This window comes from Copidosoma floridanum, unplaced genomic scaffold, assembly GCF_036245765.1.
Source record: "Copidosoma floridanum isolate Cflo_tuat_1 unplaced genomic scaffold, Cflo_Japanese_pri ptg000030l, whole genome shotgun sequence".
NCBI lineage: Eukaryota > Metazoa > Arthropoda > Insecta > Hymenoptera > Encyrtidae > Copidosoma > Copidosoma floridanum.
Window position 1 is genome coordinate 21484047 of NW_028321907.1, and position 144179 is coordinate 21628225.

A 144179-nucleotide genomic window follows, 5' to 3' on the forward strand; every position below is an offset into this window, starting at 1 on the left:
CTTTTGGATGTTTTTACGGGTTGGGTGTGCTCTCGGTGGGAAAAATAGGATTCACCACGTACGCGCCATCGCTCCGCGGCTACCTTACGTCCCTTGGGCCCTGCTTTGCAGGTCCCTCAGGCCGCAAAATAGCTTCAGAGACGATGGCACTTATCCTACAAAAACTACTATTCCTTACCATGGGCCCCAAGTGCAACTGCGGCTTTGCGCCCTCAGGTTACACTTTGCACCCTTGGAATGACTTTGAGCCCACGAGCAAAAAAGTTTTTGCGTCCTCCGGACCCAAAGTACTTTTCTACCTTAGGGCAAAAAGTGATCTACCGGGTGCAAAGTGTGCCCACGGTCACAAAATTGCACTTTGTGCTCTCGGTAAGAAAAACGTTATAAGTACGCGACTCCGGCACCAACATGTAACAATCGCGCCCTTCGGGCGCTTATATATGTACTTTATACCCTAGCGACTTAATGTATCATTTCGGAACTCGTTGGGCAGAAACGAAATATTCATACGTTGGACAGTGAAAAAGAAAGTTTCTGATTAAACCGAAGAAATTTCTTATTTTGTTGACTTAGGTATGTTATATATTATTCCAAAAAGCTTTGTCATTTGATTTACAGTTTAAAAAAGTATATAAAAAATAGATAATTGACAAGGGACACTTATTATATTCTGGATTTTATTTTAGTTACATACATTTAGAAAAATTTCTACCTAAAAGATATTTACACACATAAATAAATAAGAACATATTAAATAAAAAAACAAGAACATAGTATAAACTTAAACATAAAAAACTAAATAAATTCATAAATGTTTAAGAATACATACAAATATCACAAAATAATTTGACTGATTGATCAATACCATGCAAACATGAATTACAATGTTGAAGCTTCAACATCGGGAATGTTATTTAAATGATCTTTCTGCCAGGTATAAGTCGGTGGACCCATACTGAAGCAAAATGATTCGCTCAATGGATCGTCATTTTCAACATAATACATCAAGTAAAAGTTACACATTTCATCTTTATTCGTATTCCCTATAAGCGTCCAGCTGTCACGTTCGCTCTGCATTGTGCACCGAGCAGCTAACACATCTCCATTATTTATGGTGACATTGTTAAACGTCTTATAAAACATTTGCGGTGTCAAAGGATCCCTTTTACCCAGCTTGATCCATTTGTTATCTTTTATTACGTAACCAGCTACAATCTTACCCAAGGCGTGCGTGTGCGTTCTGTATGCGAAAGGGTATAGGGTCTTATTTTCCGTAATTCTGCATGATGTCTCCATGTATTGGATGCTGTGAGGTGGAATACCACCACCAGTTCCTAGAACGTAGACTCCAGCTAGTTTTTTCAATGGTTGGGTCGTATAGTGCAAAATTATTCCAGAATCATCTGTACTGCCGTCTTCAAAGCGTTGAACATGGGAATAATGGACTTGCAACACTAAATATTTGAAACGGGATTTCTTGCCTATTTTAAATCCTACTCCTTCAGGTAATATCAGTGCTGGAGCATCTCTGGCCCATGCATAAATTATCTGGAAGCATATAAGAGTTATGTAATAATTATTTGTTCTTAGTAGAGTATGTAAAATAAAAGTAATTGTATGTGAGGAAAACGACTAAAATAGCATAATAAGCGTATAAAATAGAAAGTCTTCTGGACTTCTTGAAAAGTTTTTGCAATATTTTAATATTCAAGAGTTTATTACACAGTAGTAAAATATACTTAATTGTTAAAAATTTTTAGGGGCTTACGATTGTGTGCTGTAATATTCATTTTGATTTAATATTCATACACGTCAGCACTCTTATAAAAAAATGTTCAATGATCATATTATACGTAAGTCTATAAAAAAATTATCTATATTTATTAAAAAGTATGAAGTACTAAAAAACTTAACTATATTCTTAAAAAAGTAATAAGTACTAAAAAAATTATGTACAATATGCATGTTATTTTCAGTATTTTCTAGTGCTAAATATTGGATAAATACTTTTTTAAATACATACATTAGAACTCATTATTTTGATAAAGTATTATAAACATAAATATACGAAGTGCAATAAAGAGCCTTATGTCTTCAATACTATAATGCTTTATGTTATCATTTGAAAAAAAAATTTTTTTTTAATCTAAAAGCCATGATGTGTAATTTATTTACTTTTATTGTATGAAAACCTTGAATAACATGAACAGTAGCTCTAAGAGTTTTAAAACGTCCTTTATTTTTATCACCTACAGTTTTGTTTGAGTTAAAATTATTTAATTTTTTAGCTAAACGTACATCACATAAAAGCTTTCACGTTTCGACACTGGAAAAACTTGAGTAAATTTTGCACCTCCTATAATATTTGGAACAGTTCATCAGAAAGCATATCTAACTTGAAACCTAAATTTATGGGAAAAAAATTACCTGTTTTGATGGCACGTTAAGAAATTATATTTTATGACGATTCTTCACATAAATAATTTAAATAATGTTAAAACTGGAAAAAGAGAATTAATCATGAATAATTAATTATTGACTATTCGTTTTTTTTTCATTTTAATTTTCATTTTTGTAGGTACAGGTGCTAGAACTAAAATTATGCTTATCTCAAACGATCAATTTCGTGAAATAAGATACTAAAACAATCATTGACTTCAACGGTCACCCATCAAAGTACTATTAGTGAACAAAGCTGCACAATATTCCTATTAGATAAAGCTACAACTTTTGTTTATATTATATATATATATATATAAATACCTATTTGTGTAGTGTATTTATTTGAAAGCTTTATGAAGTCCTCAAAGGCTTTTATAGCTACAGAATATAACATTATTGACGTACATTGGGTTGAGAACTGTGGGTTGGATGTTAAAACTAATTTTTAATCCTAAGTTAGTATCATGAATTGGATTCCGGAAAAGACCATCCGAAAAAATCTGAGTACCCCAACTGGAAATCGAACCCATGACTCTTTGAGATGTGTTGTATCAATGGCTAGCACGCTAACCAAGTGAGCCAACGACGAGCTCGTAAATATATATATATGTTTAGCAGTAGCAGACAAGAAGAGAGACGGTACAATGTGTAATAACCCTACCGTATCCAAGGTCCATTTGTACCTGCACCTATGGCTACTATGGGCAGCATGGCCAACTGTCGACGTGTCGACCCTGCGTAAAAGTTGGTGTGTGTGTGTGTACCAACACATGCAGGTAGCTAGGGCACCAAGGCAGCACGAATGAGCGGGCTAGCAAGAGGAGCACTCTCACTCTTGTGTGCTTTCTGTCGTGACGTGTCATTTCGGAGGCAACGATATACATCGTTAGCGTGCGTTTTCTCAAGCGCGTGTGTAAATAACATTTCTAACATTGAGCAGCACCAAGCAACAGCAGGAGACGCAGCAACGACTATACCTGTTGATGACCTGGGTTGTTGCAACAACCTACACACACGCGGTACCAAGGACTATTATGTCCAAGTGCCAATACCTGCCCGCTGCCAAGGACTATCGTGTCCAAGTGCCGACACCTGCCCATCGGATCTCCCGGTAACCGCATCCAGTGTGACAGTTAGCACACGGAGAGATCTCTGGTACTACGGTAGTATGTATAGCCGCGTGCAACAGTAGTATAGTGCGTCGTATAGGACTGTAGCGCCCGCGCGCCACAACGAAAGTATATGGCTTCTGCTACCGTACGTATACAGGCCTCCGTGCAACTGTAGTGCGTGAACTATACTACCGTTGCTTCTGCCTTATACTACAGTTGCAACGCTGATATACTGAATTGGTATATTACCCCGCTTACCAACTTTGCTCGGGAGCCATACCAAATCGGTATTGACGGCCCAAGCAAATGTGCACACACACACACACACACACGTAAGGATATATATATATGTATATGTACGTCGTTTGATGCGGCGGTGGCGGTGGCGGCGGCGCTGCACTATACATATATATCTATAACCTCGTGTTTGCCGCTCGTTGGGATGTATATGTATATATATATATTTTTTTACAAATTATTGCAAAATACGTACTGCTATTTGTACGAGATTAATTTCATTGTATTTAACAAAAATAAATAGTTAAAATATATACGTTGCTATTTGTAAATAAAAATAATTTTCAAATGATTTATTGGTAAAATACATGTTTTTCATTATGATAATCTTTTATTCATTTGCCTAATACAATACGAGTCCTTTTTTGCGAAACAGAGGCTATCAGCATGAACCTTATTTTTGCAATATACTATTGAGGGCTATTTTAGAACGCGTAGAGCTGTTGAAAACGATGTATGTGTAGTTAATTACTATTTCATTTCGGATAAAATCACCTATTGTATACATTAATTTCAGCAGCGCATATATATGCGTTTATTAGATCGCCTCCGGTGTATGCTATACTGTACGAAGCTCGAGAAAATATTATAATGTTTATTGCATATATATATATATATATATATATATATATATATATATATGAGGCATTCTCCGTCAACTCGGCCACCCCCACCTGTCCAAAATTGGGTACGATTTTTTCGGGCATCTTTGGGTTCAAATTAAAGCTTATTACCTCTAGTTTTAAATGCTGAGTGGCGTTTGTCGAATTTCGAAAATGGCGGACCACTATGACGCAAACAAGTCAACCTCCTACGGGTGAAAAAACAGTTATTTTAACCTAACACATGCATCACTATTTAGAAAATCGTGCAAAAATTTTTTTCTTATGTATTTTATAACGCTGATGACGAATTCACTCTTCTTATTTATTGAAAACCAAATGTGTCGTTCGTAACCTCAAAAAACCTATTAAAAAGTAATTTTTAGCGTTCAAAAATCCACCAACTCATAATAAAGAAAATGTAAAATCTTATTGGTATGTATTTTCAATAATTTAATATAGAAGTAACCATTCCTTTGATCATAAGTACTAATTTTCAAACCTTACCTCAAAAAATCTATTAAAATCAAATATTTCATGGCAAACTATCGACCAAGTACTGATAAAAAAAAAAAGAAAAGCTTTTTTGTACTTACTTTTATTGATTCAATGCCAAATCACCCTATTTTCAGTTATAGCGACTGTTTGCTGCACCTAACCTCAAAAAACCTTTTAAAAAAGCAGTTGCATTCGATTACAGTCCTAACTAACATGAATTGGAGAAAAAACTCACATGAGCGTATTTTTAATTCTAGTCTTTTCTTATTTTTGACTTTACATTCTGTACGTCGTCCCTAACCTCAATAACCTTTGGGAAAATTAGTTTTTTGTTCTCCATTGTTTTAAGAAATCCTCATCATTATAATTGAAAAACATTTGAGTGTATCATTGTCAACGCAACATACAGTTAATCTGTTCCTTAATCAGAAATACTGTGAGTTTTCCTAACCAGTGGAAAATAGGTTTTTGCAAAAAAATAACTTTAATTTTTGGGAAATAATGTAGGTAACTTGTTTTTATTTTTTCAATCACCTGATATACAGTCTATTATTTTTCTAACTTTACTTCTAGGTTTTGTTCACAAGGACAAAAACTTTTGGTAAATGCAAAGGTATGCACATAAACATTTGCATTCTTAGGGATTTTACTTTATGACCAGCATGTATTACAAAAATGTTAGATCATCTGTTCAGATGGCTAGAGAACTGGGCTGTTGATTTAGTTAAGTAATATTAATACTACTATTATGGTTACTATAAAAAAAGTGAGATTTATTAAATATAAATAATATATCGCTTATGGATATGAGTACAAAGACTCAGAATAAAACAAAAAAATCTTATATTTCGCTTGCTTATTCGCAGTAAAATTCATTGTATATCACAAATTTCTATTTCTGATCCAAACGTCTCAGTGTTTTTTGCACATCTATAAGTCAGCTAAAGCGAAGCGGTACTAGTGATGTAGAATCAAATTTTAAATGACTTTATAAGTTTTCAGGTTTTAGACAGACTGTTCATTTTTTTAATTAAAAAAAATTTTCATGCTTAAAAGATTATTTGATGTTTAGTTTTTGTCTGTACATCGTATTATACTATAATGTAAAGAACTTATGTTATTTAACAAGAAATTTTATTTTATCACGAACTATGTACAAAACTGACACCACGGTAATAGTGTCAAATCCAGTAAATCCAGTCTGTTCATTTTTTTAATTAAAAAAAATTTTCATGCTTAAAAGATTATTTGATGTTTAGTTTTTGTCTGTACATCGTATTATATTATAATGTCAAGAACTTATGTTATTTAACAAGAAATTTCATTTTATCACGAACTATGTACCAAAACTGACACCACGCTAATAGAGTTAAATCCAGTAACGCTTTTCTTTAATAGTCTACACTTAACATACAGTCTGGCTTTATTTACGCCACTGTGGTTTGTTATGTACATTGTTTCTTACGTTGTGTTAATATTTTCCATATTTTTTACACATAGTATACTATAACCATAGTATTTAAATAGCAGAGGATCGCAAAACCCTATTTTTTGTAGTACTACTGTAACGTTATTTTTAGAAACGCCTGTATCAGAAAAATTAGCACTTGTTTTTAGCACCTGCTCATTGTAAGTTGCTTTATTGTTTCATACATTGATGTTTAATGATATGTTTTATTGATTTCAATTGAAATCAATTAAGGAAGAGGGACTTATAAGTACATAATATGGAATAGAAATTTCATACCCAAAACTTAATTGTTTTATGGGCAGCTTACTCACTTGGCTGCTATGATGACTCGTGCGTCCTGAAATTCATATAAGTTGGTTGCTTTATGTGCACTTGTAATATCATAACTAATGCAGCACTATTTCCCTATACGACTTACGTTTATCAGTATATGGATATTATATAAGAAATTTTTTGAGTCGCTGTGCTCATGTACTTTAGTAATATATGATTGATATTGAACTAATCGTTTACTCTTCTTTTCTTTATAGTAGCCCTTAATAGTTCTTGCAAACGTTTGTTCACTGAAATGACGACCCAATCTGCTAGTCATTTAGACAGATGTTGTAATCTCTTTCAATTGGATGATGGGCATAAAGGACAGTCCTTGAGAACGTGTCGAAAGAATTGAAGAGGAAGTTCCCAAATTTAAATGAGAAGTCAAGAATTTGTCACAAATGCAGAAAATATTCTAGTACTGTAGTGAATTTTAACAATCAAAGTTCATTAGATAATAGCAATGAAAGTTTTTTAGAATCCAATGATGACGGTATATCATCTGTTTCTGACAATAATTATCAACCTCACAATAACTTTTCAAATAATGCTCGATCACAAAGAGAAATGGAACTTGAAGCGATGCTAAGCAGTATTAAGGAAAAATTCTTAAGTTTACGTGATGGCCATCCAGACAAACTGCGAATTCTCACTGTTGCACCAGTATCTCGGAGTGAATGCAAAATAGCTGCTGAATTTCAATGTAGCAGGTACCTTGCAAAGAAGGCAAAAGACCTTCAGGCTTCAAATGGTGTTTTTAGTACTTACGCAACGAAAGTCGGTAAAAAATTACCACAAGAAACTGTATCTCTGGTCGTTAATTTTTACAAAAGCGATGGCAACAGTAGAGTTATGCCTGGCGTTAAGGATGTAGTATCTATTAAAGAAGGTTATAATCGTGCATTAGTACAAAAGCGTCTTTTACTTTCAGACCTAAAAGATTTGTATTTACAATATAAAACTGAGAACATAAAAAACGCTGTTGGATTCAGTACATTTGCTAAGCTAAGACCCAAGAATTGTATACTAGCCAGAGCTAGTGGTACGCATTGTGTTTGTATATGTACGATCCATCAAAATTGCAAATTGATGTTAGATGCCATAAATATTGAGAAATTGACAAAAGATTTTGATAAACCCATATCAAACTATAAGGATTGCTTAGAACAAATAGTTTGTCATGAAAATAGAGTTTCCTGTCACTTAGGAGAATGCGCAAAAAGCCCTGATATTAAAGATTTGCTACAAACCCTATTGCAATGTTTTGAAAGTTGGAATATCACAGAAATTCAATTCAGCTCCTGGACCACAACAGACAGATGTACTTTGCAGACAGTGGTTCTTCCGGCTGAAGAATTTCTTCATGAGCTGCGTCAGAAGTTGTTATTATTAAAACCTCATGCATACATCGTTCAACAGCAAAAACTATATCTCGAACATCGAAAAAAAAATTTGTGTTCTAATGAGGTTTTAATTCATATGGATTTCTCTGAGAACTATAAATACGTCATTCAAGATGCGGCTCAAGCGTTCCACTTCAACAACGACCAATGCTCTGTCTTTTCTATTGTTTATTACTTTAAACCGGATACTGATGTGGAACATAAGAGCCTGATAGTTTTATCAGACAGTACCAAGCACGATACTGCAGCTGCTTACACAGTTCAAGAACTTCTCTTACCGCATATAAGAAAAACAGTTCCATCTGTTAAAAAAGTTATCTATGTAACAGATGGAGCAAAAAAACATTTTAAGAATCGATTTCAATTACATAATTTGATCAATCATGAAGCAGACTTCGGGATCGCAGCAGAATGGCATTTTAACGCCACGGCCCATGGAAAAAGATCGTGTGATGCCATTGGTGGCACATTCAAACGTGAAGCAGCTCGAGCAAGTTTATTAGCTAAGCCGACGGAGTCAATAACTAATCATAAATTATTGTTGGAATGGGGTAAAAAAAATTGTAAAAAAATCGAAGTATTTTTTTACAGCAGTGCAGATCATACAAGAGTACAAAGAAGACTGAAAAATAGATTTGCTAATGGTCCACCAATCCCTGAAATACAAAAAAATCATTCTTTTGTAGTATTACCAGGAAAAAAAATGATTGTAAAAAGATTTTCAAATGCCCCAAATGGCTTTGAGTTTACATACAATTAAACAAAATAACATAATTTTTTGTGTCTGTTAATTTGCATACCTTTGCATTCACCAAAAGTTATCGTCCTCGTAAACAAAACCTAAAAGTACAGTTAGAAAATCGATAGACTGTATATTAGATGATTGAAAAAATAAAAACAAGTTACCTACATTATTTCCCAAAAATTAGAGTTATTTTTTTAGCAAAGACCTATTTCTTTAGTATGAGTTGGTGGATTGTTAAACGCTAAAAATTACTTTTTAATAGGTTTTTTGAGGTTAGGAACGACACATTTGGTTTTCATTAAATAAGAAGAGTGAATTCGTCATCAGCGTTATAAAATACATAAGAAAAAAATATTTGCACGATTTTCTAAATAGTGATGCATGTGTTAGGTTAAAATAACTGTTTTTTCATCCGTAGGAGGTTGACTTGTTTGCGTCATAGTGGTCCGCCATTTTCGAAATTCGACAAACGCCACTCAGCATTTAAAACTAGAGGTAATAAGCTTTAATTTGAACCCAAAGATGCCCGAAAAAATCGTACCCAATTTTGGACAGGTGGGGGTGGCCGAGTTGACGGAGAATGCCTCATATATATATATATATATATATGCAATAAACATTATAATATTTTCTCGAGCTTCGTACAGTATAGCATACACCGGAGGCGATCTAATAAACGCATATATATGCGCTGCTGAAATTAATGTATACAATAGGTGATTTTATCCGAAATAAAATAGTAATTAACTACACATACATCGTTTTCAACAGCTCTACGCGTTCTAAAATAGCCCTCAATAGTATATTGCAAAAATAAGGTTCATGCTGATAGCCTCTGTTTCGCAAAAAAGGACTCGTATTGTATTAGGCAAATGAATAAAAGATTATCATAATGAAAAACATGTATTTTACCAATAAATCATTTGAAAATTATTTTTATTTACAAATAGCAACGTATATATTTTAACTATTTATTTTTGTTAAATACAATGAAATTAATCTCGTACAAATAGCAGTACGTATTTTGCAATAATTTGTAAAAAAATATATATATATATACATATACATCCCAACGAGCGGCAAACACGAGGTTATAGATATATATGTATAGTGCAGCGCCGCCGCCGCCGCCACCACCGCATCAAACGACGTATATATACATATATATATCCTTACGTGTGTGTGTGTGTGTGTGTGCACATTTGCTTGGGCCGTCAATACCGATTTGGTATGGCTCCTGAGCAAAGTTGGTAAGCGGGGTAATATACCAATTCAGTATATCAGCGTTGCAACTGTAGTATAAGGCAGAAGCAACGGTAGTATAGTTCACGCACTGCAGTTGCACGGAGGCCTGTATACTACGGTAGCAGAAGCCATATACTTTCGTTGTGGTGTGCGGGTGCTACAGTCATATACGACGCACTATACTACTGTTGCACGCGGCTATACATACTACCGTAGTACCAGAGATCTATCCGTGCACGTCTGCAGCGGTGAAACGGTAGACCTATAGGTGTATTCGGATCTCAACACGTTACGTGACTTTCGCATCATATATAGCTAAGTCGGGATAAATTAATATAGGCCTTACGGGGACAAATAGGTTTTTATTTTTTTTTCGCTAGAAACGATTATAACTCTGGCGAAACAGGTTATTTGCCAGCTTTTACAGTATTACAATCATTTCAGGTGTAAAAAAAAAATAAAAGCAGATTTATACCCTTTAGACCTATGTTAATTGACCCCTACTCGGTTATATACATCGTGAAAGTCACGTGACGTGTTGGGATCCCAATAGTATACTACCTTATATTCCGTCCCTACAGCGTAAGGATTGTGCCAAACAGCAACTACCGAACCTTTACCAGTAGAGCTAAGGCCGTATTAAATTAGGCAAGGTTGGATAGTTAGGCAGTGTAATTTTTCATGTAGTACTTGCTTTGAGTTGTTTGAAAATATGGATAACAACTGTATGCTGAAACATTGGTGCCTTCCATTAATGCACGTTCAAGTGCCAGCTATTAGTCTCATCCCTTTAGTCCTGTAATGAAATACCCACATACCATGCCTTGCTACTTATAAGTAAGTGAGCGAGGCCTGACATGTTACAATATTTATTTTATACATACAGTTTACTTTTTCAAAGTTTTAGTAGGTAAAAGATATACGTCAGGCTCCTAATAAGTCCTTTAAGTACTATAACTTTTTAAAAGTAAAATACGATTATTATTGTCTGTGTGATAAATATGGGCCATAAAGCCGTTATATTAACGAAAATGAGACATATTTATTTAAAAATTCTCAAAACAAGATTCCTTTAGGCACAGTGTTCACGAAAAAGTCTTATTGTTAAGTTAGCTGCGGGCCAAACTTTTCTTATGTAGGATTGGTATAAGCGTGTTCTTAAAACTAATAGTCCTGCCAACAGCATGTAACGTTGGCTACAGGTATTTTGTCATGAAAGCCTATACAGTTCACTCCTCACTGGGGCGCTAGTGTAGTCGGATCTACTTGTAACACATGACTCGTGATGAACCCAAACCCGCAACAATTGTTATTTTTCAGTTAAAAATTTATAGCTATAGTTATACCTATAAATTATAGCTATAATTATAACTATAACTACCTATAAAACAGCTATAATGATGTATAAAATTCAGCTATAAATATAGCTATAAATTAGAGCTGTAATCTTTTCACAAATTTTCAAAAATATTACATATTTGTAAAATGTTTACAGCTGTAGTTTATAGCTATATTTATAGCTAAATTTTGTACATTATTATAGCTGTTTTATAGATAGTTATAGCTATCATTATAGATATATATATTATAGGCATATTAATAGCTATAAATTTTTTACTGAGTTGCTGCTGCTGTTGCTGTGGGTAGTGGGTAGAAAGAGATCTATTAGTTATAAGTAATAAGTTTGTACTTTATCTTGCAGTGCAATATTGGTAGATTTTTAAAATTATTTATTCGATTTATTAAAAATGTCGATATTACACCGTAATAAACATAACTTTAACATTACAAGTATTCTGAAATTTTAACAGGATGAGTGTTTTAACATTGGTACCGCGTTTTTTCAAAGTTTGTGACAGTAAAAATAAATTTTATTTACCTTAACAAAATTTATTTCAACAGAATACTATGTAGGAATAATTATAAATTTGTTATTAAGACCTAATCAATAAAATTGTTTAAAATACTTAGATTGTAACTGCATAATCTCACGTTACAAGTTTTGAAGTTTGAAGGCGAGTTTTAGTATTGTTATTACTTTTACTCAAATGTTAACTGATGCGTACATAGACATAGCATAAATATATCAGTAACACCTATATAAAAACTCTGAAATATAAAATTGTTGTATTCACCACCTTACCATCTTGCACGCTAGAAATAGTCACTAGTGTGATGATTGTGTGTAATACTTATAGTAAAAACTTAAAAAATAATTTTTGGTCTTTAAATATTTAACTTATTACATTACGTTGTAGGTTTTGGTGTTTATAGAAAATTTTTATTTAATAAGGGCCTGGTCTTATTAATATATAAAGCAAAGTCACAAGAACCATTGCAATTGCTAACCGCCAAAACTACTAAACCAATCTTGCTAAAATTTTACATACTGATTTTTGACACTCCCTAGATGATTTAAGTATAGTTTTTATATTAAAAAATTGATAAAAATAGCAATAAGTACGCTAAAAGTTTTTGAAAAATACGCTAGCTTTTCACTTTAGCTTAGTAGAATCCACGGATCCACTAGGTGGCGTGAAAGTAAAATCAAAAAAACCTGTAAAAGAATTAAGTAAGTCTGGTTATAATATGCCCAAGCAAATTGCCGAATATCACAGACGCTTACCGGCAGTGCACGAAGCAGAGAGCTGGGAGTCATACAGCTGGGTATCTCAGCTACAGACAACACAGTTCTCTAATGGACAAGCGATTTACATCGAATTCCATTCCAGACCACCAAGTTTAACAAGTGCTGTCAATAAATAGACGTTCCGATCGCTAACGTCTCCAACGTAGTACCAGGAGACGTCTAGCTAGAGCACAATCTGCTCTAGCAATTCAGATTTATATGGCCGTTTTCTTAACCAACCAGTGACTCGTCCCAACGGCATACCCACAGAGAATGTATACTCCAGGCCTACTCTCCCGACTAACAATGAGCAGTTGGTTATCTGGGGAATGACTTAAAGACGAAATATTCTTCGGCTAGCGGCGTCACGGAAGATTGTTGTTACCAGAAAAACAGGTTGTATATGTTAGTACAAGTATTTTCGATACTCTGTACAAGAAAAATGTGTACTGGTACAGGTATATTTGGTACGGTAGTATACTTTAAAGTACCTTATTCAGTATAGCTAAACCTTATGCTTAGTACGTCAAAATCCGATACGTGGTACGAGTTTTTCCTGTACCAGTACAGAAAGTTAGTCGGCCAGTGGGAGCATTCAGAATGTCAGTATATATATATATATATATATACACACATACGTAGCTGTAAAAGTTCAAGGGGTTAGGATTTCAGTATATCCACCACAACACAATATAAAGTTCAATACATTGATACGAATCTAACACGATATAATGATAAGTTCAGTAGGCACGTGTAGTCACTTTCCTGTTGCGTATAATAATTGGTTTTCACTTGCAAAGAACAATTTACATATTGAGCCAAAATAACAATGACAATCCCATACATGTATGCAAGTATGCATATATATATATATATATATATATATATATATATATATATATATATATATATATATACATACATATCTCCACTGTATATAAGCGCACGTACTATGCGCGGTAGACGGTACAGTAGAAAGCCATGCGCAGTATACAAATTTACTAGACTATCTATGGTACAGAAAAATCCTGTACCAAGGCTATTGAAAAACTTGTACTAGTATAGTTATAAAACCGACTAGTCACAGGTTTTTCAGTGATCCAGATAAGTATGTAAAATGTGAGACTGGTTGCAGAAATCTCAAGACCTGTACGTTATTTTTCTATGCTCATCACTTTTGGTATAGCTTATTCTGGTAACAACAATCTTTCGTGTACCTCTCTCCAGCATGATCTCCATGCCCAGAGACTTCAAGGGTAAGAGTCAAGCTACTTGCGGCTGGCTCCATCATCAAGAATTATAATAAGAAATGCCTGGAAGTATCAACACTGGCACTTTTCAGGGCCATCATAAGTGTTAACGTTTTCTTATTAACCATCAATCTTATCGGTTCTTTTTAGAGCCTTCAAACGTTCAAATACCTTGCCAACAAGTACATTTTCATTATACCATTTCCGGCAAAGATTTGTCAACTATCAAAAGTCGGCCACTATTAAATCAAGTCAGTCATTCACTAGCAGACGTCCCGAAACCGAGTTGTTCGCGGCGAGCGTCCCTTTTGACTCTAAGCATTAAACTAGGAATCACCGATCCTCTCTGAGGTGTGTGCTGGGTGAACCTGAGAAAAAAAAGGTGCTTTAGACACCAACGTCTCCAGCGTAATACCAGGAGATGTTGAGAATGAGTTCCACGACTAGCTCTAACATTTCAGGCGTTGTAGTTTTCTTCCTGATGTGTCTAGTGCTACAACAGCAGGCCAGAGAAGATCACCCTGAGGTACCTAGGTAGTCACGTTTGCTGGAAACTTCAGTCAAGAAAGACGTTAGCTCACTAGTCTTTTTTAAGGCCATCGGACTATCTTTGTCAACAAATATATTACACCTCACCAAATTCGACAAAAAACAGGCTTTAGGGATCACAAAAGTTTCAATCATCCCTATAGTCACAAGAGGGAGAACTTCAAGCGTTTTAAATGTATAAAATTTTAGACATCAAGAAACTGACGCAGAACATTTATCGGCATTGAAACGGCTGCGTTAAAATTGACAAATAAAGAATCTATTAAGTGAGATATAAGCTTTTTATTATAACCCTGACGGTAATAATTTAAATCCTCTAGATTTTTTAATTAATAAAGTAATATGTATTTGTATTTATTGTGGTGATAGAAAATTGAGAGATCAGGCTTTAGGACTTAGTTGCTCCGGTAAGAAAGTTGTAAGACTGGAAAAAACAATTTTCTAATTATGTTTTTTTGTCAGTTTTAAGTCCTAACAGTTGTGACAAATACTCCTATTTATTTATTGTAACGTGAAAAAGTGAGAATCAGCAACCTTTAAAGGACAAAAATTATTTTATAGTGGAAAGAACTTTTCTTGTCTTTTTACAGCTAATTGTTTGACCACATAAATTGCATGAATTTCGAACAAAAATATTTTTGATAAGAAGAAATTTGTTTCAAGAAATTTCAAGAATTTAAGTAACGTTTTTAACTGAAAACTTCTTACATGATGAATCAACATACTACGGTGTTTCATGCAGTAAGTCTTGGGTGAAGTCGAGACGGGAGGCTGCTAGTTATTATGTAACTGTATGGGCCGAAACATCAAAAGCTATTTATATTAATAAATACTTGATAGCATTACCACTCGAGTTATTATTTCCAACTTTTATTTTCCTTGTCAAAACAACAAGATAATTTTTAAAACTATTTAGTTATATTTTGGCAAAATTGCTACTAGATCAACATGTACTAAAGATAAAAAAGTTCTTGGCGTAAATTTGGCAAATAATAATTCTGATTTTTTTATTTAAAAGCCAAGTACAAGGTATTTTCTGTTGATGATCGAAAATGTAAGTAAATTGATTATTTTATTGTGGTTTGTGCACATTGTGTACTTGTATGTATTAACATTTTTTTATTTTATTTTTTGTCAATAAATACCTACCAACGTAGTATTTTTTTTTTAAACTTTACTGTAAGTGAGTTCATAAGCCTTGTTTAGAAAGACACATTTTTACTTTATTCGTTACATATTTTAACATTATTGGTTACATTTTTACAATATTGGATACAGTTTTTTAAATCGTTAGTGCGGTGATAATCTCATATAAATCACATCGAGTGCGAAGGATCTCTGTGGTAAGCAACTTGCTGTGGAAAGTTGCCTATCTTTTTCACGAAAAGCATTGCATGGTGAAAAAGCACATGTGGAAATTTACAGAGCTACTTGCACGCAAGAGTCGTACTAACCAGGAACCGAACCACGGTCTGCCGCGTACCGTAGCGCAACCTAGCCAACCGAGCCACTGTGCGCCTTTATAATATTATGTATATATATATATATATATATATATATATATATATATATATATATATATATATATATATATATATATATATATATATATATATATATATATATATATGTTGCAGTGACAAAAAGTAGTTAGCAAAAAGATGTCATCAAAAACCTTTTTTTACAATATAGTGCAAAAAAAACTAAAGGATGAGACAATGGAAAATAACGTAACAAAACATACTGCACTCTGGTGATCAATTTTTTTAAACTTTCTCATTAAAATCATTAGAATGCCATTTAACAAAAATAACGTTAAACGGGAACTAGCAGTCTTAAATCGGGTTTCGCATGGAAATATCAAAATGACAATGAGGGTGTGCTCTAATTCTACCCACTGCTACATTTTTACAGAACTATTTGAAAGTTGCAGTTTGAGACAGATTTTGTATGAGGAATTTTATAAACACCTCTATAACTGAAGCCTAGAGAATAGGAGATATCTGTGCGAGCATTTATATAAAGCTATTACATAATTGCTCAACCCATATGGAGGAGTTGCACATGAAGATATTAAGCCATGTAATGTTTTGGTAAGTTAATAAATGATGAGACTAAAGTTATGTAATTTAGGACTTGGTCGAACGAAAGGTATTACAGCAGCTTTTAATACCACAGTAGGAAAGTATTTTAGGGGAGCTCTCATGTATCATAAAAAAACTCACATGTGTCATAAAAAAACTGTTTTTGGAACAACCAGTTTAGCCAGTTCTTCGGACTAATATATTTAAAAAATTAGCAAATTCACAAACAGAGCTAAACATTTCTGCTTTGAACAAACCGTTACAGGATTTAATGAATCCATGTTTCAGTTACATAGCTTAAGACAGTCCAAAAGGTCTGTCTTATGTTTGTCTGCCGGACAGTCCTTAAAACAAACAAAAAGATATAAATAGGAACAAAAAGTGTACTTTGATATTGAGTGGGACTATGACAGTACACTGCAGACAGCTTATTTAAACTTCATTAAATGATACATCCAGTATTTCTAACTAGAAACAGTATTTGATTTGATTGACTTATTTCAAATAAATATGAATAAATGGTATTTTTCTGTGTTACGATGAAGGGAGCATAACAGTAAATTTTATGTTCGGGTCTAAGCTCTCACTCAGCAGCCTAGGGATTTTATAAGAAGTATTAGAGACGGAGCACTGAGGTGGTAACAGGATTGATGATTGTAAAGAAAGTTAGTTAGCTACTCGGCTATCGATATTTGTACCAACGGCACGCAATCAGCTGTTCGTTTGAAAGTTGTAGGTTGTTTCCTTTTTCAAAATTAAGTTAGTCATTTCGTTACCAGCATTTTTACTAGCGGCACACGACATAGAGTTAGAGATTAATTTTGGAAATTATACTTCTATAGCCAAGTTATACGCTGGAGAAAATCAACGACTTCAGAATTCTGACCTTCAGAAAATAATATGTGACGGAAGTAGATTTTTTTCTTTTCGGTCTCCCCTCATCACGCCCCATCTCGCTACATCGCCCCACGCCAGTCTTATCTACACTATACCACGCCACACCATGCCATGTCAGGCCACCACAGCACACATTTTCAATTTAATTGCAAAAAAAAAAAAGAACTTTTCCTGAGATTTGAACCAGCAAACTACTACACAAAAGCTACGTATCTTACCCGCTGTGCTACGAACGATGCCAAAATTGGAAATTTAATAACCTATTCTTGTGGTATGGTTCGTAACTTATTTTTCATTTAGTTGTTTATTGACTGTTTATTGATTAATTTGATTAACTAGAAATTATATCAACTAATATATTATTTATTTAATAAGCTAATGTTTTTTTGTGAAAGAATCTTTTTTCATAACTTGTCAGAAAATTATATATTTAACAGCAGATTTTTTACATATTATTAAATATGAATTTATTCATTGATAATTTAGTAATTTGAAAATGTAAAAATAACTGTTAGAACCACTTTATAATTTTTTTTTTTAATTTTCAATAATTTTTCTAGCAGTTTTACATTTTCTCATTTTTCCATGAATAATTTATTTATACAAGGTTCTATTCATACATTAAATTATTTTTATCACATTTTATTCTGATAAGGTGATTTTTTTACTTAAGGACGTTTATCACGTTTAGCGGAGTGAAAGTTCAGAGATGAGACGAAGGCAAACATGCAGCAATGTTGGCAATTACTTTGCTAACGTGGGTATACCTATATATGCACTTTTATGCATACTTGAACCCTTCTTTTTGATTCTTTTTAAAAAAACCTTTTGTTGGTTTATTTGAAAATTTAATAGGTTTATCTCATAAATATTAATCGTAGCAAAAAATTAGGAAATTCCTATGTATGATTTTCTTATAGATGCAATTTTAGACGACTACGAATGAGTGTGTGAACGTATGTGACAGATGGGAGCATGACGCGTTAGAGTTACGTGATAGGAAGTTATTTTGAAACAGTCGGAAGGTTCGATGAAAGCGCACAGCCTGGTGCTGTTGAGCCTGGCAGCACGTCATGCCACGGCTTTAATTTAAACTTTACTTATCTATGATATGCATTTTTTATAACTGTTTATTGATGAAAAATTAAAATATTTATTGAAACCACATCCAATTACTAAATATTCGTATTTAAACTACAACAAAATTTCATAAAACATTTTTCTATTCACATATTGTCTGCAATAGAAGTATAACTTTTCCTTTGGGAATCCAAACACTCACTGACCACCAATTTTTTTTTTTTTTTTTTTTTTTTTAATTTAACTCACAAAAATTTAGGTGAGCGATCTGCCTTTTTTAAATTATTTTTATGTTATTTGGAATACATGTTCAATGTTTAAAAAATATCTGTAAAAAAACCTGTGTAGGATATACGTCCTGAAGCTACATTCACTGACATATAATACTACTCTATTAAAAATAAAATGGCACTACTAAATGGTTTGCTTAGCTCATTAGATACAAATATATTGTAGGTATTAAAAATGGACTAGAAATGAGTGTACGAGCGTACGTAACAGATGTAACCGTGACGTTAAAGATGTAATTAGCACATGTTGTCATGGCTTTAATTAAAACTTTTCTCATCTACGTAAAATATTTTTTATCATTTTTCGTTTATAACCTAATAAACGTACAATATATACTTATTCCAGCGATAGTTTACACCACCTTCGTACACAATATTGTTTAATAGAAAGTATAGTATTTTCATATATTATCTGCCGTAGAGTTTCATAGAAGTATAACTTTATACTTGGGCACCCTCTGCCCAATGGTTTCAAAATGGAAACTACTCGCTTGGCCATCAGCATTTACACCAACCGTCAAACAACGTAGCGTTCAAGCTTTAATTGTTTGGTAACTATACATTTTTTTACCACTCACCTGGTCACTAATATCCGGATTGAATGGCACGCAATCGTGGGTTTTACGTAAAAAATAATAGGGGTAACTTAAAATTTTCTTTAATTCGAGGTATTACTTACTTTTATTTTTATGTATAAAAAGAGATACAAAAGTTACTTTTGGGGTAATATCTAGGTGGCTCTATTTAATTTTAATGAAAAACGAATCAACAGTATTCTCCAGGTTGTGCATGTGCACTGATCGGGCTCTCCAGGTTGTGGGTCTAGTCTGGTTACCACTATAGGTGTACACCTAAGCTAGCTTGACCATCGAATAAATAGCTTGTGGAGAAAATCATAGGTTTATAATAAATAGTCGTGAATCTTGCTTCTTTATCATTTCCATAATGGCCAGAGATAATTAGACGTTCGTCCGCCTTTTTACGAACAGGTAGTCTTGGGCAAAGCTGTGACGGGGGGGGGGCACTAGTGTATGTGTATTGTGTTAGAGTTAAAATGAAAACGTTAACTTACAGACAGAAAAATAAGAGAAGGACGATGAGAAAAAAAAGGGCACGTCGAATGTAGTATTGACGTAACACTTAAAAAATTATGATATCCCACTAAAATTACCTTTCGACAAAATCGAAAGGTGAGGTAAGTTTGATGTGTTAAATTAAAATTATTTAAGAAGTTTTTGAAACCTTCATGTAATGGCAATAAATTCTATTATTTTCATTGCATCGTTATGCATCCCTGTACAGTTTTAAAATCAAAAAGTAAAAACGGTCAAGTTTTGTTTTATTTTTTAGTGCAGCTTTTTTTTTGTATGACACTCGTGGTATTATTCTGTCGAGTACTTGCGCTTCAAAATAATCAAACTAAGTAATATTGAGATTTGAGTACAACGTACACAATACAAACTTAACATTAAATATATTATTACATTGTTTAGTTGTGAGTACATGAAACTGTTATAGCATTATTTTATTCTATTTATTGAAAGGTTTATATACAACTAGCGGTCCCCCGTCTCGGCTTCGCCCGAGAACCAATAAATAAAACACTGTAGTGTGTTGACATGTACTTAATGTAAAACGTTTTCAGTTAAAAACTTTACATCTATTTCTGACTTTTCTCAGAACAAAAATCTTCTTATTAAAAACAGATTTGTTTGGAATCCATACAGTTTATTTAATCGAGTAAAAAGCTGTAAAAAGTAAAAATAATATAAGTATGCTGAAAAGTACAGTGCCTTCCTTATGCCAAAAAATAATCGTTGGCCCTAAAAGTCCGTTGATTTGCAGTTTTCCCGTATAATCTACAAACAGGGATATTTTTTAAAGCTGTAAAGATTTAAAACTAACAAAAAATATATGATTAAAAAAAAAATTTTTTTCCCATCTTACAACTTTATTACCACAGCATCAAAGTCTTGTAGCTTAATCTCTACATTCTTTACCACCACAAAAATACAAATACATTTTTTAGCTATAAAAAAATCTGGAAGGTTCAAGAGATTACTATAAGAGTTATAGTGAAAAGCTGATCCCTCACCTAATGAATTCTTTATTTATCGATTTGAATACTGCTTTAATCTCGATAAATGTTCAGCGTCATTTTCTTGACGCCTGAAATTGTATTCATTACATGCATTTGAAGTCTTCCTTTCAATTCGACTTCTTGCGACTTTTGGCATAGTTAAGACTTTTGTGAGCCCTAAAGGCTGTTTCTTCAACTTTGTTAGGCAGTAATATATTTTTTAGCAAGGTAGTTCAACGTCCAAAGACCCTGGAAAGGACCAGTGAGCGTCTTAAGTAAACTCTTTCTTGACTGAAGTTTCCAGCAAACGTAATTGCCTCTATATCTCAGGGTGATCTTCTCTGGTCTGTTATTGTAGTACCACACTGATTGAGAAGAAAACTACAACGTTTGAAGCTTTGGAGCCGGTTTTAGAGCTCTCTCCCAACGTCTCCTGATATAACGTCAAAGTTGTGTACGAAGACTGTGACGGAGGGAGATACGCCACTGACTATGGAATATTTCGTCTTCGGATCGTTCCCCAGATAACCAACTATTCATTGTTAGTCAGGAGAGTAAGCCTGGAGAATACCTTCTTTGTAGGTATGCCGTTGGGATGACCACTAAAAAAGAGGCCGATGTGGCTGCCCGTACTCTTCAGGGCTGTCTTCCCTGATTTGCATTTAAAGAAAAAAGTTCTTTGACGGCACCAGACCAGATCGTTAAACGGCCACAAAGCTCGAAAGTGTTGGAGCAGATTGAGCTCTAGCAAGACACGTCTTCTGGTGTTCCACCAGAGACGTTGACGTTCAAAATGAATGTTTTTTCGTAGCACTTGGTTATTTTGACGATCTGGGGTGAAAACTGATTTATTTTGCTTGCCTGTGAAAGAAGAGTGATATGGGTAGTCGGGATTCCCAGCTACACGACTAACAACTCTGTATTTGGTGTACTGCCGATGGACGACTATACGATAATCGACAATTCGATGGGGCATGTTGTAACTACTTTTTACTATCTTTAATTTTGAGTGGCTTTAATTTTACCTTGACGACACCTAGCGGACACCTACTGAACCAACGCTCAAAGCTAGCTTATTTTAGAAAAACTTTGAGCTTGTTTATCGCTATTGTTATTATCTTTTTGAAGAAAAAAACTTTGCAAAAACCATCTCGGAATCATCAAGAATCAGTATGCAAAACTTCAGTAAAATCGTTTCAGTAGTTTTTGCAGTCAGTGATTACAACGGTTTTAGCGTCTTTGCTTTTTCATATTAGTAAAATATCAGTCCAAAGTCAATATTTCTTTGGCTGATTTTATTAACATACGAGTACTAGACAAAATAACACTACGAGTGCAATACAAAAAGTAAGCTGCACTAAAAAAATAAAACTAAACTTTACCGTTATTTTTTTGATTTTAAAACTTCAAACGGCTGTATAACGATGCACTAAAATAATTCAGTTCCTTGTTATTATATAAAGGCGTAAAACGTCCCGTAAGGAATATAAATTAAACACATTGAACTTACGTAACCTTTTAGTTACGTAAAGAGGTAATTTTTATAGAGATTCAGGTACAAATTGATATGCCTTTGCAATAGTTGAGTAAAAGTCAAGCCACGCACAGCAGGCTCTCCATGACCAAGAATAATAATAAGTAATGACTGGAAGTATCAGCATAAGCCCTTTTCAGGACCATCACAAGTACCTCTGCCAACCATCAATCTCATCGGTTTTTTTAGGGCTATTTAACGTTAAACTGCCTTGCCAAAAAATACATGTTCACTACGATTCCCGGAAATTATTCGACCACTTATATTTACAAAATACAATCTACACAAGACTACGAAAATAGAGATGCACAGTTAGTTTGTAATTACTTGGAGTCAAACTGAATAGATAGCGTATTAAAATTACACACTTTGATTTGCAGCGAGTGTTACAATTATCATCTCTTTGAGGTAGAACCCAAACCTATTTAAAAGTGTTTGCGCTATGAAGTAACGAACGTGTCCGCTAAATAAATTATTAAAGTTTTAAGGCTATGGTCTTTTGCTTCCTAAGCCGGGAAAACTTCTCTACAACCTCTCGAGCCATAGACCCATTAGTTTACTTTCCTCGTCCAGTAAAATCACCAAAAGAATTATCCTTATCTGCCTACACAAGCACGCCATGAAAAGCATCTTTTCAAACATGCAGTACAGCTTCTGAACCATATACTTGGCAGTACACGAGCTTCTAAAAGTCACCAAAGATCTCTCTGACAGCGTTATCCATAAAAACTTTATGACGATAGCTATCTTAGATGTACAGCAAGCCTTAGACAGAGTCTAAGTCGTTAATCCCCCATGATTCCATCGAATACATTTCAGTGATTCGAAAAATAACTTCAACTTAAATTTTAAATGCTCCCTTCAGGAGCACCAACTTACCTGCCGTATGCTTTACAGCTTCAACTTAATTCGCTGTGAGAATAGAAAGTGGTGCCCTCAGCTCGTGGTCATTGCTTGTACCACGGGGGGACGCCAGTGGCATCAAATCTACGTAGTTTGTAGATATCTTTGAATATCTTAAAAGTTAAGCATTTTATGGTAAGGCATGAAGCGTAGAAGTTATGAGAAATTCAATTATAAAAGTAAGTACATCTTCATCGCATGTAAATCAATGCAGGCATTTTCGTATTTTACAGTTGTTGAAAGTATGAAGAGCCTACGAGAGTACGATGTAAACATCGTATATAGTCCATCCAAACGGTGCGTCTACTCCATGTTTTGCTCTCAGTGTTGCTATATATATGATTAAGCAGACGCAACACACAGTTCATGCTTAAGTTTATCAAACTTTTAACGGCTGTAATGTGAGAATGCCAGCACTGATTGACATGGAATCAAAAGGCCCTTAGTAATAATTCAATTCACTATATGTTTCACGCCTTATGTATCACCATTAAATGCTTACTTTTTAAATATTTAGAGATACCTACAAACTACGTACTTTTAATGCCCTGGTGGCTCGCTGTGTTTCATTCAATCAACACCGTGGGTACTTGCGCATATTGTCTTATCCCTTCCAGGTATATTGCCTGAGGGAATACAACACTCCCACTAATTACAAGTACGCCTCCAAATACACAATACACAGTGAACTCACACATCACACGCATAAACAATTACACCCAAAATTTAAGCTCCTCTGCAACTCTATTCCAGTACAAGCCAATATTTGAGCTCCATTCAGATGCTTAAGTGCCTGTCCCCTCATCCCTTTGAGAGCGAGGTGGTCTCTGAAATTCTCCGTTATTTTCCATCTTTCCTTCTTCTCTTAAGTCCCTTTTGTCTTCTAGGCAGTGGTCCTAATGGGCCTATTCTATGCAAGGAGGTCAGTTTTTAATCTGTAGGCGCACTGGGTGAGTCCACTACTACCACCAGAATAGCTCAGTGACTATGAAGATTTCCCCTCCTTGCTCCATTAAACAAAAAAAAAGACAAAAAAAAAACCCTAATTTAATCAGCAAATCTTGATTTTTCTAATAAGCGTCTAAGCTCAAGCTTTTAACTTCCCGTTCCAGATAAAATATATATCAAATTAACGAAAATGCTCATGTAGCTTATATTATGTAGCATAACCCCAGAAATTATTATTATAAAATCTATCACGTCAATTACTTTTTTAACAAATATTATATGTTGCAAGGGCACATTCTTTATTGCCTAAGAATTTGTAATATACACTTTTTGTTTCTATTTATATCCTTTTGTTTGTTTCACTTTTCCTTCAAATAATTAATAAAAAAACATAGAACTCACCAAGTTAAAATTTAAAGAGTCGGCGTGAAGCATACAATGTGCGCTGTCAATAACGCACAAGAAGTAAGATAAGATATGCGCAAGTATTATCGGCAAATATATGTAATCGATAGAGCGTAGCGAAAAAGCGCAGATTACGGCGGCGAATTATCTACGAGTCGGCTATAGAGGACGCTGACGCGCAAGGAAATATGTTTCTCTTCCAGCGAGACTTGGATGCGGAGATCCGTTGCCTTACCAGACCTGGAACTCTACCGTGCACCGGTATACTAACTGCAACGAGCACGAGCCAAGAGAGAGAGAGAGAGTGACCAAGCAGTGGAGATACTAGGGATAGCGATGGCGCTCCGTTGGCGAAGTACCTGGGTAGATTACTAGAGCTGTACTCAAGATACTCAACACCCCCGAGGATGACCTAGCCCTACGTGACTCTTTCAGGATAAGCATAGAGCCCAGGACTGATACTCCATGGCTGTACTAATATTCCGCCCCATAGACATATAAAGAATAGACCGCTTATTAGCAGCCAAGGCAGTGAGACTCACGTAGAAAGAGAGAGATGAGAACAGTAAGTCTTTCTCTCCCGCACACTTACGGAGTGGGGTCATAGTGTCTTAGAGGTACAGGTAGAAGGACGAATCAGAGAGCATCGGTGCATACTTCTGCCTGTACTCGCATGACCCTACTCACTGCCCTCGTCTTCCCTTTCTCTCTACGCAAACCTCACTGCCCCAGCTGCTATTAAGTGGTCCATTCTTTATATGTCTATGCTCCGCCCTAGTCTAACCAAGTGTACGTAGAAGAGAATTTGTGCGGGTTAATTTAAAATCCTTTCTAATAAAGTTTGGCAAATATTAAAGTTAAGAATATGACTTAATTTTGCCTTCAAGCGCGAAATTCAACTCATCTCAGAGTGATTAAAATCCTTTGAAATCAAATAAAAAAATTTTGGTTGTTGTGCTAATTATTGAAATCAATATAAGTACAATTTCCTTACAAAAAAACCAGTGGGCAGTGGGTTCTTGGGTACCCAAGTATGAACTTATACTTCAACAAATATAAAAATACCTTCTATGAAATAATGTTACGTACCAAGGTGGTGCAATTGGGTGTGATTTTAACTAATATTTAATTAATTAACGATGATAAACAATATATTACGGCACAATACAATAAAAGTAATATATAGGCTGGCCGTTCCAAGACTGTGCACTTTCATCGAATCTTTCGTTGATTTTAGAACAACATTCTACTGCCTACGCTGATTACATCTGTAACGACACGCTCACATCTATCACGTACAATCCAATACTTATTTCTTGTCTATATTTAGTACCCAAACTATAATTGTACATAAAAAATCAATAAAAACCTTCCTGTAGTATAGTTTTCTTCAATAGCGTCGTATAACATGCCAGTGAATGTCCCTCCAGGACGTTTATCACACATAGGTTTTTTTGACAGATATTATTCAAACGTCAAACATCGATTGAAATACCATACAAAATACCCACGAACGTTTGCAGCTCATTTGACTGTACCATTATTTTATACACGATAAATTTAAAAAAAATGGATATTTAACATATAACCATATGAAAAAATTACATCAAATGTCATTAATATGATTTGTTAGAATCTCCTAATATTTTGGATACAATAGATTACTTTTAGGAAAACCTATCAAATTTTTGAATTGACCAATAAGTTAAATTTTAAATAAATTTAGAAAGAGGGGATAAGGTGTACGTGAAAGCATGTATTTGAGTACATCCACATCACTAAAAGAATTGCTAGCTTTACTGTACACATTAGCGTTCCTGTCATTTCTTTCAACTTTTCCCCTAGCAATTATGTGAAGAATGCCCTTAAGACAAAAAATCACTTTAACCACGAATGAAAAAATTTTAAAAGAATGAAATATAACAAAAATCAATTATTGTATTCTTACAGTACAAAAAAATATTTTTGTAATTTTGGAAAATTTTGAAAAAATATTAAAAAATTGTATAAAAAATTATTTATTTATTGTAAAAGTAACAAACTGAATACGTAAAAAGAAATATTTATTAATGAATTGGAAGTGTGCTCTGCTAAAATATACTAGTTGCCAAGTTTTTTTTTTAAATGTTAAAAAAAATTATTTTATAAAGTAAATTGTTTACTTATTTAATTTATAACTAAACCAAATAAATTATTATACATAAAATAAAAATTTCTAGGAAAAATAAGTTATTAACTGTAAAATAACATAAAGTAATTTAGTTTCCACTGTTTGGCCTCTTCAGAGCAGAGTAGATAAGGGCCCGTGGTCAGAAAGTAAGAGGTTGGGATTTAAAAATTTTTTTTTTTTTTTTTTTGGAATTGGTTAAAATAAAAGAAACAAAATTCATAAAATTTAAAACATATGGCATGGTGATGTGACGTGGCATCATGTGGTGTAGAGGAGACCGCAACTACGTCACGAGGGGTGGAGCGACGGGAAAGAATCAAACAAAAGTTGATAAATGTAAGAAAGAGAATAATTAATTGTACTTTTTTTTTAAATTTACCCCTCCACTGGTAATTGCGAGTCCTAATATTATTTAAAGTTAATTCGATTGCAAGTTAATAATGTTATTTGGTTTACAATTTTAATCTACATAAAATAAAAATAAGTTTTAACGTATAACAAATTTTATCTTTGCCCGAAGAAATGTAATTACATTTACTTAGAATAAGAAAGAATTACTAAAGGAAAAATCAATAAAGCAATAATAAAAAAAAATCGCTGTATATACAATAGAGATTAATAGATTATTAAATACTTACTTTAAATTTAGACAAAAGCTACTTAAGAATATTTTTCTTCATAGAAAAAAGTGCCCGGAAGGTAATAAAAAAGCTCTGGGATAGGAAAACAACGATCCCCTCCATCACAGCTGGAAATTCCACTCTGACGTTGGATTCTGACAAAGCCGAGTAGTTCGCTGACTCCCTGCAAAAGCAGTACTCACCATTCCCCAGCCTGGAGGATCTGGTTGATACATACCAAGACATTTACAACGAGGCACTTAGCTTTACTCCTATATCAGCTAATTTTCATCACTGCACCCCGGCCGAAGTCATCTTGGTCATACGCAATCTCAAAAATTAAAAAGCCCCTAGCAACGATGGCATCCAGAATAAAACTTTGAAAATCCTTCCCAGGAAGCACCTTGTCGCGCTCACCAACATGATAAATGCCATCGTGTGACTCAATCATTTTCCATGAGTTTGAAAAGAAGCTGTGGCCGTCTTCATACCGAAGCAAGGCAAGCCGCTAACAGTAACCGAAAGCTACAGATCAATTAGCCTTCTCCCAGCACTTGGCAAAGTTGTGGAGGCAGTCCTGTTAACCAGCCTTGAGATATTTACCTTTTCAAACAACATTATTCCGGACACACAATTTGGCTTCCGGAAGGAACACGGAAAAGGTCACCAGCTACTACGTGTGACCAAATTCGTCGCTGACAAACTCAACAAACGACATCACAATGCCATGGCCTTCGATCAAGTCTATCACGAAGGTCTCATCTACAAGCTTATCCAGCTTGGTTCTCCACACTATCTCATTGGAGTCATACGCTCCTACCTATCTAAAAGGTCGTTTCAAGCTAGGATCGGCAGTTCACTCTCTACATCACGAGTTGTGACAGCAGGAGTTCTCCAAGGGGCCAAACTATCTCCACTACTCTTCAACATCTTCTGCCACGATATCCCACACGATGGTCGCATTCTAACAGCCCTACATGCAGACGACATCGCCGTAATTCGCGCAACCAAGACGATTATAAATTGCATCAACCTGCTTAACAAGCACATAATCCGTTTAACTGGATGGTACAAGTCCCGGCGTCTTCCCATCAATGAAGGAAAAACCAAAGCTATATTTGCTTCCAAATGAAACCGAACTCCTCCTTCGATTATAGTCAACTCTCGTCCAATTAAGTGGAGCACTTTCTTCAAGTATCTTGACGTCACCTTCTACAGAAAGCTCACCTGGAACGAACACGTTCAATGCACCTAGCACAAGGCAAGGGCTGCTTTTTTTTACTACGACATTTCTTCAATAACTAAAAGGTCTCTTACCAGACCAAGCTGCGTGCCTTTTTGGCAATCATCCACAGCATCAGCACCTACGCAATATCTATCTGGGGCACGTCCAGCGGCCTAAAGCGCTTTCAAGGCACCTTCATTAGGCTACTAAGATCCTCTCTACGCATCCCTTGGTTTATCAGGAATAACCGAATTCTAAAGAAAATTTCCATCATCTCTCCTGCTCAAGCTGTGCCAATCTTTGCAGCAAAACTCCGGGAGTCTGTAGTTTCACATACAAATCCTCTGATCTCTTCACTTGACGGCTATACGCCTAAATCTGACGACTGGGTGAAAGGCCCCTGCAACTTGCTTGTCACTCAGAACTAGCAACTCATCCAGCACACCCCTCAGTGCCATTAGCTGGTAATAAAATCCAACTCTTATCATTTGGGTTACACCCTGCTAGAGTCTCGTCAGCGCTAAACTAGTTCTACTCTATGAACTCTGTTTTGGCTCCAACTCTCTGCAGTCCAATTTCATTCTTCTAATCTTTTTCTCCGCTTCTCTAACTTCCTTTTCTCTTTAGGAGTGTATAGCCAACCCGGCCGGTCCTCCATTTGGTGGTAGGTTTTAGCCACTAAGAATCTGGCACTACCTTTCTATCTGAAAAGTGCCTATAGAAGCTTTCCTACACCACATAAAAAAGAAAGTCGATTATCGTAATCGTTCATCAGCAGTACACCAAGAACAGAGTTGTTAGTCATGCAGCTGGGCATCCTGGTTACCGATTTCTTTATTTTTCTTTCTTGGACAAGCGACATCAATCGGTTTTCATCCCAGATTGCCACGACAACCAAGTGTCACAGAAAGTCAGGCGTTTTAAACGTGAACGTCTCCGAGGGAATACCAGGAGACGTGTCTAGCCAGAGCATAACTTGCTACAACACTTCAGAGTTTTGTGGCCATTCAACTATCTGGCCTGGTGCCGTCATGGAATTTTTTACTTTAAATGCAAACCAAGAATGACAGCCCTGATGAATACAGTCAGCCACAACTGCCTCCTTCTTAGCAGTTGTCCCAATGGCACATCTACAGAGAAGGTATTCTCCAGGCCCACTTTCCAGACTAATGATTAGCGGTTGGTTATGCAAGGAACGACCTGAAGACGAGATATTCTTTGATCAGCGGCGTACCTCCCTCTAGTACGGTCTCCGAACACAGAGACTCCAAGGATTAGAGTCAAGCTACCCGCAGCTGGCCCTCCATCATCAAGAAAAATAATAAGGAATAACTGAAAATTTCACCACCATCCCTTTTCAAGGCCATTATAAGTATTTACGTTCCCTACTTAACCATCAATCTCATCGGTTCTTTTAAGGGTCACCTAAGTTTAAACTATCTTGCCCATAAATACATTTTTAATACTATTTCAAAAGTATTAAATCAAAACAGTCATTCAGTGGCATCACGAACCAATCTTCCTACCTTAGATTACTAAAACAACTGAATCTGTAAAAAAAGGTGCTTTAGACACCAACGTCTTTGACGTTATACCAGGAGACGTTGGAAAATAGCTCTACAACTAGCTCCAAAGCTTCAAATATTATAGTTCTCCTCCCAATCAGTGTGATGCTACAATAATAGGCCAGAGAAGGTCACCCTGAGATATAGAGGCAATTACGTTTGCTGAAAACTTCAGTCAAGAAAGAGTTTACTTAAGAAGCTCACTCGTTCTTTTCAGGGTCATTGAACGTCGAACTACCTTAATTGCCAACAAATACAACCTAATGAAGTTGAAAAAAACAGCCTTTAGGACTCACAAAAGTCTTAACTATGCCAAAAGTAGCAAGACGTCAAGTTGAAAGGAAAACTTCAAATGCATATAATGAATACGATTTTAGGCGTCAAGAGAATGACACTGAACATTGATCGAGATTTAAGCAGCATCAAAATCGATAAATAAAGAATTTGCTAAGTGAGAGATTAGCTTTTACCATGACTCTCATAGTAAACTCTTGAATCTTCCAGATTTTTGGATAGGTAGAATATGTATTCGTATTTTTGTGGTGATTAAAAATGTAGAGATTAAGCTTCAGGACTTTGTTGCTGTGATAATAAAGTTGTGAAGTAAGAGAAACAAATTTTTTTTAATGTATTTTTTTTGTAAGTTTTAAATCTTTAAAGCTTTAAAAAATAGTCCTGTTCATGGATTGTACGGAAAAAACTGCAAATCAACGCCCTTTTAGGGCCAATGATTATTTTATGGCATAAGGAATGCACAGTACCTTTAAGAATAATTAAATTTTTTCCACTTCTTACAGCTTTCTACATGATTAAATAAACTGTATGGATTCCGAACAAATATGTTTTTATGTGTCAATAAGAAGATATTTGTTCTGAGTACGGTGTTAAATTCAGTGAGTCTCGGGTGAAGCTGAGAGGGGGGGCCACTAGTATATAATATATGTGAATATATTATATATAATGTATGTGAATGTATAACACATATATATATATGAATATAAACAAAATTTTTAAATCTTACTAACTCTAAGAATCGAACCCACATTCTTCGGATTCGTAGTCGGGGACCTTATGGATTGTGCCTCGCAGCACGCCGATCTGTGCTCTGTTCTTATTACTTATCAATATCAACTAAGAAACTACTGAATTAGAAAATTGAGCGATAATTAGGCGTTTTTTATATTATATCTAATTTAGCCCAGTGATTTAAAACTAAATAGTTATGAATATTTTTAAGTGATCTCATAATGTTAAATTTGTGTTTTAAAGTTTGTTTTGTTTATATCTCGTAACGGTTTGATATACAGTAAAAATAGAAATACCATCGTATAGGGCAAAAAATTTTCTATGAATAAGCACTTTTAATTTAGATCCAACCGGTGCAAAATGTTGAGAAAAAAAATTAAAAAGGCATTTTGGTAGTACGTCTAAGAGTGAGAGAGAGAGAGAGAGAGAGAGTGGCCATTGATTTTCTGCTGTGGTGCTTGGTCTTTTTTTATTGTACTTATACAGGAAAGCATTTTTAATTGCTTTTATTAATATTTTATATTTGTAGAAAATAATAAATAAATATTAGAGTATTATTTTCTCACCATCTCTTAGAAATTTTTTCTTTGTGAACTGGATTATTTTAAAATATAAATGTTTGACTATAATGCAACATTTTTCCGGGCTCTTACTATTGTGTTTATTCAAACTCCATTTTAATCCGTCTTTAGTAAAGAACCAACGAAGTTCGTGCACGTGTGCAAATACGGACAGGTATCTGAAAAGAGACAGAGAGACACAGAAAGTAATACACACACGAACGTATTGTTAAAAATGGTTGTACCTATGTGCAGTAAGGTAGAATAGATACTCTTTGCTATGTATTATAATTCTTTCTCGTTCTTTTTGTTTATATGTCAATGAATAAAAAAAATATAATAATGATTCAATATTTGCTTCTTCCTGATCTATAATATTCACTGACAAAAGTACATATTCGTAAATTCGTAGGATCGTCGCAGATCCCTTGGGCTGCAAAATAGCCCTGGAGACGACGGCACTTATCCGATGAAAACAAATATTTCCATCATAGACAAACCAATTCCACCGAGTTCAATAACATATTCTTTAATGTTTCACATCTGTCGGGGGTCTCGAGACCCACACCTCGTTTTATTCTTATCCCTACAGGTCTTTGGGCCTCGGTGTATATGAAACAGTATTAGCCTTGCGTTTTCCGTAGTTGAGCATGCCGACCTGAAACATGAGGCTTCTCCAGGGATACTGGCTAGTCAAGGTCCAGTGCTCTGGTAGAGAGTGCTAGCTGAACTGCAAGGAGTGGACTGTCCTGAGATATGGAGTCTTCTCTAGCGAAAGGCTATACATATGCGAGTGGACCTTATGCACCTATAGGCACTGTGCTTATACTACGATAGGTATGATATCAGTTACGTAATTACTAAATAAGTGCGGCAATGCATATGTGTGGCTCCTCACGCCTTGCCGCCAGATACAACGCACAAACGCAAACAACAGCTTGTATCGCGCCCAGTCTTCTCGGCATCGGGACCGTGCAATGTCTCTATCCCTGGGCAGCTCGTTCAAGTAGTGCACCTTCCCTTTGCAGGGGTCACCTAGTATGGTGACGCCACCACTGCGTGTACGAAACTCTGGCCCCAGCTCTTGTCCCAGCAGCACGCGCTACGCCTTGAGCTACGACCGCAACAAGCTTCATAAAACTCTGTATTTTCTTGATGTTCATTAAAGTTGTTATAGTTAAAGCCTTGATTTCTTTCTGCGTTTGCCTTCTCCTTTTTTCACCGGCTTCCCGGGTTCCGAAAGACCTAACGTCGTTCTCCATATATGTACACATAGGTAGTGAGCAGGTGGCCCCGGCGACTTTACCAGTAGGCTACCGTGGTAACCTGGTAAAAAAAAAAAAAAAAAAAAAAAAAAAAATAAAAAATAAAAACTAAAAAAAATAAAAAAAAAAAAATAAATAAATAAATAAGAAAATAAAAAAGGTTGCGTCACATGTGACACGCCACAGAAGTGAGAACTTTAAAAACATGTTAGTAGTTATGCATGGTCCATGTATCCGTCCCTCTACAATTTTGCGTTTTTAAAGTAATTTTTAAGTGAATTGTTGGGAAAAAGAATAAAAATATATCCTACAGATTTGTGGTTACTGTATGTTTCTGTCTTTATTTATTTATTTATGATTAATAGCTGTTAGTTCACTCAAGTTTACCTTTTCATTTATATTCCCGGTTATACGTTCTGATCGACCGAGAAACACAGAGACAGGACACATCGATCTAGTTGGTGTCGAGAAAAAGAGAAGAAAAAAAAAGTGTTAAATTGTGTTGATGATGGCTTGTAGAGTAAGGCTTAAAATACGTCACAGCGTCCCAAAAAAGCGCTCTCGTGCGTCCAATCCTGCTACTCAGCGAGCCAACACACCCCAGTCTCGTGCGCTCCGTCCTGCAGCCCCACAAGCCCGTCCACCCCAGCGTGAGGCTCTCGATGACGAGCTTGCGGTGGACGACGTGCTGCCTTGGCGAAGCACTTTTGCTGGGACTCTCCCAAGCTCTCGCAAACCCTATTCTGCGGCCCTACGAGCCTGCGCACCCCAACGTGAGATTCTCGACGACGAGCTCGGCGAGGCACGTCTACGGCAGCTCTCCCACACTCAGAAGAACAACCAGATTGTCGATCTTTGAAAAGATCGGCTAATAACTTAATACAATTCGGAAACCTTATTGATTGTAATGAAGAGCCTTCCACGAAATGTTCTTGTGCTTATTCAATTCAGCACAAAAATTTATCCTTACGTTCACCGTCATTGCCATTGCACAAAATTTTGCCTGGAGTAAATTTCCACCAACTTGATACTCGTAACGATTCTTTCAAAGTTCGGTCTCCTCTTAACTACCGCGTGCAACCTCAAACAATCCTATAAAACGCTCATCTTACAACATCAATTCGCATCAGTACAGCAAATAATGTGATAAATCAACACTTTCAACATTCTTTACTGCGGATGTACACAAGAAATATCATACACAATTTCGACAGCAACTTGTACTTAATGTAGAATCCGAGAGATCAGCAGTTTTAACCATCAATTAATGTAAAATTATTGTACCATGACTGTGCTTGTGTCAGTCAAGGGTAATTAGGTTAAGCACTGATTGATTGTTCACGTCCCCAACTTGACACGTCCTCCTTAAACGCAAGAGTATAAAATTCCCCGCACATAACAATATTCCACTTTTCTCTTTTATCAAGTGCTCCAATGTAACTATAAAGGTTAGTGAGTGAGTTCTGTTGCGTCTTTTAAGCGGATGTAAGACTTAGTTCGGTGACTAAGCTGTGTGAGAAAAGCTTGAGCAAACCAGGACACTGTAAACTTGCCTAAAAAGTGAATCAAGGAAAAACAAAAAAGAAAGGACCGTCAACTTGGGTTCCAGCATTAAAAGCAGAAGCCTAATTATTGCCATCGCCACGAGGGCTCCCGTGTAGGATAAAGAACATCGTTGCGGTCAACCTTGTAAGATCTTGCGACTGCGTGTGCGCAAGCAGCGGCTAACCCACGATCATAGAAGTAAGTTAAGTTAAGAAAACTATAAATTGTATAACATTGTTAACGCAAATCTAAAACTCTATTATTTATACTATTTGTAAAATTAACTATTTCTGGCTTTTATTAATTTATTAAATCATCAGGAAAGACATAACTTAGTTATTGATTAAGCTCATTATCTTAAATTAAAAACATTCCAATTACTAAATTTTATAAAACGTTTTGAGATCCAAAATTCTAATTGATTAACACATAATTTTTATCTTGATAAATAAATTGAATATCGAGGAAAAATTAAATAGACAACGTATGACAAAGACTTTTACAATTCAAGACCTTTCGAAAGGTAAAACAAAAACAAATAAAGTCACTTTTGTGTCATAAGTTGAGAAATTTGTTCTTGCTGTTTATTTAGTTTTTCCCTTCCTTTACTAACAATCATGGCAAAATTTATGGCAGTTGCTTCGCGTATGATAGTCAATAATTCGATTAACTTAAAGCATCAACATTTTTGGTAGCAGAGCGTGGTTGACAGTGAGAGGAAACGTTTTTCTTCGTATCGTTGTGTCGCTGCATTTACTGTGGGTTGTAGCAAAAATATGTACTCACAGCGCAGTTATTTTCAACTTGGATTCATTGGGAACTTGGCCCTTTTCCGTCTTTCTGGGATGTGATCTCGACTGGTTGAGCACCGTTATCGTGGTGCTGCTTTGATTGGATACTCGAAGCGGAGTCGCATTGCTGCATGACGATAGAGGACGGCAAGAATCAACAACTTCGAGGTCACGATTGTTTAGTGCTTTTGGAACCTTGTAAACATATTCGTAGGAATTTTAACTTTGATCTTAAAATTTTTTTTAGATGCTCAACGAGAAAATTGGAACTTTTATACTTTGTTATTGTTAATTTTGCGGTGAAGGATTTTTTGTGTTATCGTTATTTTTTTGTAAAGAAAGTATAGCGACTTTTCGTTCCTTGTTGCGAGTAAATCGAGATTGGCACGATGGCACAGACTGCTGTTTCGAAGCAGGTGCGACGCGCACAGTTAGTTATTAATTTCGCACAAAATACTTTTGAGAAAGCCGGTCTGACTAAACAGACTCTAGAGCAACATGAGTCGCGTGCGCCCTTGTTGGAGCAATATTGGTCAACGTTTGTGACTGAGCATTATGCACTTATGGAGTATGAGGATCAATTAATGGATCATGATTATTTTCGTCAGGACGGTTATGCACGGACGGAAACTGCATGTATTGATGCTCGTTCGTTGTTGGCAACAAAAATTCGTGCACTTAATAATGCGAAGTCAATGCCTCTGGGTCATTTGGGCCTTAATATTGAGCCTAGTCTAGTAACGACATCCGTTTCAACCTTGCCTTCGCTTTCGCTTCCCATGTTCTCTGGTCGACAGGAGGACTGGGAGAGCTTTAAACAACGTTTCGAAGCCGTAATGCAGTCACAAACAAACATATCGGGAGTTACTCGGTTGCAGCATCTTTTGAATTCGGTGCAGGGTGCTGCTACTAGTAGATTAAAAGGGCTTGCAGTTATTGAGACGAATTACTCTGTGGCTTGGGAGCGTTTGCTGCGGCGCTATGATAATCGTTGTTTACACCTTGCGACTCATTTGGAAAACCTTATTCAGTTGCCCACGGTTCGAGCAAGCCGAGAGGATGATCTTTCGGCTATTATTGATCGCGCAGAGGTAACCATAGAGGCACTCGTCAATCTTAATTGGCCTATAGAGCAGTGTAATCATTTTGTTGTTCACTTCATTGTGCGTAAATTTGACTCGGGCACGTGAGAGTCGTGGAGTGTTTCACAGGAGGGCAAGGATGCATTCGATCAGTACAAGGAATTAATTGCCTTTATGGAGCGTCGAGCCCGATCTGTGGACCAGTCCTGCTCTGATTCAAGAAGTGAATCATTTTCTCGGTCCGAATCAAGCGGTAAATCAGGTGGTGCGATGAGGAATCAGTCTCGTGCTGTCGTGGCCAACGTGGCGAATGAGAATGCTAGAGAGGTTTGCGTATTTTGTCAGGGCATGCATTACGTGTATTTGTGCGAAAAGTTTCGATCGTTGGATGCATATGCGCGGTTCAAATTTTGTAAAAAAAAAATTTATGTTTAAATTGCCTGGGGAGGGGACACCGTCTCGCTGATTGTTCCTCGAAGCGCTGTTGTAGTCATTGTCGGAAGCGTCATAATTCATTGTTGCATTTGCAGCCTGCTGGGGGCCCAGGGCCGGCTGCTTCGCAGACAGGAGCATATCAGGCTCAGACAGTTCATTCCGATTCTTCAAATGGTAGTGAGGAGTTCACTGCTGGTGGATAGACACTCGCTTTTGCGGCTTCAATTGATGGTCGAGTTCTACTTGCTACAGCAAATACTATATTAAAAAATCCGAAAGGTGAATCTCATGTTATTCGTGCACTTATAGATTCGGGTGCTGAACGGTTTTTTCTGTCAGAGAACGTAGCCTTTTGCTTGTTATTACCTGGGAATAGGGTTTCGGTAACGATTTCAGGCGTTGGATCAACGGTTTTTGCTAGGGCGTCGCACGAGATCACTGCTCTAATCGGCTCCAGTTTGGATAGGGAATTCGTAAGTTCGCATCGATTTTTGATTCTTGGTGAGTTATCTTGAGTTATTCCTTGTAGAGTGACGGAGATTCCGGACAATCGGTATTTGAGTGGAATCCAGCTCACTGACGAGCAATATAGTTCACCCGGTCGCGTTAAAGCTATTCTTGGTGCTGATATTTATGCCGATATATTGAGGGAGGGCATACGACGTGGCCCGATCGGGGCACCAGTAGCTCAACTGACGGTGTTTGGTTGGATCCTCACTGGACCTGTTGATATTAATTCGTAGAGTCATTCGACTGTGCACGCTCATCACATTCGTGTTGATGAGAGTTTAGATAAGGTAATCGTTAAATTTTGGGAGATCGAAGAGGTGCCCGATACTAAAGTTTTGCCAAGGGATGATGAATATTGTAAAGAGTTCTTTCAGCGGACCACCAAACAAGATCAGTTGGGTCAATTCATAGTTCGACTTTCATTTCGCTCGAATGCTTCGTTGAGAGATTCGAAGGAGATAGCTTTAGCGTATTTGCTTCGTTCGGAAAAACGTCGGCAAGAATCATCCGAATTACAAGAGGCTTATGATAGTTTCATGCGCGAGTACCAAGAGTTGGATCACATGAGGAGCGCATCGCAGTTGGAAAAGAGTACGGCTTTGTTTTATTTACCTCACCATGCAGTTTATAAAAATGATGGTTCAAAGAAATTACACGTAGTGTTTAATGCGTCGCAAAAGTGTTCTAACGGTTTATCGTTTAATAGTCTTCTACATTCTGGACCAAAATTGCAGGTGGAGATAGCGGCGTTGATTACTCGTTGGCGTTTTTTTAGGTTTGTTTTTACCACAGACATAGTAAAAACGTTTTGTCAAATTCTCGTACATCCTGAGGATCAGAGATGGCAGAATATCCTTTAGCGTTCCAACAGGTCCGAATCCATACAAGAGTATCCATTGTCAACGGTGACTTATATTACTGCTCCTGCTCCATTTTTAGCGATTTGTACCTTGTTGCAGTTGGCTGAGGAGGGTAAATCAACGCATCCTGAGGCGGCTGCTATTCTTCAGTCACAGGTGTATGTGGATGATATATTTGCGGGTGCTAATACTTTGGGAGAGGCAACTCTTCGGCGTGATCAGTTGGTTTCGTTGTTGGCTAGTGCTGGTATGCAGCTCGGTAAATGGGCGTCGAATATAGTTGAACTATTGGAAGGAATCGAGGATCGAGGGCTTGTCAGAGGGGAAGGTTTCTGTAGATATCGATGAGATTGTTTCAGCTTTAGGATTGACGTGGAGTCCCAATGAAGATGAATTTCGTTTTAAAATTAATCTTTCTACTCTTTCTGTTAAGATCACGAAAAGGCTTGTTTTATCGGAGACTGCACGTTTATTCGATCCTCTTGGTTTCTTAGCTCCTACAATTGTCGTGCCAAAAATATTAATGCAGGATATGTGGATTGAAAAATTGGATTGGGATGTAGCTCTTCCAGCTGACTTAGAGAGGCGTTGGTTGGCATTTCGTGATTCATTGAATCAGTTGAGTGATATTAGGATTGTTCGTGCAGTGGGAGTCATATTAACTGAGCACTGAAGTCTCCATGGGTTTTGCGATGCCTCTCAAAGGGCATACGCTGCCGCAGTTTATTGTGTAACTTCTGATGGAAAATCTACTTTGTTGATGGCTAAGTCCAAGGTGGCTCCAGTTAAAACTCAGTCACTTCCGCGGTTGGAGCTCTGTGGGGCTGTTCTCCTTGCTCATTTGATAGATCTCATTATTGGGCAGCTTAAAACGAAGCCGAAAAGTATTTCCTTTTGGAACGACTCCCAGGTTGTGTTGGACTGGTTGAAGAGTCATCCGTCGCGTTGGCCTGTTTTTGTTGCCAATCGTGTTAGTGAGGTATTAACTCGTTTTCCTCATGTCACATAGAGTCACGTGAGGTCTGCCGACAATCCTGCAGATATTGCTACTTGAGGAGTTACACCATCACGCCTAGCTCTCAGTGAATTATGGTGGCATGGCCCTGCGTGGCTGGGTGATGATGTTTCTCCATCTCTGTTGGCGGCATCCATAGAGGGTTCCCAGGCCGTGGCATCTCTTGTGGCTAACGAAGTGGAGGGGAGTTCGGCTAAAGTAGAATCTAAAACACTTACTAAGTTGAGGTCATAGAGATATAAGCATAGAAAGAACAAGAGGCCTGATGTCACGATAGAGCCAACAGGAGAGATTGCTGCCCAATAGTTTCCTCTGTCTCTTTCTAGCCGACCACTGTGATTAGTTTTAAAATACTTATACCTTTATTGTCTGCAAGAGAGGAGTGAAAAGTCACACGTCCAGTGGACAACAGCCAATCAGAGTTGGGCAAGACAAAGACAGAGGGTACTATCGGGCAGTGATCTCTCTTGTTGGCTCAATCGTTTTTACTTACATAAAGCAGTACCCCTTGTTCACTCTATGCTTATATCTCTATGGTTAAGGCAAATATCAGAGTATCCAAAGATTTTGAGAGTGCTAGTGGTTATGTTTTGGTGGCTACTTGGGCTGCGAGTATCGAGTGCAAATGTGAGTTCCGTTGCTTCACGAACCTGGGCTTGGCGGGCGGCACGTGTCTTCTTTTATAGACTTATAGAGAGCCATAATTTTGCTCGTGAGATTGACCATTTGCAGAGAAAGCGCTCGTTACCAATGATCTCACGTTTGTTGCGCTTGGCACCCTTTCTTGATAAAGACAGAGTGCTGAGGATTGGTGGAAGGCTTCAAAATCCTGTATTGACTTTTGAAGAAAATTATCCTGTTATGATGCTGGCTGATGAGCCGTTGGTTCGACGCTTAGTTGAGTATTCTCATTTGATTACCATGCACGGTGGGGTTGTGCTCATGCGAAGTTATCTAGGTCGTTTTTGTTGGATTGTCCATGGTAACAAGCTGATCAGGAGTGTTTATAGGAAGTGTGTGATTTGTACGCGTCATGCTGGTATAAGGTAGTTCAACAAAAAATGGATATTTTGCCTTCCTATCGATTAAATGGAACTTGAGCGTTTGCCTTTACAGGAGTTGATTTTGCTGGACCTTTCTAAGGGTCGCGAGGCCAAAACGGTCAAGGGATACGTAACGATCTTTGTATGCATGACTGTGAGAGCTGTACACATCAAGGTAGCGTCGGATCTTTCTTCTGAGGCATTTTTTGCAAACGTTTCATCGGCTTACTGCTCGTAGAGGTGTTTGTATTAGGGTTTTCTCTGATAATGGTACCACGTTTCGAGGCGCTTCACGAGAAATTGAGAGCCGTCTTAACGGTTGATGAATGATGTTGTGGCTCGACTGGTGGAACAAGGGATTGTATGGGAATTCATTTCACCCAAAGCGCCTCATTTTAGCGGTCTGTTGGAGGCAGCCGTTCGATCCTATAAGTACCATTTTCGTAGGGTAGTGGGTGAGAATTTGCTTACTTTCGAGGAATTTTCGACTTTGGCAGCACAGATTGAGGCCTGTCTGAACTCTCGGCCTTTGTGCTCTTTAAACTCGCAGGGTGAGGATAGTATGGCATTGACCCCAGGTCATTTTTTGATTGGATCCGTACCTCTGTCTGTTCTTGAGTCCTGCTCTGATCCGGGTGAACGATTGACCTTGTATCGGCGTTGGAACCTGCTTACTCAGATGCGCAATTCTTTTTGGGTTAGCTGGCGCAAGGAAGTCCTGAATCAATTTCAACAGAGAAATAAATGGCTTATGGAAAAGGAGAATTTGCAAGTAGGTGACGTAGTGATTTTGCGTGATGAACAATCTCCTGCTGGTCGATGGCCATTGGGTTGAGTGATTGAGTATTTCTCTGGCTCTGATGGGTTGATGAGAGTGGTAAGAGTCAAGACGGCAGCTTCAGAATTCAAGCGACCAGTCATTAAATTGATAAAGTTGCCGGTTGATCAGGAATTAGGGGTCGCACTTGCTCAAATAAATAGGGCGGTAGTCAGTTGTATTGGTTAACTCTCCAGGCAATGCGTAGAAAAAATGTATTTGCTAGGAAATCCTGCGTCAATTTTAATTAATTTTATTACGAATTATGAAGTGAAAATTTTAATTGTATAAAAATTTGTTGTAAGATCTTTTGAAAACACACTCTTTAGTATTTGTTTTTTGTAGTGATAAATTTATTTATTTTTTTTTTTTTTATTAATTGGCTTAGATGTGGCATGTGAGTTCAAAAGATCGTGGGAGAAATTTGTTCAAATTTTAAGAATTTTTAAATCAAGTTGAGCGATGGTTATAAAGAAATTGGCTAAATTTTAATTGCGTTTTAGAATTTGTAGAAATACAATTTGATTGTTGCTTGGCCGAGAGAGAGAGAGAGCTGTAAGAGTAGAGAGTAAATTTTTAATTTGAATAGTAGGTATGCTCTCTCCATGTGAGTCTGTGTGTTGTTAGGTATTAACTAGACAAGGATAGCTCGCTTTTTCTTATGCACGGGGAAACATTTCTTGAGGTAGTCAAACGTCAAACGTGTATTAAAATAGCATAAAAAATATCCACGAACATTGCAGCTCGTTTGACTGTAACATTATTTTATACATGATAAATTTAAAAAAAGGGATATTTAACATGTAACCATATGAAAAAATTTCATCAAATGTCGTTAATATGATTTGTAGGAATTTCCTTATAATTTGGGTACAAAAGATTACTTTTAGAAAAACCTATCAAATTTTTAAATAGACCCATAAGTTAAGCTTTAAATAAATTTAGAAAGAGAGCATAAGGTGCGCGTGAAAGCGTGTACAGGAGTACACCCACATAAGAAACAGAATTGCTAGCTTTACGGTACACATTAGCATTATTGTCATTTCTCTAAACTTTCCCCCACAAACTATTTGAAGAACGTCCTTAAGTCAAAAAACCACTTGAATCACGAATGAAAAAATTTTAAAAGAATTAAATACAATAAAAATTAATGATTGTATTTGTACACTATAAGAAAACTTTTTGTAATTTTTGAAAATTTTTGAAAAATATGAAAGAATTGTATTGAAAATTATTTATTTATTGTAAAAGTAGTAAATTAAATACGTAGGAAAAAATTTTTAATAATGAATTAGAAGGGTGCTCTACTAAAATATACTTATTGCTTGGATTTTTTAAAAAACATTTAAAAAAAATTATTTTATTAAGTCACTTGTTTATTTATTTAATTTATAACTAGACCAAATAAATTAATATGCATTAAATAAAAATTTCTATAAGAAATAAGTTACCAACTTCAAGATAAGATGAAGTAATTTATTTTCCTACGTTGGGCCTGTTCATAGCAGAGGAGGTAAGGGCCGTGGCCAGAAAGTAAGAGCTAGGGGGTCTAAATTTCTTTGGAAACTGCTAGTATATATCGGTGCCCTCCGGTGAATTTGGAAATTCAAAGTGATCAGTGATCCGTTGGGGGCGAAATGTAAGAAAATAAATAAATACAAGTAAAGTGTATTTAAATTTTCTGCGTTGATTTATTGATGCGCAACGTTTCGCTGACAATATGCGTCAGCCTCATCAGGCTACAAAATTAAAATTAAAAACACACAATGAGTGATCTGGAAGGCTCAAACACAAAAATACAATAAATTTATTGTAAATTGTTACCGCAGATACGCGAGAATTCGTAAGTTTGGTTGACTTACTCGTCACCTGTCGTGCTGTCGACTGACAATCAATTACAACCACAAGCCAGCGCTTATATAGGCGGAGCCGCAAAGGTAGACGGTAAAGGGCGATGAACTCGATCGGGACATTTAAACTTTCGTAGTAAAGGAAGGTATGCTCTATTAAAGGAAAGCACATCCTCCTTTCTATTGATGTTGTGTTTATCGAGTTTTATATAAAGCATTTCGGAAATAATTATAAAAAAAGAATTATTTCCGAAATGCTTTATATAAAACTCGATAAACACAACATCAATAGAAAGGAGGATGTGCTTTCCTTTAATAGAGCATACCTTCCTTTACTACGAAAGTTTAAATGTCCCGATCGAGTTCATCGCCCTTTACCGTCTACCTTTGCGGCTCCGCCTATATAAGCGCTGGCTTGTGGTTGTAATTTATTGTCAGTCGACAGCACGACAGGTGACGAGTAAGTCAACCAAACTTACGAATTCTCGCGTATCTGCGGTAACAATTTACAAAAAATTTATTGTATTTTTGTGTTTGAGCCTTCCAGATCACTCATTGTGTGTTTTTAATTTTAATTTTGTAGCCTGATGAGGCTGACGCATATTGTCAGCGAAACGTTGCGCATCAATAAATCAACGCAGAAAATTTAAATACACTTTACTTGTATTTATTTATTTTCTTACATTTCGCCCCCAACGGATCACTGATCACTTTGAATTTCTTTGGAAACTGTCTCCATTGTCCGGAATTGTTAAAAGACACTTTGAAGAAAATCCCAAAAATTATGCTGCATGATTTCGCAAATTTTGTGAATACTCAAGGAAATGGCACGTTTCGAAGTTCTAAGTAATTTTCCATTATGCGAGGCTAAAATGAAACTATCTGCTGGAATAATTAATTTGCAAGATTTTGGAAGTTCGGTAAATACACTTAACGAAAAAAAGGATAACATTCGTAATTTAAATCAAAGAGTGAATTTTCTTGTTGGTTTAAAAGTCTTTTCTCTTTATACTCAAAAAAATTTGCGCTGCATCTTATATGGTCGAGGAAGTCTTGCAACTGCCGCTTGTCATGACTAGACGCGAAAGTCTGTAAAGGACAGATGGAGTATAGCGAGAAAACTTGGTGTATGCTTTAAATGTTTGGAGAAAGGTCATTTACGTTTTGAATATAAGGTTGAAAGCAGATGTTCTCATTGTAAGCTAAGACACAACAGCTTACTTCATAACAATAATATCAACGAGCTTGCAAGCTCTAAAAATTGTACTCAAGTGAATGCGAGGCCTATTGTTTTTACTGATTCTATTGAAAATGTAGCATCTATGGTTGAGAGATCTTCATGACTTTGTGAATAGCCACTTCTAAAATTTTTACCTCTCAAAGTTCGTGGCGAAAAATCTTTTCAAAATATTTATGCCTTTTCAGATGAAGGATCAACCGTTTCAGTCATTGACTCTAAGACTGCCGTTAAAATCAGAGCAGATTTGTTTTTTTTTTTTTAACTGCCTTGCACACAATAAGTCATTCAGATCCCACAGCCTTTGTAAATAAAATGGCACGTTCCACTAATCTCTTTGACCTTAAAAATGTTTTTGTTATTAAAAACCTCGTTCTACCATCACAAACTTTAACAAAGAATTTATCAGACCTTTGCAAATCTAAAACTGGTATTTTTATATACCCTTCTTCTGCTTCTCCAAATTTGTTATTAGGTCAAGAATACATTAATTTTATCATTTGCAAAGAATTTATTAAAATTTTTAAGAATTCTTTATACATGTCAAATTGTTTTCTGGGCTGGTCAATTCATAGGGTGAGGTCTGATAATGACTTAAATTTTTCGGTTTGTAACTCCATATTTCTTAAATCCCTACATGACCTTGTGAAAGAATATTTTACTATCGATGATTTAGGAGCAAAAAATCTATGCAGGATTGTGATGGTAGCCCAGCGTAAAAAATACTAGAAGAGACAAGCCATTATGTGAACTGTACCTGGGAAGTAGGTCTCTTATGGAAAAACATCTCACAAGACATTCCTAACAGTCGTATGAATGCTTTAAATCGGTTACATTATTTAGAGAAAAAACTTTACAGGGATCTTTCTTATGCTGAAATTTACTATAAAAAAATAGATAGACTTTTTAAGCTTAGTTTTGCGGAAAAATCCGAAGCGTTACCTAATAAACCGATGTGCTATTTACCTGATTTTAAAGTAACCATTTCGAATAAACCAGGAAGAGTCCGCCTGGTTCTCGATGCCGCAGCAAAGTCTAGTTCAGTGAGTTTTAACGATCTCATACTTAGGGGTCCAGACTTGTTGGGAAATCTTGTGGGAGTTTTAATGCGTTTCACAGAGGGTTCAGTTGCTTATAAAAGATACATAAAAGATATATTTTTAAAATTTAAATAAGAAAAGAAGATAGAGGTGTGTAAAGATTTTTGTGGAGGGAAAGAGATCGCTCAAGTTCCCCTTAAGAAGACATAATGTCCTCTTTACTTTTTGGTGCAAAATCATCCCCGGCAACTGTGCTTTTTATCAAAAACAAAAACGCAAGATTATTTCAAAAGTTGTCTTGAAAAACAATAAAAAGCATAGTAAAGAATTTTTACATGGACGATTTTTTAGGCAGTACAGATTCGTTTTTAGAGGCTGAAAAATAAATAAACGAGGTAACACTTATAAATAAATTAGCTAATTGGGATATGCACGGTTAGGCTTCCAATGAACCTACAGTATTAAGGTTCGTCGATAATTTTGAGCAAAAATCAGCTGGTATAGGTTTATCTGATGATAGCAAAGACCGAGTTCTTGAAAGACAGTAATATACAGGGTCTGATATTTTATCATTTTGTTTCATATCAGTTTTTGATCCCCTTGGTTTTCTTGCCCTGATAACAATGAATTCACGTATTTTAATGCAAAAATTTTGGCAAAGTGGTGTAAAATGAGATCAATCTTTAGAAAAAGATGAAAATAAACTTTGGTTATAATGGCTTAAAAATATTAAAACTATTGATTCCTGTAAAGTATAGAGATGCTATAAACTCAAGAATAGCAAGTTTGTATCCACTGAGTTGCATATTTTTTGTGATGTGAGTACTCAAGCTTTCTCTGCTGTAGCCTACTGAAGGTTTGGAACTTCAAGCAGCTACTTTAGCGGTAGAACTTGCTGATTTAATCATGCGAGAGCACTCGTTTTGTATAATTCATCGTATGTTTTGGTCAGATTCTCAGGTAGTGTTGACTGGGATGATTAACGGCCCACTCGTAAAAGACATTTTTGTAATAAACCGTTTGAGTAACATTTCTGAAAAAACTAAATTCTCGGAATAGAGATGGATTCCTTCAGTTAAAAATTTTGCAGATGACACAACTAGATTAAATTCGGAAATTCTATGTAGTAATAGTCGGTAGTTTGTCGGGCCTCAATTCTCGTATGAACAAGAAGAACTTTGGCCATTAAAAAAATTAGACTTTCGTAAGGATTCTAGTGTACAAGCAGAAAAAAAGTAGTTTGTGCTCTAAATCACTGTGTTGAAATTTCAATCCCTTAAAATCGTGTTCATCTGCCAGATTTTTAAAGATTTTCTTTTTCGACAAAATTAATCAAAACAACCATTTTTTATTATTTTGGCTCATGATATTTGGCTCGACACAAAAAATCAGTTTTCTGATTTACACCGTTCCAAATATGCGAGAAAATCATGGTTGAAATTCATTTAATCTAAGTCTTTTGACAAGGAAATTGATTTTCTTAAAAGTAAAAAGAATTTACCGCTAGAAAGCCGTTTGTTGCAATTACACTCATTTTTGGATGATCAACTTTTTTTACGCATAAATGGTCAGGTTCAATTTATACCAGGGAAACAGGTTAGATATGTGCCTGTGATTTTAGATGGTGATCATCCAGTAATTCCTTTATTAATCAAGCATTACCATGAAAAGTTTTTTCATAAAGGCACCAAAATCGTTTTAAACGAGCTAAGACAAAAATTCTGGATTTTTAAGGTTTAGAAAACTTAAGAAGACACTCTGAATAAATGCACCATCTGCAGAATTTTGAAAGCCCATTCTGTAAATCCGGAAATGCTGAATATCCCTAACTTTTGTCTCGGTTATTATCATCGCCTCTTTACATTTTGTGGTCTTAATTATTTCGGACCAATTTGAGTAAAGATCGGTCGTAGACGTGAAAAACGCTGGGGCGTATTATTTACGTTTTTAATTGTTAAAACAATTTATGTTGAGTTAGCACATAGCTTAAGCACAGACTCAGAAATCATGGAAATTCAAAGGTTTGCAGCAAAAAGGGATTTCCCGTAAACAATTTTGAGTGATAACATCACTAATTGTAAAGATGTTAGTAAAGAATTAAAAGAAGCCGTCGCGTCTTTAAACAAAAAAATTCAATCAGAACTTGCTGTCAAAAATAATTTTTCTTGGAAATTTAACCCACCAACCACCTCACACATGGGAGGCATTTGGGAGAGATTGATAAGAAGCGTAAAAGAACTCTGACGGTAATTTTAAAGGAACAATCTCCAAGCGAGAAAACGCTTATATTATTATTGGCTGAGGTAGAGCATTCAATTAATTCTCAACCTTTAACTCATATCTCCCAGGATTGTAACGACAAAACAGCACTGATCCCAAATCACTTCCTTTTCGGCTCGTTATCTAATGCTGTGCGTTTTACTTATTACAATTTACAGTCTAAGTTTGCGCATGATTTTTGGCATCGTTGGTTACGGGAATACTTACTAACATTATTACCTTGTAAAAAATGATTTAATACCGATTATCGTCTGAAAAAAGGTAATTTGGTTTTATTAATTGATAAATAATCAACTACCTCAAAACCATTGGATAAAAGGTATTGTTATGGAAACTTTTACTGGAAATGACGGTAAAATATGCATAGCTGAAGTAAAAACAGTGAATGGTCTGTTTTCTTGTCCTATCCGTAAACTCATAAAATTTGGAACTGCGTAAAAATAAAAATAAATTAATAACAATAATTACTTATTTGTAAAGGGGGGAAAAAATGTTACTGTATGTTTCTGTCTTTATTTAATTCTTTGTGATAAATAGCTGTTAGTTCGTTTAAGTTTACCTTTTCATTTGTATTCCCGTGCTTACGTTCCAATCGATGGAAAAACACAGAGGGTTTCTCGGTCGCAGGTACGGAACGCGGGAGTAGTTGATAGTGCTATCTCCAAGGGCGTTTTTCTCCCCCTGTCTTTTCAGAGGGATAAAGGGGGCTACACAGTGTTCGATTACTGTTTCAAACACGGGTGTTTAGCCATTTTGGAGCGTATGTGCGGTGATTTCCTGTTATATTTTGTTTCTCGGTCGCCATGCTCGTTCAACATAGCAGCGCGATATTTTGTCTAACTTTTTCTGCAAAGCCCTTTCAGCTATTAAAGAGTTAAAACGTGTCTCTTATTATAAAAATATTTTCCGTCTGAATAAACTGAACGTTTGTTTCTAAAGCATTTTGAAATCATGGGTGTAAGCTACATTTATAATAATTTTGCAAATATGCTATAATTTTTCCAAAAATTTTGCACCTTGATTTTATGGAGAAATATTAAAAACACTGAAATTTAAGATTATATCTTCACATAACTCATTACCTCTCTTTTCATTCGCCACAATGTTTTCTCCCCTTTATTAAAACTGTAAAACTCGTTATTTTTGCTTCACCTTGCTTCCTTTTAAATATATGGTGTATTTTGTATATTTGGAGGTTATGTGCATGCATGACTGTGGAAAATCATTTCTGCATTGTTATTATTCTGTACTAAACGTAATATAACTTTTTCCATGATTTGTCCTCTTCATTTCATTAAGGCACATCGAAAAAATCAAAAATTAAGGTTATGTTTTTTCATAACTCAACGCCTTTCTTTGTGTGCGTCATGATATTTTTAATCCCCTTTAAAAACTTGTAAAACTCATTATTGTTGCTCTATCTTGCTTTATTTTAAAGATTTTACAATATTTTGTAATATTTGGAGGTTATACCATATTATAAAAATCCGTTTAATCAATACAGCTATCTGCATCGATCTGCCATACATGAAAAAAGTATTTGTTAATGTACTTAATTAAAATAATAATTTTAATTAGTGTAGATAGTATCAATACTAACTACTATATTCTATTCACTATGCGCTTATGTCAGGTGGCGCCGTCGAGTGAGAGAAATTGTTCCTTGCTGAGGTCGCCAAAATGTACAGAGCCTTATAGAAAATTTTTTTTAAAAATTCAAAAAAAAGTTAAATTAGAAAAAAAACACTACATGCTAACTATATATAGGTCATTGTAAAAAAATTTGGGCAATGAAAGACTCATTTTGACCGTAAACGAAAGTCTTATTATCACTCTTTTCGCTTTATCATGATTTGTAAGGTAAAAACTAAGAGAAAAAAGTAATGGCACCTCCTACATACGTAAGCACCTCTGAATACGTATAAATTTCAGAATTTTGGTAGTTACGGTAATAACACACTTTTTTAGAGATCAACATTGCTCAGTGGATAGCGTGCTTTTTACTGATAAAACGCTGTTCTAGGGGTTGTGGGTTCGATTCTCGGTGAATGCAGATTTTTTCAAAAAGTATTTTCATCAGGAAAAGTTCCAGCACTCTAAACCAATAGACTAAATTTGGGTGGTAAAAAAATGAAAATTTCAGGGTCGAAAGAATAAAATAAGATATTTATACTTTTTAAAAGAACAAAATTCTGTTTTTTTCCTTTACGAAGAAGGACTAATGGATTTTTTTTCTTTTAAAAAGATTGAGTTTGGGAATTTAGTCCTTTAGAAAGAATAAATCCGTAACTTAGGATATAATCAATACTGAATCGATGGCTTTATTCTTTTTTAAAATGCAAATTACTTAATTTCGTCTTTCAAAAAGTAGACATTTTTATTTTCCTTTCGTAAATGACTAAACATTTTGATTTACACTTTAAAAAAAGACAAATTTTACAAATTTAGTTTTTCTAAAATATTTTATCATAAGTATAAGCTTTGGAACGATAAAAATTCATCATTTTGACTTTTATCTACATATATATATATATATATATATATATATATATATATATATATATGCGTATAGAGATGTCAAAAGTCATAATATAATTGAAAATAAAAAATTGGAAAAAACGCATTTTTCAATATTGTGGGGACTTTCTACTCAAATACTGTGGGGTAAAGGTATATATATCAGAAAAAGGTTTTTGTTTCAAATGTGCCAAAGAATATAAAAATATCTATTTTAGACGAAAAACAATTTTTACGAATTCGTAAAAAAAATTTGTTTAAACAATACCTGACCATATTTTGGTCTGGCAACAAGCACTTATTAATGTACAGTAGGACATTTTTTAAATAAGATGGCTTAAAAAAATGTTATCTGAATAATTCTTCCTGTTTAATTTCCAATTGGCCCTGGACTAAAAAAGTTCCAATTAAAGGCAAAAAAATGAAAATCTCTAAATTTTAGAGCACACTTATGAAATTTAGCGTAAAATCTTGTCATAAAGTCTGTAATCAAGTAAACTTATGTGCATTTTTTTATATTAAATGCTCTAAAAGTTATAAGCAATTGTTTAAGCAAAAACAAAAATTTTGAATTTTTTCGTTATTTGGCTCATTTTAAGAAGAAAAAGTCTCTTGAAATTTTTTTTATAAATGCTTCTAAAAAAAGTTGTAAATTTCTTAGTTTTACATAATCATCTGAGTCAATAGAGGTATAACTACAACACTTGGAAAATTACTGTTATAAGGGACATGCAGTGCAATTAACGTTTAAATTAGATAATTTTAAGTGTCAAAAATATAACAAAAATAAAAAGCTTTTTAAAAGTTGTTTTAATAACTATGTATCATTTTTTTCTGAAATTTTTTTCATAATATTATAAGGGTCACTTTTTATTTTCCACTTGTTCTGTAATTTTTTCACTTTTTTTTATACTGATTTTATATTATCTTTAGATTTGGAAAGCTACATTACCAACTTCATCTTATTTTAAAATAAAAACTTATGAACTGACATCACAGGATGAGCTGCTAAGAAATATTTGCCTTGCGGTCCTTTTCCATTGTGGTTAGCTATTTATTAATGATGTAAGAATATGAATAACAATTAACCTAATTCATTAAGCATATTCATTACAAGATGGGAACATGTCATCATATAATTAATAACAAATTTGATTAATTTTCGTTGTTTTGTAAAACCTACTAAATGAGTTACAAATGTTCGTAAAACACATTAAATAATAAACGTTACTTATTTAGGTTTAACTATTTTCAGTGATAAAATATTCTCAGAGCATTCGCGATTAAAAAATTTGTGTTTTTCGATTGCAAAACCCTTTTAATTATAATTAACAAGATCTAAAACTTTTACGATTAATAATCTAGCATATCATCTTTTTGTTATTTGTGTTGGCAATAATTGATTTTTGAATAAGTTTTTAAAGATAATCAGGATAACATTTAAAAATGATCCTTTTTCACTATTTTACAATTTTTGCAGTTTTACAGTTTTTCTGAAAGACGTATAGGTATACAAAATTAAATTTTAATACTTGCAAGTGCCCTAATCCTTTATTAGTTCTATAAACTAGCTTAAAAGAATAATTGAAAGTACAAATGATTTTTTTTTAAATTTTCTATGTAGACTTTCACATCTTTACCTAATGCACTGATTAAAAATTTACCAGAATTGTATAATTTTTTTAAGATGCAATTATTTAAAAAAATACAAAAATGTTTTAGTTTTGGTTTGGACTATATTTGTTTGATAATTTAGCCAATTGAAAGAACAAAAAATCTTACAAAATTTTTTTTTATTGCTGTCAGAAAAAGTTAGAAATTTTTTTAACATACTAGGGGCTGTGTCCCCTGTGTGCTCTGCACGCCAACCCATGAAATTTAATCAAACCTTCATTTTTTATATTTTTAAATCAAAATACAGTAGTTATTGCTTTGTTCTAACACGTAATATTATAATCTGTATCAACTTACAAATTTAAATGACTTTTCACTAATTTTTCAAAATCTTATTTTCAAATTTACCTGTGCTTGATCAGCCTCAGCCAATCACACAACGAGTAAACAGGCTTCATCACGTGATCTATTATTTTTTAAAGATAGGAATGTATATAAAACATTTGAAATAAAAGTACTGTTTACTCTAAATGATAAAACTTATTAACAATACAACATAACATAATGTATTAGCAACTTTGCTATATGTTCGTTGCGTTGAACTTAGTTATGAACAATGCTTTTCATGATGTTCTTATGAAAATTCGTGATGTGCTAGTAAAACTACTGATTTTTTAAAATCACATTTGTAATCCTTTTTTGAAATTATGATTTTATTTCGGGCTTATGTAAAGGAACACTCTTAATTCCAATGCACGAATTACTTCGTTTTTAAATGTTACTTAACGGAAAACTGTTGTATCCTGTCAAATTATTATACATTGACCTCTTTCCATCTAAATTGCGCTATGTATATTTTTTATAGAAACGTTGCGCTTATTTTTAGAGTGAAAATCGCAGGTGTGCAAAAAACTGCGCAATTTAGATGGAAAGAGGTCAATGTATAATAATTTAACATAATACTTACCCATCGATTAATAACATCAATATCTACAAAAATTGTTGTATCGGTGATTTAACAAATTCTCCAAACATGGCATGACAAAATATAAAAAAAAATGTTTTTAATTACAATGTAGGGACACTACTTTAAACCTCCACCATTTTTTTCCAATTAGAAAGCACACCCAAAATCATGAAGTTGTTTCGAAAAGTATATTAAAAGTTACCTCTGTGCAAAACTGCAAGTCATTTGGAACTATGCTTCAAAAGTTACAACGTACCAAAGAAACGAATTTTTCAAAAAGACATTTTAAATGCAGCATTTTTGATACTTTTTCTCGCTTTTATATTATCTACTGAAATAATAAAAGCCGTCTAATCTCTGTTCTTTGATTTTTTGCCTATAATAACATCTATAGAATAAAACTACACTGAAAAAGTGGGAAGAATATGGTGATTTTATCTAACATTCTGTCAAGAACATGAAAAAAAGTTTCTGTGGTTTGCTCTTATGCCAAAAACTGTTTTTACATTGACCATTACAATTTAATGTAAAGAGACTATAGTCACAGTAAATTTAAAATTATCTCGTACAACTGAATAGTTTTTACATGATTATTATTCCAGACGTGATGCAATGTATTGCAAGATTTAAAGTAAAACAAATAATTATAAAAAAAGTAAGAAAATTCTGTAACTGGAAATTTTATCATAATGCTCTTGAGTTATTAAGCTTGTTTAATGTTTTGTTCACTGACTGTTTACTTACAAATACTTAAATTGACGCTGTATTACTAAAAACGTTGTAAAACTATTTCCAATTCCAGAAAAGTAATTAAATAAAATTTTTCTTTATGCAGTGATTTTTACATTAATAATTATTTCCTTTCTTTCTAATTATTTTTTTTTTACTTGAAGTTTTGTACATTTTATCATGTCTGGAAGAGCAATCATACAAAAACTGTTTGGTTGTATTAGCTAATTTAAATTTTATAGTGACTGTACATGTAGTTGCTTGCATCAAAGTTTAATTTTCAGATTTTTGAGCTCGTTGCTAAATATTAAAGTAGCTTTCTCTAAACAGTGTTTTTAAATAGATTAATTATTTCTTACTTTTTAAAAGTATTGAATACTATACTCACATATTTACACTATAGAATATGTTATTTGCGTCGCATACGATAAGATTGTGATTAAATATGTCATTTACTTACTCATAAAATGAAAAATATCATCTATCATAAAGACTAAATTGAGTTGTCTTTATTTGTACTGATTACAAGATAGAATCTCATATTTTAGAAAAATCAAATTCATATACGAATTTATGTAGATATTATCTTTAGAAACTCCCACAAGATAAAATTGATTCTTTTAAAAAGACTAAATCGACATTTATTCTTTTGTAAAGTATAAAAACAAAGTTTCATTTTTTAGAAAGATTAAATTTGTTTTTGTCTATTTAAACCTACAAATTATCCAAAATTATCTTTTACAAAGGCTAAACTGATATTTGTTCTTTTGTAAAGTATAAACTATAAAACTTTGTCTTTTAAAAAGACCGAATTATATCGTTTCATCTTTATAAAGTAGAAATTTTATGATTTAGTCTTTGAAAATTTGAAATCGATTAATTTCGTCCTTCTACCGCCCAAATTTAGCGTTTTGGTCTCAAGTGTATGTAACCCTGGCTGTTTCGGTGCGGGTTATGGGTTATTGGGAATCCGTGGAATTTTCCTTCAGAGTAATTTCAGGGCTTTTTCCTTGCCTCACAGGTCTTTGGGCCTGGGTGAACGTAAAACAGTGTTAGGGCTACATGTAGGAGTAAGCGGATCCGATGCGCCAGGCAGGGATCACCAGCCTTACAGGCGAGGAGTGGACGTCCTGCAATATGGAGTCCTCTCCGGGGAAAGGCTACATAGTGGCGAGTGGTGATGATGCAATCAGTGGTGCAGAGAGTGTCAGCTTAACTGTCAAGGTGTTTCACCGGAGATACTCGCACTGTGCCCATGAATTAGGTATAACATCAGTAAAAGAGTTTAAAATGGATGCGACAATACACACCCACACACAGATGATAAGTGTGTGGCCCTGGTGACTAGGACAGTAGGCTGTCGTAGTAACCCGGTAAAAAAAAAAAAAACACAATTTTTTAGAATTAAAATAATTTCGATGTTTTTCAGAATTTTCTTCAAATTTAATACGCTATTTTTTTACTTTTTTCTCTTTTTTCAACTAATTTTGTATTTTTTTCTGTAAAACTTTTTTTATTTATTTTATCAGTTAAATGTCTCAATATTTTCACTTTTGCTTTTATTTCTTCATTAACTTCAAAATTTCACAATTTTACAGAATTTAGTATAGTTTTTCTCAAAACTGGAGCCATTCTAAATCTCTAAATCTGTAACCTACGCGTAATAAATACATATACATTTAAATAATCAACAGTAAAATTCATTTTTTTGGGTTACGGTATTGATAGTTATGATAATGACAAATCGTTTTAAAAAATGGATCTCTACACTAAATAGTTATGTAAAAACTTTTTTTTCGCATGTATAACTTGTACTTACAATCTAATTCGATTTTTCACCACATAAAATATGTTCATACACACCTTGACGACAAGATACAACCAGTGACGGTAATAAAAGATTCCACTATTTTTTCAGATGTATGAAAAAAAAGACTGTCGTAAAAAAGAGTTTTTAATTTATCACCCGCGATTGCAGGTTTATAAACATAGTCCATACAAATAAAGATAGATGAGGTCAGTGGCAACCCCATCGAAGTCGAAAAAGCGATTATACTGCAAGAATTTGTGTGAGAAGTTTAAAATTAACAAAACAGAGAGACCAAATTCGGGAGACAATATGTAAAATGGAAAGTTTTTTAAGAATTTTTTTTCCCATACAGTTAAGTCGGTATTTGACTTAACTTTAAGATATTTTAATATAACAAATTAAAGTATCAAACTTTTTTTTTAGGAAGGTAGAAAAAGTGAAATTTTTATAACAGACAGATAACGGTAATAACATTTCAACATCATATTCATTCAATCTTGCAAATCAAAGCTGATTCAAGATTTTTCGTAGAAATCTAAAAAACCACAACTGCAGTAAAATTTTCGTATGTAAATATTATTTTAACGATTGAACTGCTTTTAAAAAGAAAGGAAATGAAAAGCCCTATTTTTTAACAATTACCGATATATATATGTGTGTATATATATATACATATATATATACCTTACTCATATATAAAGCAAAGTGGCTAAAACCGTTGTAATCGCTAGTTTTTATCTTGAAAAATTTAATAACAATAGCAATAAATAATCTCAAAGTTTTGCAAAAATACGCAAGCTTTTCACTTAAGTTCAGTAGGATCGGTTAGGTAGCGTCGACATAAAATCGAGGCTACCTGCAATAGAATCAAATAAGTGTGGTTATAATACGCCAGAGCATCTCCAAAAATGATCCAGACATCCCCCGGCAGTTCTTCGAGCTACATAGGGAATGTAGATGATAGTCGTGCAGCTTAGTATCCCGGTTACAGACGACACTCTTCTCTAAGGGGGAAGGGACTTAGGTCTCTATTCACGCTGAATCTCCACGGTTGACGAGTGCCACCAATAAAAAATTATTCTAACCGATGACGTCTCCGGCCTAATACCAGGAGACTATCTAGCCAGAGCACAACCTGCTCCAACTCTTCAGAGTTGTGTGGCCGTCCCACCATCCGGCCTCTTGCAGTCAGAGAATTTTTGGCTACAAATATAAGCCAGGAAAGACAGCTCTGAGGGGCATGGGTAGCCACAACGGCTACCTTCTCAGTGGTCGTATCCCCAACGGGCATACACTCGTGTTCCCGTCTAACGATGAGTAATTGGTTATCTGGGGAACTCAACTCGAAGACGAAATATTCTTTGGTCAGCGGCGTACCTCCCTCCATCACAGTCTCCGTACGGAGAGACTTCAAGGGTAAAAGTCAAGCTACCCGTAGCTAGCTCTTCATCATTAGGAATAATAATAAGGAATATCTGGAAGTTTCTTCACTGGCACTTTTTAGGGCTGAAACCGACTGGTTTCCGCGGTCAAGAAAAAATAAATGCAAGGAGGCGAAGTTAACGTTTTTAATATTTATTAATACAGAGGGTATACAATATAGCTCGACGTCTCTCAAGAGAATGAATAAAACAAAACTACCGCTCGTTTTCTAGTCTTTGCAATTCCCGAATTTTTATAACAAAATTCGGTGCCAAGGGCAACCGCGTTCGTTGTAGAAGAGAGAGAAAACCAACCGTGTTCTTTTTTCCTTCTCTCCCCTTGTCCCACATTCAACTATTTTACCCGCGTGCGAACGTCTCTCGATCATTTTATTTTTTTTTTATTCGCGTGTTGTACTCCAAAATGTGGTAGATACCAACGTTTTGTATTTTTCGAATTTTCAGGAGCTTTCTCAGCGCAATTATTTTCGAATAAGCGCTCCATTTCGTGGTAATACATTTCAGCAAATTTTCCATCCCGATCAAGCTTTTTCTCTAAGAGCCGAAGTCTTCGTTCTGCGACTATGCGCCCGTCATACTCTACATCTTTATCGTTCCATAGTAAACCCATTTCCCATTCACCGTCGACGTACTTGCTCGTGTCGTTCAAAATCTTTATTGCACGTATATCTTCACGAGAAAATCTACAATGATCCTTTACCCCTGATAAGTCTAAATCGAAATAAGATCTTACAAGCGTATCTAAAATTCCTAGAGTATTGTTGTCACTAGATTCCGAAATATCATTACTTAGACTATTCACTAGAGTATGACTACACGAACTATCGTTGCCGTGAATCGTCCAACCCAATAAGCAACGTGAGATAACAAGATTGTCTCTTAAAAATTGGAATTCCCGTGTGATAATCAGATCGATATAGTTTTGACCGATCAATAAATCCGGAATCGCTTAAAAAAATTCAATAAAAACTCCCGATTCTTTTTGGCATAAATCAAACAATTCTCAGCTCACAGAAACCTTTGGCAACCCTAAATTTCTCATGACCATAATATTATCGAGTTGACAAATGTCAGTGTCGGTGTTAATTGTAAAATTCGTTATCTCTCTTATAGCTAGAAAAGAATTCGGCTCGCCCAAACCTTTAACTGTCGTATTTATTTTAAAACATTCAAGATCCAGTTCTTTTGCAATATTAAAATTAATCAGTGATACAGTTGAACCTCCATTAAGGAGTGCATAAATTTTCTTAGACTCTTTCTTGCCTATAATAATAATCGGTACAACTTGCAACCTCGCGTTTAATACTAGTCATGAGAGTGAATCTTTTGCGATAGTCGCGACAATATTCTTCGTGTCGGAGGTTTTTCCGTGGGCTGAGTGATTTGGGCGTTCCAAATATTTCTTTCCCGATTTTCCGTTTGTATGTAACAGCGTATGGTGGTTACCTTTACGCAATTCGGAATTTTGAAAATTACAATCATCACGGTTGTGATTCCGCTTGAGACAATTAAAACACAAGCGTTGTCGCCGAGCGATTCTCCAACGGCCAAAAATCGGAGTACTTAAAAAACCTATACATTTGACGATCGAGTGTTCTCTTTGACCACAACTAGCGCAAGTGACGTCTGAACTATTGTGAGATGAAGAATTTTCTCTTTTTATCTCTGTAACAAGCACTGTATTTTTTCGCGCGGATCGCTCCGGTGTTTCTTTCAGAAAATCGCTCGTACGAACTTCGATTACACCGGCTGCTAAATTCAATGCAGCTTCTCTGTATAAAAAGTCTGATAATTTTTCGAGGTCGGATTTTTCGGGATTTTCTGTTGCCACAAAACGTACACAATTTTCAAGCATAGAACCAGGTAGCTTTTTTAATACTTCGTTTGATAATTCAGCGCTGTATAAGTGACTCATGTCATTCAAAGCTTTTGTTACTTTAACCGCATTCTTCAAACTTGTCGCGTATTCTAAAAAGTTCATCTTGTGAGGTTCTATGCGTGGTAAATCTTTGATACTTTGAACAATTTTTAATAATATAATTCGTGGATTTCCGAAACGCATCTCAAGAGATTTCATAATCTCTTTAGCGCTGCTACCTCCTGCGAAAAGAGTCTTTGCCGCACCTCGAGCATCACCTCTTAGGCAATCATACAACTTAATTACGTTCTCCTTGTCGGAAAAGTTTCCGCGATCTGAAGAGTGCTCGAAAGCCTCTTTAAAACGTACCCAGTCGAGTGAATCACCAGAAAACGAGGGTAAACTTTTAGAATGCGACAGTCGATCTAACAGACTCATATTTGAAGAGCTCGCCGCATTAGCCTTCATCACCGCAAGTGTATCTTCTAACATATTAAAAAGCCTCGAATTTGGATCCACACTCGGCTGTTTACCGCTATCGGACCCTCGCGCATAAATATCGGAATGTTGTAACACCGGTGAATGATCGGCAAAATTTCTCATAACATTCTCCGAAAAGGGTCTATCTGTATTGACATCTCGCTCAAATAAACGGCGCTCGCGTAAAGTTTGTTCTAGCCCAGGTACCGCAGAAGAACAATGATATGCAGAGACTGGTGGCCTATGAACCACCGATGCATGCTGAGGTCGGTGAAGGGTTGTAGGGCGCGATGAAGTTGCATCAACAGGCGTTGGAGATCGGCGGGGGGCACGAGGTCGTGCTGCCACCGCGAAGACAGGAGACAGAGATCGGCGGGGGGCACGAGGTCGTGCTGCCGCCGCGAAAAAAGGAGACAGAGATTGGCGGCGGGCACGAGGTCGTGCTGCCGCCGCGAAGACAGGAGACGGAGATCAGCGGGGGCCAGAGGTCGTGCTGCCGCCGTAAAGACAGGAGACGGAGATCGGCGGGGGGTACGAGGTCGTGCTGCCGCCGCGAAGACAGGAGACAGAGAACGGCGTTCGACGTCTTCATAAGTTTCGATGCGATCCACAAGGCTAGGGTGCGAAAATGGCATCTCTTCTTCCAAAACTTTTTCCATTGAGTCGATTTCATCGATGTTATCGTGATCGAGATCTGAAACAACGTTCAGAGCGAAATCGGCGTCAGCTGCAGGAGCTGGAGATTGCAGACGTCGAGAAGTCTGAGGATGCGCAGGAAGGGCGTTTGAAACGAAGCCAATATCAGTGGCAGGAGCTAGAGCTTGCAGACGTCGAGACGCCCCAGGACGCGCAGGAAGGGCGTCCAGAGCGAGGCCAGCATACGTGGTAGGAGCTGAAGCTTGCAGACGTCGAGACGCCCCAGGACGCGCAGGAAGGGCGTCCAGAGCGAGGCCAGCATACGTGGTAGGAGCTGAAGCTTGCAGACGTTGAGGCGCTCGAGGACGCGCCGGAAGATCGTCTAAAGCGAGGTCAGCATCAGTGACAGGAACTGGAGCTTGCAGACGTCGCAGGAAGTACGTCCGAAGCAATGCTTAGATCAGCAGCCGCAGCCAGAACTTGTAGAAGTTGTTGACTGGGTGGCAACTCGTTTTCTTGAGCATCATTGGTAGAAGGTTGAAGGGCCACTTGTTCATCTTGTCGCGGATATTTTGCAGCCGGTGCTCCCAGTCTCCTATTGCCTTTTCTCTTCGCCATTGCAACAACTCCCTTTCCTTTTCCCTTACACGCACCTTTTTTGAGGGGTTTCCGGGTTTCGGCACCAAAATGAAACCGACTGGTTTCCGCGGTCAAGAAAAAAGAAATTCAAGGAGGCGAAGTTAACGTTTTTAATATTTATTAATACAGAGGGTATACAATACAGCTCGACGTCTCTCAAGAGAATGAATAAAACAAAACTGCCGCTCGTTTTCTAGTCTTTGCTATTCCCGAATTTTTATAACAAAATTCGTTGCCAGGGGCAACCACGTTCGTTGTAGAAGAGAGAGGAAACCAACCGTGTTCTTTTTTCTCTCTCTCCCCTTGTCCCACATTCAACTATTTTACCCACGTGCGAACGTCTCTCGATCACGTCCGTGAGGGGAAAAATACCTCCTACCCCCTTTCCTCCCCTCACCCCGTGCTTTCGACATCAGAGTCGATACGCAGCCTTGACAGCACCACCTCTCCTCGCCGTCAAGCGTACGAACATCGTCACAACCATATACAATATATGTTGTGTTGAGACGTCCCCACGTACCTCCGTTTCTCTAAAAATATACTTAAACGGAGCATGAACGAGAAGACGAGCGTTTACAACATACTAAGCGCTATCGTCGGGAACAAGTGCCATTATAAGTACTTACGTTTCCTACTTAACCATCAATCTCATCGGTTCTTTTAAGGGCCACCTAAGTGTAAACTACCTTGCCAACAAATACATTTTTACTACCATTTTCGGAAGCGATTTGTCGACTAAGAGACTATATTAACTAAAGACGGGCACTATTAAACCAAGTCAGCCATTTACTGGCAGTCATCACGACCGGAGTTGTTCATCGCAAGGCTGGGAAACCCGGTGACCGACGATCCTATATTACCTTCTCAACTCTAAGAATTCAACCAGGAATAACGGATCCTTTCTAAGGTCTGCGCTGAGCATCGCCAGAGAAGATCACCCGGAGATATCCAGGCAGTCACAATTGCTGTAAACTTCCGTCAAGAAAGAGTTTACTTAACAAGCTCACCGGTCTTTTTTAGGGCCATCAGACGTCGAACTACCTTGCCAACAAATATATTAAAACTTAACAAAGTTGACAGAAAACAAACTTTAAGGGTCACAAAAGTTCTTAGCATGCCAAAAGTCGCAAGAGGGTGAATTCGAAGAAAAACTTCAAATGTATCGAATAAATACAATTTTATGCGTTAAGGAACTGACGTAGAAAATTCATCGAGATTGGAACAGCAGCGTCAAAATCAATAAATAATGAATCCATTACGTCAGAGATCAGCTTTTCATTGTACCCTTACAGCAATCTCTGAAATCTTTAAATATCTTAATTCAGATTTTTAAATAAGTAGAAAATGTATTTGTGTTTTTGTGGCAATAAAAAATGTAGAGTTTAAGGTTCAGGACTTTGTTGCTCTGGTAATAAAGTTGTGAAATAAGAGAAAAAAAATATTTTTTAATATATATTTTTTGGAAGTTTAAAATCTTAACAGCTTTGAAAAATAGCCCTTTTCGTGAATTATACGGGAGAAACTGCAAATCAACGGCTCCGTATGGCCAACAATTGTTTTATGGCACAAAGAACGCACCGTACTTTTCAGCATAATTATATTTTTTTCAATTTTTAGAGCTTATTATTCGACCAAATGAACTATGCGGATTCCGAAAAATATTTTTTTAATAAAAAGATTTTTGTTCTGAGATGTGTCAGGAATACATGTAAAATTTCTAACTGAAAACGTTTCTCATTACATGTCAACCCACTAGAGTATCTGTCCCAATTATAGACCCTGTCCCTATCGTGGACCCATTGTCACATTATTAATGATAAGTTAAAGGAGTGTTTCAATAGCACGATGAATTACTTTTTAAGTTGTTATTTTCTCTCTAATTCACCATAATAATGACAAATAATAGCATTTAAATAATGTTCTATCATTAAAATGATATATTAAAAAGTTACACAACGCTTTTAACTATTTTCTTCATCATGCCTTGTTGAAAACCGTAAGTTACTCATATTTTCAAAATGCTGTTTAAAAAATTAGGAGTATTATTTGAACTCAAAAAATTTTTTAATGTATCAATAAGAGTTTCTGAAAAATAATAAAAACAAATTATACTCCTAAAAGTATATTTATATACTTTATTAGAGGGTCCACAATACAGCCATGATTATCGGCTCTGTCTCTATTATGGACCCTTCATTCCGCCAGTATTGAGTGCACACATAACCTTCAACTTCATAACTTCGAGCTGTTGTTTTCATTCTAAAAGTAAAGAAAGAACAACAAAAAATGCCTCTTAAAAAACGCTCCAAGAAGACTAAACAACCATAATAAAGTCATAAAAAATATTAGATTATTTTAATAAAAAAAAGTAATACTAATTATCACAAAATTAGTTGTATATAAAAATTTGATCTTAAAAACTTATCTCAAAAAGTGCCTAGTCATATATTTTGTTAAAAGTGTGAGAAGTACTTATGAATAAATCTTAAATGTTTATTTAATTACATAAAAATATTTTTTTACATTATGGACAGGGTCTATAATTGGGGGGTCCACATTATGGGCAGGGTCCGTAAAAGGGGGGTCCACAATAGGTTTAAAGTCCATCGAGGGGGTCCGTAATACGGATAACATTTTTTTTTCTTGTTTCATCATTAAAATAAAAATAACAAAACTTTTTGATAAAAAAAAAATTTGATATTGTTAAAAAAGAATCAAACGACTTATACTTCAGTTTTATTGACCGTTAGACACAAAATAAAATTGAGCTCGAAATTTTTCTTATAGGGTCCATAATTGGGACAGATACCCCTTCGGTTTCATTTAGTAAGTCTCGGGCGAAGCCAAGATGGGGGGCCGCTAGTATGTATATATATGTACGTACGTACGTACATACGTTTCTACCGTTTTGGTCCCCAATCGAGGCGCGCCTAAAGAAGTTCTCATCTCATAAAAATCAGCCGTAATGGGTCTCTGGACACCTGGTCAGAATGAAGTTCCATTAGCTTTTTTGTAGACGTTTACTGCATACAGTGATATTGTATAGAATAAAATATCAGTTGATAGAGTTAAACTTCAAAAATTTTAGATAAAATATCTTTAAATAATGATAACCTAAATACTGAATGACTTGGTGCAATTAAGTTGAGTACTATTAGTAGTAATAGTGTTTGATGGATGTTTTTTAATTGCATGAGAGCAACGATCAAGTATGAAAGATGTATGAAAAGAACAGTTGCTGTCATTATAAAGACATGGAAGAGCGGAAAAAAACAGCTCGAAGGAAGTCAGTAAGGGGGAGGAGCGGCATCGCGTACAGCTCTCAGCTCAGAAAGGCAAGCAGGTTTTGCTGCAGCCATCACATGACTATCTGTCAACAAAGTGAAGCAGCGTAAGGTAAAACAGCCATTACTGGGACACTTAAGAAATCATAGCCAAATCTGGGACAGTTACAGAAATATTATATTTTTATAAATTAAATGCAATTAATGTTACAATATAAAAATTTTTAAGTATTCTTAACCTTCTTCTTTGAATAGTAGTATAAAATGTTTTTTCATTAAATTTATTTTGATTTAACTAAAAAATTTTTAACTTCGGCTTTCAAGACTGTAATGTAAATGTATCATTTGGATGAAGTCACCTGTATTGAAACGTAAATTTGTCTGACGTACCGTAACAAAAATAATAAACGAAATCAAAAAAATTTTTTTCCCAACGATTAGTGTGTTTGTTATAAGTAAATTTTCAGCTTCTTATACAAGAAAAATAAATATTCATTTTATTATTATGGGTATCACATTTGGACTTTATTTTTCATGCTAGTCCTAAAGCGGGACTAGACGAAATACGCACGTCTCAGTATAAGACCACGTCTTATATTCCTTGCTAGTAGTGGGACAAGAGGTCGCATTGTGTTACATTCTTTGTTAAAAATTCTAGTTTAAACAAAATAAGCACTTGTGGCAACACACGTTGTCTTAGTTTTGTGAAAGTTATTAATTATCCACATTTTAAACACAAATGGTTACATTTAACCATTAAATTATACTGTTTGAAAAATCTTAACCTATCTTAACTTTAAAATGGTAAACAACACCAAACATATCACATAGACATAATGTTTTTATTGACTTATTCTTTTATTTTTTTTTTACAAATTAAATTAAAATGTCGAAGGAAAAGAAAAAAAAATTAAACACTAATAAGAATCAAGTTGTCAACAAGAAAATCAAAGATAAGTCAACTGTTCATAAGAAATCTAAAAATATAAGAAAAAAAAACGTTGAAAAAGCGCATGACGTTGAAAATATCAGAAAAGCTTTGGATTTTATTGAAAATGGGAATACACTACGTCATGCTGCTATAACTTTTGGAGTACCTAAAAGTACTTTATGGAGAAAAATCAAAGATAAAACATCAATTAATAGCAGGAAAGTAGCTCATTCAGTATTATCTACTGAATATGAAAAAGAGATCGTCTCTTGGATTGTATATAGAGCAGAACATGGCTTTCCAGTAAATAAAAAAGAACTCCTGGAAACAGTAGAAAAATACATGGTTGAAATCGGTACCAAGAATGTATTTAAAGACAATCGTCCAGGTGAAAAATGGTACAAACTATTTATGAAATGATATAAAAATCTTAGTATAAGAACAGCCCAAAATTTAACTATTACCAGAGCACAAGTGTGTGAAGAAGATCTGAAGGATTGGTTTCATCAATTGCAAAATTATCTGGAACAAAAAGAGCTTATTAATATAGATCCATCACGTGTATTTAATCTTGATGAATCTGCTTTCATGATGGTTCCTCCAAATACAAACACCGTTCTTGCAAAAAAAGGTTCAAAATCGGTTTATAAAATTGTAAGTAGTGGTGATAAAACTTGTCTTACTGTACTTTTTACTGCTAATGCAGCTGGTTACTTATTACCACAAATGGTATTATTTGACGTTAAGACAAGAAAAGAAGTCTTGGAAAAGATGCCAAAAGATTGGGCAGTAGGAAATACAGATAGTGGCTGGATGACAACTGAGAGTTTTTTAAAATATATTAAACATGTATTTCATAACTGGTTAATTGAAAATAACATTACGTTTCCTGTTATTCTCTATATCAACAATCATTCTTCTCATCTTACAATGCCACTCATACAGTTCTGTAAAGAAAAACAAATAGAAATAATTGGTTTGTATCCCAATTCCACACACATTTGTCAACCTCTTCATGTTTCATTGTTTCACGTTTTAAAAGGTAAGTATAAAATTGCCAATGAACAATACAGAGCTAATAATAAACTTATCAACATAGAAAAGTGCATGTTTTCTGAAATTTTAAAATTGGCATTGGACACTCATGATTATGCACCTTGTCTTATAAATGGTTTTAAAAAATGTGGAATAGTACCATTTAACCCAGAGGCTACGAATTATAATGTGCTTAATAAAAAAAAAAGAAAATTACAAAAAATCAGATTTGTGACCCAGTCTCTGTAACACCAACATTATCAGTAAAAGATAATTTATTATTTTTTGAAGAAAATATTATGTCAAATGAAAAACTGGCTTTGTTCAGAGAAAAAGAGACGGATGTTAATTGGACTGGAGATGTTAAATATGAAGCACTATTTGAAGCTTGGAGGAAACTTAAAAAAAATGTAATTATTACAATATTTTATCTTTTTTGATATTAAAATAATAAATATAATAAGCATTTTTCTTAAACAGCTCAAGAATCACCGATTCAAGAGAAAGCGTCAATAGATTTTCCAATTAATGAGTCACTCACAGGTGAGTCAGCAGCTAGCCCAATTGAAGAATCGCTCATAAGTGAACTAACAGCTTCTCCAATTGAACAATCGCTCATAAGTGAACTAACAGCTTCTCCAATCGAAGAATCACTGACAAATGAGCAATTAGCTTTTGTTGTTCAAGCGTCAAATATGGATGAGTCAGTTGCTACACCAGATGAAAAGTTCATGGAGCAACAACTGACAGTTTCCTTGATCGAAGAATTCATCACGAATGAGTCCACAATGGAACTCCTGATACTCCAGTAGTTATAGAAATCGTAGATAATAGTTCTACTTTGATTGATGATGAGGCATCTATTGTCAAACTCACTGACTTATCTTTCTCGAACACAATTGTACATGAAAATTGTATACAGTCCAGATCATGTAACGTAACTGGTAAATTACACTCACCACCAGACAGTGTATCAAGTAATTTACAACTAATAAACTTTTGGCAAACAAACAAAAAGTTTCCTCTAATGCATCGGGAATCGCTATTGACTATATTTTAAATTCGTTATAACTGGATCATGGTAAGCACAAAAAATAAAATGTTTTTCTAATCAACTTTATGCCCGCGATAATTTCATTCATTTTTTTGCATTGCTTACCAAGTAAAGATGTAAAAAGTTTAGTGTTCATTCGATAGCTTATGAAAACCTGAAGTTTTAAAACGCATTATTATTAGTTGGGACGTCCTCGTGAATTTCACAGCTGGTTTTGCACATTTGGTGCAAATTTGAAAAAAAAATCCAGTGATCGCGCCATCTTGGAATGACGTCACAAGTGAAAACACCTTATACGGATGCAATGGGTATTCTTATCTTAGAGTAATGATATTTCATAAAGGAATTTAATTAATTAAAAATATAAACTTTAACATGAATTGATTACTTAGATGTGTTTAAACAACTTATTCTTATATACATCGATATCTCATAAGTTTAACACTTTTTATACTTTGTCAACTCAGAAATTTTACTACTTTACTCGTGATTGAAGTAATAAAATTTCTGTTCTTACGAAGTTCAGAAGACTTTTACTTCACTGAAAATAACATTTTAAAGTTACTCAGATTAGTTAGAAGATCATATTTAAAATTGTTTATTAAAAATCGAATTTTTTAAAAATATAACACTTTTATAATCTTACTTTTAGTTTTTACACTCAGTCATTTTCAATCACAGCTGTGAATCTTTGGTGCATCATTTTTTGGGTCGAAGTTATTTAACGTTGTCAATAATAGAAAAATTTTTAAGTAAATCTATAAAATTAGATTTTTAGGGCAAAGCACTTGAAACCGTTCGCTAACGAGACCCTACCCGTATAATATACTTACTTTCATAAAATTTTCAGTCTCATTACTCAGTAGCGCAGGAGCACTACGAGTTTAGTTTGAGGGTCAAATAGCGCCTCAGTGATTAAAAGTACTTTAAATGATAGGCTAAGATCTTGATCTACATGTGGGGACGGTAACTAAAAAATTGAACGGATAAGACAGTGCCAAGGATGAAAAAATCCAGTCAAATACAGCTGCTCTCTCATATCTTATATGTATATAGGTATAGATCAATGCAAACTGGAACCTTTCCTCCCAAAATATCATCTGAGCTTACCAAGTTGCTATCCTCTTTTGAAATTTTTGCTCAGCTCTTAATGAAATCAATTTAATATGTGTTTAAGGAGGTTCAATCCCTCATTTTAGTCCATGCGACGCTCTCTATAGTTTGGTATGTCGTCTGTCTTTTTCGTTCTCCTGTGGCAACATAACCTTTTGTAGTTTTTACCCTGCTTGTTAATTAATTTCTTCTTTCACAAACGAGGTAAATGCAATAGAAGTGCTTAAAAAGACGACAGCCTATAAGCCTACATGTAAAAATTAGCTAAATATGAATATTTATTACTCGGCTCCTAGAAATCCTCGTGCCTTCAAATTTTGACAGCGCAATTTTCATGACTTTGTTTACTTGTAAATAAGTTTTCATAAGTTTCTCATTGTTAATTCTGCAACTGATAGAACTCCGTTAAATGATAAATGGTTGAGTCAAGATTATATGAAAAAATAATTGTCCTTTTTTCATCACACACAATGACAAAATAAATTTCTAAAATTTCCGTTTAAATGGATGATATTAAATCATTTCTTACTTCAGACTCGCCTTGGCATGCTCCTTTATTCTCTATTGAGTTGAAACTCAAAGCTGACATTTCTCCACAATCCCATTGTACTTTGTCGGTTCCAGGCTTAGAACAACCGTATATAATAATGTGGTGAGCGGTATCCATAGTTGCGTTTGGTTCAAATCCAACAATATAGTAAGTATTTGCTGTATCCACTTTGAAGGGGGTACATAGGTACGATTCCGGCTGGAAGCAGTAAAAACATAATAAATATAACTGCTACTGATTTATAACTTTTGAAACAGGTATTTAAAATATTTAACCAAGCTAATTAGTGCAAATTAATGTGAACTTCCATACGGTTTTCGGCTTTAAAAAAATTTACTGTAAAAAATATCTTTTCCCATTTACGATATCCGACCAAGTTGGGTTATTCTGTCACAAACGATCAATTTCATGCTATAGTCAATTACAACGTCATTTAAGCAGAACTTAATCTAAAAATTTTTAAAAATATTCGGTTGAAGGTACATCAGAATTCCGATAATGAAAAAGTATTCCTTTAGTTTGAGATACAAAAAAGGACTAAATTGGCGTTGTGTGTTCGTGTCTCCTTCATATTTACAGTTTTAACAACGCCAGGTGGCTACGAATTTTTAATTTTTCTACAGCTTGAAATCTTAAAGTTACGAACGTACACAACATTTTAATATATTTTAGAGAATTAACAAAAATGTATCTAAGGCTTTGGTGCTGTTGAAGCTGTGGGATCGAAATTTTATAGATTTAACATTTCTAGGAAAAACGCTCTCACAAATGCACAAAATTTAATTGAGCGTTTTGTATTTTACGAAGGCTAAGGAAACACAAACTTTTAAATTCGAGCTCTTTAGTATAAAAACTAACAACCCGTAAAGCTAAAGAATCCAGTGTAATTTCGTGAGATGTTGAAGTATGTCCAAAGGTGATAGGTTAAAATATAGGTGTATCGTATATGATATGGGTTCAATCAATAAGTTGATTGTCATGTGGTGCGTTATAAAATGATTTTTTTAACGATCTTATAAGAGATCGTAACGCTTCTTTTTTGCTAAGAGCCTGTAACGCTATTCCGTAATGCTTTGTATCTTTTCGTTTGAAGTTGAATTATCGACTTGGATAATAACTTGTGCAAATGTAAATTGTAAGGACGAAATCCAATTTTTGCAAAGTGCACCTTTATTTTAGTTATACATAATGAGGTTTTATAAGAACCCGTAACACTCAAATTTTTTTTTATAAAAAAAAAAAATTGTCGTAAACATTTATTTTCGTGTAGATTTAGCAGGGTCCAAAAATTTTAGCTGACTTTAGTCACAGACAATACAAAAAAAATGTTTGTACAATTTGTTTATCCATTCTGGTCCTTTATGTTATAAAATATGCCATCTTTTGTAGAATAATCCGTTTATCTTTCTTTGAGGCTCTGAATAATTATTTACTTTTAAAAAAACGTATCTTGTGTTTTAGTTTTTATCTTATGTTAAATATTTTAATCATCATTAAAATTATCAAACAATACTGGTGGAAACAATTTTTAGTTTAAATAACTTGAAAAGTCTTATTTTATTTCGATACGAAAAATATATTCATACAACTCATACATTGTCTTGAAGACAACTTTATAAAAATCTTATACTTTCATCTAATTTGCGTAGCAATAATACAGTTTTTATTACTAAACCTAATAATGTCAATATGCTAAAAAATCGGGTATAATTTATGTAATAAACTTTTTTCTATTAACAATGCATTACTTATTAGAATAATCATGATTAAGAGTCTAAAAAAATAGTGATTCTCGGATAAGACTTTCTAAACATTTGAAAAAAATGAAATTTTATCAGACCTTGATACAAAGTACAAACTTTTTGAATCAAGAAAAAAATAAAGGGTTTTCATAATTTACAATGCTATATACATATAAAATTTTTGAAAATTTGAAAGTAGGATCAGAACTTTCTGAAATGTATAAGCTTACTAATGTGAAACAAAAAAACTAGTTCATTGGTCATTATGACGATGATGTATCTGCATGCATGTATGTGCATTTACAAGCGTGTATATAATTACGTATTCCATTGAAAGACTGTTAACTTCCATAAGAATACGCAAATAAGTCAGTTCTTCAGTATTTTTCATTAGCGAGCATTAAATATGCATACTCAGATAATTCATGCTAATATTAATTTACTTAGAGACTTGTAAGTCAAGTAGTGGATTGATTTAAAATTCCAAAAATTCTACGATTATGTATTTTTTTGTTTAATCAACTAATAACACACTGTGTATAGTTGATTTACTTAAATTTTTTAGATAAAATTGATCTATAAGGTTACTTTGAGTTCTGACTATTATTATTATTAATTAACAGAACTATAACGTTTAAATAGAAATAGCTATAAGATTTTGAGTGCTTTAGTTATGTTAAAACGACCATATAAAATATTGTTTTAAACGAGAGTTAAACACGATATTTTTACAGTAACAGTTTATCAAGTTACTTCTATGTGTCAATTACAAAGTTAAAGTTTCTTTAAAAAGTGTAAAAAAAATAAGTAGATCTTCACTTGCATTGTAAAATAAAACTTATCACGATAGAAGTGCAATGTATACGTACTATTATTTTGTTCACGTAATAAAATGTTATTTGATAAATTTTTTATTCATAATAAAATTTTCGCAGATTGAAAACTAATCGAAGGTAATATTTTGATTTGATATCTTTAAATTCGATTGAAGGTGGTGAATATATCCATAAGCATAATCGTACATAAAAGTTGAATATATTCTAGACGTGATAAGATCATCTTGAAAACATGGACTGTAATATTTTTACGCTTTTAAATAATAAAAATATTGATTTCGATTATAATTTCATCCATAAAATTGGAATTACTTATTGATTATCACAATGAGTGTTTAACTTACAGTAGTTGGTTTCACATTTGGCATTAAGAGACTAAATTTTGCTACACGATCACTTTTTGTAATGTCTAAAAATAATAAAACTAATACTAAAACAATTCGTCTCATGTTTGTATACAGCAGTTAAAGTATTTTCTAGTAGAATTTATTCTGATACAACGTTGAAAATAAATATAAGGAAAATAAATAAGGTTCATGTATTTAAATATAAATTTTACTCAAAAATACTATCAATAGTACTTGAAATAAAATAACTCTTAATCGAAAGACTGTATTACAATGACATATGGTCCGAGAATACTAAAGGTGCAGTTTCATGCTAACGACATCAAATAGAAAGGAGAGAAAGGAAAGCAGCAAGAGCAAAGACTTTGAGTAAGAGTTCAGGTTTCAATGATATGTACACACTATTGAACCATGCGTACGGCCCGCGAAATTGAAAATCCTATTTTTTCATTGGTTGGTCACAGTACACAACTTTTCTTATTAGTAAGCTTCAAACATTGAGGGTCATGAATATAGTACCGTCAGACGCACCACTGGATTTGACGAATGAAATTTGATTTTACAAACTTTTTTATACAGGGCTTTTATACTTAAATTTATCAACCTGTTTTTTTAGTATTTACCCTGAAAATAATATTTATGGATGTGTTGAAAAAGTTTCAGTTTTGTCAAAAGTAGAATCTTCTGAAATTCGTATGTAAATAAATAAGTTAAAAAATGATTGAAGAATATCAAAAAAAATTTTACTTACTTTTCAACAATGTAATTGAATTTTTAACCTACTGCGTTTTTGTTTTTACTACTTTTTTATTACTAAAAAAAAAACTGATTCATAGAATTTAGCTTTACCATAATTACGAATAGTTTGATGACAATGATGTTTAGTTTAGTGTAATATTTTTAATACGTAGAATTTGTGTACAAAAATACTTTCCTATTTATGTTACTGCAAACTGATACCCATAGAATATTATTCTCGAGATTTTTAGTAATTAAAATTTTTTGTTTTTTGTCGCTTGTCGCTATCATGAAAGTTACCTTAAGAAACCTTATTCGATCAATACTGTGTAGTTATAGGCAAGCAGACAAGAAGCTTACGTCAGTTTATGTCAAGTGTACGCATAATGTGAAAGTGGATATATATCCCTAAGCATCGAATTGTTTGCTTAGGTTTTTTTTTTTCATTGATTTGTCCTTGCAAGTGTACATACTCGGATGAAATTTGTATTAATTAAAAAGATTTTTTTTTTTTTTTTTTTAATATTTTATCAATTTAAAAATTAATTAAAATTAGTGAACGGCTGCTATGACCTCAGTTAAAACAATAGTGTTCATCACAAATGTGCATTTCTCCAGTGTGGTCCCTGGGCCCAAGGGTCCTAGCGAAGCAACGCCTGTGGGATCGTTGGGACTGCCCTGGTTGGATGCACATTTTTTATGAAAACTGTACTATTTTTAGTAAGTAAGTTGTTATCTATGACGTATTTTCAAAACAAAGTTATAATATAATTATGCATCTCGTACAAACATAACCAATATTAACTTAAATCAAATAGTTTTCAATCTCATTTTTTTTAAAAGGACAAACAAGTTATCTTAATAATAATGCCTCAGATGATCACAAAATTTTGTTCACCTTATTAATATTAATTATTGTTGCAATTTCATTAACGTAATTTTCTTGATATTCTACTAAACAAACCTCGCAATCACGCTATTATTAACCAATCACATAATAAATTAAAAGGCTTCAGTCTCACTATAATAAATCTTTTAAAATATGGATTTGTGTAAGAATAAGTTATGGGAAAAAAATATCAAAATGCTCAGTTAAATTGTTTTTTATCATACTACAGTCTCATACTTTTTCTGGTTTACAATTCTACAAGATATTTTTAACATAAAATGGATACATCATTGTACTCACACAAGTTATTCGGCTAGCTTATCATCTAATCAAGCTCAAATTCGAAGAATTATAAGTCAATTGTTATGTTCTAAACGTTTGTATGGTAACAGGTTTTAGCAGTATACACTGATAGAAAAACAAAAAAAACGTTAAGTAAGTTTGATGTATTAAGTTACTATTTTGTAAAAAAATTTTTAAGCTTTTATACACTGGCAATGAATAGTATTCTTTCTAATAAATCCATAGCCTTGAAAATTTCGGAAATCAAAATGTAAAAACGGTAATGTTTTTTTTTTTTTTTTTTTTTTTTTTTTTTGGTGCAACACATATTTTTTATGACACTCGTTGTATAATACTGTTTAGTATTCAATCTTTATAAAAATCAAACTAAGTGGTATTGACTTTTGACTGAAACTTCATGCAAACGTCACATCAAATACATTAAAGCCGTACTCTGTCGAAAGTATATAAAAATGTTCGGGGGAAGGTCAAAATTACTTAATTTGATCTTGTTAAGGTACCAGTACTAAACAGTATTACACTACGAGTGTCATACAATATGTATGTTGCACCAAAAAAATAAAAAAAAAATAAAAAACTTGACCGTTTTAACACTTTCATTTCAAAATTTTTCGAGGCTATAGATTCATTAGGAAGAATACTATTCATTGATAGTGTATAAAGGCTTCGAAAATTCCATACAAAATATAAACTCAATACATCAAACTTACCTAACCTTTTTATTTTGTGAAAAGGTATTTTTATGGGGATATCATAACTTTTCAGGAAAGATTCATTTTTAAATGTTTAGTTCACAAAGTTAATTATATTAAATATCGATCATATTAGAAGGTATTGAATAGATACAAAGTTTGTACTAGATTGATACGGTGGTCTACAATGGTCCCATTAAATTTTTACTTAAAGTTGCTCAAATGAAGATGTTTTGAATAAGATGAATGTGTGCGGAGGTTAATTTGTACAAATAGTTCATAAATTTATCAACCGAAATAAATTTTCTTTTAATACATTTTCAGGATTTCTATCTATAAAGCTTTTTCTTTTTTTTTCTTTTTATTAAACTACTTTATTGTATAATTCTTAGCAATATTTTCCTATACCAAATTACATGAATTAAATTACTGTTTGCAACAAAATTTTTAGATAAAATACTTAGTAATCATACGCATCAAAAATCTCGAATGTGTTATCTATTCAACTAGCTTTTATTCTTATATCTTTTTTGTGTACTGATGGAATCCAAACTTTCCAAATGACAGTTTTTCAATAACTATGTAATTTTTACAATGAATTATTATTATAAAAATACGTACGAAAACCGTAAAAGTGATGTACAAGTTACTTGAAAATTTTTTTTTATTAAATAATTTCTCATTTTACTACAACTTAAAAGCTTACAGCTTAATACTCAGAGCACTCCAGAAAATTATAAGAGAGTTTTCTATCAAATCGATCAGATTATATTGATACTATTACATCTCTGTCTCACGATTTATTGTAAGCAACTGTTTTATTGAACAATACGTAAATCAGTAAATTTTTTGATTACGTCTTTGACTTGTGGCCCACGGTTAGAAAGAATGAAAAATAAGTTTACGTCAACTCATTTTGTTTCTGGAGCTCAAAATTATGTCACTAAATACGAGTTTGATTAATTATACGAAATGGTAGAGTTTAGCGGTAATACACTTTTTTCAATAAAATAGTTATATTTAAATAAATTTGGTTGATTCACCACATACTTAAAAGAATTTAATTATTAAGGTTAAAAATTTTAGTTTTTTTTTTATTACCTGTAATTTATTGTCAATAATTTATATTTATCATAAAAATCAAACTCCTTCTATAGTTAATGCATGTTTATCAACTACGAAGTACGTAGGAACGGTACAAGTAATAACTTAAAACTGATACATAAAAAATTTTTTAATTTATTGCTAATAACTTATTTATTACAAATTTTACTTAAGATACTGAAATTAAGGTGTTCACGTTGAAGGTGCACGAAATTCAGGGTCAGTATAATAGGACACGAGTTTAAAATTTGCTGCCAAGTAAGTATCCTACCTTAGCAATACCCCGACTTGTCTGGCTTTGTTAATGGCTGTGGGTACACATATACATACACACGACTTTAGTTTACAATGTATGTTTTATTTTTTGGATTATTGATCATTTATGAGACGATTTTACGGTGAGAAAGTCATCCACCCATCTCCTCCTTTCTGAGGCATCTTTGTTATTCATTATTATCTGCAAGTCTGTATGCCCCGGTCTGCAAGGAATCATACCCAAGTGGCGTGGATGATTTTTTAAATTTTTAGATCCCCCCTCCTTCGTGTAAGCTTTGCGTAAATCAGAATTAAACCATCCCTCCCAAAAGTTACGTTGACTTACTTTTATTTCTACATTTTTGACAAAGAATTTGAAATAGTATATCTTTTGAATAGTTACTATTAAATATTGAAATATTATAAGTTTTTATTATGTTACAATGACAAGTTTTTAAATTCAAGCGTAACAGAAAACAAAGCAATATTAGTTATAATAAGTATAAATAAAAATTTTTTTTTATATTAGAGTGCTCTACGTTCGGCTCCTTTGATAAGGGCACTACTATGGGCACTTAGCACTTGGGAGAAGGAAGGAAAGAGGGATGGGATGCCTCCCATTAAAGGAGGGGGTAGAAGGAAATTAGGCAATTTTGCTGCAAGAAGGTCGCCTAAACCCTCCTTGAGAAGCATTGCGTGGTGAAAAAGCACATGTGAAAAATCACTGAGGTACTTGCCTGAAAAGTCGCACTGGCCGGGAATCGAACCACGGTCTCCCGCGTGCCAATCCACGACCTAGCCGACTGAGCCACAGCGCGCTCATTATAAACATAAATATAAGCATATTCAGCAATGTTGTTAAAGAATGTCTGAATCAACAAAAATCATAGTGGGATCTCATAAGAAGTGACTTTAAATAAAACATAAAATTTATGTACGTCAACTATTAGGTAAATATAATTGAAAAGCTAATATTTTAGAATAAAAAAGAGTGTTTTGTCACTCATAAACTTATTGCCTGCCCCCCCCCCACCCTTAGTGTAACCATCCATATGATTCAACTAAACCTCCCCTCCCTCTAAAACTGTCCATGGCATTTGGGTACGACCCCTAAAGGGCATTGTACCAGTTGCCTACTGATATAATATCCTAGTGATTACAAATCACATAAAAACAGGACATTGTTACCCGGGAGAAAGTGACGGAGCAGAGATTCGAACCCGAGCCAAGCGCTCTACCATCTTAGCTACTGAGAACTCCCAACGGTGCGTGCTTTTTACTGTGACATTATACAAAATACATGTAGCCGATATCACAATGCTGGTAGCTCTGCTTAATTTTAAGAATATGCTTATACTAATCATACACAGGAAAAATTTGGATTGCAGCTAACTTATCGGTAAGACCACTTTCCGTAAAGGTTAAGCCAGGAAAAAACTGAGAAATGAATTTGAGCGCTTTCAGATACACATACCTCTTTTTCGTTGTTACAACGACTTTTTGACCTATATTTCTTTGTAAATCTGTGGAGTAGGATTAAGAAGACCAAATCGAATTAAAATACATAGCTTCGTCAAAAAATATAGGTCAGAAAGTCGTTTTAACAACGAAAAAGAGGTATGTGTATCTCAAAATGCTCACATTCATTTTACAAATTTTTTTAGCTCAAAATTATGTATATGTATGTATATATGGGCACTTACTTAGGCTAACCAAGTTTTCACGGTGGGAATGCTTCATCCCAGGTTGTAGACACACAGTTAATAGTATTAAAACATTAGCGTTGTATGATTCATAATTTTTTTTACTCTTGGGAATAGTTAGAAATTTCCTGACCAACAGTGAACGGTTGATTATCCTGAGAACGATTTAAAGACAAGATATTCTTCGGTCAATGGCGTATTTTCCTCCAGCACAGTCTGCGTACGCAGAGACTCCAAGGGTAAGAGTCAAGCTACCCGCAGCCGGCTCTCCATCATTGAGAATAATAATAAGGAATTACTGGAAGCATTACTACTGGCCCTTGTCAGGGCAAATATAAGTGTTTATGTTTACTAAGTCACTAGAAATTTTATTGGTTTTTTAGAGCCAGCTTACGTTAAACTACCTTGCCAACTCCATGTTTTTACAACTATTTCTGACAACGATTCATCCACCAAAAAACTGTATGAAGCCAGACACTTCTAAACTAAATCAATAATTTACTAGCAGACGTCATAAATGGAGTTGTTTGTTGCAAGGCTAGGAATTCCTGTCACCAACGACTCTGCATTACCCTCTTGACTCTAAGCACTCAACCAGGTATCACTAATTCTGTCCAAGGTCTACGCTGGGGAAACCTTACAATGATGCTATAAAGCAAAATAAACTTGTGCAAACGGGATAATCTCCAATAGGCAAACGTCACAAACCAATCTCTTCACCTTGGATCACCAAAACGACTGAGCTTTGCGAAGAAAGAAGATGCTTTGGTTACCATCGTCTCCAGTGTAACACCAGGAGACATTGGAAAAGAGCACCTCTAACGCTTTAGAGCATTGTGGCTTCTCTCCCGATTAGTCTGGTGCTACAACAGCAGGCCAGAGAAGATTATCCTGAGATATCCAGGCAGTCACAATTGCTGGAAACTTCAGTCAAGAAAGAGTTTGGCTCACTGGTCCTTTTTAGAGCTATCAGACGTCGAACTAGCTTGCCAATAAATATATTAGAACTCAACAAAATTGACAAAACAGCCTTTAGGGGTCACAAAAATTTTAATCATGCCTATAGTCACAAGAGGAAAAACTTCAAATATGTACAATTTTAGGTGTCAGAAGAAATAGACGCAGAACATTGATTGAAATTAAAACAGCAGCTTCAAAATCAACGAATAAAGAATCCATTAAGTGAAAGACTAAATTTCCATTCTAACCCTGACAGTAATTACTCAAATACTTCAGCTTTTTAAATAGGGAAAATAATATAAATATTTGTATTCGTTGAGGCGATAAAGAAGTGAGAGATTAGACTCCAGAACTTTGTTGCTTTACAGTAATAAAGGTTTGAAATTCGAAAAAATAAATTTTTATGATGTATTTTTTGTCAGTTTTAAATCCTTACAGTTTTTACAAACAGCCTTTTTTATTTATCGTAATGTGAAAAAGTTCAAATCAACGGGCCTTTAGTGCCAACAACTTTTTTGTAGCGTAAGGAACGAACGGTACTTTTCAGGATGATTATATTTGTTAAACTCTATTATAGCTTATTATTCAACCAAAACTGCATGGATTCCGAACAAAATTTTTTAAAGTTAGAATTACGAGTCAACACAATACAGTGTTCCACTCAATAAATCTCAGATAAAGCTACAGGGCCGCTAGTATTACATTTTTATATTATGCAACTCGCAGATCGCATATATTTTTTATTTGCGTGGACCTTAGTGATCTTTTTAGCATACATCATATTTAATAAATCATCATTTGTAACGTCCTAATCAACAAACTGGAACTTTTTTTTCTTTTCTTAAAATATAATTGTTAACCTAATTTGATGTCGTAGGTTATATTCTAGCCAGAGCATACAGCGTTATCAAAAGCTGTTACTGAAATATTGTTTATAAAGAATTTGTTCAATGAAATTTGGAAATAAAAAATTAAAAATCCAATCAGTTTCTATAAATATACTGCAGGAGTAGTTGCAAATGCTAAGTAGGGAAACTTTACAGAAAATTTCAAGTACATAGTAGAACTGGATCATCACGTAAATGAAAATTAATAAAATGGAATTATACATGTAGTAAAAATTAATTGAAAAAATAATATGGCTGATACGTTAGTTGAGAGTTAAAGTGAAGAAAAATTTGATATCAATAAAAGAATGTCAAAATTAAAAGAACAGGACATGTTAGAGTTTTCAAATTGAGATGTTCACAAATGTTTTAACAGTACTGAAAAAAATAAAAATGAAACAAATAATAAAATATTTACAAATAAAGAGTAAAGGCACCGAGCAATAGGACATGTAATTCTTTAATGTTTAAATAAATTAGTTGAAAATTAAATCATTGACGGTATGCCAGATAAACTAGAAAATATTAGAATGAAGTATAAAAGTCGTATTGGAAGCAAAATGGCAAATAAACAATTTGAAAATCAAAGAAAAAAGGTGAAAGAAATTCTAGAAATCATACATACTAATTTAAATGGAGCACACAAAACAAGTTACAAGGGAGAAAAATATTTTTTAACTTTTACTGATGAGTGTAGCAAGTGTGCAAACATTTATTGTATTAAACAAAAATCAAAAGATATTGATTGTTTTATTAATCATCCCAAACAGCAAGAACTATTGAAAATGATTTTATTTTGGACTCAGGTGTATGTTATGAAGTCATTTAAATTAATTACTATGAACGAAATATAAATTCAATGTGAATTCATAAACTCAACAAGTTATGTCCCAATATGGCTTCGCCCAAGACTTCCAGAGTGAAACACCATAGAGTATCAACACGTAATGTAAAACGTTTTCAGTTAAAAATCTTACACCTATTCTTGACACTTCTCAGAACAAAAAACGTCTTATTAAAAATATTTATGTTCAGAATCCATGCAGTTTATTTACCATTACTATTGTCAATTACTAAAGCAACAAAGTCCTAAAGCTAAACCTATCTATTTTAATCGCCTCAACAAATTAGAATACATATTATCCTATCTATTTAAAAATACAGATAATGTTAGTGATAACTGTCATCAGAATTATAATAAATAGCTGATCTCTCAGGTAATAGATTCTTTACTTGTTGATTTTGATGCTGCTGTTTCAATCTCGATAAATTTTATCACCCTTATAAAAACCCTGATTGTTAATGTTCAGTTTCCTGATACCTAAAATTGTAAGCATTTAAAGCATTTAAAGCATTTGAAAATTTCCTTCTGATTCGCTCTGTAGCGACTCTAGGTATGGTTCAAAACTTTGTGAACCCTAAAAGCTGTTTTTGTCAACTTTGTTAAGTTGTAATGTATTTGTTGGCAAGATAGTTCAACGTCCGATGGCCCTAAAAAGGACCAGTGAGCTAAACTCTCTCTTGACTAAAGTTTCCAGCAAACGAGTCTGCTTGGATATCTCAGGATAATCTTTTCTAGCCTACTGTTGTAGCACCAGACTAATCAGGAGAAAAACTACAACGTCTAAAGCATTGGAGCTAGTTCTAGAGCTCTTTCCCAATGTCTTCTGGTATTACGTCGAAGACGTTGGCTAAAGTACCTTTTTTTGTAGACTCAGTTGTTTTAGTGATCTAAGGTGGGGAGATTAAATCATGATGCTTGCCTGTCAGAGACTGTTCCGTTTGCTAAAGTTTATTTTTTTATCATAACTGTAAGGTTCACCCATCGCCGATTTCGGAGAGGATCGGTGATTCCTGATTAAATGCTTAGAGTCAAGAGAGTTATACAGGGTCGTCGGTGTCCAGGGTTTCTAGCTTCATGGTGAACAATTCTACTGGTAACGTTTGCCAGTGAATAATTAACTTGGTTTCGTAGTGACCAGATTTTTATAGTTTTCTAGTGGATGAGTCGTTGCCGTGGGAATTGTAGTAAAAATGTATTTATTCACAAGATAGTTTAAGGTTAGATAATCCTAAAAAAACCGATAAGATTGATGGTTAAGTAGGGAACGTAAATACTTATGATGACCCTGAAAATAGCCAATAGTAATACTTCCAGTCATTACTTATTATTATTCTCGGTAATGAAGAGTTTGCTGTGCGTAGCTTGACTCTTACTCAACTATTACAAAGGCATATCAATTTATAGCTGAATCTTCATAAAAATTAGCTCTTTACGAAACTAAAAGGTTATGTAAGTTTAATATGTTGAATTAATAATCCTTAAAGAACGTTTAACGCCTTTTTATAATAATAATAAATTTAATTATTTAACTGCATCATTATACAGCCATTTTAAGTTCTGAAATTAAAATATAAAAAAACGGTTAAGTTTTTTTTTGTTTTTGAGTGCAGCTTATTCTTTGTATGGCACTCGTAGTATTATTTTGTCTAGTACTCATATATTAATAAAATCAACCTAAGTATTATTGACTTTGGACTGATATTGTATATCAATCTTACAATAAAAAAATTAGAATAATGTCGTGAGATTTTTATATACTTATAACGAAAAAATCTCTTAACATACTTGGTGTTAAGTTTGTATTAAGTACTTTGAAGTCAAATCTTAATATTACAAATCTTGATTTTTTTAAAGTGCATGTAGTATACAGAATGATATCACGAGTGCCATATAAAAAAAAGTTGCACTAAAAAATAAAACAAAACTTGACCGTTTTTACTTTTTGATTTCAAAACTGTTACTGGTATGTATAACCATGAAATGAAAATAATAAAATTCATTGCCACTGTATGAACGCTTCAAAAATTTCTTAAATAATGTTAATTCAATACATTAAACTTACCTAACCTTTCAGTTTTGTTAAAAGACAATTTTTATGGGGATATCATAATTTCTCAAGGGTTACATCAAGGCTGCGCTCAACGTACCCTTTTTTTCTCATCCTCTTTCTCTTCTTTTTCTGTCTTTAAGGTAGTTTCGCAAAATATAGGTCAATCGTTTATATAAATATACAATACTAAGGTTATGTTCATATATCATCCGGTATTCAAAATATCAGAAAGAAATGTAAATGCCTTTGCGTACACTTATACATACATAAACATATACATATATCTACTTGTACTCATGTGACAATGTGACGTTGCCACGTACGGGATACTTACTTAGTTATCTTCCAAAATCGAACGAAGAGCCCTTTTTTGATTACTATTACTTTAAAACTATGTGGTAAAAATTTCTCAAAAAAATATATGTATTTTTTTACTGTCTAAGGTAGTTTTCAGTAGTTTTTTAATTATTTATAGATATAGGGTAAGTAACACTTTTTTAAATAATAGGGCTATGTAGTGTTTGCACCACTGCTCCAATGTTGAAAGAACGATTTTTTGGTAAATCGGTCTCAAATTTTTTACACATATTTCTCAACGGTTATATTAGTTTTGCTGGAAATTTCGTACCTTTTTAGATACTTTTGATTTAGGAATCAATTACCTTAAGTTGACATTTTCATTTCAACTCCAACACAATACAAATACAATATCGGCCCCCCTGTCACGGCTTCGCCCGAGACTCCCTAAATAGAACACCGTAGTGTATTGACACGTTATGTAAAACGTTTTAAGTTAAAAGTTTTCATCTATTCTTGACACTTCCCAGAACAAAAAACGTCTTATTAAAAACATTTATGTTCAGAACCAATGCAGTTTATTTCACATTACCATTGCCAGTTACCAGAGCAACAAAGTTCTGGAGCTTGATCTCTCTATTTTTTGTCACCACAATATATACAAATACATTTTATTATATCCGTTCAAAAATCTGGAAGATTTAAATAATAACTTTAAGAGTTATAATGGAAAGCTGATACATCACATAGTGGATTCTTTATTTGTCAGTTTCAACGCTGTTTTTTCAATCTCTATAAATTTTCTGTGTCAGTTTCTTGGTGCCTAAAATTGTATACTTTTGAAACGTTTGAAGTTTTCCCTCTTGTGACTACAGGCGTGGTTAATACTTTTGTAATCTCTAAAGCCTGTTTTTTGCCGAATTTGGTAAGTTGTGATATATTTGTTGGCAAGGTGGTTTGACGTCCGATGGCCCGAAGAAGGACCAGTGAGCTAAACTTTTTCTTGACTGAAGTTTCCTACAAACGTGACTGTAACTTTAGGGTGATCTTTTCTGGCCTGCAGTTGGTGAAAAAATGACTGACTTGATTCAATAGTGGCCGACTTTAGATAATCTTTTAGTCGACAAGTCTTGGCCAGAAATGGTAGTAAAAATTTATTTATTGACAAGATAGTTTAACCTTAAGTGGCCCTTAAAAGAACCGATGAGATTGATGGTTAAGTAGGTAACATAAAAACTTATAATGGCCCTGCAAATGATCAGTGGTGATACTTCTAGCCATTCTTTATTACTATTCTTGATGATGGAGAGCTGGCTGCGGGTAGCTCGACTCTTACCCTTGGAGTCTCTGTGTGTAGAGACCGTGCTAAAAGAAGGTAGGTCCCCTGACAAAAAAATATCTTGTCTTTGGGTCGTTCCTCGAATAACAAACCGCTCACCATTCATCGCGAAAGTGGGCCTGGAAAATACCTTCTCTGTGGATATGCCAGTGAAATGATCACTGAGATGGAGGTCCTTGTGGCTGCCCCAACTCCTCAGGGTTATTTTTTCTAGCTTGCTGTTGTAGCAAAATTTGCTCTGGTCACCCCAGGACAGTTAGAAGGATGGTCATATAATTCCAAAATTCTAGAGCAGATTGTGCTCTGGTTAGACACATCTCCTGGTATTCTACTAAAGACGTTAGCATTTCGAACATCTTTTTATAGGTTCACTTTTCAGTCCTCGTGGTTTGGGATGGATTTTGACGTCGGTCGCTTGTCCATTAGAGAACAGTGTTATCGGTAGCCAGGATACCTAATTGCACGACTCACAGGTCTAAGCTTCATGCACTGTTGATGATCGACTGTGGTATTCGGTACTTTGCTCGGGGATATAATAACAAGAGTTACTTAATTCTACGGCAGATAGCTTCGATTTTACTTCCACGCCACCTAGCAAATCCTACTGAAAAGAAATGAAAATCTAGCATATTTTTACAAAACTTTGAGCTTATTAGTTGCTACTGTTATTAATTTTTTTAAGATGAAAGCTATGCTAAAACTATCTAGGAAGTGGCAAGAATAAGAAAAGGACCTCACAGCAACTCAAGGAACTTTTGGTTCCCGGTGAAATTGGCTGAAATTAATATATGTTGTGGATTATAATTTTCTGAACAAAAGATTCTACAAGTACAAGTCCTAAGAATGGACAGTTTTTGAGTTGATAATTATTTAATTTGCCTACTCTACAAAGATTAGTTTGACAGGCAACGCAGTTCAGTCTATGGATGAAGCTCGCTCAATATACAGAGATATGATCGGGAAGAATTATGTCGAGTGCATCTCCACTGAGAGACAAGTGGAACGCCCTCTGTCCTCGAATGGTTGGATAGAGTTCTAATGTAACGTACGCCTACCGACCCAGGCAGTGGGACAGCTAGCGAGCCACTTTGAACGCTATGCGGACCACCGTAGTACAGCAGCAGTACTATCTATACAGTACAGCAGTTATCCCAGTATCTAGTGCATAGTCTTTCCCAGTTCGTGGTACAGTTTATGTCCATGACACAAGCTATTTATACTATCTATTAGATAAGTTACTTGTATCTTATAGATAATAATGTATGTATATGATACACAGCACATCAGTACTGGACATATCCATATATACTATTCACGGTATAGGTGCTACCTGTGCGTTACTCTGCCACAAAAATAACAAAATATTTTATATTATTTCTTTAAAATTTTATACATATTAACCTTATAACAGTATTTTACAAAAAAAAAATTACCTCTCCAAACTGTAAAATAAAAATTTTTATTCAAACAAACTATTACAAAAAATAAGTTTTAATTTTTAACTTTTATGATATTTAGTTTATATAAATATCATATATAAAACTATATTGTTAATTATTATAATATATAAGTTACCAGTATCATTTACAATAACGTAATAAGTAGCAAATAATAATACAGAATATGTTACTCCTCGAATAAATTGATCAACCTTAAAACTTACCGTATTATTTTTAAGACATTTTAAAGCAACACGATTCATAAACATGCATACATAAAAACGCATTCAATAATATACATTTATACATCTATGTACGTATGCACACATGCGCGTTACATACACAGATGCCCGTCGAGTATGCATTATAATATATTATACTCGGCGCTTGGCACGCCAACTACTGTGGGTACATCTAATTTACTCGTCAATAGCACGTTAATAGCACCATACTTGTGGCACATTGCTTGTGCTGCAAGAGTGGAGCGCCTGGCGTCCCACTCTGGGTTGTCTCTCGTCCTAACCTACGTGGTAGCTCAGCCGCGCCACCTAAAGGACAGGGGGCGTTCCAATTTTCTCTCAGTGTACCGTTCTTAACCATCAATAAGCGCAGTATAAGATTATTCTAGTTAAATCAATAGTAGTATAGCTCATTTGCATTGTTGTCTTATATAAAAAATCAGTAGTCTCTAGTACGAGAAAGTGCCTATCGTGTAATAAACCGGTAAAAAAAGTGATTTCATTATTTTTTAACTATAAATATCATTCAAAAGTACTCAATCAGGTTCATCATTATGAATCGTCACAATTATTCTTGTACAAATACATAAGCTGACCCTAATTTTTAGCATGCAAACTCTTTAACGACTATATACATTATTATAACAAGTAAAATCTATTTTGTAAGTTATTTTAGTTAGATGAATTATTCACTGACAACGAATAGTTTCCTTATTTCATGAACTAATTATATTATTTTCGCTACTGCTTACAGGTACAGTCAGCTAGAATCTCGACTCAACCACCATTTTCTCGTCCAGTTTCCAAAACCTACTATATATAGATCCTGCGTTATCCTGAACCTTTTCTTATGGCAATGATTGCTGATTCCCAGTCCTCAGAGAGGTACTGCGAATCGTTATTTTAAATACTAAAGTTTAGCAACCAAACGTTATATAGTTCCATTAACCTCTTGTTTTCAAAGTGTGATGACCAAGACACTACTTTTTGATTGGATCTAATGATCGACAAAATCCACAAGTTTTTACGTGTATCTGCAGTTGGAATCTACAAACTCAGTGTTCGCAGAGCAAGGGCCAAAAATTAAACAAATTAAAAGGCGTGACTCTGGATGAAAACGACTTTGAATTCTGGCTTTTATCATGAAGGGAAAAAAGCGTCATTTTTTACATAAAAACAGACCATTTTATTACTGCATTATAATTATATACGAGCATCTATACGTACTCGAGGCATTTGTCTGAGTCAGTTACGTCGAAATCACCCATATGTACATGGGCATATTTATGTAACCAACTCTGATCATTCGCTTACCAGGTTAAAAGTTCATCTTACATTTACAATCCACAACTGGAAATGCCTAAGAATTAATTTGAATTTGCACGGAAAAATTTTCTTGGCTACGAAAAATAATTGTATTATTATCATGTACAGTTTCACTGTCTTTGTTACCTAAACAAAAAAAAAACAAATGATAAAGTTTCAAGTCCGCAGTCCAGCATCGTGTTTGATAATATATTTCTTACTATTTAATGAATAGAACTATTTTTCAAATGCACTGTGTTGGTCACGATTAGAGAAAAGATCATGCAATTTTAAATGTAAACTTTATAAGGCCAGATAAAAAGCCAGTCATGTAGCTAGTCATTTAGCCTTACTTTAAGCCATGTTTTTAGCCATGCATTCAGCTGTACTCTCAGCCAGACTTCGAGCAAGACCTTGAGCCATACTTTTAGCCATTTTTTAACGTGGTATATAGACAAACATTGAGCCATACTTCAAGCTGAACTTTACGCAAGTTATTAAGCCTGACTGAAGCCATTTATTAAAATAATAATTGTATTTATTAAATAGTAAGAAATATATTATTGAACACGATGCTGGACCTCGGGCTCCAAACTTTGTCATTTATTTTTCTTTACAGGTTACGAATACAACAAAACTGCATACGATGATGATATAATTATTTTTTGCAGCCAAGGAAATTTTGCCTTACTAATTCACATAAGTTTTGAGGCACTTAGAGTTGTGTATTGTAACCGTCAAACGATCTTTTATCCTCGTACATGAATAATCAGAGTTAGTTACATAAGTATATACTTATACGTACGAGTGAATCCAACGTAACTGACTTAGATAATGCCTCAAATACATACAGATTCTCGTACATAGTCGAAATGCATTAATAAAGAGGTTCGTTTTGATGTAAAAAAAAATTCTTTTTGTTCCTTAATGATCAAAGCCAGAATTAAAATTCGTGTTTATCCATACTATTAAGTCATTCATACTGTTATTACGTACGATAGCATATAACTATGCGTGCGTGCACCTCCACTGGCTTGGATCCAAAAGGTAGAGGAATAGTAAGGAGAAGTGATAGGAAAGGAAGAGCGAAGAAACAGAGTAAGGGGGAGATTAGCTAAAGACACGAGAGTGGAAGGACCGGGCCCGCGAGATTAGGACACGTGCAACATCTCTCGAATATAAGTAATTCTAATAAAGCACAAGTAAACTACAAGACAGCCTATTATTTATTCCCGCACCGTAAAACTCACGTAACAACTGGTGTCAGAAGTGGAATACAGACAAAATTTTTACAATCTGTCGCGTGTGTAGAAATCACTTAGTCTCGCGAAAAAAAAATTAAAAAAAATTTTTTTTTTCGATCAATCAACATAATAAAATAAAGAAAAGAAAAAGAATGTGTTGTTCATCGTAAAGTAAAAAAAAAGTATCAAAAGTGCCGGACGCCAAATTCAGTGACCCAACCATCACAATAAAAGGAATCTAGAGGAAGCTTCAAAAGATAAGGAGAAGTAATCGAAAAATTTATTAACACTGCTATCAGATCAGTACGGCGATAAGAAAAGAAACTGCATATCAATCCAGTGGACCAATATACAAAAATACTAGAACAACTACCAATAGCTACAGCCAGGAAAATACGGACAAAAAGAGAACACGGTACGCCGAGCCCAGACAGCAGCCCCAGACCGGACACGGGATACATCACTCAAAAGTAAGAAACAACGGGGAAAATCGAAGACAGGTCAACTTACAGAAGGATCGAAGGCCAACTCATGGGGATACACAGGATCATCATTATGCTGACCATCGGGACAGGAATCTGGTAAGTAAGATTTTACTGGTCCTATATACCATACTCATAACCCCCGAGGGAAAAAGCACGTAAAGAAAAAATTTTCATATCCATATTATTACTAAATCACAAAATCTAAGGAGCACGCATATCTACCAGGCTAACACAAAATACACAACAACGACAATGCCTTACGATTAAACAATATATATATATATATATATATATATATATATATATATGTATATGTATACGAACACACAAGACAAACTACAAATAAACTAGAGATCAACATTATGAGTGACGTAAAAACAAACGATACACTGGGAGGAGTATAAAAAGTCAAGAGGCGCACAGACGTACACGCAATGGGACCAATTAACGTAGATGACGAAGTGATACAGATTCACTTAGAAGATGACCCAGTATCATGGGCAGACTGGCAGAAAGCCAGCAAAAAACAGAAGCTTTTTATGATAAAAATATTAAGGAAATTAAAACCAAACATAAGACGTGGGTGACTATCTCATAGGCAAGACATAATCGATAACAAAGCTGATGCACCATCCCATACAGAAACACATAGACCCCCTTATTTAAAAAATTAGCTTCCCACGCCAAGCGTGAAAATGCGACAACTAATAGAAGCCAACCTTTCACTAATCAACCTTGCGATAAAGCGCAAACACAACACAAATCTACATGATATAATAAGAGAAGCAGCTGCGCAGGCGGTGCAACAATATACAAACCAAATACCTACACAATCAAAACACTCATTATTACAACAAACTCATGAAAGAACCAAATAGCGTCAAACACAAATGCGAATCTTAGTAGTTTAAGAGGAGCAAGTAATTGGGAGCGAGGGGGTAGCTCGTGATACGACAATAATAATTATAGACAAAATTCAACGACACAACCCCATCCTGCAGAGAAATTCAAATCAAAATGGGCAAATACAAATTACTTAAAGGCCCAAAACCAATGTACGGTATCTCCGCATTATATAGAAAGTTTTAGTTACGAACGCCAAATTCAGAACACGATTTCGTCAGTAAGCCACTTAACAACAAATGTGCCAACATTTGACGGCGATCCCGTTAAGTTAACTCTATTCAAGTAATGGTAAAAACGGTATCATGATCTATAGGTCCCTTGTACGAAAAGTTTTTTATAGGCTCACTGGCAAATAAATTTAAGGACAAGGCAGTCGAATTCATACCACGGCTAACACAGTTCTCTTCTATGGATCAGTTTTTAGTAGAACTAAAAAACAGAAACAGCAAAATTAAAAATCGTAAAGCAATACAGAGGCGAACTTGTAGAAGATTACAGCAGCCGCGTACAGAAACCGTACGATGGAATAATAACATTCTACGACTCGGACACGACACTACTCCCTAGGTAACGACAGGCATTGAAAGGGAGTGTTGAAAAAGAAGCCATAAAGCAATAGACGTATGGAATACAATCGCCATGTAACTACAGAATAACATGCCTTAGTCCAAAAACATTGGGCGGAGCATAGTAGCCGCGCTGAAAATGGAAAGCGACCTCAGCTTACGCAAGATAATGCCAGCACGAATCGAGGCTCAAGTATGCCTAGCGAGAACAGAAACAAGAGATACGGACGATCGTGCATGCAACTAAGAGCAAGCAGAAGCACGTGAAACGACAGAAAAAGGTAAAACAACTGGGGATTATCAGTATTGCTCGTATTTCAATGAATACGGAGAGCATGCTACAAAATTATGTATGAAACTGGTAGCAGACGTGATGAGTGAGAAAATTCAAAACCCGGTTATAAAAACAAATCACCCATAAGTACAGGCAGCACAAGATAAACAGAATTTAAGAGTTAAAAATTACGCTTACTGCAAACGCAGGGGGCACTATACAAGCAAATATCGTTCACTAGTAAGAGACGCAGAGAGTGGGAGAATAAATTGGAGCGACGGACGCAAGCAATTCAACAACGATCACAGGGAAAACACGGAAGAAAATTTTAACTGCCGAAATAATTATAATTACCCCCCTAATACGTATAACCAAAACTATAACAACGATTTTAGAAGGAACCCCTATAATAATGCGGGTTACAACAGATATAACAACTACAACAGAAACGTTGATTAACCGAGAAATAACAACAACAATTACAACAGCCAGTATGGTAACTACAATAATTATAGAGGCAGTTATAACTATAACAGAAATTATAATAGGGGTGAAAATTATAACGACAGAGGACCTCCGAATAGAACAAATGATGCACCTGATGCAAAAATATTTACGAATAGTAAGGAACATTTAAACTCGCAAGACGCTCGTCGTACTTCCAAGCGCTGAGTGGGCCCTGAGAACAGAAAGAGACATAGAATGTAGGAATGAGACAGAGACAGCCAAAGGAGAGAAGGAGCTAACAGAATAAAAAAAAATAGACATTGGAGAAACAGATCCCGAGCAGGCTCTTCAAACGGCTGAAAATGCTCACAAAGAAAAAAGAGTTGAAATGGAGTACATAACTAGTAGCCCTTTAACTGATGGAGAAAACATCAAGGAAGACATTGACCTACCTACCCGGAGGGTAAATATTACGAGTACTGAAAGCACACCACACCATAAGTAATATTCAGCAGCAATCAACTGCAACTATAAAGTGCAATGTTTTACGCGGATACTGGTGCCAAAGTATCAATTATAAAAGAGTGCTGTCTCACTACAGACTCGCATATAGAGAGCAGAGAAAATGTCCTAATAACTGGCGTCACACACGGAGTACACTGCACGTTAGGAACGACTAAAATACCTCTTAACGGTATCATAATGAATCTGCATGTAGTCCCAGATACTTTCCTGATATAGATGGAAGGCATAATTATCTGGGATGCTTTTAAGTTATATAATGGCCCTATAAGCTCCAAAGAAAATTATTTAGAATTAAAAGGCATCATAATTCTATTACTAGAACAACAATATATTAAAATCCCCACAAAGTCGAGGAAAATAATATTTGCGCATATGAAACATGATGGCAGCCACGTACAAGTCGGCTGGGTCACTCTACAAAACATAAAAGAGGGAATCTTATTAGGAAATTTTACAGGAGTAAATAAAAACTCAAAACTATATGCGGAAATTATAAACACAACAGACAAAAAATTTGAAGTGCCAGTACCAGAAGTAGATGTTTTCGAATGTGAGACCAGACAAGGGGCGGAACCATTCAGCATCATTGACGACGCTGAACGGTTAAACGAAGCAATGATCGGGCTTTTTAATATTAAGGACGTTCGGTAGTGTTAGCGGGGGGAAACTTTTGCGCGGTGAGGGGAAACCAGCGATGAATGAAGATTTGGCAACGTCGTACGGGTCTTAAATGTGTAAGTGTTCATGTACACGCATCAGGTGTCTCTGCACACTCTACACTGTCTGCTCGTCTGCTGCGTGCTGCGTCGGTTACGACAGCGTTCGTGTATCAATGTTTTTGTGATAAAGCTGTAAGTATTTGTTACTGATTTATTATAAAAGTGTAGTGAAAATGAATAAATGAGTAATTAGAAAGACTTGTAACAATTGTATTTCTATTTGTAGATTTCATTCGTAAGAATGCCCAAAGCCAAACAGTATAACCTCCAAACTACGAAGAATGAGAAAGGAACAGAAATAGTTCGATTTAAAGGAAAATTTACAAAAAAATATAAAGTTGAAAGGCATTTACGAACTATGTTGAGGAACAAGGTACAAAAAGAGAAGAGTGGTTGTACCAGTTATGTCAAAGATATTCCTATTGATGGAGAGCGAGTAATTGATGTAAAAACCATGGCCAAGAAAATGTTTTGTGAAAAATGCAAGGATAAATTAGGCTTGTGTGATATCCAAGGAGAAGTCGTTCAAGGCTTGGGTTCAATTTTTGATGTTGAATGTTCTAAATGCAATCACGTAACGAAAATTCATTCAAGTGAAAAGTACGTCAATCCTGTAACTGGAATAAGTTCTTTTGCAATAAACACTAAACTATCACTTGGTAAGTTTTCTATCACATATCAGCATTCAAATTATTTCAGAACAAAAGATGATAAATTTTTCATCTTGCAGGAGCTTTGAATTCTGGGTTAGGGCCAACTAAGACAAACAAACTTCTTAAAACAATTGATTTACCTGGAGTTAATGACAAAACTTTCAAAGTACATGAGCGTCTGGTGGAACCAGTCATTGAAGAAGTTGCCAGGGAGTCTTGTATCGAAGCCGTGACCGTCGAAAAGGAATTGACAGAAAAAAATGTAGAGGATTTAAAATTGTGCCTGTAAGTTTTTTTTTGTGTACCTGCGCGTACTCTCCAAAACCAAATTATAGCGCAAACAATATTTCAGAGTGACAAGTAATATTTCGAAGCACTATTAGAATTAGTGATATATACTTATCAGTTTGAAATAGTGTACTAGCAATCTTTCAAAATGATTAACAACAATAGTGTTTTATAGAGTACAAACAGTTATCGTACGTTTCCTACCGCTAGGAAAATATTTTTATACAGACAATTTTTAATGCCGGAACCGATTTATTTATTTTAAAATTCATAATTATTTTTTATAGAGTTTTTTATATACAATTGATACAACTGTGACAGTGATTTTTTTGTTGAGAAGTGCTTTTTTATGTATGTACGCAAAGGTGTGAGTGTGCATATGAGTGATTGCGTGTTTTTATGCAAATATATATGTATGTGACTAAATATGTACATGTATTATCACCGCTTGAGGCGATTGTATTTTTTTTTGGATCAATTTTTACTTAGAGTATTCTCTTATTAAATTTATGTTGATGATGGACTTATACTTTTATATTCATGATTTGTATGTACTAAACTTTTTGTTACTCTGAATATGTGTTTTTATTTTTCCTATCAATTTCCATCACTTTTAGTCCACCTCACCTTCAAGACAGGTTCATTCTGACTACTAAACAAGCGGAAAACAGCGAAGAAAAAAGAATTACCAGGCTTTTCGCAAGCTATGACATGGGCTGGAGTCAGAGGTCGACAGGTCATCGATACGACAGCTTGAATGGTTTTTGTACTCTTGTAGGATATATGACTGATAAGGTTCTTGATTTTTGCACCAAAAATAGAAAATGTAAAACTTGTGATATTAATACTAAGAATGGAGTACAAACAGAGCACGACTGCAGACTGAATCACTATGGCACAGCAAAATCTATGGAGGCTGAAGGCGCAGTTCAGCTCATAGCAAACAGTTCAATTCTAAAAAATGCTGGCGCTGAAATATGTGTTTATATTGGTGACAACGACAGTTCTGTAGAATCTGCTCTTAATGAAAATTTAGACTATACTATTGTAAAGCAATGTGATATCAACTATTCGAAAAAGGGCGTAAGTAATATGTTATACAAGATGCGAGAAAACAAAAGTATTGACGTTGATCACGAGTTAACTCATGATACTATTGCTTTTTTTAAAAATTCTTTTGCTACCGTGATAAAAAAAAATAAAAATAATAAGGCCGCTATTGAACAGGATTTAAGAAATTTGCCAAACCATGTTTTTGATAATCATGATGATTGTGGAGGTTTTTGTAAATATAGAGAAGACAAAGAAAACTATGATAATAGTAGGCACTTAAAAAATCCGATTCTGTTCAAACATATTTATAAATTGTTTTTCGATTTAGCAAATAGTGCATGTAAATTTGTACTCGCCGCCTCATCTAATACCAATGAAAGTATTAATAATACAATGGCTAGCTACTGCCCTAAGGCAAATTCTTATTCTACATCGGAATCGGCGGATTACAGATTTGCATGCGCTGTTGCCCATAAAAATTTAGGTGCGGATTACGTTCTAAAAGTGTGGGAAAAATTGAATCTTACGTATAGAAAACCAATGATAAATTATTGCGCATATGCCAAAAAAAAGCAATTAAAAGACTGAATCGAGAATCTCAGCCTCACATAAAAGCTCTTAGGAAGCATAACAGTTTAAAAAAACAACAACTGAGAAATCAAAAAGAAAAAAAATCAAATGATACTTACTCTTCCGACATGATGCTTTTAGACACTCCTATTAACTCCAGTCAAATTACTCGTCAAATAGTAAATCATTTAAGTTACAATACCGACAATTTTGCGTATATCTTTTTCGATTTGGAGACTGGAGGCTTCTCTCCGCAAAAAGATATTCTTCAGATAGCTATGAAAAGCGAAACAAAATTATTATCCGTTTATCTCACACCAGTTAAGAATATCGATCCAAAGTCAACTGCAGTGACAGGTTTATCTAAAAACGGAAGACAACTATTTTTGCATGGTAAGCCACTTTCAACACTTTCTCATAAGCAAGCTGCATTGAGAGTTCTGGAGTTTTTACAAAGTTTTGGTAAGAATGTAATTATGATAGCACATAAATGTGATTTTGACTCTAATCGCATTGTAAGATTTTTCCAAAGTTTGTCTCTCTTAAGCTCATTTGAAACGCTTGTTTTGGGATTTGTAGACACTTTACCTCTTTTTAGAAAACATTTTCCGAATAGGAAAAATCATAAGCTTTCAGATCTTGGAAAAGACTTATTGACATTGTCTGTTGAAAACGCTCATAATGCAATAGTTGATATTGATTTATTAGAAAAATTAACCGCTACATATCTTTCATGGGATGATATTTCAACGAACGTGTTTTCCGTAAAAGATGTTCTTGCGAAAATTCAAAGAATTTCTGATGAAAAAATGTATTCGCCAACTTTTTCCCCCATGTCGTCTATCATTCCCAAAACAGTGATTAAAAATCTAAGTCAAAATAAAGTAGATTTTAATATTATTGTTGATAAATTTATGGAAGGTAATGATGGTTTAAGATCGTTTCTAATAAATGGGCAAAGCCCCTTAATCAAAAGAGCTACCAGTGTAAATAAAATACTTGAATTTTTAAATGACTTGACAAGTCTCATACAGCATGGGATGTCAGATAAGTAGGATGATTTCTAAGATGAGTGATTCAAACTATGAGCATGTGATTTTGTAATGTGCAAAAAAATTGTATCTTAAGAAGAAATAATAATTTTGAAATTAAAAAAAAAAATAAATAGCGTGTTGTTAACATTTATTGTTTTTTATGGGAAGGGGTGGGCGTTCTGTACATACACTCACGCACACACGTAAGCTTGTATTTTATGCGTGAATGCATAAATATCTACAATAATATTGAGATATTTACTGATCAACATCCTGAAACATTTTGAATTTCCCGCCACTTGCGACGTTGCCGTTGCGTTTCGGTCGAGCTTTTATTTAATTTTTTATTTATAAACGAATCAGACGATCGTCGCAAAACTTGGTATACATCAAATTAATAACATTATCTGTAACATATAAAAAAATTGGCCAAATTCACTGGCCCAATTTGCTTAAAACTGTGATTTAGTCAGTTCTCCCATAAGCGACAGTGTTAAAATGACTTAACTTTGAAATTCAATATCTCGAAAACGAAACAGAGGAACCTTTTTAAATTTTGACTGGTTTATTGTAACAACAATAAAAACGTCTGGTCAAAATTTCAGAAAAATTCGTTGGAAAATTCAATCACTACCGAACGTCCTTAAGAATTCAGATAAAAATAAAGACGATGATTAAGTTAGTAAAGAAAAATTCAAATGGTGCTATAAGCGATAAAAATAACTACGATGTAAAGGGCAACATTCAAAATTCCGAAGATCTTAAGAAATCGGACATAGCGGCTCGAGTGAACAAAATAATAGAAATTGTCGATACATCCGGCTGTAACATATAGGAATTAGATCACATCCGGAACCTCATAGAATACAATTCTTTCGTATTTGGCCTCGACGGCGAGCCACTAAAGGCTACAAAATTACTTAAACATAGAATAACAACATCAACAGAGAAACCAATCGTTGCCAAAAGGGTACGTTGTCCAATAAAACTAAAGGAACAAATGCAAATAGAAATAGATAAGCTATTACAATAACAAGTAATTAGACCCTTGACATCCCCATACAACTCAAATATGTGAATTGTCCCGAAAAACGTGGGACCAAATGAAGAAAAAAGCTGGAGGGTTGTAACAGATTTTCAGCTATTGAACGAAATAACGGTCGGTACGTGTTATCCACTGCCATTCCAGAATGAAATCTTGGAAAATTAAGCAGCTGCAAAATATATGACCGTGGTAGACTTGAGGAGGATGCTCATAAAACTACGTTCTCAGGACCAAACAGATATTACCAATATAAAAAAATTCCAATGGGATGCATAAACTCCCCAAGTACATTTATGCGAGTGATAACACTGGCACTAGCGGGTCTACAAAGACGCGAGATACAGGTATATACGGACGACATCATGGTATTCGCAGAAAACTTGGAACAACGCGGGATAAGATTCAAAAGGCTCTTAAAACGGTTAGCCGACGCAAACCTCACAATAGAACCGAGAAAATGCCATTTTCTTAGAAAGGAAGCAAAAGTGCTTGGTCATATTCTAGGCAACAGCCAGATCAAAACATATTCAGAAAAAATTAAAGCAGTAAGAAGTTTTCCTAAGCCGACAAATGCAAGGAAAATAAAACAATTTTTCGAGCTAGCAGGGTACTTTTGACGTTTCATCAAGGGTTACGAAAAAATAGCCCAACCTCTCTTAAAGCTTACAAGAAAAACAGCTGAATTTAAATGGGAGAAAGAACAAGAACATGTGTTTATAAGTTTTAAAAATGACCTGTGCAGTGAGCCAGTACTGAAAGCTCCAGATATATACGAACACTTTATCGTAACAACCGAAGCATCCGACTACACCATCGGAACAATTTTAAGCCAGAGAAAAATAGGTAAACGTCACCCTTGTGAATACGCGTCCAGATGCTTGAAAGGCAGTGAATTACGATACCCAACCTACGATAAGGAATTGTTGGCGATAGTGAATGCCAAATAGAAATTTAGGCCATATTTTTTCGTTCGTAAATTTACAGTCATAACAGACCACGAACCACTCAAGCATTTTCAGACATCAAAGAAGCCGGACTTAAGATTTACACGATTGAAGGCAGAACTTCGAGGATACGAGTTTGATGTTGTTGACCTGGACTAATAAACAAGGCACCGGATGCCCTGTCTCGTAACCCAACAATAAAAGAAGGGGAGAAGAACACAAATTGTGCCACGCTGGGAGCTGTATAAGCTTGCGGAAAAACAGGAAAAGGACAATTACGAAGACATAAACGCGCCACTAGCATGCATATATAAAATGCGCATCAGAAGACAGAGGAATCTGATACGAAAGAATAAGAAAATCAAAATGGAAACATCTGACTCAGACGAGACAGACGAAAAAGTAATTTAAAAAAACTCAAAAAACTTAGAGAAAGCGAGCACACATCAAGCACCAGCAGTTACAATGATAGAAATATAGGATTGGAACAGGAAATGACGGAAAAATCAAAAAATAAGACAAAAAAAGACAACCTTACAGCGGTAAGCGACAAAGAGGAAATTTTGTCGGAAGGACCAGCAGACAATAAACTAGTGTACATACAGAAAAAAAAATATAGAAAAATAACGAGCACACCATTTATAAACGAAGGTATTGCAGAGAAAATACAACATAGAACTCGTAAACGTCAACTGGATACACAACATAGGAAAATCCCAGACTTTTCTAATACTGTCAAGCATTCGCAAAACTCGGAAGAAATTATTATTGCACATTGCTATTCACTGGCAGCAACACAGAGGAAACCCGAGCTGGGAGAACATTAGAGATTCCAACTTGCGCAGAATATCGAGGCAATTGAGAAAGAAGAAAAAGAGAGAGAGTGGAAAGCTAGGGAGGTAATAGAGTAAACGGCAGCAACTGCAACACTTGATGGAGACAAAGAAAGTATAGAGATATCGGATTATAAAAGAGGGGTACAGTACCAGAAAGAGAGAGTAGAGCCAAAGGTAGACAGCAGGTAGACGAGCAGGGGATGGAAATGACCGAACCATGCCGAACGGCACTGAACGAACATGCGAGCCAACGATCGCCAGTTACACAAAAATCCGACAGTGAAAACAAAAATTATAATAACAACAGAGGTCCAATTACCAATTTAAAATCAGTACTTAATGAATCAACTAATCGATTTTAAATAAAGGTCTCAATCAACATTGGAAAGAAAGACATTAGGGGGAAAGAAGGCATGAGAATCGATGTATGGGAAAGCGATGATATACCAATCGTGATGAACGACGAAGAAGATGTGAAGATTCGAGTATTGGGGACTCAATGCACAGAATCCCACAAACAGCTGATAATGATTGACGTCCCTAGAAATAGGAGCTGTCTGTTTCATTGCTTAGTACTACTATATGGATTGGCAGAATCAACAGACAAACTTAGAAAAGTGCTACGTGAGTCAAAATGGATAAATAAATGTAAAGACCCAAAAGAAGTAAAAACTCAATAACAACCATGAACTCGGTGACGGGGAATGCGCGTTTATATTCTCACAACAGTATGAAGCAAACATATGCATACACCTACAAGTGGCACCCGAAAAGACAGTATACCAACACTTTATGGGGGGGGGGAAAGATGTGAAATTCCAGCACGTACACCTTGGAAGCCAACACTATCAGGCCCTCATAGAAAAAGCCAGTAACAACTACTTACCTAAAAATAATAATAATAATAACAACGACGATCCTGATAACCAGGAACCTTAAAATAACCCAGAAAAAAATCTTGAAGGAGACAGCGACGAACAATCGGTGAACAAACAAGACGGAGAAAATGGTGAAGAGAACACATGTGATACGGAGACTGGTAAAGAATACGGAGAAGTTCGAGATGTAGGATTTTTGGTATTAATATTTTGTTTTTAAAAAAGTTGAGACTCAGAGCTCATAGATGTTTTTTTTAATTTCAATATTTTATCATTGATTGGAATGACAGCATGGAATTGCAAAGTGCCTGGTATTAATTTTGCTTTATCAAATCGAGATTTGAGTTTAATTTTACATTTTTCATACGACTTTTTACTCAAATAAAAAACTTTTGTTTCCTTGCAATAGTTCTTTGCCCAGTCGTACAAGTTTTCTGCTGTTTAAATTCGGTTATTAGAGGAAACTTTAAGAATTGCACGTCTTGCACCTCTCTTCAAGTTGGCTTCAATACCGTCACACGCTCCCTTTCCATGAGCAGTAGCAAAAAAATGCCATTCACAACAAATTTTAAAATCTTTTTTGTGGAAAAGTATGTTTCTAAAGTTGTTCTTATTTTTGAAATGTTGACTGGCCCCATCAGTTATGTAAAAAATTTTCTTTACTACAAACTTGGATTTCAAATAATTTATTGTAACTTTTTGATACTCATCTACAGCAATTGTATCATGATTTAGGTTATCGGAAATAACAGCAATACTTATGTGTTTTAGCTCGTCTTTTTCTTTATAATAAATTACAACTGTAAAAATAAAAGCTTGGTTATTCTTCCAATAAAAAGATTGGGTTGAATTATGTATAACAAACGCATAATTTTCCAAAAAATCATAAGTTACAATAAATTCTCCACTTTTAGAATTTTTTTTTCAGTTGATTCATAAAAAGTAATTGTTTATAATATAAATAAATAAAAATATGCAAGGCAGTTATAATAAATTTAGAACTAAAGTACGCTTCATGTTCAGACGGGGTTTTTTATTTTACCTGAAAATCGTATGAAAAATCAAAGATTCTATTTTAATTATACAATACATTATTAAGTACTAACGTATAAGCATACTTCATTGTTTAATAAATAATTAAATGTTACACAACTAATAATATTAGTTAATTAAAGTCGAGTGCGGCGCGGCGCCGGCCTTTGGCGTACGTTCAGACGGCCGAACGTCTACTCTTTGGTATTGTTTTACTCGAATTTTTCAGTGAGAGTACGCTGTGCGAAAAGACGTTTTCAATGTAAAAAAACCTTAGCTCTTTATCTAGCCTATCGAAAAAAACTATTAAAAATGCCTTTTTCGAGATATAGCATATTTTATGTTTTTTTTTTCAGTAAAAATGAAATTTTTTCGGAAAACTAACTACACTATCGAAAAGCTAACTGAAAAATACATCGAAAATGATATTTGCGACAATTTTTTTAGGATAGGAATAAGGCCGAGAAAATGAGCTAAAAACAGTGACTTTTAGCGCTCGCGTGGTAGGCCTGAGACGTTTTGCGTGAAACACCTCATATGGAGATAAAAGTTATAAAGCTAGTATACTAATATAGTATTTTATAGGAAGATAGGATAAACAAAAACATACATGTATAAATATATTGGGAAAAGCGTTATTTTTCATTAATTCGCGACCCTTGGACGAGCCACGAGAGAACAAAAAATAATACGATAAGTAAACATAAAATACCGAATAACTGCTAACCAACAGACATTCAGACAATCAACACCTCCCTTTCTAAAGAAACAATATTGATAACATATGTACAAAAATTTGCTTTTTCCCTCATCACAGACCTCAGACGCACGCGCAAAGTAAAGGCGAAAAAAAAAACGAAGAGAAGAGTACACGTATGTCAAATTTTTCTGGCTGTACAACACCCAACTTACAGGAAAATGAGTAAAAGGATAAATAATAAGGTATTATGTTTTGCAACCCTTAACAAGAAAGGCATTGTCAAAAAAGAGAGACATTGTTTATAATGAGAAAATTATATGTTTACACTCGGAACTATAGGAAAAAATATAATAATAATAATAATAATGATAATAAACAAATGAAACATAAATGAACAGAACAAAAAAGACATGAAAAAAAAACAATTAAAAGAAAAACATTATTTACAATACAATTTAAAACCAGTGAACAGTGGGTACTTGGGAACCCAAGTAAGGAGTTCTACTTCTATATAATTATATGACAAACAATATATCTAGATAATAATAATAAATATAAATAAATATATGTATATAACTGTACAGTCTTGTACTGCAAAGCCGTCATGTTGTTTGTATTGTATTTTGCAATTAAAGATACATTGTTTATAATCGTTCAGTTATTAAATGTTAAAATAATTATTGAAACCATACCCAACTAACGTAAATATACTATTCCCAACGATAATTGCATCACCCTCATACACAGTATTGTTTCATGACATATATGTGAATATATATATATATATATTTTTTTTTATATATTATAGTGCTTTACGTCCGGCTCCTATAAGGGGCACTACACAGGGCACTTAGCACTTTAGAGAAGGAAGGGAAGAGGGATGGGAGGCCTCCCATTACTGGGAGGGGGGTAGGGGAAAATTAGGCAATTATGCTGCGAGGAGGTCTCCTAAACCCTCCTCGACGAGCATTGCGTGGTGAAAAAGCACATGTGAAAATTCACAGAGATACTTGCCCGAAAATGTCGCACTGGCCGGGAATTGAACCACGGTCTCCCACGTGCCAATCCACGACCTAGCCGACTGAGCCACCGCGCGCTCATATATATATATATATATATATATATATATATATATATATATATATATATATATATATGTATATCTTCCTATATTATATAGTTAACTCAGTGGGGCATTCCACACAAACCCCCCACCACCCCCCGCCGACCCCCATTTGCCCCCACCGACCCCCCACAGCCCCCCACGCATTTTTTCATGGCCCCCCACCGACCCCCCACAAAATCATATGTATAGTATAGAAGTAAAGTATGTCTTTATTCAAGCCAAGGGGTACAATCACGTATGGCTTCATGGGATAATAACAATGTATGTTTTAATATTTAATCAAATAGTTACAGATTAGTGCACAATACTGTAATCAGCTGAACTTAAATACAATCAATTGCATCTCGATTTATTGGATCCCTTGGTTTCTTTGTAGGCATAAAGTTTTTGGTGGGCTGACTTTTTTTGTTAGCATTTTGTGACGTTGCATTTTGCGAGCCCTGTCAATGTGTTAAAGTCTATCACCACATTCCTACCAAATCACATGGAAATATTGTATAGTTTTTTTTCTCAAATCATCCCACATCCCCCCACCTACGCCCCACGGCCCTCCCACCAACCCCCACGAATTTTTTCATGGCCCTCACCGTCTCCCCACACTACTTTTAGGGAATCTGACCGTGATCATACCGTCTTTACCTATCTTTAGACAAAACTGTCTTATCGCCATAATTTATTTCATCGTCAAGAAGAAATTTAAAGTCATATAACTCATTCATAGGGGGTTGTTGCGCAAAACATCATTATTTATACAACTAAGTACGTTTAAAAACCAATTTATATGGAGTTAACAATATTTTGAAACCAAATAATATATACACATATATTGGGGCGCATTATTATTATATCATAATCACTTATATAATCCTTTAATACACAATTCTTTTTTTTACGTACATAAATTTAAGTTTAATTTAGAGTATCATTAATAAAAACAATGAAAGTTTCGCATCACTTTATGGGTCATCTTATGAAGTCTGATTAAACCACGAAGACTTACGTCCATTTCTATTCTGTTTTAAATTAACGCTGAAATTAGTGCAATAGATAAACACGATATACATTCATAATATGTATTATTGATTAATAAATTTTACCTATACATAAAGAAATAATAATTAAATCATGTTGTGAATATAAGATACATTATTATATTCGAAAATTTCTTTTCAAACTATATTTTCAATCTCTAAACTGTTTTCTCTATCGACTTGAACAAAAATTCCATTTTTATTTTTGCATCTTGATAAAGCCACGTATAATTGACCATGAGAAAATGAAGGTTTTTTCAAGTATAATCCCACATTATCAAAACTTTCACCTTGAGACTTCATTTATAGTCATACCAAATGTTACAACTAATGGGTATTGTTTTCTATATAAAATAAAAGGTAATGATGAAGTATTTCCAGTATTTAATGTAATTCTTGGAATGAAAACTTTACTACCAATTTTTTCTCCCGTTACTATTTTGTCCTCTACGTTATACTTCAGTAATAAAGTAATTCGCAATCGTGTACCGTTACATAATCCGTCTGATGTACTCAAATTTCGAATTAACATTACTATTGAACCTATTTTTAATTTAAGTTCATGAGGTGGAAAGCCTTGATAAATGTTGTTTAACATCTTTACGGGAAAATTTATACAAATATTATCATCTGATTTATCAACACCTTTATAGGTTGCAGTATCGATGCTGTAATCAGTTTTAGTTTCCCCATGTAGTTTACTTAAAATCTTATTGTTTAAAAAAAAAAGTATATTCATTATGTGAAGTTAGTATCACGTTATTGTCAAAACAGTTGCTGTAATCACCAAATATTGTAGTACAGACATCATCTGTTATCCAGGATTTAGAAATGTTAAATGTTTCTATGTCCCCTTCTCCAATTCTTAACAATAATTTTGAAAATTTGTCATTACTAGAACGGATATTATTTTGTAATCTTAAAATTTTAAAGAAGTTTTATATAAATGATGATTTAATAGTTTTTTCTATTATTATAGTCTTATTACCGTTTTTTATAACTGGAAGAATTTCTCGAAAATCTACTCTTAATACTATTAATTTATCACCAAAGCAAAGTTTTGTATTACACAAGTCTCTTAACGTTCTATCAACGATTTCTAGAGCTTTTTTAAGAATCATAGAAGCCTCGTCCCACATTATTAAATCAACTTCCCTTAATTTTTTTTTCACTTTCAAATTCTAAAAATACACTTTCAATATTATCTAAGTCTAGAGGTAAACGAAAAGTTCTATGACTGGTCATACTTTTTGGTAGTAATACAGATGCAATTCCTGTCCAAGCCATTGACAAAATATTTTTACCTCTAGAAATAAAGTAATAAATGAGTGTCTTATGTAAGTAGGTTTTTCCGGATCTACCAGGACCATCTATGAAATATACTTTTTCATCTAGTTCACAAATAGTTTTAAAAATTTTTCTTTGATCTTCATTTAAATTTGTGTACATTATATCGAACATTTTTTTACTGAAAGATATTTCCTCAATATTGCAATTATTTACATAGTTGCTAATGGTTGGTGTCGGTGAACTAAAAGACTCACATGATTTACCTTCCGATACCAAAATTTGATTGATATGTAGAAGAGCACAATTATTATTATCATTATTGAAGTCTTCCGTAAAATATTTTTTATATTCATTCCATTTTTGATCTCCTTGAATGTTTTCTGAAATCAAAAACCAAGCAAAAAATTGTCTTAACTGGTATGGAAACATAATTGTTATGGCTTCTTTTGAAATATTTAAACCTAAAGATAGTGTAAATAAACGTCTCCAAGTTTAATTCTATATTTCGAGTGTTGTATTTTATTCGCCAAGTCACCTGCTCAATTCCATACTGCTAATAGGGTATAGGCCCTAAATGTTAGCGTGGGTGTGAAATTTGCTCGATCACGTCTTGTTTTTCTCTCTTTCTTCTTCTTTCCGCTCTGCGCTTGAGCTCATCGCGCGTTCCCTGTGTGCTTTCCTCTTATCTTTTTTACGTGAAAACGTAATAGCGGATGCAACCGGGAGCTCTGTGTTGGGTAGCGAGCACTGTGAGACGGAAGAGCCTGGCAGTCCTCTCACTCCGACTACCACCGAAACGGCAGAGGGACAACCCCAGGAGGCAGCAGAGCAGAGTCAGCATGGAGGTACAGCAGCCGAATCACCTCGAAACGTGGACGTCGGCCCTACTCTCGAGGCTTCGAACGGAGCAACAAGAAAGGTCGACATTAAGAAGAGAGTGAGCAGCAGTAAGTACTAGAAATAGATATTGTTTTGAACACTCGGTAATTACGTGAAGTGTTGTTGTCGTTAACTCACGTTCATTTACAGTTTCCCTTAAAAGATTGATCTCTTGCCTTAAGATGGAGCAAGACAGCTCACTTAAAATTGCATGATTGAGGTTCCCTTGCTTAGAAGGCTTTCCTTTGTTTTTACGGAGATTCACGGAACTCGAGAGAGCCGGCACGCGTTTGTTTATGTGAGGGAAGGGCCCGCATCGTGACAAAGGAAGCGCGTTTCTCGATAAACCTGCCAGTCATCGCCAAGGGGGACGCCTCGAGGCGAGGAGGGGATGCGCTCCTTGGTTATGGCTTGCGTTCGGCCGAACTGAGTGTGCGCGTCCTCTCACGCTATGGCTGGTGGTGTGCGTCGTAGTAAATGCTGTTAATCGTCCATTTTAGTTCTCTCTCTCTATGCATGTCACACATGATGCTAGCACCATTTTCCCTCGCATTTACTCACGCTTGATCTCCGTGCCACTTCCACAAGAAAACCAATAGCCTAACGCGCACGCAAACATAATATAAAATACTTTTGCCTATTTATTCCCCGTTAATTTTAGGTAAAAATGCCATCAATATGCTAAATGATGCATATAAAAAGATTGAAGACGATCTAGTGGAACTAGACGAGGTGGTCGTAACTCGTAAAAACAACCGGGCTATATTTTCCGTAAATAATGAAACTGCTGCATACATGAGAGGAGATGTACATCACAATCAAGATATGTTAGACCTGTTTAACTTGATTGAAAAATGTGCTGGGCAAATTCGACCTCGTCCCTAAACAACGCATCCAAAGGAAAGGCCCTAAAGATAGAAAGATAAATTTGATTGATACCTCATCTAAAGATAAAAATAAAGGCTCTAAAGATAGAAAAATAAATTTGATTGATACCTTATCCAAACATAAGAATAAAGACTTGAAAGATAGAAAAGTAAATTTGATTGATACCTGGTCTAAAGATAAGAATAAAGACTTGAAAGATATAAAAATTAATTTGATTGATACCTTATCTAAAGATAAGAATAAAGATTCAAGAGATAGAAAAATAAATTTGAGTAATACCTCATCTAAAGATAAGAATAAAGATTTGAAAGATAGAAAGAAAAATTTTACTGATACTTCAATTCATTACAAGGTTAAAGATTTGAAAAGCAAAAATTTAGATTCGATTGATAGCCAATTTAAAGACTTGCAAAACAGGAAAGATAACCTAAAGAAAGAGCTAGATAGCTTACATAAGGAAATGGCGCATGCAAATCATGAACTTAAGAAAGAACTAATGAAAAAAACCGGTCAAAGTATCAAACCTAAAGAAATTATAAACTCACGAAACGAAATTTCAGAAGCCTCAAAGAAAGACATTGAGGAGATCAGGAAGCTGATAAAACAGGAGAGGCATCAGCAGAGGTCCTGGATGTCGATGAGGTTCGAGGTTGTTGCCTCACAACATAAGAAGGCCCTGGAAAAGGAAAGAGAAGAAAATAGGAGGGCTTAAGAGACGATTCGAGCTGAGTTTGAGCAGAGTCTAGCCACTCAACAAAGAAAGATAGAGGCTCTTGAGTGGGAACTGGCCAGGAGTCAAATACAAGAGGTAAATAAATTTACTACATCTACTCTGGGACCTAAATTATGTAAACGACTGATTAATCTAAACTCTGACTCCATTGTTAATTCGCTAATGTTTGAACGCGCCGTGCCTAATGATAGTCCAAAGATAGAAGTCATTAATAAAGATAGCCTAGGGTGTTTGAATTATTTTCTCACTAATGCAACAAAACAAGAATTATTCTTAAAACAATTGCAGTAAGAACTAAAAGGTAAAGAATTGCTTCACACAATTGATTCAAAACTGGAAGCCACTATGAATACTACTCAAGAAAAAATGGAAGAAGATAAAGAACAGGCCCTAAACGTAATACTAGGTAGGTTGTCCCTAGATTACCAAAATGAAGTATATCACATTACTGATCCATCAACAACGATACAAAAAATTAAAGATATGAAAAGGGGTGACAAAAATAAGCGTACATCAAATACGTAACAAAATACATTCCGTTAGATTTGACCCCAAAAAAGCAAAGTGCTACTAAATTTTGTGAATTTTTTGATGGACTAGTAAGAGATTTTGAATTAGTTAGTAAAACTAACAGTTTCCCCGAATATGAGAATAGAGATAGTTTCTATCATGCGATTATCGATGGAGTACCGGACGTAAAAATAGCCGATTTTAACAGGCTGTTTGAAAGCGAGGATGGCTTATCTTTTAAGTACGTAAGACAATATTTCCTGAAACAGAAGACAGAAGGGTCACTTCCACGACCAAGAACGGGTGCTGGAGTAAGCCAAGGTGGGGCGAACGCTGGACCGAGTCGAGGTGGGACCGGTGCTGGGCCAAGCCGAGGTGGGGCAGGCTCTCGACCAGCCACCAACGTAACTGCTGCTAACGCGGCCACCGCCAGCACTCTATGCTACGAGTGCAATGATAAAGGGCACTATTCGAGGGACTGCCCAAAAAAAGGGCGGAACCTCAGGCGGTGCTACACCTGCCAACGGTTCGTGCAGAACCTGCGAGAGCACATGGGGAGGTGCAGAGGTCATTCTAACAAAAATAACGATTGGGATTTTAAACGCAACACTGGTGGTGGTAACAATAAGAATAATTTTAAAGATAGTAATAAACGGAAACCTGAAAAACAGCATACAAATCATAACAACAAGAAAGCCAAGGTCGATAACAAGAAACAAGGCGAAGAAGGTAAAAATAATGTAGAAATACCTAGGTCTAATGCATGCAGTGGTTTGTTTGCTGTTCACCCCGAAACTTTGCTCTCTACGCGCACGGAAGGAACACGAGATAACGGTTGCAAGAAAATTGAGTTCGTAGCAGATTCAGGCGCCACAGAACACTTTGCTGATTCTAAACTCTTTTTCAAAAATTTTAATGACTGTAAAAAAAAATTGATTAAATGCGCGAACAAAGATTCCTCCGTGGACTTGAGAGCGGAGGGAGAAGGGTGCATTTTGGGTAAAAAAAATCAAAACAAGATAGTCCTAGATAGAGTTGTATGCGATAAGGCACTCGCTGGAAACTTGCTGTCACTTCGCCGTTTTGCTGAAAGGGGCATGAGTATATACCTCGATAATACAAAGCTAGATATATTTAATTCGCGTTCTAATGAGATTATAATTTCTGGTGTCTACAATGGCCAGAGCACAAGTAATAATGAGAAGTGCAAAGAAATTATAGACTGCTTAATGGGAGAAAATCCCCTGAAAGCAAAGACTGAGAGGATTCAGCAAGTCAGCACTAATGATAGGAGCTGCCCTGGAATCTCAAATAATGAATCGGGAAGAGCTAGTCCACACAGCTCTCATCAAAGTGAGTTTAAGAAAACAGTTAAAGATAGAAAAATCAATAATTGTGATGACCTTATGATTGGTGAGTTTCCAGAAGCTCAAAGCTCATTTACTGAAAAGTACAGAACATTTGAAAGAAATAACAGAGCCATGCTCTGGCTTGTAAGATTCGGACATGTCTCAGCAGAATATCTCAAGGCACTACAAAAAAAATATACAGACAATAAAGATTTGAATAAAGCCATCTTCGATAGCTTCATTACAACATGCGAGGTGTGCCAAGTCGCTAAAATCAAGAGATTGCCTTTCAGTACTAAAAGAGATGAGGCAACCAAACCACTTGAGATAGTTCATGCTGATACAATGTGACCGATTAGCCCAGCTACTTATCCTAAAGGATATAAATTTATAATCGTCTACACGGATGACTACTCAAGATTGACTATGGCATACCCAGTGAAGACAAAATGTGAAGCAGGACGTTGTTTGGACAATTTTGTGACAAGAGCACGAAATCTGTTGGGTTTTGATGCAAAGATATGCTATCTTTGAACCGATCAAGGCACGGAGTTTACAGGAGGCCAAACGGTAGAAATTCTCCAGAGGTTGGGAGCAGAACTTTAGTTGGCCTAGTCCAGACACCCCTCAGCACAATGGAGTCTCAGAATGAATTAATCGTACCTTGCAAAACAAGGTGCGAGCCTACATGTACGACTCCGGACTTAGGGAGAACATGTGGGACTTAGCCCTGGGCAGTGCAGTATATGCCTACAATCGGACACCTTACCGGTCTAACGATATGATAGCCCCTTCAGGAAAGTTTGCGCCCAATCTAAAGATAGACATAACCCAAATCAGAAGATTTGGCTGCGTCGCTTTTATCAAGACACAAAGGAACACTGGAACCAAATTCGGTCCACAAGCGATACGAGTCGTGCTGGTTGGTTATACCCCCACTGGCTATTCTTTCTTAAGACCTGAAGATGGAAAACTTTATGACAGTCGAGACGTGAAATTCCAAGAAAGACTCGTGTTCAGAGATATCTGGGGAAAGGACAAAATAGCAAACTGGGGAAACCACAAGACAGATATTAAACAAGATGAATGGTTCGTTAAGTTTGATAAGACTAGCCCTAAAGAGTCATTGGAAACGGAGGGAGAACCAGTAGTCAAGAGAAAGCGCGGTCGGCCCAAGAAAGTTGGAGATCTTGGTCAAGAAAGCCCTAAGCAACCCACTAGAATAAATGATACGAGCTTTGCAGGAGCCATCAACACAAACATGTTGAATAAACTGCTTCAATCGAAGGGCGATGTTGACTGTTTGATCGCAGAAGTCAAAGATGTTATGTCACATGCCCTGATTGCTGGACTGAACAAAGATCCCGCAAACTACAAAGAAGCTGTCGCATCTCCGGATCGCGATAAATGGCTCAGAGAAATTGATAAAGAACTGGAATAAATGCGGGAAAACCAAGTGTAGAAACTTGTAGAAAGACCAACTGTGAATGCTAAAGGTGGCAAGCCCAATATCATCGACTCTAGGTGGGTTTTGAAGAGAAAAATAGATAAAGATGGAAACACGAAGTTCAAAGCGAGGTTGGTGATTCGTGGCTTTAAAGATAGGAACAAGTACGATCTGCAAGAAACCTATGATCCGGTATCTGGGCTAGCCCTGGTAAGATCAGTTATATCAATAATAAAAAAATACAATCTGGAAACTTGCCAACTTGATGTCAAGACAGCTTTCTTAAATGGTTCTATCAAAGAAGAGATATACATAGAGATTCCTGAAGGCCTGCTTGATGGTGACAGTTTCAAGAAAGCTCAGGTTTGTAAATTGGAAAAAGCCCTTTATGGACTTAAGATCAGCCCAAAAAGATGGAATGAGCGGTTTCGCGAGACTGCATCTAAATTGGAACTACGGTCACATACGACTGAGCCCTGTCTCTATACGTGGAGAGAAGCCGATAACTTTCTAGTCCTGATCCTATACGTGGATGATATGATGATAGCCAGCAATTGTGTAGGCAAAATGAATGAAATTAAGACTGGTCTGCAATCTGAGTTTGAGATGTCAGATCTTGGCGAGGTTGGCACATTTCTAGGCATCAAAGTGGAAAGAGATAGAAAACTTCATACAATTTCATTAACACAAACACCATACATAGATAAAATGTTAGAGAAATTTGGATTTAACGAGTCAAAACCCCAAAGAACACCAATGGTGACAAATCAAGTTTTGAATCGGCAAAGAAAAGATAGAGAAGAGTCTGAAGATGCTGGAGAGTTTAGCACAACGATAACGAGAGAAAATGTGCCATACAGAGAAGCAGTCAGTAGCCTGCTGTATTTAGCCAACATAATTAGACCAGACATTTCATACTCGGTGAATGTACTGAGTAGACATCAAATCGACCAAACCGAAAATGATTGGAAAATGGTCAAACGGGTATTTTGATATTTACAACACACAAGAACCCTAGGATTAACTTACAGAGGCTGTAAAGATGGATTAGAAGCCTATTTAGATGTTAGTTTGGCAGAGTGAAAGGCTCAATAACAACAGATGGATATCTCCTAAGGCTGTATGGGGATACAGCTGCTTGGAAAACAAGAAAGCAGAATTATGATGCTACTTCAACCTGCAAAGCAGAATATGTGGCAATGTGCGACGCAAGTCAAGAATTGATTGGACTAGAGCACTCTATAAGTATTATGTTGTCTCGCACTTTATTACCCGCGGATCTATGGTGTGACAACAAAGCCGCTGGAGCAAGTGCTAAGATAGATGGTGGCAAAAGACTGAGACACATGACCGAGATAAAGGCTCACTACGTTAAGGAATGTGTATCCAGAGGAAAAATAATTGTTAAATGGATTCCATCCAAGGAACAACTAGCAAATATCTTTACAAAACCCCTGCCATTTGAACTGCATGAAAGACTAACGAAAGAAATTCGGAATGTTAATAAGCGTAAAATGCATGATAGTTAAATTTGAACTTGAGATAGTAAAATTAGTAAATTGATAATAGATAAATAATGATGGTGGATAGATGATTAATGTATTATCTGTGTATGTTTTAGCTCGTCGGAATCAATCACAATGAGTGACCCAGAAGCCCACGTGCTCCACATCATTGGCTGATTAAAATTCATTCATATTCAGTGTTAATGTTCAAATATATCTTTTCTTTTCATTTTAATAAATTCAGATACAAACGGGAGGGAGTGTTGGATGTTTTGTTGGCGCTTGTAACTGAATTATTACCCATGCGCAACAGCAAGAAGACGAGACGCAGTGACGCTGCACTTCGGCGTCAAGTAACTACGGTTTTGTTCACTCTCGCGCAGTCAGCCAGTCTGTTAACACACGCATACTCTGTCTTCGCATTTCCTTTACAGTTTATCCTACCTTTTCTGTTCGTTTAGCTACTGTAATTAAGATAGTAAGGTGTTAAGATAGTTAAACCTAAAGATAGTGTAAATAAACGTGTCCAAGTTTAATTCTATATTTCAAGTGTTTTATTTTATTCGCCAAGTCACCTGCTCAATCCCAGACTGCTAATATATATATATATAATTTAATGTCTTTTTGAATAGTAAATAAATTTTGTGGTGCATTTTTCATAATTGCACATTATACAAATAAAGTCTTATTTTTAAAATATCATGAAATATAGCGTGATAATTGATTTTAATAAAAATTAAGTTTAAATAAAAATAAGTTTCTTTATAAATGATTCTAAATTTTTTTAAATTTCTTTTAAGAGGAAAAATCGATATTTCATATTTTTTTAGGTAGAATATTTTATTGTTCTTTTTGTACTTTCAAAACTGAATCTTTTAAAAGTCGTATTAGTCATCGTAAATACCATTAGCATATTAATAAATATTTTTACTGTGGATATTTAACGCGCAAAAAATTTTTTCAAACTTGCTCAATGTTAAGTACATACTCAATACGAAGTCATCGAATAATACAGGCGAAAAAAAATTTCAGTAATAGTGCTACAAACACTGAAGCTGAACTTGTGTGTACTGTTGATTTGTGTAAAAAACAATTTGATTCTTTCAAGTATTTAATACAGCTCATAAAGTCTCATCTACATTAAAAGCAGCAAATTGAATGTCTATACAGTAAATGTCTTAAAAAATATTCAATATTATCGTCATTCACTAGTCATTTATCGAAAATACACAAAAATTGCACTATACCAAATGAAATTTTAGAAGAGAATATAATTAAAAAATCGATAAATGAGCACGAGGTTTTACATGAAGTAGATTTTTTACACGAACCAGAGCTCTTTGTAGAAAACGAATTTGTTTCTAAAATACAAACTGATGATTTGTGTCAAGATGATATCTTTATTAATAATGTCGCACAATTATACTTGAAATTAGAAAGTACTTATTTAATTCCAGAAACTCATATTCAATATATTTTCTCTGCATCCTTAGATATTCACGAACAGGGCGAAAAAATTACTTCCGATGCGTTAAAATCAAGCTTAGAAGCAGAAAATCTTGCCGAAGAACAAATTCAAAAAATACTAAAAATAGTTCATGAAAATTATCCTATTAATCGTTGTAAAGAGATATTAGGTTCTAATTATAAGCGAAAATTGTACTTCAAAAAAAAATTTGATTACGTGAACCCTCAATGTATAATGATTGATAATAAGAAGAAAACCCATTTTTCTTATGTACCAATTTTAGAAACTTTAAAAAGTATTTTTAGAGATAAATCTTTACAACATGAATTAAAATTCCATATCGAATTTAAAGATAGTCCTATTTTAGAAGATATCGCTGATGGAACTTTACTAAAAAATAATAAATTTTTTCAAGAAAATATGAAAGGTATTCCAGTAATCTTATTTCAAGATTCATTCAAACTCGTCAATCCTATCGGATCAGCAAAAACCAAATATAAAATATTAGCTGTATATATGACGATAGTAAACATTCCAGACTATTTAAGAACTCATGTAAATAGCATAAAATTAGTTGCTTTGTGTAAGGAGAAAGAATTTGACCACGATGTCGTCCATGGTAAAATTGTTTATGACTTAAAAATCCTCAAAACGGATGGTATTACGATTAATGACAACGTAATTAAAAGTTCACTAATCGCAATTTGTGGCGATAATTTAGGAAGCCATTCACTTGGAGGCTTCAACGAAAATTTTTCGTCCGCACAGTATTTTTGTCGTTTTTGCCTTGTAACTCGGAACGATTTTTTTTCTAAGACAGGTTTTTACAATTCTTATGAAAACTGAACAGTAGTATCATATAAAAGAGCACTAATAAATGATGTTGCCAGTGAAGGAATAAAATTTAATTCCAAATTCAAACAATTAGAAAATTTTCATGTTTGTTTGCCAGGTTTACCACCATGTCTGGAACATGACTTATTTAAAGGAATCATAGTTTATGACTTAAAAATATTCATTTATTATTTCATTGCAAAAAAATGGTTTACTTTAGATAAACTGAATGTTATAATACTTAATTTTGATTATTCTTCAGAAAATAAAAAAGATCAACCAGTGAAAATTTCGAAAAATAGTAAAAAAATTTTAGGAGGAGCTTTTCAAATTTGGAATGTACTTAAATTATTTCCACTATTTATTAGTGATAAAATTAAAGATTACAATGACAAAGTTTGGTTAGCATTATTACTATTGACAGAAATAACAGAATACGTTTGTGCGCAAAAAATTCATAAACGAACGTTACCTTACCTTGAAAATATCATCTTTGAATATTTATCAATGAGAAGTTTATTGTTTCCTACAATTCTATTATGACCAAAACATCATTATTTGACTCACTATCCAGAATTAATAGAGAAATTTGGTGCTTTAATTAAAGTTTGGACTTTAAGGTTCGAAAGTAAGCACCAATATTTCAAAAACTTTATAAGACACATCCTCAATTTCAAAAATGTCACGAAGTCATTGAGTGAAAAGTATGAACTTTATCAAAGTTTAATACGTCTTGGATAAGATACTAGATTGGAAACTAACGTGCGTTACCTTAGTGATTTTGAAATGAGTTTATATGATGAAAAAATTATAAAAGCAATTCGAAAATGTATAAGTTCAACGAATCTCAAAAATATCCAACAATGCGAAAAAGTTATTTTCAAGGGTACAGAGTACAAAAAAGGAAATGGTCTAGTCATTCGCACAAATGATTTTCGAGATGATGTTGCAATTGACAAAATTTGCCTATTTCTTCTTGATGAGACTACTATTTGTATTTTACTCGAAATTTTAAGTACAGAATTCGTACCTTATTTATCAGCCTATAGGATAAATCAGATTTTATCCTATGAATGTTGTAAATTAACTGAACTTATTAATTTCAAACCACTCCATATTTATCGCTTAAAAAATATCCACTGCATTAAACCATCATACGCATTTGTTTAACAATAATAGTAATAGTTATGAGAGATAAATTTTTCCAAATAAGATAAAGAATATTAAAATCAGTACGTTTTTTCTAAATTATTCAAATAAATATCAAAATTACTTAGAATCTTTTCAACTAAAGTCACTTCAATGTTATTTTAATCATAAGATCAAGAATTTTGTATTGTCCTGAATAACGTATAATTTTATTTTTTTCACTAATGAATTTTATTTCTTTTTTATTTAGAATGCCAATATTTAAAATTGAGGTTTGGGGACAAAGGAAGCTGGTTAAAGCAGACAGCATCAATGAAATTATATCCAAAGCAAAAGATAAACTAAATCTGAATACTGACGTTGAATACAAGGTAAATTACTGCTTTACATAAATTCGCAATATTGAATTATTATATTAATTAATATTCATTCCTCACAGATTGGGTTAGAACAAGATGGTACTGAAATAGATGATGATGAAATATTAATGGATTATGCGAATCAAAGTAAAGATGCACTTGTTTTATTAATTATTGAAGAGAATTCTACTTGGGACAGTATAAAAAATCAAGGAAACACTAAAAGTTTACATACCAATGTACTTAGTTTTTAATTTTTTCAAAATTTTGTTGTAATAAAACTTATTATTCCAGATACGAATAGTAACATTACTCAGTTGGCGGCTGTATCGTCAAGAGAAAAAGGTACAAGCAAAGGAATTGATTTGGAAAAAAACCCTAAGAAAAAAAATACCACAGAGAATTTTCGACACGTGTGAAAAAGGTGAAAAGTTAAATCCTAGCGATAGGTGGTTGTCAGTATCTACTCTTGCAACTTATTTAATTGAAGATTTAAAAGATAGTTCAAGCAAAAAAGTGAAAGATATCGCGACATTGCTGTGTAAAACGTATATAAATACTTTTTCTTCAAAAGCTGGCAATGAAGATTGGGGTGATGGAAATTACACTTTACAATTATCTATATACAACGCTTGTTTATATCGAAAAGGCTTGCAAGGTGGCGAAGAAAAAATAAAGAAAAAAAATAAACGAACTCACAATCAAATCGGTAGCGATGATAAAGACGAGAAGAAGCGGAACAGATTAGAAGAAAACTTGATTCATATGGATGTGTCGAATATGAACCAAATTTAAGTGCTGGAGAAACTACAGATACTCAAGAAGAAAAAAGGAAAATCCTAGTAGAGTGTTTTAAAAATGAAGAAAGAAAATAGGAAGAAAAAAGGTTGCTTAAGGACACGTTTCCATTAGTTAGAGCTCTATTAAATGAAAAAACGCGAGATCTCAGTAAAATTTTCGAAGAGTGGCCGTCTTTGAAAAAACCGTCGATGCTTATAGAACCCAGTACAAAATTGTTCGGAAAAAACGTGTTCAAATTATGGGAAGCTGCACTACTGTCGAAATGTAAATATATTCGACGCTACTTTAACTATGATACAAAAAAAACTCATCATGATGAACATAAAGTAATGGAAAACGAGTATAAAGCTGCTTGTAAACTTTGAAGAGATAAGATACCTAAAATACTTGCGGTTTTTCCCATGCTAATAAATCATTTCAATGAAAAAACTAAATATTTATATGCTATAATTGATGTTAGTAAATCAAGCACATTTCTAATTTCTTTTTTTTCATAGCTAATAGGAAATTTAACAAATATTTTTGTTACAGCCCTCAATCACTGATGACAATTTGAAAAATTATATCGAATCTGATTATCCTATAATAATAATAAGAGGTAAATATTTACTGATTTAAACATGTACTTTAAATATAATTATTTTAGAAGTATATTAATAAATACAAAATTTTTAGGATCATCATTATACTATGAAAGTGCGATTATTGATGTTATGCTAGAAAAAAAATTGCAATTCGTTGCACTGATGCTATCAGCGGTGTTCTGATTAGTTACTACGACTATGACTTTTCTTAGTTACTACATATTTGGTTACTGTTATTCACCTGAAATTGGAAGAACTTGAGAATTCATACAGAGGTAAACAATTTATAAACAATACGTAAAAAACATTCATTATTTTATTAAAATTAGTATGTATTTTTTAGATTCTTACTATCGATCAACCCTGTAAGTGGAACCAAAAGAGAAAAAGATAAAAAGCGTGCTAAGTCTTACGATCCAGCAGTATTCAAATTAGCAAAAGCCTTAACAAGTTTTTCTAATGAGTTTTAAGTAAATGAAAATGAAGTTTAAAAAAAATTTGATTTGTTCAATAAAAGTAATGCAATAAATATAAAATTGTTACAAAAGCAAAAAATTAATAAAATTTATGCTTTTTTAAATATTTCATGAGAATTTTTTCATACAACCCTATCATTGTTTATTACGTATAAAGAAGCCTAAAATCGATAAAATAGAATTTAAAAAAAAATCATAAAAATGTACTGTCTGTAAATTTTACGTCATCTTGAAGTATTTCGATTAGGTCTTTGAAAATTTATTCAATAATTTATCTATAATTTTTTAACATAATTAAAATATTAACCAAATAGAGATTTAATGCATTTATATTAAAAATGATCTATTATGTAATGAAATATTTTTATACATTTTTTGAAAACTAAAAATTTACTAAAATGTTCATGTTTGAAAAAATTTTTTTTGAAAATCATAAAAAAATTTATAAATTTTATGAAAATAATTTTTTATTACTTTTATAAAAAATCGTAATTTTTTAGACATTATAAACTTATATCAGTTCATAAATTTTGATGATTATAACATTAATTTTTACAGAGTTTATCATAAATACTTCATTAACCATACATTTATTATAATACTATTGCATTAAAGTTTCACTTATATATTATTTTTATTCAATAGCTGTTTATAAAAAATTGATAACGAATTACTTATTTTTAATGATTTTCATTAAAAATAATATTTTTTAGACACTAAAATATTATTTCAGTTAATAAATTTTCAGGACTATAACATTAATTTTCAAAGAGTTTATCATAAAAACTTCATTAACCAAAACATTAATTACACTAATAGTGCATTAAAATTCCACTTGTGCAATATTTTTATTCAATAGCTGTTCATTTAAATTTATGACAATTTATTTACTATTTATGATTTTTATGAAAAAAAACTTCTTCAGGCATTGAAATCTTAATTCAGTTAAGAAATTTGAGCCATTATTACATTAATTTTCAAACAGTTTATTATTAATACTTCATTAACTAATTTCAAAATTAATGCATTGAAATTCCACTTTTACATTAAGTTTCATTCAATAGCTGTTCATAAAGTTTGCTTCCAGCATTTTTTGATTAAATTTCATTAAGAAATTTTTACAGTGGCAGATTACTTTCGCCCTATTTAAGCGTTTTTTATCTACTAGAGGAACTCGACTACCGAGGTATACACAAAAGTATCGATCTCCCAGTCGAAACCGTAAAAGTTATTTACCATACATTTATTCAGATTTCGAAATAATGGTCACTACCTTGGCTTGTCTACTTAATTTGCTTCGATGCTTGATCACCTTTGTCCAGGTAACGCCGTTTAACGGGTCCTAGACAAGAGGTAACTGGTGACGTAGTTGGGAACTCTCTTGACTAGGTAACACCATTGAACGGGTCCTAGCCGAAGGAAGGACTGCTCTTCAGGGATTATTTAGGCCCTTTTATCCCCTTGATCTATTATTTGTATAAAAGGTTTTCCATTTTTTGGTTGGACAAACGCGCTCTAGCGTTTACTTAGCGTACCATCTGCACGTTACGCACGTGGCGTCCAAATTTGAATTTTAATGTGTAAAGTAATGACAAGTGTTAAAAAAGACAAAATTTATAAAATAAAATTATATATATATACATTGACATAAATAAGTTCATTTCAAATTTGTACCCTTTCACTTCAGATATTAAGAACCACGCAAAAAAATAAAAAATTTCTCAATAGGCTTAGCGGCATAAAGTTACATACTTCTTCAAAAATATTATTAATTTGGGAATCGTATTCCCCTAAACCTGCAGTAGTAGCAGCATCTTTAAATGTACTATAAAGTATTTCGTTAACTATTCTTAACATTTCAGAAGATTCTGCTCCATTGGTGTGATTTAAAATTAGTTTAAATGAAAAATGCTCCAAGTTCTAAGGAGGCACTATGTTAAGTCGACTTATTGTTAAATTATTTCAAACTTTTTCTTGATTCATCCAAGTTTTTATTACTAAGTAAAAATATTAATATTCTAATATATTAATGTTACGAATTTGTTGTTCGAAATTCGTGCAAAGATCTCTGAATAACAAAAATTAAATTTTGTTAACGTGAAAAAATATTCTCACCTGCTTCAAGTCTCTATGATAATAAACTAAAACAACTATTAAAACGATAATGGTTTTGGATAGTTTGTTCGATATTACAGTAATCTTTTTTCTTCTGCATTATTTCTGCATAATTCAAGGTTAAGTTTGTAACATGAAACCTACATCTCTTATAAACAATTCGAATAATCTTGCTTAAAGTTTTATATACATATGTAGACACAAACGTAAACACAGGACTTATAAACAAAGAAGCGGGTCTTCTTTCTAGCATACGAGTCAGCGAGCAAAATGGAATAAGTGCTGAAGAGATACGTGGAGCTTAAACAGAAAAAACAAATACTTACGCTACTGATGTAATAAGGCATCCCAGAGAAACCAGAGTGGCTGACTTCCGTTGCATTGTGTTACGAATATAAAGGGCTAAAAAACCCTGGGATAAGAGACTTACGTAATAAACAGCTACGTGACAGAATAAAAGATATGAGAGAAGAACTTGAAAAAATAAAGGAAGCTGCGTTTATGGTAACGGTGCCACCACTAACTGATAATTACACAAATTGGGCCGATTTTGATGCAAATGTGGATAGACTACGGGGTGATATAGAATATACCTTGACTCAATATAGAGAAGATATGCGCTCTACACACAACCATAACCACCTACGAAGACCGCAGAACGCGCAACAAAACATTCTGCCTATGCTCAGCCATATTACGGGCATCATTTCGCACTTCGACGGAGATGCGGGCAACCTACCGCTGTTCGAGAAAATACCCTTGCGAATAGACTGAAAGGAAAAGCAGCAGAACATTTTGCTCCAAAATTAACGCAGTTTAAAACAGTTGAAGAGTTCATTAGAGAGCTCTCAAATAGATACTGCAGCATTAACAACACCAACTTGTTCATAGCAAAATGAAAAATAATAACACAACAAGACAGTGAAGTAATAGATCACCATGATGGACAAGTACAACAATTGTATAATAAATTAACGATGTTGTACGATTCAAACCCATACTTTCCCCCAATTCAAAAACAGATGCTGAAAGCAAACTTGAAGTCCGAAGCAGTAAAACAATTTATATATGAATTACTTCCAACTATTAGTTAGGGAATGGCAAGTTCTAACCTGGGAATACGAGGGGAAGCGATCATAGAGGCATTAAAAATCGAGAGCGACCTTAGTTTACGGCACGCAATACCAGTAAGTGCACTGCCCGCATACAATAAGGCATCAAACGAGTGGGGGCTACTAGTCAACCTGGCAAGAAAAGGAGAAAAAACAACAGAAATTACCAATGGGGCACAAAGAGCAGCAGCAGCAAATGAAAAACACTGTATGTACTGCGACGACCAAACCGGGCATCCAGTCAAGGAATGACGAAAACTACTAGCAGTAATAAACGACAGAAAGGCTTCAAGAGATAACGAAAGAGAACTAAAGGGAAATCGCAATCATTGTCGAAACCGGAACACTATGCGAGAGACTGCCACTCATGCAAGCAAGACAGGGAGGAAGAAGAGAGATGGAAACGAGGGGCATAACCAATCCATAAATAATACTTATACTAACAGAAACGCCTATAGAAATGGGGGTGAAAATGATAATTTTCATAATAATAATTATAATAATTATCACAGGGGCTATAACGATGGCTCAATGGAGCATTCTATCAGGAATAATGATTACAATGACAGGAATAATAATTACAATAACAGGAATAATAATTACAATAAAAGGAATGATGATTACAATAATAGATATAATAATTCCAAGGACCGGAATAATAATAACAATGACAGGAATAAAAATTATAACCCTAGAGATAATAACTATTACGGCGGCCACGGCCACGGTGACTCGTATTATAATTACAGCAGAAATACATTCGACCGTTATGGAAACGGCTACAAAAATCAAGATACAAAGGATGGATATAACAGGGATTTAGCTGGGAACGGGTCACCACAAGATAGGAGCCCACAGCAGCGAGAAAACGGTGTATACGCCCCTAACAGTAGAAGAGACCCACCCGCTGCTTTAAACTTGCAAGATGTTCGACGTCGTCCCCAAACGTCGAACATGAATTAGAGAAAGAGATGGAAAGAAGCGTGTCCGGTGAAGGAGAATGTATGAGAGAGAGGCCGCAGAAGGTGGAGCAAAAAATAGTGGAGACAGAAACTCACATCAACAGCCCAAGTACTTATGCAGTGCAAGAAAAAATAGAACATAATAGTGCAGAGTGCGAAGATACTCCTACACAATGGGGGGGGAGGGAGGAGGTAGACGCACGAAGAAAGGCAAAAGAGCCCGAAAAAAAAGTTATTGGATAAAGGCGCCAGACACACATGTAGAGAATGACGAATCTAAGCTTTCAGAGTATGACGAAGAAATAGAGAAGCTTCCCAAAATAACTATAAAACTCATGGGAACAGAACATATGCCACCATCAGTCCAGTTATGGGGACTACAGTTAAAGAATGGAGAGGCGACTTTTTATGCAGATACAGGTGCAGAGATTTCGATTATAAAAGAAAATTTTCTTAGCACAGACATGCTCATTGACAGTAGGTATCAAGTAGCTATTATCAGCGTGACTCACGGAGCACGCAAAACATTCGGCACAGAACAGGCCCAGTAGTACGGATTAGAGTACACATTACATGTCGTCCCCTACAACTTTCCAACTGACACGGAAGGAATCATAGGGTGGGATACTTTTAAGCGAAACCGGGGCCAGATAAGTGCCACCGAGAACAAGATTAGATTAAATGACGTTGATATACCACTGTTGAAGCCAGAGTGTTTTAAAATACCTGCAAAATTGAGACAAATAATTTACGTGCGAATAATAAAAAGCAGAAATAAATCAGAAAATGTCTGGATACCCCTCCAAAAAATGGGGGAAGGAACATTGTTCCGAAATCTTATAGCCAGAAATATAAACGGAAAAAAGTCGCAGAATGTACTAATATGAGTGACGAGATAAAATACGTGCCTGTTCTGGAAGTAGAGCTGCTGGATTACAAAGAAATTTCCCGGGAGCACTCAGAAGACGTTGAAGGGGACAATGTCGGAAGCTTAGGGGAAGCAGTGATGAGGTTATTTAATTAAAGAGAAAGTTATGATAGAGAAAAAACGGAAAATTTTGTGAAAGATAAATAGGAGCTAGAGAAACAAAAACGAGTGGACAAGATAATGCAATTTGTAGACACAGCCGGTTGCAACGATGGAGAAATAGAACATGTGAGAAGACTGATCGAGTCAAACCCTTCTGTATTTGGCCTTGACGGAGAACCTCTGAAAGCAACGCATCTTGTCAAACACCGAATAAAGACGACAACAGATAAACCAATAGTTGTAAAGAGGTACAGATACCCACCGTCGATCAGAGACCAAATGAAGAAAGAACTAGAGAAAATGCTAGAGCAGGGGATAGTAAAACCATCTACCTCCCCGTACAGCTCAAACACTTGGATAGGAGCAAAATAACCGGGGCCAAACAACGAAGAAAGAGTGAGGGTCATCACAGATTTTCGTGTGCTTAACGAAGTCACGGTGGGATCGTGCTATCCATTACCATTTCAAAGTGATATTTTAGAAAACCTAGCATCTGCGCTACATTACAGTAGTCGATCTCAAGTCAGGATTTTTTCAAATTGAAGTGCACGAAGGTGACGAGCACAAAATGGCATTTTCGGGGCTGGACGGTCATTACCAATATAAAAGAAAAACTATGGGGTGTAAAGACTCGCTGAACACACTTTTAAGGGCAATCGCGCTAGCACTCGCAGGCTTGCAAGGTCATGAGGCCGAAGTTTATCTTGATGACATAATTGTTTTTGCAACCAATCATAAAGAGCATGGGGAGCGATTAATAAAATTATTGAAACGGTTGGCAGACGCAAACTTGACAACCGAACCCAAGAAGTGTCAATTTTTAAAGAGGGAAGCAAAGGTGTTGGGCCATGTCGTGGGTAATGGACGAATAAAGACCGATCCCCAGAAGATCAAAGCAGCCAAAAAATATCCACGTCCTACAAAAGCAAAAAAGGTTAAACAATTTTTGGGATTTTCCAGATTTTATAGACGATTCATAAAAAGCTATGCGAAGATCACCCGACCCCTATCTATGCTATTAAAGAAGGGCACAAAATTTACGTGGAGTGACAACGAAGAAAACACATTCAGAACTTTTATCGAAAAACTGTGTAGCCGACCAGTGCTCGTTGCCTCAGACTTGGAAAAACCCTTTATCGTCACGACAGACGCATCAGATTGCGCGATTGGAGCGATCCTTAGTCAGGGAGAGATCGGAAAAGATGGACTGTGTGAGTACGCGTCTCGCTGCCTTGAAGGGAGTGAACTTCTCTACCCGACATACGACAAAGAGTTATTGGCGATCGTATTTGCAAAGGAGCAATTTGGACCATATTTATACGGGCGCCAATTTACGGTGATTACAGACCACGAGCCGCTGAAGCACTTTCACTCATTTAAAACACCAGACATTCGTTTTAACAGGCTTAAAACAGAACTGAGAGGATATGATTTCGAAGTTATATGCCGCCTGGGCGTAAACAACGGACCACCAGACGCATTATCGCAGACCCCAATACTAAAAGAGGAGGCAATGAATTCCGAACGGCCACGCCAAGAGCTATACCAGCTAGCAGACGAACAAGAGAATGAAGAACCGGCTGATAGCAATGGACCTCCGGCGCGCATATTTAAAATATGGGCAACTGTAAGGAAGAGAATCCAAGGTAGGCCGAAGAAAATAAAAGTCCATTGTACCGATTCAGAAGACTCGAACGTCATCATAGAGAATAAGAAATGATATGGTGGCAAAAATAGTAAAAAAGGTTCAGATATGAGCCCAGAAGGCCAAGAAAACAGCAATGCGGACTCTGGATCAGAGGAGCCTAACGAAAAGAATTTGCCGCTGCCACAAGCAATAAAGCATCGAAACGAGTTGGAAGTGCGGGGAGTTGCAGAGAAAGGAGGATTAATTTCGCAGGGGCCAGCAGACGGAAAATTAGGCTACATTAAGAAAGAGCCAGGCTTTTAAAAGGGGATAACTACTACAAGCAGACCAGCAATATTAGAACAAAAAGAGAAATTACGGAAAGCACGTAAACGACAACTTGAGACTTTGCACAGACACAAACTATGTTTTTCAGCCACGCAACTAACGACAAACTCGTCAAAGAAATAATAATAGCAAATTGTGACACACCATTACCTAGCGTTGCAACTAAAAATCAAGAGTAAATTACTGAAGAGCAAAGAACTGATATAAGAAAAAAAGAAGAAAGCACAAAACAAGCGAAGAAATTTTCAACAGACGAACGAGAAGAGCCAAATATTGGAGGGAAGGTTCGATAAATTGCGGGCTCTAGTTGTGATCGACATTAAAAAGCAAGATGTAGAAGGCAGACCAGAAATGAGGATAGATATGTAGGAGCCTAGCGAGATATTAATGACAGACAAAGCAGCGCTAGGCACAAGAGATGAAGTAAACAAAAACACACATAACGAGGGGAGTATGGCTCAGTCAGAAAAAAATGAGAACACGGTACGAAACGAATGCGATGAGCAGCTAGAAAAAGTTGCACCCCCAGATAAATGGCTCGAATATTTAAAAGACGAAACGCTAAGAGAAACTTGTGAATGCACACAACCTGGTAGTACTCTGACAAAAATATCGGAAATATCATCCGACCCACCTGGAAACTGTTTGTTTCACAGTCTTATATGGTTGTACGAACTCTACATCTCAGCTACTGAGTTACGGACGATTCTGCGCAATTCTAATTTATTAAAAAAATGCAAAGAGCCGTAGGAAACAAAGGAAATTTTGGAGACACAAACAATGTATGGAAACAGCGATTGTGCTTATCTGTTCTCTCAAGAATTTAAGAAAAATATTTGTGTACATTTTGCACTGACCAATGGAAATTATATTTACACTCATTACATTGCTACGACAGACGGTGAATTTGACCATTTACATCTAGAATGCGTAGGTGAAAATGCACATTATACGCCTCTTATACAAGTTTCTAGTGCAATAAATACAGAACTTGAGTCAAGGGTAGAGATCCCACAAAAAGACCGTAGCAGTATGGGTCCAAACTAGACAAGAGAGTAGACAGAGGCAAGCGAGGGAAGGAGGACAAAAGTCATTCAGAAAAGGAGCAAGACACTTCCGAGAGTGCAGCGGATACAAGTAAGCATACGGAAAAACAGGGAGAGAACAGACAGCAAACAAGCAGCGACGATGACAGCAATGAAAGTACAGAAGAGGGAGAAGGAGAGCAAACCAACAAGTTGAATAACGCGCTATGCGAAACAGAGAGCGAGGACGAAGCCAACACAGTCATACACTCACCATCGATGGAAAAAAATAGAGTGTGCAGAACACGCCTACCAACGGCAAGGCCACCATGGACACCAAAAGAGGGGGAAGATCCATCCCTATTACAAAAACTGAATAGGATTGAGGGTCACCCATTTAAGTACTTAGACGATCTAGCGTTTATGACAATAACATAGGTGGTACCCAACCCAGAGGTCATAGATGCGCGGCACGAGAGAGGATGTATTAATCCGACACGTATGAATAACGAAGAAAGAGGTGTAGGAAAAGCCAAAATGACAAAGGCAAGGAGAATAAAAATTATGCACATGTATGTAAAAGAGCACTTTGAAGAAACGGCGCTTAAATCAAACATTAAAAAGTGTATTAAGGCCCTTAAAGAGGTAGTAGTAGCAAATGAAATAAAAACGATTGGAATTATTAGGGATCTAGCGATTCTCAATCTAACCCAGTGGGGATACTTTGTCGATACCTTTGAGGAAATATTTAAAGATATTAGACTAGTAGCAGTATTCTACACGAACACTCTAGTAATCCCACCAGCAGATCAAAGATTTAAAATCATTAGAGAATACCACGAAGCAGCAATAGGTGGGCATAGGGGAATGGATAAGACATACAACAGAATCGCAAAAGACTACTATTGGAGAAACATGCACCCAGATGTAAAACAAGTCATCCTGAGATGTACATCATGCCAGACAAAAAAACTCGTCCGAATTAAAACGAAGCAAGCCATGCTCATCACCGACACACCAAGTAGACCGTTCGAAAAAATCTCTATAGACTTCTACGGGCCCATTAGTAAACCCTCAGCAAATCAGTAAACACATATTTTATCTATACAAGACTGGCTAACAAAAATGTATAGTTTTCGCACCTATGAAGAGAGCAACAGCCGAAGAAACATTAAGAGCGATAACAAATAAGTTTAAAGCGTACTTTGGGCTGCTAGAACATTTATTATCAGACCAAGGTACACACTTTATGAATAAAAGCATGGACAAATTTGTAAGCTTGTTTAAAATAGACAAAATGGGCGGCACAGCGTTCCACCCACAAACAAACGGTGCCATCTAAAGAATGCACCATACTCTTACGGAATATATCAAGGCACATGTAGAACAAAATGATTACTGGGATGAACATTTACCTATGTGCATGCACTCATACAATACCACGGACCATCAGAGTACGGGATACTCATCGCACGAATTAGTTTTAGGACAAAGAACTAGAACACCGCCTAGTATCAGACTACCACCTAAGGGCCAAACTTTGGATAAACATTTCAAAGAGTTTTTTGAGACCCTGACAGAAATGAGAACTATCGCAGCAATGAACCAAGTTCAGGCTAAATACAGATCAAAGTATTACTATGACCACGAACTGAATACAAGATATTTCTTAGAGGGAGAAATGGTTTATGTGCTGAAAGAGCCATCAAAAGGCAAATATGATTCGCAATACGAGGGCCGTATAAAATAACAGGAATTAATTACATCAACAAAAATGTCAAATTACAGAGAGGTGACGAAATAAGAGTATCCCACGTAGACAAAATCAAAAAAGCATGTATGGTCAAGGCACCGCCAGAGAATGCAAACAGGGTAAGGGACACAAAGAGATAGACTTGAACACTCGACTTCGCTTAAAATTTTTGCAGCCCCCGGACACGCCGCGAACTATTGATATACATATATTAGACTTAGACATGCAAGCTCACAGGAAAAAATATAATGGGGAGGTAAGCATGAACGAAGAATTAATAACATCAATTAATAGTAGAATTTGCATTACATAAATTGGAAAAAAAAAACAAAGTGAAGGAGAGGCGCGTGTAGCACTCCCTAACGAGAAGACATACTCCAATAAGCGTAGAATTAATTCATAGGACAAATGTACACATTATAGATGGCACAACAGAAAAAATTATGTATACATATAGGCTGAGATAAACACGTAAATTTAAATAAATATATGCCAGAAGTACGTAAAAATTAATGTTAAATTAGCAAACGAAAAAGTATGAACAAATAAAATTTTTTTTGTAGCCTATTGACATCATTGTTAAACAAGAAAAACTTATTTTAGCAATTATTGTTAGGTAGAGAGGAGCATGGAGGAATGAAAGTAAAACAAATTAAGTAACCGCAGGAAAAAATTTAGTCTTTAACAGGCCCACGAGCTCACGTCGAGTACGAGAGGTTGAACCTCATTTTCTTCGTCCCTTCCGTCATCCTCCATCAGTAACAATCCTACTCCTGTCGTCATGATACGCTGACAATCAGAACGCCTGAAACGACACACACAGTCGTCATGAAATATCGAATCGACTGCCACGTCCAAGGCAACGAACAGACTGTTCGTCAAACCGTCCACCTCAAAGTCAGCATGATTTTGCAAAAACTACATGGACAAGTACTTAATCGTTCACATAAGGGAGACTAAAAATAATGTACCCAGATCACCGCTCGACTATCGAAAGGAACAATCGACCACACCCAGTGTGCGGCAGTGTTTCTAAGAACTTGGCCATCGAAAGACAACGTTACCAGGCCACCCTCATTCAAACAGGGTTGTCGATACTGAAGAGAAGGCATACGAATCTACAACCCGCATGCTTAACTGAAAAAAATAAAAGACGCTTGCAATCACATAAGATGTTACTTAAATAACGACATTGCGCAACAGTGTACGCGAGCTGTTTCTGCTTTTGCAGGAAGGAAAAAAAAAATTGCATCCATAAGGACCACACACGCAGATTCTACTGGCAAAAAAAAAAAAAGAAAAAAATTATGTTGTGATACGAGTAGAGTTGAAGCTCAGCTTTGAGAACTCAGTCAGCCGCGCAATCATCTTAGAAAGTACACTTTCTCTAGACATTGGAGAGGTAAAATAAAAGCTTTGTTGTTATAAGAAAATAAAAAAAAAAACAAAATAGCAAAAAAGCAGCGAACTAAGTCAGCAAATACGTCTACGGCGTCGAGAGTGGAAGTCGACAAAAAAAATACACTTATAAATCCTTTCCTAAATTTGACCACATAAGAAAAGAGAGAGGAGGAGTATGAGGGAAACATTATATAAAAAAATGTATGGATGAAAAATACTTGAAATATGTACGATACAGGTCAAAACTTAAATGTGGAATACACCGCCAGAAAATGATTTTTTTTTATTCATACCTCCAAGCTTGTCTCCACCAAAAAAAATACAAGTGAAATATAAGGCAACCAATCGTCATACCATCTTACTCCACAGTGTTCTTAAATATTTTATATGACCCCACAGGCAAAATAGGGTGCATAATATTATATCCGACTATTTACAAACTCAATAAGCGACTTATAGGCAAACGTGGAGTCAATGCAAAATAAAGGATAACGTAATGAAACATATTTGAGAATTTTTTGTAACTAATAGAAAAATACTCACATTGACAAAAACACTAAAATAAATAACTATTATTGTACAAAAGTAAAGAAAGAGAATTAAAAGATATATGTTTATTATCGCAGCTCAACGCCGATAAAGGAATAAAAGGGGACAAGTTACGGGAGCTTATGGGTATAATATTAAAAAGAGACAGACTACAAAAACTCGGCAATAATGAGCACGGGGCTGAAGGAAACTCAGGGACAGGCACAAAGCTAAGGGATATAGTCCAACGCTTGCGCGAACTTTTGCAAACACAAGGACAGTTATCCAGTTGGAATGAATATGCATGGGTAGTAGCAGAGATAACGCTGGGCATGGCGGCCGGGTCGTTCGGATTCTTAAAATGGGGGCTCCTTGATACTAAAACTTGCTAGAATGTTCGCAGGTAGACAACGCAGAGGCAACCCGGAGAGAGACAGAACGACGGAACTGCGACAATAAGTTCCTTAGCGCCTCAGCCAACATCCATCGAAATACAGAGGACTCCGAGACACCTATTCATCGTCCCAGTAGTCATCACGGTGACATACTCCAAGGGCTGGGGGCCCATATAAAACATACAACGCAACAAAGCGATGAAAAAAAAAGAAAAAAAAAAAATTAAGAAACATTAAATAATAACAAATAATATGTATATGACAAAAATATTATAATGCTAATAATGACAATATAATAAGAACAGTGTTGTTATAATAACATAAACCATCCGGTAGTAGTAATATTACAAGAATAATAACAATAGTAATAGTAATAACAAAAAAGGATAAGCGCCAGGAGACGCTTGACTTTATCGGGGGGCGCAGTCCGTAGGACGTAGATAATAAAGAATTTTTCGTTCCCTTAATACTTGAAATGAGAAATTTATATGAATTTCTTTTATTTAAAATAAAAAACAGTTAATACATGTAGTTAAAATTATAAAGTAAACAGTTCACGTAAAATAACAATGTATATTAAATGTAAAGTAGTTCTAAGCAAATGCCCAATTTGCGGCAACTTCATCACTCGTCTCTCTCTCCGGGTCACCTCTGCGTTGTCTACCTGCGAACATTCTAGCAAGTTTGAGTATCAAGGGGCCCCCATTTTAAGAATCCAAACGACCCGGCCGCCATGCCCAGCGTTATCTCTGCTACTACCCATGCATATTCTTTCCAATTGGATAACTGTCCTTGTGTTTGCAAAAGTTCGCGCAAGCGTTGGACTATATCCCTTAGCTTTGTGCCTGTCCCTGAGTTTCCTTCAGCCCCGTGCTCCTTATTGCCGAGTTTTTGTAGTCCGTCTCTTTCTATTATCATACCCATAAGCTCCCGTAACTTGTCCCCTTTTATTCTTTTATCGGCGTTGAGCTGCGATAATAAACGTATATTTTTTAATTCTCTTTCTTTACTTTTGTATAATAATAGTAATTTATTTTAGTTTTTTTGTCAATGTGAGTATTTTTCTCTTAGTTACAAAAAATTCTCAATCGTAAATATGTTTCATTACGTTATCCTTTATTTCGCATTGATTCTACGTTCGCCTATAAGTCGCTTATTGAGTTTTTGAATAGTCGGATATAATATTATGCGCCCTATTTTGCCTGTGGGGTCATATAAAATATTTAAGAACACTGTGTAGTCAGATAGTTTGACGATTGGTTGCCTTATATTTCACTTGTATTTTTTTTTGGTGGAGACAAGCTTGGAGGTATGATTAAAAAAAACTCATTTTCTGGCGGTGTATTCCACATTTAAGTTTTGACTTGTTGTGACAAGGTAAAACTGGTGCTGCTAGTTTTCCCTGCGACCCTGCAACGCCTCCTTTCTCTGCTCAAATTCAAGCATGCTTAGCTGTCTTTGTCTAATTAATTGTTGTCTTGGGGGCCCGTGCAAGCCGGATGTGACAACGAAGACGCCAAGCCGGATTGGTGGAAACGACGGTGGCTGCAGCGGAAGAAGGAGAGAAAGGCGCGAAAAGTCAGCAGAGTGCAGTGGAAGTCAGGGAGAGGGCTGTCCCGAGAGCTTGGGAGGGGGGCCAGTCTTGCTCGAACCTTGCAGCGAGGTAGTCGAAACGAGAGCGTATCGCGAGTTTTTCTTTTTTTTGAGTATAGAGCGCGTTCGATATTGTGGAGTGGAGAGAACGAAGGTACGAAAGTGTTGGAGAATCGAGGTGCAAGAGTTGAAACGCGAGCCGAAGACAGAGGCCAGGGTCAGCATCGAGAGGAGTCAGCTAGGGGAGGTCGAGCGAGCCAGCCAAGGAAGTTAAGAGAGTGAGAGCCGGACGGTGGACGAGGGCTGACCCGAGAGAGAGAGAGAGAGAGAGAGAGGAGAGAGATCCATTCCGAGGCCGAGGGTCAAGGAGCCACTCTAGAGACCGCAACAACGTCGGGACGAGGTAGGGTGTTAGAGCGCTTGGAAGCAGATGAGAAATAGGAAACTGAGTGTGCCCGGGCCGGAACTGGTCGAGAATCGTGCGAGAGAGTGAGAGTGTGTGAGAGTTGAGAGAAAGGGATAGGGAAAGGAAAGTGTGAAGCTGGGAACGAGCTGGGGAGGGCATAGAGAGAAAGACTGTTGACCTAAGGGCATAGTGCGATAGTGGTGGGACTTAAGTCGTGTGGATGCATACTGTAGGACGTGGGTGTCAGTCCAGTGAAAAAGTGTACGTGCTGGCGCGATCGCGGTCGACGTCGGTGCCGTGGCCGCTGGATTGCTGGCACTCTTGATTGGTGTATTGTAACAAAGAAAAAGGAGAATATAGTGCTTGATTAAACATTGATCCCGCGTTAAATCTATTAATCCTAATTGTTTTTCCCCCTTCCTCCCGGAGCCGGGGGAGCTCGGCGTAAACCTCCTTTTGGTTAAGAGACGGCGGTAAGGAGAGGTATAACAGCGAGAGAGCAGGAGAGAAAACTTAGTCACCTGTTTCTGGGCCGTGGAATTCCTTCACGGAAAGCAGTTCGGGACATTCGGCATCCCTTGTGGGGAAGTGTGGCGGGCGCGTTGGGATTAGTGAGTGCGTCAAGGTTATGGTAGCCTTGTGTCAGCAGTTTTTAGTTCGCAGAAATAACATTCGGGCGGGAAAGTCAGTTAGTTGCATAAGAGTGTACATGAATAAAAGTGTAAGTGTGTGAATGACTATAGCGAACGCTCGGGTGTGGTTAGCTAATGCTAAGAGGTAGCGTGCGTGGACGATAGGATACAAACAATTCGGGAGAGATTGCACGAGTCCCTGTATTCTTTAATTTGGTTGCAGGGCGTTGAACTAAACTACCTAATAGCCGATAGCGTTAAATTGAGCGTATTTCAAATAGTAAGTATCCCTGAGGATATTGGCACCGGGACGCGTACCGTCCACGCGTAAGAGATTTACATTATAAGGTTAGGGGTGCATACTACGCGGTTGTGTTGCCTCCAGTGCTGTGTCACATTGGAGTGCGGCAGTGAATCAGTAAGTATTTGTGACGCTGTGACAAAACGTGAGCTCGGATTGCATCGACGCTGTACTAGGGCGGATCCCCTGGAAGCTCTGTGAAATAAAACATTCAAAAGAGAGAAAGTGAGCTCGTGGGTCGTGCATTGGCCGCTGACACTGAAGCTCCTTCAGAGACTTGTTTCCTATTTGAGCCCAGAGAGGACCCGCGCTGTCTAACCAGCTGCACCTCTGGAAGCTCTGTGACTAAGGGTAGACCGTGAGCTCGTACTTAGTTGAGTTCCAACACCAGTACTGTAGCTCTGTAGGGAGATAAGCCTATGATGGCCACCGAGTCTGGCGAAGTTGAGAGGCTTTTAAGGGAATCTCGAACGGGCCGTCACATCAAACGCTCGGTCCATAACCTGCCCGGAGGTGAGCTGGACCGAGAGTTGCGGATCCGGAAGTTGAGTGTCCAAGGGGACGAAGGAGTAAGGAGAAACCGGTTACTTCGTTACTGCCTCATCGAAGCGTACCCGGATAACGACGGAATACCTTTGGAAGAGGGAGACTTAGTTTGCTCTCGGCTGCAAGCCAGCCTGGACGAGGAAACAGACGAAGACGAGGAACAAACTCCGGGAGCTGCCAGACAGAGTTGGGGAGAATTACCGGAGGGTGACGTAACCTCCAAGATGACCTCAGGGTGCAAGCTAAATTGTGATGCATTAGCTGCTGAAGAAGTGGAGCATCAAGCTCAAGCAGAGCGCACTCGCGCCTTCCTGGAGGCTTTGGCCAAGGCTAAGGAACGAAGTGAGGAATGGAGTTGGACGAGACCACGGGAGGAGGTCCTTCCAACGCGGGCGGACTGTAAGCTGAACCCGAGTCGGTTTCCGCTCCCTCAGTCAGTTCAGTCACAGCCACCGATGTCCTGCACCACCTTAACTATGACCACTACGTCGTGTACGACTTTGAGGCCATCCACGACCCCACCTTCGGAAGCCATGGCCCTCGGATCACGTGGGGATCTGGTGAACAAAGTGGGTCACTCGACGCCGTACCCAAAGCCACGGGTACTCACGAATGTATCTCTATTCCCGCAGCAGATGGCGTACTACTCTGAGCAGCACATCCATGCCCTGTTACCTAACCAGGGTATCCAAGGACAGACCCTTCTGTTTCTTAACCCCCTGGTACCACAGTCCAACCACCCTTCGGGACAGTTGAGGATGGACGCGGGGATGGGAACGACGGGAGCACCCAACTTTGGTAGCGCTCCGGGACGCAAAGCGGAGATACAGGTACCTCCGCAGACCCCTAAACCCAGACCACGGATGAACTTGGTTCCGAGGGAGGAAGTGGAGGAAGACGGCTTTAAGACGGCTCAAAATTGGAGTAAATTTCACCATGACTCAAGGGCCCCGGACGCTCTAGGTAATCAAGATAGAGAGACGGTGAGGCGAGAACCCAAAAAGAGGGTACGAGTCGAGAAGGAAACCCCAACCCCCCCACCCTTTCCACGTTTGTCACTAGTTGATCATTCAGAGTTTTCTGACGAAGAGACTGACTACGTCACGCCCGCACCGCTACGACCTACCCCTAAGATGCGAGAACACCAGGCGTATGGCGGGATTCAACACGTCAGGGGAATCTGGGTTGAGGCCAACCCTGAGGTTAAATCTGTCAGACGTGACGAGGACCTCGGTAAGGGGCTTCTCGGTCAGGCAACGCGAGGACCGGCAAGGGACCAACTGTGGTCCTCTTCCCCCAAATTAAAGCGAACCCCGAGGAGCCGAGACAACGGGATGGACTCCGATAGCGAAGATAAATCACGAGAAGGTGGAGGAAGGCCCCGATCGACGAGTAGATCTCGCCACAGACAGGATCCAGCTAGGACCGAGGGTCCAAGTAAGCGTGAAGTGGGACGTTCGAATCGATCTCTAGAAGGTGGACAAGCCCAAGCCGTCAAGCTCCTAAAGAGCTGGGGTTTGCAATACACCGGTGAGGAGCGAAAGGAGGATCCGGAAGACTTCCTTGATCGACTGGGAGATTGTCGAGCCAGTTCGGGTATGATGGACCAGACGTTGTTGGGGGCGTTACCGAGCGTACTGCTCCAGCGAGCAGTGCGCTGGTTCCGCACCGTGAAACACGACTTCGTGACATGGGAAGACTTTTATCAAGCCTTTAAAAGGCAGTTTGGAGGAGAGTATCAGGAGGAGGACCTGGTACAAGATCTTTATGCCCGGACCCAGGGCAAGACGGAGAAAATCTCGGTCTTCCTTACGAATTTTCGGTACATTGCCTCTAAGTTCCGCACGCCGTTATCCGACCGAACTCTAGCCGATAGGGGCTATCGGAACCTCCTGCCGGAGTACCGACGGGCGATGGCCGATAAGGTGATCTGCTCCCTAGAGGATATAGAGACCTACGGGAGAAGATGGGAGAACCAGAAAGACCTAGATGGGCGCTACAGACCACCTCCGATGGCCGATGCCATGCACGTACCAGGAGCGGCTTACTCGAACCCTCCCGGGCGAATTCGTTTTGCCGAAGTACGGGAGTTGGTCGAGCGACAAGGAGAGGAGCAGGAGGGCTGGAGAGATCTTCGACTTGGTAACGGGAGTTCCGCGTATGAGGAGCCACGCTCATCAGTCCCATCTCCAGAACCTCTTACCGGCTCAGTGATGCTGACTCCAGCAGCGGACGAGCCGGCATTTCAACTTGCCGCCGTGACTATGGGAGGTAAACCGGGTAACTCCCGACTATATCCGGGGGAGGGCGATGCGATCGGGGCCACCGAGGGGAACGGATCGGCCGAATTGGAGGCAGCAGACTAATGCCACCCCTACCGAACCCGCTCAGATCGTGCCTCCGGAGCGAAACGAAGCTTTCTACGGAGCTTGCTTTACGTGTCGGGGAATAGGGCACCGGGCGGTGGAATGTGCTAGGCCGGAATGCTTCGCCTGTGGGAGTAAGGGACATTTTGCCCGACACTGCCTGACACGTCCTGTATCTGAACAACCTCGTTGTCAGAACTGTGACGCACTAGGTTGCACATTCAAAACGTGCAAGCACTGCAGCGAACTGCGAGAGAAGTTGGGAAACGGGCTAGCGGGGGACCAGAGACGATAAACGTATCTGCGTCCCTCAGGCGAACGTTTCCGACGTGGTCGGACCTTGACGCAGATGACGACGCATCGTTATCAGACTTATGGGATGAATACCCACCTTCTCCTACCGCGCTCAACATGGAAGATTCCACGTTTGACCAAGCGCTAGAAGGCATAGCCGATCTTTGTGGAGAGGGGATAGCTACGGTGACGGATAGAGAGAAGGCGGAAGGCTTCCCTCCGGAACCACGGAACTATATGACAGTGACCAGGAGGACGGAATTTCAGAGCTCTGTTCGATTGTGGGGCGCAATCCTCACTCGGAGGAGCCCAGCTCGCTGAACTGTACCACGATCGCCTAGTATTTAGCAATCTAGTGACGCAAAATGTAAATTGAGGGATTACACTCATCCTCGGTTTACTCCGGGTAAATTTTGCGTTAGCTGGTGTGATACGGCCGATTCATCTCCAGATCGTACCCAATATCAAGGAAGACCTGATATTGGGAATGGATTTCATCCGAGCCTTTGAGTTGGAAACAAAACTAGCCAAGGGAGAGTGGAGGTTGGAAGACGGGACTTGGTACCTTTTTGAAGGGGAGACCAGGGAAGAGGCGCCCTCTATTGTAGCGGAGTGCACTGAGATCATCGAGTTAAGTCCAGACAAAAAGACAAAGGTCGAGGAACTAGTGATCCGCGTCTCGACCGGGGGAGAGGCGACAGTGGGGCACACCTCTTTGACGGAGCACGTTATTGAGGTTACCGACGACACACCGATTAAGCACCGCCTGCGACGCATGTCCCCGAAAATGCTCGAGATCGCGGCGGCAGAAGTCAAGCAACTAGAGGAGAGAGGGGTGATCGAAAGATCGGCCAGTGACTACTGCAGCGCTCCGGTAATGATTCGCAAACCCGACGGTACTTACCAGTTTTGCATCGATTACAGAGACCTGAATAAATTGACGAAACGGGACGCGTATCCGCTCCCAAGCATGGATTCGATTCTTGATCGACTCCGAGAGGCCAAGTATCTTTCGAAGATCGATTTGAAGCAGGCGTATTACCAAATTTCCATGGAGGCTTCGAGTCGGCGATATACCGCTTTTGCCATGCCGGGTTCCGGACTATGGCAGTTCACGCGCATGCCCTTTGGATTGACCAATGCGCCAATGACGTTTCAAAGACTGATAGACGCCCTTTTCGGATCAGAGCTTCAACCAAACGTTTTCGGATACTTGGACGACATAGTCGTCGAGACCAATACATTTAAGGACCATCTGTACTATCTGAAGCTCGTGTTGACGCGACTAAGGGAGGCAGGACTGGAGATTAAGCCTGCGAAATGCGAGTTCTGCATATCGCAGATCGCATACCTTGGATTTATATTGGACAAGGAGGGACTTCGGCCAGACCCGGATAAGGTGGCGCCGATCCTCGACTACCCAGCCTCTACTAATCTGAGACAGTTACGCCGATTTCTTGGTATGGTAGGGTGGTACGCGAGATTTATTAAGGGGGACTCAGACCTTAAGATCCCGCTAGTAAAACTGCTTCGTAAGGGCCAAGGGTGGACTTGGGGGGACCAGCAGCAAGAGGCATTCGAAAAACTCCGGATAGCTCTCACTACGGCTCCCGTGTTAGCCCGGCCCGACTTCAATAGACCCTTCACTGTGCAGACTGACGCGAGTGGCCACGCTCTTGGGGCCGTGCTTACCCAAGAGGTAGACGATGGGGAACATCCAATTGTGTATGTGAGTCGGGCTCTGACCCAAGCAGAGAAGAATTACTCAACGACGGAGAAAGAATGTTTGGCCGTTGTGTGGGCTTTCAAAAAGCTCAGACCATATTTAGAGGGGTATGAGGTCACCGTCATTACGGACCACAGTGCGCTCAAGTGGTTATTCAAAATGCCTGAGCCCTCTGGGCGTGTGGCCCGGTGGATAATGGAACTCCAACAGTGGACGTTCAAGATCGTTCACCGGAAGGGCGCGTTGAATCATGTGCCAGACGCACTATCTCGGTTATACGGGGACGATTCAGAGGAAATTTTTGCCGTAACCTTCGCAGTTATCAAAGATCCATGGTATTTACGAATGCTAGAGGATGTGACGCAGTTCCCGGTAAAATATCAGAACTGGATGATAGAGGATGGGCGACTCTATAGGTTCCGTAACGATCCCCTATTGGACCCGATAACCTTTAGAGAGGAAGGTTGGAGGCTCGTAGTCCCTCTGGAGTACCGCAAACAAGTGATGGGGGAGGCCCACTGCCCACCCTCCGCGGGACACCTGGGAGTAGCCAAGACGTACGATCGAGTGGCTCGTGAATACTATTGGAAGGGCATGTACTATGACGTACGCGACTTTGTTCGCAGCTATGATACCTGTCAGCATTACAAAGTACAGCAAATGGGACCGCAAGGACTGATGGAAACTCGAATAGTGGAAAGACCTTGGGCAGTGGTTGCGGCAGACTGCATGGAGTTTCCGCCCAGTAAGAACGGTTCCAAATATTTGATCCTGTTCCAGGATTTGTTCACTCGTTGGGTAGAAGTCAAACCCTTACGCAAAATTGATGGGAAGAGTGTAACTCGAGCGTTCGAAGAACTTATACTGTTCCGTTGGGAGACTCCAGACTACTTGCTGACTGACAATGGGCGAGAGTTCGAAAACAAGTTTTTGAATGAGACGTTGGCCGAATACGGAGTCAAACATGTTACGACCCCCCCGTATCACCCGCAAGCCAACCCCGCAGAAAGAAGTAATCGGACATTTAAGACGATGGTAGCTACCTTCAATTGGGACCTTCACATTAATGAGTTTCGACACGCTATGAATACCGCGGTACAGGCGACCACCAAAGTCTCACCAGCCTTCCTGAATTTTGGACGACATCCGCGACCGGTAAATTGCTTGCGGAGGATCGTAGAGGGAGAGCGACCTGTGCAGCGGATTGACCCGGGAATCTGGGAGGACCGTATGACGCGCTTGGACGCTCTGCAAGATTTAGTGGCAAAGCACATTGACGAGGCCAGAAGCAGACAGGCATGACAATACAACAAGGGAAAAAGAGACGTGCAATTTCCAGTCGGAACCCGGGTGATGAGGCGGACCCATCTCCTATCCGACGCATCGAAAAGGTTTTCGGCCAAGCTTGCGCCGAAGTACGAGGGACCCTACACGATCGTGGAGATAAAGTCTCCGACCGTGTATCTATTAGGTGACGGAGAGGGGGCAAGTAGGAGACTTAACAAAGCTCATGTATCTGAGCTAAAGAGATACATTCCGCCTAGGAAATGACGGGGGGAGGAGATTAGGTAGGCATTCTACTTGGTCGTTAGACTAACACCCCTTTTTGAGTTACAGATGAACCAATCCGAGATCCAGCCAGGGACAGACTCCTGAGGGAGCCAACGGATCCCTTACACCAGGAGAGTTGGCTGTGGGCCCAGAGGACAGTATTGCGGACGTAGTAGTGCCGGCTTACACACTGCTGAGCGTGCCCTCCGATGGCCAGTGCGGGTTGTACGCATTGCGGGCCTCGGCCAGGGAGTTAGGCGTCGAGAGAGAGATAGAAAACGCTCTGGTACGCTTGGGTTGGACCAACGTGCCCCGCCAGCATCAATGGACGGACGAGGCCTTGGGAGCCGTGGCAATTGAGGCCAGACAGCGCCTCGTCATCTACAGCGCGTCCATCGGTAGTGGGTCAAGCTTCGGGCCAGTGGATGCGCCAAGATCGCTCGTATTATACCACTCGGGACCGGGCCTGAAAGGACATTACCGGGGGGTACGTATCGGAGGAAATCGCACAAGTTTGCAGTTCAAGACTCTCCATACTACCACCTTGGACCCCAAGGAGACTATGGCCATGATGGAGAAATTGATCCCAATTTCACGTCGGTCTAGAGGTCGTTAAGGTCCTTCGGGGGCAGCCGCTCCGCTTAAGGCTGTGTCCGAGACGACGGAGGAAGCAGAAATTGACAAACCAGAGCGCGAAATCCGACGAAGAGAGGACGAACTATTGCTCTCGGAGGATGACGATAAAGTGTCTACCCTTGGAGCCAGTGAAAGAGAAGAAATCGAAGTAATGGTAGATAGGGGTGACCCTGGGATATCGTTAGATCCTCTGGGAGAAGGACCGGTACAAAGTGCAGGCCCCGTGTCAGCCCCAAGGGAAATCACTGAAATGGTTGGCTTAACATTGAGCGAATCGCCTGTTCCGATGGAGATAGACCCCGTCACCCATTACGAAGCACCAGGAACGCCCCAGTTAGATCCCGCCATCGATCGAGCTCGCTCTATCACGCGGGCAGACACCCAAGTACCACGTGATATTGAAGCGCCGATCGATGGGTTGGAGATCCTGAATACTATTGCACCTTCCATGAGTCGCGCTGACAGTAGGACCCTAGGGATCCACCCGGAGCCAGGGAATCACGGCGGGATAGCAGCCCTGTACGCCCATCGAGCAACTAAGTGGAGACGAGAGAAACAGCACCTTGACACGGAAGAGAGCCAGCGCTCAGAGGGCTATGATGAACCAGCACGAAGACTCGAGCCCCAAGCCCAATGCGTGACTCAACAATCCAGACAGCTTGTACCAGCGGGCCCAATAAGACGATCGGAAGATCAAGGTCCAGGCCTCCAACCGCTGCCGCTAGGGACTAACCTCGCATGGCCAAGCCCCATCAATAACACCACGACAGCGCCTCCCGTACCGGGCTGGGTGCCTCTTGATGGGCTGATGATACGAGGCGTCGCATCCCAAGGAGATGAAAATTGGGATGGGGAGAGATCTCTCAGAGGGGAGGAAGTCACCGAAGAAATTCGACGGGAAATAGCAGCTGCTAATGCCGCATCACCGGACCGAGGGTGGAGGCCAGAAGGCCAGAAGAAAGGTGCCCGACGACTGAGAAGAGGGGGAAAGAAGCATCGTCGAGCCGATCCAGACAATTCCCTCCGCCAAATTCAAGAAAACGATTATGTCTCTGGTCATTCACTCTGTAGAATCGGGGAAGAGGAATCCGAAGCGGAAGAGCCAATTCGTCGCGTAGAAGGTGGCTGGAGTGATTCCCAGAACATCGAGACAGAAGGCCAATCGGATAGAGATAGGCGTTTTCCCCGACGGCATACGGGCACCCTATTCTCGGGACTCCAAAGCATCGCGACGCATCCCTGTCTTGATCCCCCTCCACGAGCCTGCTTCAACTGCTGGGGACGCGGGCATCGACTGAGAGACTGCCCCCAGCCCCGTAGAACCATTCACTGCTCCAACTGCGGGAGACTGCACGTGTACGTGCAAAATTGTCCGAGGTGCAGTGAAGCCTATACGTGCTATTTGGAAAGACGACGAACCCAAGACAGGGACCCCGAGGCCCGCGATCCGCTAGGAAGGATATCGATGGTACCACGAGATCAGCAAGCGGGATCGCGACCTGCTATCGAAGGTCGGGAGCATCAGCTCCGAGAGCGAGAGGCAGCGAGTTTCAGCGCCAGAGAGATCTACCCAACGTGGGAGGTCGGACCAAGACGGGAGACGATGCCCTCGAATCCGGATCTACGCATCTTCCTTAACTGTCTGACCAGCTTGCCCATGGCGAACTTGGACCGCCGGGATGCTTCGTCAGCAAGCGGCCCACGACCTGAGACGCAGAGGGAGCAGGAGAGGTCTCAACGAGTGGCCCGCGTAGGGAGTTGGCCAACCCGACGTTTCGTGGAGCGGGTCCTGAATCAGCTCCAAGACTTGCCCCGAGAACTTCGTGACAAAGTCATGCACCGAGCTTTCCATGCCAAAGACAATCAAGAGTAGCGGATTTTGACAAGGGAACTAGTCTGCGGTTGACCAGGGTAAAGAAGTGATAGAGCTAGGAGGAACCAGGGTACAGGAGTGGTAGATCTGACTAGGGGAGAGGAGTCTGGAGACAAGGGTGACACGCAGGAGAGAAGACCTCGATAGCTACAAATGAAGGAACGGGGCCACTTGCCACATCCCCAACGGCCAGCGGGGTGCCGTGACACCAGAGGCCCGAGGGCCACATGTAAGTTTTTCTGCTTTCCAAACGATAAGAATGAAGGCGTCAATCAGTAATAGGCTCGGCGATAGCGGGTTATCTCCGACCTAGGGGGGGAGGGTTTGTAACAAGGTAAAACTGGTGCTGCTAGTTTTCCCTGCGACCCTGCGACGCCTCTTTTCTCTGCTCAAATTCAAGCATGCTTAGCTGTCTTTGTCTACTTACTTGTTGTTTTGGGGGCCCGTGCGAGCTGGATGTGACAACGAAGACGCCAAGCCGGATTGGTGGAAACGACGGCGGCTGCAGCAGAAGAAGGAGAGAAAGGCGCGAAAAGTCAGCAGAGTGCAGCGAAAGTCAGGGAGAGGGCCGTCCCGAAAGCTTGGGAGGGGGGCCAGTCTTGCTCGAACCTTGCAGCGAGGTAGTCGAAGCGAGAGCGTGTCGCGAGTTTTTCTTTTTTTTGAGTATAGAGCGCGTTCGATATTGTGGAGTGGAGAAAACGAAGGTACGAAAGTGTTGGAGAATCGAAGTGCAAGAGTTGAGACGCGAGCCGAAGACAGAGGCCAGGGTCAGCATCGAGAGAAGTCAGCTAGGGGAGGTCGAGCGAGCCAGCCAAGGAAGTTAAGAGAGAGAGAGAGCCGGACGGTGGACGAGGGCTGACCCGAGAGAGAGAGAGAGAGAGAGAGAGGAGAGATCCATCCCGAGGCCAAGGGTCAAGGAGCCACTCTAGAGACCGCAACAACGTCGGGACGAGGTAGGGTGTTAGAGCGTTTGGAAGCAGATGAGAAATAGGAAACTGAGTGTGCCCGGGCCGGAACTGGTCGAGAATCGTGCGAGAGAGTGAGAGTGTGTGAGAGTTGAGAGAAAGGGATAGGGAAAGGAAAGTGTAAAGCTGGGAACGAGCTGGGGAGGGCATAGAGAGAAAGACTGTTGACCTAAGGGCATAGTGCGATGGTAGTGGGACTTAAGTCGTGTAGATGCATACTGTAGGACGTGGGTGTCAGTCCAGTGAAAAAGTGTACGTGCTGGCACGATCGCGGTCGACGTCGGTGCCGTGGCCGCTGGATTGCTGGCACTCTTGATTGGTGTATTGTAACAAAGAAAAAGGAGAATATAGTGCTTGATTAAACATTGATCCCGCGTTAAATCTATTAATCCTAATTGTTTTTCCCCCTTCCTCCCGGAGCCGGGGGAGCTCGGCGTAAACCTCCTTTTGGTTAAGAGACAGCGGTAAGGAGAGGTATAACAGCGAGAGAGCAGGAGAGAAAACTTAGTCACCTGTTTCCGGGCCGTGGAACTCCTTCACGAAAAGCAGTTCGTGACACTGTATCGTACATATTTCAAGTATTTTTCATCCATACATTTTTTTATATAATGTTTCCCTCATACTCCTCCTCTCTCTTTTCTTATGTGGTCAAATTTAGGAAAGGATTTATAAGTGTATTTTTTTTGTCGACTTCCACTCTCGACGCCGTAGACGTATTTGCTGACTTAGTTCGCTGCTTTTTTGCTATTTTGTTTTTTTTTTTATTTTCTTATAACAACAAAGCTTTTATTTTACCTCTCCAATGTCTAGAGAAAGTGTACTTTCTAAGATGATTGCGTGGCTGACTGAGTTCTCAAAGCTGAGCTTCAACTCTACTCGTATCACAACATAATTTTTTTCTTTTTTTTTTTTTGCCAGTAGAATCTGCGTGTGTGGTCCTTATGGATGCAATTTTTTTTTTCCTTCCTGCAAAAGCAGAAGCAGCTCGCGTACACTGTTGCGCAATGTCGTTATTTAAGTAACATCTTATGTGATTGCAAGCGTCTTTTATTTTTTTCAGTTAAGCATGCGGGTTGTAGATTCGTATGCCTTCTCTTCAGTATCGATAACCCTGTTTGAATGAGGGTGGCCTGGTCACGTTGTCTTTCGATGGCCAAGTTCTCAGAAACACTGCCGCACACTGGGTGTGGTCGATTATTCCTTTCGATAGTCGAGCGGTGATCTGGGTGCATTATTTTTAGTCTCCCTTATGTGAACGATTAAGTACTTGTCCATGTAGTTTTTGCAAAATCATGCTGACTTTGAGGTGGACGGTTTGACGAACAGTCTGTTCGTTGCCTTGGACGTGGCAGTTGATTCGATACTTCATGACGACTGTGTGTGTCGTTTCAGGCGTTCTGATTGTCAGCGTATCATGACGACAGGAGTAGGATTGTTACTGATGGAGGATGACGGAAGGGACGAAGAAAATGAGGTTCAACCTCTCGTACTCGACGTGAGCTCGTGGGCCTGTTAAAGACTAAATTTTTTCCTGCGGTTACTTAATTTGTTTTACTTTCATTCCTCCATGCTCCTCTCTACCTAACAATAATTGCTAAAATAAGTTTTTCTTGTTTAACAATGATGTCAATAGGCTACAAAAAAAATTTTATTTGTTCATACTTTTTCGTTTGCTAATTTAACATTAATTTTTACGTACTTCTGGCATATATTTATTTAAATTTACGTGTTTATCTCAGCCTATATGTATACATAATTTTTTCTGTTGTGCCATCTATAATGTGTACATTTGTCCTATGAATTAATTCTACGCTTATTGGAGTATGTCTTCTCGTTAGGGAGTGCTACACGCGCCTCTCCTTCACTTTGTTTTTTTTTTCCAATTTATGTAATGCAAATTCTACTATTAATTGATGTTATTAATTCTTCGTTCATGCTTACCTCCCCATTATATTTTTTCCTGTGAGCTTGCATGTCTAAGTCTAATATATGTATATCAATAGTTCGCGGCGTGTCCGGGGGC

The 144179-nt window shown here is 36.4% G+C and overlaps 2 protein-coding genes across 2 annotated transcripts; one reads left to right on the forward strand and one right to left on the reverse strand.

Annotated features, from left to right (window-relative positions):
* Positions 1-668: 668 nt before the first annotated feature.
* On the reverse strand, positions 669-71605 carry Phm (Peptidylglycine-alpha-hydroxylating monooxygenase). The gene is made up of 3 exons (XM_089596715.1): positions 71297-71605; positions 68354-68572; positions 669-1548 (listed from the first exon to the last, which is right to left on the reverse strand). Exons 1-3 carry the CDS (start codon positions 71399-71401, stop codon positions 880-882), a joined length of 993 nt encoding a protein of 330 aa, XP_089452841.1. The 5' UTR covers positions 71402-71605; the 3' UTR covers positions 669-879.
* A 54930-nt stretch (positions 71606-126535) lies between these two features.
* On the forward strand, positions 126536-126940 carry LOC149373549 (uncharacterized). Its single transcript, XM_089596889.1, has one exon. It carries the CDS (start codon positions 126536-126538, stop codon positions 126938-126940), a length of 405 nt encoding a protein of 134 aa, XP_089453015.1.
* The last annotated feature ends 17239 nt before the right edge of the window (positions 126941-144179 follow it).

Bases quoted from the DNA above. Each gene is read 5' to 3' on its own strand.
- Phm (XM_089596715.1), bottom strand. From the start codon at position 71,401: ATGAGACGAATTGTTTTAGTATTAGTTTTATTATTTTTAGACATTACA. The intron at 68,573-71,296 runs GTAAGTTAAACA...TACTGCTTCCAG, and splicing joins CAAATGTGAAACCAACTACT to CCGGAATCGTACCTATGTAC. The intron at 1,549-68,353 runs GTAAGAAATGAT...ATATGCTTCCAG, and splicing joins CATGCCAAGGCGAGTCTGAA to ATAATTTATGCATGGGCCAG.
- LOC149373549 (XM_089596889.1), top strand. From the start codon at position 126,536: ATGCACCATACTCTTACGGAATATATCAAGGCACATGTAGAACAAAAT.